General features: G+C 38.8%; 2 protein-coding genes across 2 annotated transcripts; one reads left to right on the top strand and one right to left on the bottom strand.

The window, feature by feature from the left end:
- The first annotated feature begins 28,381 nt into the window (after positions 1-28,381).
- LOC121992362 (probable pterin-4-alpha-carbinolamine dehydratase, chloroplastic) lies at positions 28,382-31,709 on the top strand. The gene is made up of 3 exons (XM_042546681.1): positions 28,382-28,767; positions 28,944-29,139; positions 31,343-31,709. Exons 1-3 carry the CDS (start codon positions 28,414-28,416, stop codon positions 31,432-31,434), a joined length of 642 nt encoding a protein of 213 aa, XP_042402615.1. The 5' UTR covers positions 28,382-28,413; the 3' UTR covers positions 31,435-31,709.
- Positions 31,710-46,410: 14,701 nt separating this feature from the next.
- On the bottom strand, positions 46,411-104,769 carry LOC121990913 (the record flags this gene model as incomplete). The annotated part of the gene is made up of 6 exons (XM_042544962.1): positions 104,511-104,769; positions 103,704-103,843; positions 49,232-49,563; positions 48,366-48,583; positions 47,254-48,161; positions 46,411-46,476 (listed from the first exon to the last, which is right to left on the bottom strand). Coding segments are annotated over exons 1-6 (1,923 nt in total), but the record flags the coding sequence as incomplete, so codon positions are not given.
- Positions 104,770-144,179: the final 39,410 nt, after the last annotated feature.

The raw sequence follows: 144,179 nt of genomic DNA, 5'->3' as shown, positions 1-144,179 counted from the left end.
CTACTAGTATGAATAGTCCTTAGACCTGAGTCACTACGGTTCCCTACATAAGGAGTTGTATACTTTGGTATCGTCAAACGTCACCTGTAACAGGGTGGACCATAAAGTCGATCACTGGGTATGCAATAAGTTATGCGGAGGGATGTGAGTGATGTAGATGAGATCTATCCCTTCCATATGACGGAAGTGATATCTATGGGCCCCTTGATTAGTAGGACACAAGAATGCATGGTCATGCTTAAATGAGTCAATATGCGATATTGAGCTTATTTAATTGAGTGTGTCTACTTAGAGATCAAGAAACATAAAGATTGATAAGAGGATGACACGGTCTATGCCTCATTTATCAATCTAGATATTGAGGATAGAAGGATTGAGTCATACAAGATAATAGCCACGGAAAGGTTAAGTCGGATCTCGACATTCTCGTCACTTGGATAGCAATGATGCCTTGCTAGATACCACTCATTGCTTATGTATTTAAATGTTGATTTGGATACATTGCCAACCCTTGATGTGGGAATCGTAACAAATTTTTGGCGGCGTTGTCGAGGACTGCGTCTATAACATTAGCAAAATCATATTAGATTAGACTAGACTTTATTTTTTTTCATTTATCTTTCCTTTTTCTAATATTTTGCATTTTAGAGATAAATAATTTTATTTTTGTTTTCCTTTATTTTTGCATTTTCATTAAAATGTAAAAAAATTATTATTATTATTTCATCTCTCTTCTTTACAATATTCTATATCTTATTTTTGCATGCGAAGAGCTAATATTTCACGACAACTTCTACCGTTCGATCCAGAGATCGATAGGACTTTCCTAAGGAGAAGAAACTTACAAAAAAGCATTTCAAACCGTACAAGAATCTTCAGAAATGGCTGACAAATTGTTGAAGGATTATGCAGCACCTTATACAGGAGGGGTTTGGTCTAGCATTACTCGAACGCTAATCGAAGCTAACAATTTTGAAATCAAGCCTGTAGTAATCCAAATGGTTCAGCTGAATCAATTTGGAGGAGGACCGCATGATGATCCAAATCATCACTTAGAGCTTTTCTACGAGATTTATGGTACTATGAAAGTGAATGGGGTCCCTCCAGAATCAGTAAGGTTACTTCATTTTGGATTCTCCCTGAAATACAGAGCTAAGCAGTGGCTAAATTCTCTTCCAGCAAATAGTATAATGTCTTGGGAGCAGTCTGAGCAGAAATTTCTAGACAAATTCTACTCGCCGAGCAAAACTACCCACATGAGGAATTTAATCACAAGATTCAAACAAATAGAGTCAGAATAATTATTTGAACCCTGGGATATATTCAAAGGTATGCTGAGACAGTGCCCCCATCATGGCCTTGAGAAATGGTTGGTTCTACACACATTCTATAATGGAATCAACTATCACACAAATGCATTCCTCGATTCTGCTGCAGGAGGAGCATTAATGAACAAGAGCCTTGATGAAGCTAAAGAGATCATAGAGAATGTGGCACAGAACCACCATCAGTGGGCAACTGAAAGATCTGGTGGTTCTTTCTCTGGGAATCCAATAAAGGCGTTAAGAAAATTCGGCGTAGATGCAGTCACACTCATGTCTGCAAAGCTGGACGCTCTGACCAAGAAGCTTGAGGTCATGGGAAACAAGACGGCCAATGCAATAGTTTGTGTTTGTGAAACTTGCGGAAGTACGGATCACGCTCAAGATACTTTCCCCCTAGGGCCAATACAAGCACAGATAAACCAACTTGGCAATATGATGCGATAGTCAGTTACAACCAAAAGCAAAACAATATGTACTCCAACACATACAACCTTGGATGGAGGAACCACCCAAATTTCTCATACCGGAATAATCAGGACCAAGGACCAGCAAAACAAAGCTATCAACCTAGGCAACAAAGCTACCCATCTAGACAACAGACTTATCAACAACAACAACCTTCACAACTGCCCAGAATCGAAAAGATGCTTGAAGAAGCTCTCTCAGAGCAAAAAGAGATGAAGAATGAGATCAAGCAATTGACTCAAAGACTGGAAAATTTTGAAAAACATCAGAAGATGCAAGATAGCTAGATAGCCCAATCTTTTTCCAGAGCACAGGGAACATTTCCAGGAAAGCCCGATATAAACCTAGTGGAACACTACAACCACATCGAGCTGAGGAGCGGACGAACTTTGGGAGACCCCCAAATCACTACTCAGAAAGGACATGACTCAGAGGAAGAACCCTCTCCCCTAATGCCCAATCAGATCCAGAACAGGGATAGAGAGGAGATCACCAAGAAAGTTGAAGGAACTTTTCAAATTCCCCCACAAAGTCAGACAATTCCTTTCCTTCAGAAATTGATAACATCCCAAAAGGATGAAGAGTTCAACCGATTCCTGAAGAAGATTAAGGAAATTTGCATAGAAGTACCACTGATAGATGCACTGCACCAAATGTTGAAGTTCGTGAAATTTTTAAAGGGTATTTTATCTAACAGGAGGCAGAAGGGCTACTTTGAGACCGTAGCATTAACAAAAAATTGCAGTGCCCTATTTATGGAAAATATTCCACCAAAACTTTAGGATCCAGGGAGTTTTTCAATACCTTGCAAAATTGGTTCTGAACTCATACAGAGAGCTTTCTGCGACTTGGGAGCCAGTGTCAACCTACTTTCATACTCGTTGTGCAAGAAGCTAGGACTCTAGAACATTAAACTGACCACTATGACATTGTAATTAGCTGACCATTCATGTAGATACCTAATGGGAATAGTGGAAGACGTGCTAGTAGAAGTAGGCGGATGCATCATTTCTACAAATTTCATTGTCCTGGATATGGAGGAGGATCCCATGATACCAATCATCCTTGGGAGACCATTCCTTGACACCGCTGGAGCTCTCATTGATGTGAAAAGTCACAAGTTATCCTTGGAGATCGACAAAGAAAGGTTAGAATTTGATTTATATGATTCTTCTAACTGCGATCCCTCTTCTCAAGGAAATTCTAGCAAGATGAACGTACACAAAGCTGAGGAGTGCAGTTTCCAAGAGAGATCCCCTCCAGTGAGCAATAAGAAGTACATTTGTCCTACATGAGCAAAATTGAAGGTGCAGACTGGAGCATTAACCCTAGGAGGAGAGTCGTGCTTCCATGGGTTTAGTCCACACTAACTGAAATGGGGTTGAGCTAAAGACCTAAAACAAGCGCTTCTTGGGAGGCGACTCAAGGGTTTTTTTCATTTTAGTTCATCATTCCACTTATCGTTTTATTTCTCTTGTAAGTTCAAGTCAAGTACTTTTATCATTTCTTTATTTTTGAATATTCATTTTCAGGATGTGCATAGCCTCCACGAGTTGGCCGTGAGCGTTTCATGGGCGTGGAGGTGTCAGAGGAACCAAAATGATGAAAGGCGAGTCACCGTGTGCTTAAGGGAGTCGGTCGTGTGACCCTACACAGCCGTGTGAAGCCGATAGAGGGACAAAGGCCATTGGTCGTGCAACCTTGCACGGTCATGTGACCTATGAGAGAGGAAGAAGACACGGGTCGTGCCAATTGGCACGGCTGTGCAAGATGGCCATAGGAGAAAGAGACACAGGCTGTTCCAATTGGCACGGCCATGCGATAAATGCAAAAAAGAAGAAGGCATGGGCCGTGCAAACCGGCACGGGCCGTGCTAACCGGCACGGGTCGTGCTAACCTGCACGGGCCGTGCTAACCGGCACGGTCGTGCGACTTTGGCCGAGGGGAGAAGAGAGGGGGTCGTGCCAATTGGCACGACCATGAAGAATCAAGAAGAGGAGGGCGTGCAACCCTGCATGACCCGACCCAAAATCCCTCCTATTAGGTCACGGGTTTGCGGAGGCTTGCACGCCCGTGCCGCCACCTTCACCCCCTTCCTCATACCTCCTTTCTTTTCCTTCCTTCCTCCAACTTCCCAAGGTGCTACCACCCCTTTCCCACGTTCATCTCACTCAAATCTACCTTTCTCGTCATCTATAATGTCGAACTTCGTCAGAGGGAGCTCTCGTCAAAGGAAAGGAAAAGAATTGTTGGTTGTCTCAAACGAGGAGAATGCATGCTTCAAAGGTATATCGAACAACTTAGGTATTACTTTCTCTAATGACGAACAATTGCATCGTTATCATTCTTTATCTAAACGTTCCATTTTGAGGACTAGGTTTATTGTAACACCCCTAGGGTACTTAGCAAGATTTTAGATATTTTTTTTTATCATGAATAAAAAATAAGTCTTATGTGTGAATTTGCAAAAATAATAATATTGGAACCAAAAAGAGATGACCAAGGTTTGAACCTTGGATCTCTTACTAGATACATGTATGTGTTAACCAATAGACCAAGAGAATATATTGTTAAAGAGAGAAGTGACAATATAGTTAAGAGTAAGAAAAGAACTCCTTTCATTTAGAAGGAGAAGTTAGAGTTGCCTTCTTCCTCTCAAAATAAAAGAGGATTCTTGCTTCCTCTTTTCATTAAGGAGAAGTAAAAGAAAGGAGAAGGAAAAGTAGATTTTTCCTTCCTCCTCTCATGATGAATAAAAGGGGAAATTAAAGAAGGAAATTCATTCTCTTCTCTTCCTCCTTCCCCCTCCTCCTCACCGTGACCAAGAGCCTCTCCTCACCTCTCCTTGCCGAAATCCAAAAACAAAGGAGGACTCCTCTCTAGGAAGGCTCCATAAGCAAGATTTTCTCCCTAAGTAAATCAAACAAGGATGTAAGTATTCCCTCACCTGTGGTACAAGTCGCTTATGATATTTTCAAAAGATTAGAACACTTGAAAAAAAAAGAGAAGAAACCATGCTCATGGATCTTATTATGTTAGGATATGAATTTAGTTAAAGATTTATGTTGGATGTTGTTTAAGCTTGATCTTCTTCTTAATATGTTTATTGACCTTCTTCTTAATAAGGTTTGGCCATGATGAAATTTTAGGGTTCATGAAGCTCCAACCTAATTTAGTATGCTCATAGACTTCTTTATGATATGTTATGGAATTAGCTAAGTATTCATGTTTATATGTTGCTTAGAAGTTCATTTCTTGCTTGAGGAAGTTTCGGCCATGATGGGGTTTTTAGGGTTCATGAAGCTCCAAACCTAATTTAGTATGCTCATAGACTTCTTTATGATATGTTATGGAATTAGCTAAGTATTCATGTTTATATGTTGCTTAGAAGTTCATTTCTTGCTTGAGGAAGTTTCGGCCATGATGGGGTTTTTAGGGTTCATGAAGCTCCAAACCTAATTTAGTATGCTCATAGACTTCTTTATGATATGTTATGGAATTAGCTAAGTATTCATGTGCATATGTTGCTTAGAAGTTTATTTCTTGGTTTATGAAGTTTCGGCCATGATAGAGTTTTAGGGTTTCATAAAGCTCAAAACCTAATTTAGTATGCTCATAGACTTCTTTATGATATATTATGGAATTAGCTAGGTATCCATGTTTATATGTTGCTTAGAAGTTTATTTCTTGCTTGATGAAGTTTCGGCCATGATGAGGTTTTAGGGTTCATGAAGCTCAAAACCTAAATTAGTATGCTCATAGACTTCTTTATGATATGTTATGAAATTAGCTAGGTATTCATGTTCATATGTTGCTTAGAAGTTTACTTCTTGTTGTATGATGTTTCGGCCATGATGGAGTTTTAGGGTTTCATGAAACTCAAAACCTAATTTAATATGCTCATAGACTCCTTTATGACATGTTATGAAATTAGCTAGGTATCCATGTTTATATGTTGCTTAGAAGTTTATTTCTTGCTTGATGAAGTTTCGGCTATGATGAGGTTTTAGGGTTCATGAAGCTCAAAACCTAAATTAGTATACTCATAGACTTCTTATGATATGTTATGAAATTGGCTAGGTATTCATGTTGTATGTTGCTTAGAAGTTATTTCCCTTCTTATTAACTCTCGGCCATAACTATAATCTAGGGTTTAAGAAAGTTTACACTTAACTTAGCAAGCTCTTGGATTCCCTTATGATATGATATAAAGGTAGCTTGGTATTTTCTATGCTTATGTAGAACTTAGTTTCATGCTTTTAAAGGTTCGGCCACCATTAAGTTAAAAGGCCTAGGAAGCTTGGAACCTACTACTTATGCTCATGATATTCTTTATAGTTTATGACATGAAGTTGATTTAAGGTTCACATGCTAATATGTTATTGTAACCTAAAACCAAACATGGTGACTCTCGGCCACCATATGAAACTAGGATTAGAGACCCAATTATGACTTTGCTAGGTGTCTCACATACTAGAATACGAACTAGGAGATGCTAGTAAATGTTTTCCATGTATGATTATGGTTGCCTACGATGATTTAGATACTTAATTAAGGATGCTCATGAATTATGCATGATGATGACTCTTATGATATGTTTTATGCTTAAGTATGCATGCTTTATGACAAGACAAGTAACATGTCTAATTATGTATGTTTAAGAATTATGCATGAAATGATTCTTATGATGACAATGTACCCAAGCATGTATGATTTCAAATATGTGGCATGTTCATTTATGTAAGCTCATGAACCAAGCATGATAATGGTTTTATATGATGGCTATGTGCCCAAGAATGTATGCCTTATGATATGATAAGAAAATGGCAAAGAGTTGCTTCCCTTAAGTTGGGATTAAGAGCACTCTTCATGTTAAGACAAGAATATGACATCTATGATGATATGATATGACAAGTTATGATGATATGATATGCATGACATGTACTTTACTTTGTATGGCTTGTACCAAGGGTGGGCTCCATAAGCGCCCCTAGACCGACGGACTATGAACGGGTATAGTAAAAAGGGATGGGCTCCTTAGTACGCCCCTAGGCCGACGGACTATGAACGGGTCTAGATCCCTAGTAGGTTCGGGGCTAGCTACCCTGTCCTAGGGATTGCGCACATTTATGTATGTATGTGGTACTAAGCCGGACCCTCATGATGATGATATTATGTTTAAGTATTAAAAGATATGTTTAACGACATCTTTCACTCGACATGGCATATGTTTTAAAAAGGACATTTTGCATAATGCACCCATTCACATATGACATGTTTTTTAATGATTCATATGACCTAATGATATGTTATGTTTCTTATGATTCCCCTCACATGATCCCTTTATTTATGATATGTTAGAATCATGGTTTATAATGATATGTTATGATAAGGAACTATGCTCACATTACATATTGTTAGATGATTATGTCTTCATTGATGATATGCTTATATGATTATGTTTTGAGATACGGTTTTTGTGAGTAGGAAAGGATCTTACTGAGCCTGTGTGCTCATAGCTTACTTCCTTGTACCACAGATAAAGGCAAGGGATGGATGACTTAAGGGAGCTGCAGGAGAGGCAAGGAGGTGTGTGTGGCAGTGGCTCGGTTAAGACAAATAAGACCTGCTATGATATTTTGTTATGTTTGACATGAACCATTTGTATTTATGTTACATTCCAGTATAACTTCATGACATTTCCGCTACTTTATGTTACTAGAAAGAAATTTTAAATATGCATGTATCCTGGAATAGTTAAGTAAGTAAGTAGCCCCGTCCCTTTTAGTAGCAGGGAGGGCGGGCGTTACATTTATGGACCGAGAAACCTTAGAAGTATTGGGATTTGGGAATGATATTGATTGGTTTCTTGATAGAATAGGTTGGACTAGCGTAATGGCCCTGAAATACCCAACTTATCCTCGTATCGTCTTGAAAATTTTAAGCTCCATCACTGTTGATAATGTTCAAGGAGGAGGAAAATTAAAATTTCATTTATTTAATGATGACTATGAATGGAGTCTTGAGGATTTTAATATATGCTATGATTTACCTAGGGATGGAGCTTACATAATCCTACCTGCTTTTGAAAATTTAAATTTATGGAAACAAATTGGTGGGCAGTCTTGCTTTAATCAACATGTTTCTAATGGTAGTAGTATCATTAACCTAATTTTTCGATATGTCCATATGATGATGTGGAACATGATAATTGGAAGGGGCGATAAAGAATGAATTATAAGACTTTTAGACCTGTATTGTTTATGGGCAATGATAGAAAATGTGTCTATTAATTCTGGATATTTCTTTTTAAGGAACTTGATAACATTAGGGAAGGCTTCTTCCTCTGCCTCCATTGTTTTAGGTGGATTGCTTACTCATATTGCAGTAGTATTAGGTTATGATCTGAGTGGTCTTGAAATGATTGAAGATGTTTATCGAATGGATTTAAATTTTTATTTAACCACTCGTTTGATTCGCCGAGAGGAATATGGGTATAGTCTTGTGATTAAAGATAGTTTTCCCCTTAGATTGCCCAACCCGGCTTTGACCACAATCCATGTTAAGAAGAATTGGCGTTTGACTTTAGCAAAGCAACAGATTAACCTACCTCCATCCTCCCTTCCTAGAAATATGCCTTAGGTTAGTCAAGATATTTTGCGATTCGATTTTCAAGAATTTCGCCCTATCATTGACTCTCTTCATCATGACTTAGAACAAAATAATGAATTGTTCACTAGAAACATTTGCATGAAGGATGAGCGATTTAAGTGTTTACAGGAGTGTTTTAAGAGTGAGAGAGAGTTATGCACATGAATGCTTGAATTTATGGAGGCTCATAGAAAGAGAATGGTTTGGAACGAAGATTTTAGATGGTATATGAGGAACTTTCAGAGTAATATTGATGAGTTGTTCGCATATCATAAACAGGTAAGGGACCGAAGATGGGTAGTTGAGACTTATCCGGAGCTTCCAGATCTCCCTGACCTTTAGCCTCATCGACCATTTTGATTTCATTGGGATGATAAAAAGTCTAAGTCTGGGGGGGTGTTGTGTCTGCACAACCTGAGTCAAGTCGAGTTTTTCTTTTCTTTATGCATATTTTTATTAGTCTGCTTTGTTGAGTTTTTCTTTTCTTTCTGCATATTTTATTAGTCTGCTTTGTTTATTTGCATTTTATTAGTTTCATATTTCTATTTGCATCTCATTTACAATTTCTTACTTAAAAAAAATAAAAATAAAATAAATAGTTTCGAGGCATATTTGAGAACATCAAACCTTTTACTTTTTCTGCTACTTGTCCAATAGCAAAATGACTAGCATTTTCTTTGTTCATGTGTTGTCAAGATAGTGTTAGTATGTTTGGTGTTTCTCCTTTCTCTATATTTAGTAGCATGAAATAAGCTAAGTATTGTATGGAGTTTGGTATAAGTCTTGGCCTAACCTTAAGGATCTTATTTTCACTACACTTAAGTACTTAAGCTTGAATAGTAGGAATAATTTTGAAATACTTATGATTCATCCAAATTGTTTAGTACTTTCATTCTCATGGTGATTTCTTATTTATATTTTGGTTACTGGATAACCTCGAATCATGGAAGCTCATTTGGAAAAATCTAAATCCCAACATATGCATCTCACATTTGTGATTAGTTCTACACCTCTTTAGTTCCAAAAAAAAAATTGAATAAGGGATAAAAACAGTTATTGTGAGTGGAAATTAGCAATTCACCCCTTTAAGACCGAGTTAGGTTACAGGGGAAATGAATGTTATGTTTCTCTTGATTCCGAGTAGTATCCTTTGAGACCTTGTGTAATTTAAGGAAAATGAACCAAGTGTGTGGCAGGTAAGTGCCTTTCACCGGAAACATTAGGAACTCAATTGTATGACGACTTAACTTAGACAGAGAATTAAAACTTGAAGAGTTTGAGTTACTTATTGCACTGAGCACAAAGAACTTATGATTAGGTCATACTGAGGTTACTCCACAATCGTGCTTATCAATGAAATTAGTTGATAGAGTTAGACGAATGCACTAGGGATTATGAAACACTGCAGGAGCTCATGAACATAGTTTGGAGCATTTTGCTTGAGGAAAAGCAAAGGTTCAAGTCTGGGGGTGTGATGTGCGTAAATATTATGATCGTTTATCCATGTTTTAATGCACATTCACTTGCTTTATATGTATATATTTTTTACATGATTATCTCTTTTATCATATACTCATCATGAATACTCTTTTGTTAGGATATCTGCTCTTTATTTGGTTTTGTGTTGACAGGGACAACTTTCAGAGCAAAAACAGCGATTGTCAACGCACCAGAACGAGGCAGAGAACACGGTCGTGCAACCTTGCATGGCCGTGTGGCCAAACAGAAGAAGAGCAGTGCACGGTCGTGCAACCCTTGCACGATTATGCAGCCAAACAAGGACGGATTCTTGCATGGTCGTGCAATCCTGCACGGCCGCACCCCCACGACCGCAGCCAAGCAACACACGGTCGTGCAATCCTGCACGACCATGCCCCAGGAGTCGAGCCCCAGATCCACACGGTCGTGCCAATTGGCATGGCAGTATAGCACGGCCAGAGGCAAAAGGAGGCATGGTCGTGCCACATCTGCACCGGCGTGCCGCCGCAGCCATGCCCTAGCCTATAAAAGGGTTATAACCCTTCTCCTCGGGTGAAGCGAGCCATCAAAGGGAGAATCGGCTTGGTGCCGTTCCACAAGAAACCCGCAACCAAAAAGAATTGTCTGATGATGATGATTAACCCCTACAAATGGTGCCAAAATCAAGCCATATTTTTTGGTGTTATATGTCGTATCAAATACAACTACATCAGCAAATACACTTTATACCCTCCTTGATACATGATCAGCCCAAAAACACCTACTAAATCTATTATCTGAATCTGTCTCATAATCAAAGAAAAAAGATGAATTTTTCTCTTGCTCAGATGTGAAAAACTCTATCAGTGTTTCGGCATCAATACCCTTGTTCATCTCTTAGATTTTTCTCCAAATTTCTAATATCTCTTTCTGTGCAACCGACTCCCTCAGGCCTTCCATACTCTATCTCCAATATTCGCATTTTTTGACAAGTTGGTACACTGTGTTGGATCGAGAAGTGCTAGAGGGGGGGGGGGTGAATAGCGCTCGTGGCTAAATTGTTCGATTCGTAAAACTATCGGAGTAAAATACGCAGCGGAAATGTAAATAAACACAAACACAGAGACACAGTCATTTACTTCGTTCGGAGCCTAGATCGACTCCTACTCGAAGGCCCGCGATCCTTGATCACTTTCCGTGGGCAACAATTAAAATATCGTGAATAAGTACAAGGAAATAAGTACAACTGGAATTGAAATAATATCGACAACAAAATAATAACTGAAGCTTCGGGTCATCGGCGACTGCAACAGCACTTTAGAGTCGTTTCTTGAGCAGCACACAGTAGAAGGAAAGCTTGTCAATTGTTGATCTTCACTGCTACTCGAAGACCCCTTATAAAGGGCATCCAAGGCGCCTTGAAAGCCTCCGAAGGCGCCTCCATGGCTCTGAGTCCACCGTGCAGAAGAGTGCTGACCATTCTGCGCTTATCACCTTGGAGGCACCTTCATAGGTCTTCAAGGCGCCTTCCAAGGCGCCTCCATAGCCAACCGAGGTGCCTTCAGCCCTACTTCGCGGCCAAGTCAGCTTTTGCACTTGAGGCGCCTCCAAGCTCCATGGAGGCGCCTCGGACACTGTTCATCCGAGGTTAATCTTTGCACTTTGGTCCCTGCAAGATACATTAATCCCAAATATACCCTGTAGCACAAAGTTAGCACATAAAGCATAATAGAAGTGATAATGATAGTCTCCGGACTATCCGAGCCTGACTTCAGGATTCCAACCGGAAACCCTAGGTCGACCCGACGCCTACTATTCCCTCTACGGGGAACGCGTCCTCACCTACTCCACTCAGGAGATTTACCTGTTGCCAGTGCCATCCTTCAGATCGACTGGACTTTTGCTTAGCACTCGACGCTTCCGGACTTTCTGCTGGACATCCGCTTCCTGGCTAGTCCAGTCTTTCACCTAGTTCGCGACACCAGGACTTTCCACCTAGGGTTACCACCCCCTGGAACTTTTGCCTCAAGCCATCGACCTGTCAAGACTTTCCGCATAGGGTTACCACCCCCTATGACCTAGGGTTACCACCCCCTAGGGTTTTTCCTTTACCTAACCGCAGCTAGGACTTTTCTCCACCTAGGGTTACCGCCCCCTAGGACCTAGGGTTACCACCCCCTAGGGTTTTCACCTGTCTAATCGCAATTAGGACTTTCCTGAAACACTCATTCAACATGTTAGATAACAACAAGACTTAACTTTGAACCCTTTGCCATTATCAAAACTTGGGTTCGATCGTCGGATGTTTCCCGCACCAACAATCTCCCCCTTTTTGATTATGGCAACCCAAATTCAAAGTTAAGTAAAACAAATGCATAAGTATATTAAAAGGTTTTAAGTGAGCAAGCTTAAGTATATAAATTCAAATGAATGCCTAACTTAAGCTAACACTTAAACTTTTGTGAAGCTCCCCCTTAATACAGGGTTTCCTTTTTAAATTTAAATAAAGTTTTACTTTTGAATTACCTACTCTCCCCCTTAATAAAACACTTTTTTACTTTTGATTTTGAATTTCCTACTCTCCCCCTTTGCCATATATCAAAAAATAAGCCAGTTAGAAAGCATGTTTTAAGTTTTTAGAAAAAATAGTTTTAGTTTTTGAAAAAGTGCTTGTGAAACACTTAGCTAGTAACTGAAAAATTTGTTAGTTATTTTTCTCCTAAGTTAAAAAGGCTAATTTATGGATGACTTGAAGGATGGCTTTAGCCTCTTTGTAAACTTAGTTGGTTTTAGAGGAAAAGAGAAAAAATATGTAACTAAGTTTAGAAAAACCTAGCTAGATTTTAATGAATTTTGGAGGCAAATTATTTTGAAGGCTCTTTTTACTTGACAAAAAAAATTTTGAAAGCCATGAGTTAAATTTTGCAAGAAATATGCTTTTAATACTTTTAGCTAAGTATAGAATGAATCTAATAGGTAACTCAGCAAAAATTCATAAAGATGGCTAAGTTTGAAAGTTGCTATATGAGTCACTTAGCTAAGCCTTTTGCAAACATTAAATTTTGAAAATATAGCTTAAGTGAAAAAAGTGACTTAGCTTAATTTTGAATAAAATAATACTTATTTTTGAAAAAAGAACTTGGTAATTTTTTAGGTTGAAGAGAGAGAGTAGCTAAAATTTAGGTTATTTATTCAGTTGGTCCTTAAGTCCAAGCATAAGTCAAGTTAAATAGCAATCAAATTATTTAATTGGTGTTGATCAGGTATCAGAGCCCTAAAGTTTAAAGATTTTTAAAATGATTTTGAAAGATTTTTCAAATAATTTTGAAATTAAGTTTTGAAAGATTTTTAAACTGATTTTTTAAAATATTTTTCAAATAATTTTGAAATGACGTTTAAAAAGATTTTTCAAATAATTTTGAAATTAAGTTTTGAAAGATTTTTAAACTGATTTTTAAAAGATTTTTCAAATAAATTTGAAATTAAGTTTTGAAAGATTTTAAACTGATTTTTAAAAGATTTTTCAAATAATTTTGAAATGACGTTTAAAAATATTTTTAAAAGATTTTTCAAATAATTTTGAAATTAAGTTTTGAAAGATTTTTAAACTGATTTTTAAAAGATTTTCTAAATAATTTTGAAATTAAGTTTTGAAAGATATTTAAACTGATTTTTAAAAGATTTTTCAAATAATTTTGAAATTAAGTTTTGAAAGATTTTAAACTGATTTTTAAACTGATTTTTAAAAGTTTTTTTCAAATAATTTTGAAAAGACGTTTAAAAAGATTTTTAAAAGATTTTTCAAATAATTTTGAAATTAAGTTTTGAAAAGATTTTTAAACTGATTTTTAAAAGATTTTTCAAATAATTTTGAAAGATTTTTCAAATAATTTTAAAATTAAGTTTGAAAAGATTATGAAATTAAGTTTTGAAAAGATTTTAAAATTAAGTTTGAAAAGATTTTTAAACTGATTTTTAAAAGATTTTTCAAATAATTTTGAAATTAAGTTTTGAAAGATTTTTAAACTAATTTTTAAAATATTTTTCAAATAATTTTGAAATTAAGTTTTGAAAGATTTTAAACTGATTTTTAAACTAATTTTTAAAAGTTTTTTTCAAATAATTTTGAAAAGACGTTTAAAAAGATTTTTAAAAGATTTTTCAAATAATTTTGAAATTAAGTTTTGAAAGATTTTAAAATTAAGTTTGAAAATATTTTAAAATTAAGTTTAAAAAGATTTTGAAATTTAGTTTTTTTTTTAAAGAATAATATTAATTAAGAATTTAATTATAGAATTATAGTAACAAATTTAATTTTGAAATTTTAAGTTTCTTAGTCATCTCACCCGATCTAAGTTTTCAATCAGGTAATCCAATAATTGTTGTGAGATGAATTGAGGTTCAATTTAAGGGTTTGGTTTAACTTTGTGTTAGATTCAGGTTTAGCTTTGGGTTCAACAAGTAAGCATTCTTTGGATAAACTTCTGGGCTATGGTGAGTCACAAGGTACTCATTAAAGTAACCATGCCTTCGAGGTTTCCCAAATAGTCCTACCCATTGAGCTTAATACTAAACCTTGGTCTAAGTAGTTAGGATCCATTTAAGGGTAGCTTCGGTCAGTTCCACTTGGCCAAATGCACCAGGTCGAAGCCATATCTTCCTAGACATGCGATGCCCAAGCTTCCCTAACGTACTATCATCCAAAAACTTCACTAGTACCGTGAGTCAAGTTAAACCTAGCCCATTTTATCTAACCTTAATTACCCTGCCGGGTAGTCTACTCTTGTTTTACCCATTTCGGGTAGATTAGATTCAGTTACCCTGTCGGGTAGTTCAGTTGGAGGTGCCAGCTAGTCTGGATCCTCCATCTATATTTGATTTTGAATTTTAAATTTTGATTTTATAATTTAATTTTGAATTTTTAATTTGAATTATGAATTTATAATTTAATTTCAAATTTTTAATTTGATTTTGAATTTTGAATTTTGAATTTATAATTTAATTTCGAATTTTTAATTTGATTTTAAATTTTGAAGTTTAAATTTATAATTTAATTTCAAATTTTTAATTTGAATTATGTTCTTAATATTATTTTTCTATTAGCTCCCCCTGGATCATAGCCTCGATATGGTCTATCAAGGTAATAGACTTGATCCTTGGGGACCCAATAGTGACCAGTTCCAACTTGATTAACCAAGTTAGATTTTGGCACCCATGCTTGGACAATTTTCCTATTATTTCTATTAACTAGCGATAAATATTATTTGTACTTTATTTTAGTTTTAAATCCAAGTCCAGTTTTGTTATAAACGGCTCGCTGTTTTCCAAGAATCAGATCCAGATTCTTGGAGCCCAAGGTGAACCGTTCCAACGTGTCCTTGAGTTTTTAATTTGAGCTTTCAAATTGGAATTTTCTTCCTCAAGTTGTTGGACTTGAGTTGAACTTCCAATTTGAACTGACTTAGTTAAAGAGCTCGAGTCAGTCGCTTCCTTAAGGGATGTTACCTCCTTTTGGAGCGACTTAACCCGGACGTTGGATTTAGCCAACTTTTTTACTAAGTAAGGTAATAATTCATGCAAGTTATCTAATTGCAATTCTGCGAGTAGTGAACTTATAGTGGGTTTTGGTCCTTCAGAAACGAATGCGGATTCGTGGCTTCGATCAGACTCAGTCCCGGATTCGCTCTCGGTTTCTGACTCATACTCAGACTCAGTTTCCGCCACGATTGCTAGTACTGGTAGAGCGAGGAAGCTCGTCGGTTCTTCTTCGTCGGACCCGGATTCATCTGAAGACTCGGACCATATTTTTTCCTCTGTCTTACTTGTACCTGCAACCATCGTAATACCTTCCTCGGCCGAAGTAGTATTATTCTGCTCATCTAATTCAAATAAATCATTTATTTAATTATGCTTACTTACTTGAGCGTCGGAAGTACCCTCGTGTAGTTCCATCAACTTTTGCCACAACTCTTTTGCACTTGCGAAGGGGCCGATGCGGTTCAGTTCTTCATTGGTTAGGCCACATTGTAGCATGCAGGTTGCTTTGCCATCGGCTTCAACTTTTTTCATTGTGCTAGAATCCCAGTTGATGCATGAGATAAGTTCTCCGGTGTCGTCATGTGGAAGTTCGAGTCCGGTCTGGATGATGATCCACATCTCGACTTGCGTCTTGAGGTGGTATTCCATCCGGTTCTTCCAGTATCTAAAGTCCTCGCCAGAAAAGAGCGGCGGTCGGACGGTGTAGAATCCTTCTTGGAATGTCATTTTAAAAGAACCTTGCACACAAAAAATAGCAAAAAAATGTACCAGGACTTGATCCTGGATTAGCAGTGCGGTATGGAAGGATAGAAATAGAAGTTCACCAGTTTCGAAAAAAATAATAAAATAATAAAAAAATATTATTAAAAAATATTTAAAAAATATTATTTCAAATTTTGCCAAATTCAATATTTTATCAATACTAATAAACTGTGAAAGGATGAAAATGAATTTTTCAAAAATAATTTTGGAGGGAAAAAATGAAAGGCGTAAGGTTTTATTTTACCCTATACAAACGACAAAGCCACGAAAAAATACTTGAATGGTGGTTGCACCAGTTCAAAGCGACCCCGCTCTGATACCAATTGTTGGATCGAGAAGTGCTAGAGGGGGGGTGAATAGTGCTCGTGGCTAAATTGTTCGATTCGTAAAACTATCGGAGTAAAATACGCAGCGGAAATGTAAATAAACACAAACACAGAGACACAGTCGTTTACTTCGTTCGGAGCCTAGATCGACTCCTACTTGAAGGCCCGCGATCCTTGATCGCTTTCCGTGGGCAACAACTAAAATATCATGAATAAGTACAAGGAAATAAGTACAACTGGAATTGAAATAATACCGACAGTAAAATAATAACTGAAGCTTTGGGTCGTCGGCGACTGCAACAGCACTTTAGAGTCGTTTCTTGAGCAGCACACAGCAGAAGGAAAGCTTGTCAATTGTTGATCTTCACTGCTACTCGAAGACCCCTTATAAAGGGCATCCAAGGTGCCTTGAAAGCCTCCGAAGGCGCCTCCATAGCTCCGAGTCCACCGTGCAGATGAGCGCTGACCATTCTGCGCTTATCACCTTGAAGGCGCCTTCATAGGTCTTCAAGGTGCCTCCATAGCTCCGAGTCCACCGTGCAGATGAGCGCTGACCATTCTGCGCTTATCACCTTGAAGGCGCCTTCATAGGTCTTCAAGGCGCCTTCCAAGGCGCCTCCATAGCCAACCGAGGCGCCTTCAGCCCTGCTTCGCGGCCAGGTCAAGCTCCATGGAGGCGCCTCAGACACTGTTCATCCGAGGTTAATCTTTACACTTTGGTCCCTGCAAGATACATTAATCCCAAATATACCCTGTAGCACAAAGTTAGCACATAAAGCATAATAGAAGTGATAATGATAGTCTCCAGACTATCCGAGCCTGACTTCGGGTTTCCAACCGGAAACCCTAGGTTGACCCGACGCCTACTATTCCCTCTATGGGGAACGCGTCCTCACCTACTCCACTCAGGAGATTTACTTGTTGCCAGTGCGATCCTCCAGATCGACTGGACTTTTGCTTAGCACTCGACGCTTCCGGACTTTCTGTTGGACATCCGCTTCCCGGCTAGTCCAATCTTTCACCTGGTTCGCGACACCAGGACTTTCCACCTAAGGTTACCACCCCCTAGGACTTTTGCCTGAAACCATCGACCTGCCAAGACTTTCCGCATAGGGTTACCACCCCCTATGACCTAGGGTTACCACCCCCTAGGGTTTTTTCTTTGCCTAACCGCAGCTAGGACTTTTATCCACCTAGGGTTACCGCCCCCTAGGACCTAGGGTTACCACCCCCTAGGGTTTTTACCTGCCTAACCGCAGTTAGGACTTTCCTGAAACACTCATTCAACATGTTAGATAACAACAAGACTTAACTTTGAACCCTTTGCCATTATCAAAACTTGGGTTCGATCGTCGGATGCTTCCCGCACCAACACATTGGCCTTTGAAAATTGTTTTGTCAATGTTTTCTTTGTTGCTAAAACATTACGATGTGAGCGTAGCAAATGCACCTTTGATGGAGTCGAGAGTGGATGATTATGGGTTTCTATGAAGTTACTGACAACCTAATTAGGCTCGGTCTGTTTCTTTACAAATGTAATATTCGACTTACAACCCGTTCTAACTGTGCCACATGCTCTTTCCCTTGATACATGATCAACTTTTGCATGTTTATTCCACCGCATTAGATTTGTATGACCCTTTTTAAAGCAAACAATTTGTTTCCACATCACTTCATTTGTTATCTTATTTTTCTTGCTTGTGTTTATCCTTGAATTAAATCCATCTTCTCGTGCATATTGGTTATAGAATGAATATGCCTCCTCTAATGATGAGAATTCTATTCAAATTTTTGGCTTTCTATCATCTACAACTTAGGGAATGAATTCTTGATCATCAACTCTATTTTCTTCTATTTCTGAGAGTCCTTGCATTATATTTGACAATAGATAAGTAGATAAATAAATAAAAACTATAACTTATTTTTTATAAAGTCAAAATTGCAAACAATTTGATAGAGAAAACCCCTAAATTGAATAAGAAGAAACAAATAACCTCTATCTCTGTTGCATTGAAAAACTAAATAAGTCCTTAAAGATGTCCTCTAAGTTAAACATAGCGAAGTATAAGTCATTAAAGATGTTACCCTTTATTTCCCAAAGTTTAGTCCTCAATCTCCAAAAAGATGAAAAATAAGAAAGTAACTGGTTACTTGTAGGCCCATAAAACCATCAATCAGAACTTCAGAAGTATAAGACAACTTTAGGAACTTCACTAGTACAACCCCTTCCCCAAAGTTAATTCATAATTTACTGCTAAAATCAATACAGTGTAAGAGATGAAATATAAAGTCTTGTAAAAAAAAAAAAGTGGCATCAAGCAGTTATATACACACACCAAGCAGTTTAGAATATCTTTAATGAAGCCCCTAGGGCGTAGCACAGACGGTGGGCGCATGGTATCTCTGGCGTAATGGTCAGGGGTCGATTCTCAGCAACTGACGACCTGGGGTTTACCCCGCTATGCGCCTATGGCCTGTGTACCTGTATGAACCTCCCTCCATATCCGTGGGGTCGGCACTAGGGGGGCCGCTAAGGTAGCGGATCTACCTTTTTTAGAATATCTTTAATGAATCCTATATCACTTAGGGTTTAATCAATATCTCCCTGACAGATATTCACAAGCGATTTTTGAAAAGAAAACCAAGACTGTAGGTCAAAAATGATTGGAGAAAAGAGTCAGTAGCAAGCAATAGAGTGTACCGTCGAGGAGAACAAATGAAGGGGAGCGAGGTGCGGAAAAACCCTAGCTTCAGCTTGGCGCGACGAAGGAGGAAGGCGCCTGTGGGTGTTCCTCTTCTGCGGCCACGTCACGATGAAGGAGGAAGGAGGAAGGAGGAAGGGGCCTGTGGAGTTTCCTCGCGCCGGGTACCTGTGCGCCTGTGGGTGTTCCTCTTTTGCGGTCATGTTGTGATTAAGGAGGAAGGAGGAAGGGGCCTGTGGAGTTTCCTCGCTGCGGGTGCCTGTGCGCCTGTGGGTGTTCCTCTTCTGCGGTCGTGTCGCGACGAAGGAGGAAGGGGGCTGTGGAGTTTCCTCACGGTGGGTGCCTGTGAGAGTCGACAAAGGAGAAATTAGGGATGCAGTTTGAAAAACAGTGGAAAAAAAAACTCATTTTCTCCAAAAAAAAAAATGACGCGAACCTACCACGAGGGTAGGTCCGTAGCGGTCCGAAAGAAATGTTCCGCAGCGGAACGTTTCTGTATATATATATATATATATATATTATTTAATATTTCTTGAGACATTGTTGAACGTAAATAAGATTTTATTAATCTTAATTTTGAAAAACTTCTTTCGGCTAAAGTTACACTAACAGGTATAGTTAATAATATTCTATAAACTATCCATGCATTAAGAAAAGAATTAATTTTTTCCATAAGGTTCAATACCTCAAGTGCAATTTTTAATTTGGATTTATTATTTCTTTTAAAACTTTTAATTCTAAAAAAAAAATCAAAACCATCAATATAAGATGATATGTCATATGTTAAAAAAAGTTTTCAAGACTTAAATATTTTATTTTTTAAAAAAATCATCATCAAGTAATTTTAACTTTTCCAAGCTGTATATAAAAGTAAAATTATCTTTATATATTTTAAATTGTTTAAATCTACTTTCAAGTGAAGAAATAGCATGGCCAATAATATAATTAAAGTAATTAATTTTAAAATATTATTTAGGTGAAAGTTTCACCTCATTAATTTTATTCTCATCGAATCATTTATTTCTTCTATTTACATGTTTTTCACGAAATTTTGGTTCTATATTCATTTCATTTGCAATCTCTTTAGTAAATTCATAGCAGATATGAATCCATTTTCTCTATAATCATTAAAAAAAAAAGATCTTTTAACTTATCTAATGCAATAGCAATGTTCATATCTTTATATTGTAAAAATTTACTAGTAGTATTAACCGCGAATAATTATCATACCACATAATCATACCTAATAAAAATTTAAAATTTTCAAACTCATATGTTGCTAAAGAATTTGCTTTGCTTTTTGTTTTAGGATCATCACTAGTTTTTTCAAGTTTTTTATAAAGTTTCTCTTATTTGTGGAACTTGATATTTTATTACTTTAATATTTTCAAAATGACTTTCCCAACGTATTTGTGATAATGGTTTAAGAGTTAAATTAGAAACATGGTCTTATAAAATTTTCCATCTTTTTCTAGAAGAAGAAAATAATGAGTAAATACATTGTATCACATGAAAAAATGTTATAGCACCAGGACAAGAATTAGTCATATCACATAGTACTAAACTAAGATGATGACAACCACATGGTGTATAAAAAACTCTATAATTTATATCTAACAATCTCTTTTGTATGCCTTGTTGTTTACCTTTCATATTAGTCTCATTATCATATCTTTTTCCTCTTATGTCATTTACGTCAAGTTCAATTTTCTTTATTACATTAATAAGCTTATAAAAAAACCTTTTTCTGATGTATCATCTACTTTTAAAAATTTTATAAAATATTCTTCTAATTTGATTGGACTTATTAAAATATCTACACATCTTAATATAAGAGACATTGTTCTTAATGACTTATATCATGAGTACAATAAAGTATAACTGAAAAGTAATTTTCTTCTTTTGTGTTTTTTTAATTATAATATTATTATTTACTTCTTTTCCTAATATATTTATTAACTCATTTTGTATATTATGATCAAGATAATGATTATGTATTTTACCATTTTGAATATTGATCCTATCTAAAAGCTGAGAAGACGACTTGCTAGGAATGTGGCTCTAGCGTTGACTGGAAGAAGACTCCCCGTTGTCCTGCAAAACCAAGAGCGCTAGTTTCGGGCCAAGGAAGGGGTCTGACGCTCACGTAAGTGATCCGTGTATGAGTAGAAGAACAATAAGTAGATTGTAGCAATGAGTGTGTTCAACTATGAAGCATCTCATACCTCTGCCTGTGGATGGGCACCTCCTTTTATAATACTACTATAGCATATGTGCACGTATCCCAAAGTATATACATGTTTTCCAAAGTGTCATAGGAAAAGACAAGTTAAAAAGTGTCATTGACACATTTTCTTAAGCGAGCACATAAATTTCTGATGTGATAAGCTAGAAGCTTCTAAAGTACTATTTACTTGCTAGACATTCTCTGTTGTCAGCGTCACAAACTTCTAAAAGAGTATGGTGAAATACGTATATGGGTCCCGCTATAGGCCGACCGGGAGTCGCTCGGCCGGGATGTCACTAGCTCGACCGTACTGAATGGAGCTATCAGCCAGTTCTTCACTTGAACTTACTATTATCAGAGAGGCATATTACATCTGATCAGACGTAAGGTCTAATCGGCCAGGGCGGTGGACCAGATAAATTAATATTTGGCTATTAACTTCAACTGCAAGTGGAAAGGAAGGCCGCTCGAACAAGCCGCTCGGACGATCTAGTTGGTCTTTCACGTCCGATCGACTCTAGAGACCCACTTGGCCATCCATAGTCCATAGTTCTGTCGTCCACCCGACCATAAGACTTTAACCGTTTAACTTTGACATTCACTTCAGTCGATCTTCACTACTTTGACCCACTTTTTTTTTGGGAGGGGGGGGCATTTTTATCACTGTATCAAATAAGTTTAAGGTGTTCTTGCATTATAGGATCAAATTCTACAATCATTTCAATTAAACCTAAAAAATTTCCATTGTTAATGATCTTGTCCGAAAGTCGAAGAGATGGAAAGCCGGGGAAGTGCCGCTCCCACTGATCGCCTATAGACTCCGCTCTAACCTGCAACATAGATGACGTAAGTGTTGAGCCAGGGAAGGGGTCCCCGGCGTTGACCCTCCGACTCTCAAGTCAGTCACCAACGATGAAGTATAAGGCGGAGCAACAAGAAGACTGTAGCGCAAACAATGAATATCGCATGTATTGAGTACTTCCGTCGATGCTTGGACCCCCCTTTATATAGAGCTCCTGTAGCGCACATGTACCCTCCCCAAAGTGGGCACGCTTTCCCAAGTTTTCCTGAAAAGACTTGTTAGTAATGTGTCCTTGACATAGTACCTTAACAGGCCGAGCATATTTCTGAAGTAATAGTGGAAGCTTCTGTCGTACGATCTTCTGGTTATCCATTCTCGGTGTCGGTGGCACTAAATCCCAAAAGGATGTCGCTGGATACCAAAGAGAGTATGCTTCTAGGCTAAGTGGGTTGGCCGCTCGGCCGGTCCCCTCACTGTTCCTTATGTCTCGTCCGCTCGGTCGAAGATCTAATGTGACCGTGTAGAGTCCTGCCACTTGGCCGAATGGGGTAGCCGCTCTCGGCCGAAGTTCCACTACCCCAATGCCAAATCCTGCTCCGCTCGGACTGACTTTTGCACATCGTTTTCTCCTCCGTCTGGCGTCCCTTACTTTATTAAGCGTCGGGTGTTCGGGGCATGCCAGAGTTAGAGGCGGGGTTGGATCGGGCATCCTTTCCTCCCCGGTTAGGACATCTCCACCTGACCGGGCAATGATAACTGAGAGTTGACTGCCTTGACTTTGACCTCCACCGTGACAACTACCCTCTGTGGGGTAGGGCCCCTCCTAACCACCGCATCACATGCCTCCTCCTCAAGTCTAGTCAAAGGAAGTTGCAAGTACAACTAACTGGACATTTTTCTGTGAAGCGTGCCATCTGATCAGCTTGGTCACTCCTTGATTTTTGATTGCGCTAACATGGCGCAATGGTCGACTGTGTGACCGCTCTCTGCCAATCATCTTGCTGAAGATTGTCATTCGGTAATAAGTATGCTCCCTTATGCCGATCGGAACAATGAGCATTCATACTTGGAAATCTTTTCTGGGGGCTTCTTTGGGTAAGCGCAATCCGGGCTTACATCACCCTAATTTCTGGGAAATCGTACAAATCTCTGCTCATTAAGGATGAGCGTACCCCCATGCCTTTTAATTGCTCTCATTAAATGTCGGCCCGTGGCGATGCGCCACATGTCATGCCCATTGTCACCTGTTAGTATTAGCCCTAGTATCAATTATGAGATAATTATAAAGGGCTCATTTTGTATCATATATCATTATTAATAAAAGGTAAAGATGGTTATTATATTTATTTCAGTTCAGTGTCGATTGAATAAGTGTAATAATGTCTTTGGGTAGTAGGTTCTTATCTACAGCATATCAATTGGTTGAATTGATAGTGAGATATTGTAGATATACATAGAACACTATTCTTAACCATTCCTAGTCGAGCATTAATATACAAGGATAATATTAATGCGTTAAGATTAGTAAATAGGTCAACGAATGACTTAATCTCACAAGTCATAAATATGAGATATCAGGTTGACACATGGGTATATATTAGAGAATATATATTGAATGACCCACCATGAAAATGTTTCATGGATCGTTATATGAGTGTCATAAATATTCTCATATGACTATTGGTATGAATAGTCCTTAGACCTGAAGTCGCTACGGTTCTCTACATAAGGAGTTGTGTACTTTGGTATCGGCAAACGTCACCTGTAACAAGGTGAACAATAAAGTCGATCACTTGGTATGCAATGAATTAAGAGGGATGTGAGTGATGTATTTGGGATCTATCCCTTCCATATGACGGAAGCGATATCTGTGAGCCCCTTGATTAGTAGGACACAAGAAAGCATGGTCATGTGCAAATGAGTCAATATGAGATATTGAGTTTATTTGATTGAGTGTGTCTACTTAGAGATCAAGAAATACAAAGGTTGATAAGAGGATGATACAATCTATGTCTCATTGATCAATCTAGATATCAAGGATAGAAGGACAAAGTCATACAAGATAATAGCCACGGGCAGGTTAGGTCGGATCTCGACTTTCTCGTCACTTGGGTAGCAATGATACCTTGCTAAATGTCACTCATTGCTTATGTATCTAAATGTTGATTTGGGTACATTGCCAATGTTACGAGAACCTGTTGAGTCACACACAAAGAACAAGTAGATTTGGAGATGGGTTCATATGATGAATCATTGGATTAAGTTTTATCTGAATTGGACTTATTGAGTTAAACTCAATTGGATCTAATTGTTGGATTAATTCCAATTCAAACTAAACTCAAGGAGTCAATTCAAATTAATGAAATGTGATTCATTGAATTTGAAATTGCATGAGATTAATTGAGTAAGACTCAATTGAATTAGACTCAAGTGAATTAGACTTGAGTTAGACTCAAGTGAGGAGACTTGAGTTAGACTCAAGTGAGGATTAATGGAGAGATTTATTGAATTTCAAAATTCAATGATTCATTTCATTCAATTTTCGAAATTGATTTGAAATGAGGAGTTTCAAGTGTGGTCCTTAATGGAGTGTAAATGCTCATTAAGGCTATTAATGCTAATTAAGTGTTTTCATTGGATGAAAATACTTAAGCAATTTTCTCTTCATTTTTTAGATAGTTTTTCATTCTCCTTTCTCTTCTCCTCTCTTTGCCAAAATCTATTCTCTAGGTTGCTAGCACAACCTATCTCCATTTTGTGAGTTTGTGAGACAAACGAATGCTTGTTCGTGTGGATACTGTAGAGGCATGAACGTGAGATTGTGGTGTGATCCGAGTTGTCGGGAGATCGTGTGCATGCACCAAAGGTATAACCTCTTATAATCTTATGAAAAACTTAGTATATTTTTCTTTCCCTTCGTATGGATCTCCTGGAAGGAACTAGATGGTTTCCGCTGTGCATATGCATGTTTAGCGCTCTAGTTCCTTACAATAAACTCTCTAGTGTCTTTCCTCTCAACAATCGAGTGTTTGGCCAAAGGAACTTGCGTGGGTACTGGCGAAGGTACTAGCGATGGTGAATGAGAAGGTGCTAGTGAAGGTGCATGGGAAGGTCTTGCGCTTGAAGGGGGTGTAGGTCCAGTGCTAGGTGATGAAGCAGACTGTCCCAGAGTACCCAATCTATCTATACCCACCACGCTGAGACTATCAACCAAAATTATTAGGATAAAGTAAATAAAAATTTAATGTATAATGAAGAATATGAAAAAAGTTACCATATTTACAAATAGATCAGAGAGTGTGTAAAAAAATAAGAAGATGTCACCTCTAATGACCTATAAGAAAAAATACAGTGTATTAATAGATAAAATATATGAATTTAAGGATAAATAACTAGAGCTATAAATAATGTAAATTTGTTGATTAAAACTAAATTTACTCATAAATCAAACATTATCATATATGAAAATAGAATATTATATTTTTGTTATATTAAGATTACAAAACTTATCCAGCATGAAAATCAAAGTCCTCATTGTTATTGTCATTGTCATTCTTATCCTCGTCCTTCCCATCCCATCATCATCATCATGTTCATGAATTTCACTTGCATCCATGTTTATCATTAACTCTACTCATATATCGTAATATTGGAATAATATATTCCTCAGTCTAAAATGTGTTTGCAACTTTCTCTTATTGATATGTAATATCCTCCCAACATTCATCAATTTATTTTTTGTGCTTTTGTTTTACAAACAACTCACCAATCAATGTTGTCACGTTTTAAACTAGGATATGAAGAAGAGAATACTTGAATCACTTGTAGTGCCAACACAAATGGTTCATATCTCTTATACAATCTCTTGGTCTAAAGCAATTAAGGTTTGGATTAATCTATGATCTCAATTTATAACATATATTCTATTAGTTATGTATATGAATTTTTGAAATATTATTATTATAATTTTATTTTAATTTTTTTCTTGACAATATAGGAGAAATATGATGAGCTATAGCTAGTACAAAGGAATTCACAAGCTAGTGATGATGTTGACAGATTTGAGCCCTTTGTTGGTAATAATATGAGTTTATAGTTGGAGGTCAGTGGAGGACCGAAAGGAAGAAGGATATTAGGAATGTGTGTTCTTTGAGAACTCATAAGGTTGCTGGTACATCTTCCACCCTACTAGTAATAAGGGCACAAATAAATAGGTTAGCAATTTGAAGGAGATAATATTATTGCAAAGGGATGAGGAAAGGAGAGAAATGCACCGACAATAGACCTCATAATGCAACATCTTCAGTTAGGCTCCGTTCCAAGTCAGATTTCTTCCGGGTCTACTAATGATAGTGATAACAATGATGGTGGTGATGATTTTTCATGACTTTGTTATGTATGAATGTTATTTATCTTAGAATTAGTGTTTTTGAACATGTGTTAATTGATTGAGTTTGTGAACCCTTCATTTTTATATTTTTGATTAATACTGATAATTTATTTTGAATAAGTTTATTGAGGCAAAGGAAGGTGGTGAAAATTGAAAATCCACACCGGAGAACGTAAGTCTTTAAATATTAAGTTTTATATTAGTTTATAGGATTTTATTTGTTGTTAAATATAATACTTTTTTTTTGTTTATTTTTTGATGCATGAAAAGAAGAAGAATGGAAGGAGAAGGAAATCCGTGTCGAGGAAAACGTTGATTTATCTCTTCGTTGATTTTTAGATTGTTTGGTATGAGATATTTGCATTTGGAGATATGATGACTTGTTGAATTTTGAGAAGATTAGATTGAAATGTTGGATATTTTTGGATATGATTACTTGTATGAATGACTTGTATGAATATTAATATGTTTGTTTTGACTTATTTTTGTATAGTTTCATTTTGAATATGTTGTTTTGACTTGTATGGATTGTAGATTTGGTTTAGAATGTTATGTTTGTTATAAACAAGTTTGGAATATCATATTTGTATACGTGATAAAATGCAGATTATCAATAATAAAAAAATGTGTCTTTTGCAATAAATTTGGTGTTGTCAAATTATCGTAATCACTGTGTATCATAAATCTGCGATGAATTTTATTTTTGTCGCAAATTTATAAGGGAAATGGATTCGTCGTAGATTTGGCGACAAATACATTTTCATTTCAAATCTGCAATGAAAATGAGAATCATCACAAATTTACAACGAAAATAAGATTCATCATAGATTTGCAACGAAATTGGGTTCGTCGTAGATTTGGCAACAAATCCATTTTCATTGTAAATCTATGAAAAAAATGGGTTTCGTTATCAATTCTAGGACGAAAACCAAATTTGTCGCAGATTTGCGTTTGTGAAGAAATAAAATGTTTATTTCCTTTATAAACCTTTCATGTAAGTAAACACTTATTTGTTTGTCTCTTCGGAGACGGCCGATAAAATTGGTACGATACATAAGTCCAAATTTTCTTTGATGATAATATTGTCCTTGGGTCATGGTACCGCAACAAGATATTCAGGTTATCATCTATACATTCGCGGTTCGAACTCCAGGTACAATGTATTTGTAGAAAATTTTTTTCAAATGGGGGACATAATTAAGGATGCTGGGTTTCAGGACTGATCGTCACGTGCGCTTCCTAATTTACCCTGATGATTGATGGGAATCAAGACAATACTCGTTAACTCGTGAACATGTTCGTTAGTAAGCTCATGAATCAATTGTAAATTAAAAAATAATAATTTTAATATTTAATTTATAAATTTTATACTATAAAAAATATAGATAAAAATATTAAATTTATTTATTATTATAAAATCATAAATTTTAATAAAAATATTATAATTTCTTTCTAAATATATAATTTAATTTTTAATAAATATTTAAATTTATAATTTATATAATTTAGATTCAATAAAAATTTAACTAACATGATGAGCCATAAATATATTCATTAAATAAAATTTATATTCGACTTTAAACTCAAACATTTTAGACCTTACCTCCATCAGCTCCAGTTTACGACCCATAAATTATTCGTCAACTACAACTTACGGGGGCGGATTCCCTTCTTTTTTTTTTTCTTTTTTTCTTTTTTCCTCTGGCATTATGGCCAATAAATTATGTCCACGATCTTTTGCCTTCAAATCTATCCGATAACTTCTTCATGGCGACTGCGTCCGTTTCCTTTTCTTTCCTTGCGCCGCTGTCCAGCTCTATTCTCCGCCGCCACACCGCCTTCTCGGCCTCCTACAACGCTTCGCCACGGTGGGGAAGACGCCGCCACCTCCTCCCGCTCGCACAGGGCCCCGATCTGCTTGGCGACTTTGGCGCCAGAGACCCTTTCCCGGAGGAGGTGGAGAGCAACTTCTGCGAGAACGTACTTGGAAACACCGATACACTTCACCGAATCCTGATCCCTAACATCTCCGCCCTCTCTCTCGCCCAGATAAGCTGCGAGCACATTTCACCCTCGCAGCCGCCCATCTCAGCAGAGGATGCCGAGAGGCTTCTTAGAAAGGTAAACTGAAATCTTCCACCGATTCTGCAAATTGGACGGTATCGATTTCATCTTTGGATAATAAAAGGCGACATTTTTATGAGAAAATTTAACACTTGGACTTCACTAAGAAAATTGAAGTTTGCTTTCACAATTTTCTCCTTGCTTGTAACCCACGATATTATTTACTTTAATAGGTGGTTGGTTGGAGGTTAGTGGATGGTGAAGGAGGAATGAGAATCCAATGCCCATGGAAGGTGAGAGATTATAGATGTGGACTTGAACTCATCACTAGGATTTATCATGTTGCAGAGGCTGCAGGGCATTGTTTTCCAAATCTTCATTTGGAACAACCCAACCAAGTTAGGGCAGAGCTGTGGACCGCATCAATAGGTGGGTTAATTTGGTTGATTTTTTTATACATCATTGTACTTCTACCACGTTGATTGCTTAGTCTTTTTACTCCGAGGTGTGAATTAAAGAAGAAAATGAATCCTATGTGAAAGAAAAAAAAAATCACTAGGGAAAAGGAAAGGAAAAACTAAGGAAAGGAGAGGGGAAGGAAGAACATGCCTCGTGGAACCTCGCTTCCACGTGACTGTGAGCGACGCTACCTGCCGTCGTGAGTGAAGCCACCTACGACTGCAAACGAGGTTGCCTGTAACCGTCAAGTCACTTGCTATCGTGAGCTGCCACTCTTGCGGCTATGACATTAGCACATGTTGGGAGAGATTCTACACAAGTTTTCGACAACAAAGGAAAGTTTGTTCCGCTAGGTTTATGGTGAATGAAAAAATATCCAAAAAATGATATGTGGATACAACAATAATAACAACAACAACCAAGCTTTATTCTATAAAGTGGACAACTATATGAAACCTTCTACGTCATTAGACTCTAGTCCCTACTATATCATCACCTATATTGAAATAAATATTTTTTTTAATTGTGGCTAATCAAGTCTTTTTTTGCCCTTCCTTGTTTGATGAACATCTTTGTGATAGTTTCACATCGCCTAACTAGAGTATGTATTAGTCATCTAAGTACATATTCATATTATCTTAAATATGTCTTTCGGAGTTTTTCCTTAATAGATGCAACTTTAACTTTCCCTTTAATATTCTCATTACTTATCCGGTCCATTCTCGTATGTCCACACATCTACCTTAACATCCTCATATCTGTAACTCTCATTTTCTACTGATATGCTCGAGTCATAACCCAACATTCAACTTCATATAACGTAATTTAGAACTTTTCATTAAGTTTTGAAGGTATTTTACAATCACATAAAACACTTGATGCTCTCCTTTATTTTCACCATTCTTTTAGTATTTTATGTAAGATATCTCTAATGTCTGTATCCTTTTGTAAAAATGATTCTAAATAGTTAAAGCTCTAAGTTCCTGATAACTTATTATCTCCTATTTTAATAATTGTTTCACTACGTCTAATATTGATAAACTTAAATTTCATATATTATGTTTTTACTTTAGTAAGTATAAAACCTTTAACATTAGTGTGTCCCACCAAGATTCGAGTTTAACATTTACTCATTCTCGTATCTCATCTAACAAAACAATATTATCTACAAACAACATGCATCACAGGACCATGTCTTAGATGTGTAAGTGAGTTCGTCCATGATTAGTGTAAAAAAATAGAGATATGGAGCTAATTCTTGATGTAACTATATTTTTTCGGGAAACTCTTTGATTGATTCGCCTGAAGTATTTGCTTTTGTCGTTACATTCTCTTATGTATCCTTAATTAGTTCAATATATTCCATGCTAATTCCTATCTTTTCTAGAATTCTCAATATCTATCCTATCATAAATTTTCTAAGTAAATGAATACCATGTGTAGATCTTATTTTTGTTCATGATAATTTTTAATTAATTGTATAAGAAGATGTATAGCTTCTATTGTTGACCTTCCAAGTATGAATCCAAATTGATTTTCCGTCATGGTCTCCTTCCTTAATCTTTTTTTATTATTATTTCTCAAAGTTTCATGGTATGACTCATTAGTTTAATATCCATATAATTTGCATAATTTTGTATATATCCTTTATTCTTATATAGTACTTTATCCTCCATTGATTAACTATTTTTTTCATTTTCAATATCAGATTAAATAATTTTGTAAGTCATTCAATATCTTGACTTCTAGGCACTTTCATACTTCTATCGGAATACCATCTGGTCCAACTACTTTTTCATTTTGTATTATATTTAAAACTTGTTATACTTATAAAGTTCTACGATAAATATTTAAATTTTTATACTCATTTGATTTACTTAAGTTAAGTTGCTCACCTAAACCTTCATTCAATTGTTGATGAAAATACTTCTTCTATCACTCTTTTATTTACTCGTTATTTACTAGTATCATATTGTATTAATCTTTAATATATCTTATTTGGGTAAAATTTTTGTCTTCTTCTCTCTTGCTTTAGCTATTCTAAAATGTCGTTTTCCTAATTTTTTTTATCTAATTTCGATATAAGCGTTCAAAAGTTTCATTTTTAGTTTCAGCACTATTTTGTTAGCCTCTTTCTATTTATTTTTTTTAAGTTTTCCTCATTATATTACAGGTGGATTGACTACAAATGACTTCATTTTGGCTGCTAAAATAGATCTGATTGAGACATCTGATCTACTTCCTAAGAAGAGAATCTGGGCATGATCACAAGTATATATTGCTGTATACTGTGGAGAGTTGAAATCAATATTTCTGACTACAGTAATCAGTTATGCAAGTGATTTCTTATTATTCTAATTCATAGGTACTTCTATGATATTGCATTTATTACCTGAAATGCTTCAGTTTTGTGATTGTTTTTTCAAAGCAGACTACAGCAGTTATCTCGTTATTGTCCAGTAAGGTTACTGGTTTTGTGTAATTCATGATGGATGAACACTGAACATAATGGCAAGACTAATGGTTTAATTGCTTCCTCATTCAGGAAAAATAGGTAGGGACGTTTGTTCAATGTTAATGGTGTTTAGCAATTTTTTATGTAGTACTTTTTGTTTGGATAGATCTTCTCTGTGTGGCTTAATTAATCTGTTGGTACGATCAAGCCCTGTTGGGTACTCTGAGATTAAAGGTTGTGTTTTGATATCAAATATTATATTAGTGTGAATTATATTGAGGGCAATATGATTGAAGTAAGATTAAGCATGGCAAGTAGGTCAAAACTAATTGAATGCTTGCCAAATCCAGATGAATTAGGTATTTGACATTAGAGAACAATAACATGGAGTTAGTAGATAAGAAGCCTAACAAGTGGAAAACTCAATAGGTGTTAGCAAAGATAAAAGTCCAATAGGAAATTGAATGTGAAAGTTGAAAGAGGTCAAGGAGGTTGTCTTTCGTGCACGTTGATCTCTTTCGTGTGCGTTGAAACTTACCTGACAAGGAAATTCACTATATTAGGACCATTATAATTTTGGTCGTTCACGGGGTCGATTGTTGGGTCTCTTGCCATCAAGTCATCAACTGCTTTATCTTCTGGCACTGGGTAGGTGTTAACCCCCATGGTCTTACGACTTTGCATAGAACTGTGTTTTTGGCAAGCAAGTCACTCGGCCCAAGTCACTACGACCCCTCTTTGTGAGGTGGCACCCTTCTCTCGAAGTTATGAGTTCCTTTAAGAGAGTTATCTTACACTCCTAGGTATTCTCTATTATTATGGCCACAGTAATGATTGTGAAGAAATCAAAAAATAAAAACAAGAGAAGAGAGAAAATAGCGTAAAGATTTAATGTGCTTGAGCAATATGCTTACTTCACAGAAGCAACAGCCAAAGTGTTCTCCATTACAATAATCAATTAGGATTACATCATATGTACTTATACAACCCTAACTATATAGGAGTATTAAGATGCAAATACCCCTATACTATTTGCATCCCCAACTATAGCTCAGAATGTAAAATGGCTTGGACGTGTCATATGACACGGTCGTGTTCTAACGACCATGGGCTTTCCAGCAGCTGACATGGCCTGGTCGTGTTTCCCACCATGGTCGTGCCAAAGGTTATTGCATGAGTCATATACTCCAACAATCTCTATCTTGACGAATATCTTTGCCCCTTAAGAGAAAAATGCACATATGAGAACTCCACCTGAGACACTAAGTTGGGATGCATCTCATCTAACAATTAAAGAAATTGATCAAGTTCAAGTAATTCTTGAACTTCTTTGCAGTAACTATTTTTGTCAACATATTTACAATATTGTCAAAAGTGTAGGTAGGATCGAAAGAGCTAGAGAGAGGAGGGTGAATAACGCTCGTAGCTTTCATGTTCGTTTAAAACTCGGAGAAACAAACGCAACGGAGTAAAGATAGAGAAGAAAAACAATCAATGCTAATACGACCAAGTTTTACTTGGTTCGGAGTCTGTGGCGACTCCTACTCCAAGGCCTATGATCGTTGATCGCTTTCATTGGGCAATCACTATCAATTCGAATAAGTACAAGTAGAGATTTATAATATTGAAAGAACATTAATAATTAAAATGTATCGATGACTACAGATTTGAAGAATCGTGTCTTTGATCGTCGGAGTAGCATTTCAACGTGTACAATCATTTCTGGAGTAGTGCGCAAGAGAGAAAGTCGTTCTCAGATTGTTGTATTTGAGCTACTAGTCGAAGCCTCGTTTTATAACCCTTTCCAGGTGCCTTGATCCACTCTCGGGCACCTGGATTGTGCTGACATGAGGAACTCTTGTTGAAACTTCATCTTGGAAGTTTATCCACGTCTGAGCGTCCGGAACCCCTCCGCGCGCTTGGATCGCTGACGTGGGTCGGTTAGTCATTATGCTCAAACTCAGCGTGCCGATAAGATTTCACTTGTTCGGGCACTTGGAGCAACTCTGGGTGCCCAAACCGCTCAGGTGCCTGGCTACACACCCACACAGGGCGCTCCCTCATCGAAGCTTACCCAAGAGCCTGGAGCAACTCTGGGCACTCGGAGCCCTTCCGTGTGCTCGGACCACCTTTTTTTAGCTTTTGTCTTTTTACATAAAAGAGTTAATCCAAGCAACAGTATATATATAAAGAATAATTTTGACAGCCTCCGGACTGTCAGATCTTGACTTTGAGTTTCACTGAAACTCTAGGTTAGACTGACATCTACTATTCCCTCTTCGGGGAACACGCCCTCACCTACTCCTCTCAGGAGAATTTATCTTTTGTCAAATAGGTCGTCCAAACATTTTGGACTTTTACTTAGCGTTCGAGACATCAGGACTTTCCACTAGACGTTCGATCCCTGACCTGTCCAATTTTTCGCCTGATGTCTGCGACCTTGAGGACTTTCACTTAGAGTCTTCGACCCTTAGATTTCGCTTAACGTCCTCGAGCCAGCAAGACTTTGCCTAGTCCCTAATGTGAGCTCGGAAGTGCACGGGTATTGTTAAATAATAAAAAATTATCGATCCTACAAGCACTGGTTATAAGCATTAGTAATTACTCATGACTAATTAGCTAAACAATCGAGGGTTGAGAGTTATACACTAAGAGAAGAGAAGTAAAGTGAGAAGAAGAAGAGAAAGAGAAAGGGTGTTGAGAAACTTGGCTTGGAAAACGTTCTAGGAGTTCAGTTTCATTGTGACATAAATCGATGTAGCATGGATCACCTACCGCCTACCCTCTATTCCTATGCTCTTCAGGAAGTTAGATTCATATTCTATGCTACTAAAGGGAAGTGATTCCTATGAAATCCGGTAACGGGATACCCCTGTCACTAGGGTCCCTCGATCATAAATCACAAGAACACACTAGCACTCATTAATATAGAAATAGAAATAATAATTATGTCTAATTCCCTACTTCCATGCAGAGAGTTACTTCTCTTTTCAAGGTAATGCTCTAAATGTTCGGTAACGGGATACCCTTATCACTAGGGCCCTTCGTGTTGGTGCAGATTGCACTAATAATATGATTTTGATGTATGACAAATAGGTTAAAGTTAGATGTGCTATTTGTCTAACCTTTTTACCAAGTGTGTAGGAGTTGACTGGTCTGAAGAACCTAGCACCAGGATGAAATCCAACTAGGTCTATGGGACCCGATAACTGGTGGGAAGTTCAGATAGGTCCGTGGGGGCCAATATCTGCGTTAGCATTTCGGGCCATAAAAATCGCTTTTTGTGTTGCGGAAACCCCAAAGCTAGCCACGGATCCATGCAAAGATATATTTAAAATTAAATCATATACATGTTTCTACACTAGATCTACCTTAGAACTATATGAAAAGAGAGTATACCTTTGTAGCGAAGCCCTTCGCTTATCCCGCTCGTCCAAAAGTTGCCGGATCTCGTAGAGTGTCAAGTGAACACTCCTCTACAAGTATCCACACAGACAAAAGGTGGAGAAGAACCACTTAGAGTGTGCTAGCACTCTTGGGTGGCTCGGCAATGGAGGAGAGGGAGAGAACAAGAGAATGAGAGGAGGAAGAAGAAGACTTCAATGAGCACACAATTGCTTCAATTCACCATAAAGTGGTCGGCCACTATTCTAGAGGTTTTATACCTCCATCTAATACCAAGAGTCATGATTCTTGGTCTCCCCCATGAGGTGACACACACTTGATGTAGCCTTGATGATGTGGACCATCATCATTGGCTGGCCCTATGCCAAGTCACAATGAGGTGGTAATTGGTCAAGTCAAACTTGACCCTTCATCTTCCCTCTTAAGTCAAGTTAAACTTGACTCATTTATCTCCCATGGTTGATCAAATCTAACCATTGATTCAAGTCAATTTGATTTAATGAATCTCTATTCATTGAATTAAATTGATTCAATGAGTCATAATCTAAATTAGACTCATTCAGCACATGAATCAAATTGAGCTCAACTCAATTAGTCTAATTTGGATTACTCTTAATCCAATTTGGTTCATCATATGAATCTAATCCTCTTGGTTCATCATATGAACATATTCTCCATCTAATTGCCCTTTGTCTGTGACCCTATAGATTCTTGTAATGTTGGCAATGCTCCTAAGCCCATTTAGAAGCATAAGTAATGAGCGGTATCTAGCAACACATAATTACTACCCAAGTTACAAGAATGTTGAGATCCAACATCACCTTTGTGACTCTCACAATATGTGACAATGTCCTTCTATCCTTGACATCTAAATTGATCAAATGAGGCATAGACCGTGTCATCCTCTAATCAATTTATATCTTGAACTCCAAGTAGACTCACTCTAAACAAATGAGCTCAATATCTCATATTGAATCATTTGGGCATGCCATGCACTTAGTGGTCTCACTCTATCAAGAATCATGATGTCTCTCCCGTTATATAGGAGGGATAGATCTCATCTACATCACTCACATCCCTCCGCATAATTTGTTACATACCCAGTAGTCGCCTTTATACTCCACTCAGTTACGGGTGACGTTTGACGAAGCCAAAGTAGGGAACCATGGTGACTTCAGGTCCAAGGATTGATAGTCATACTAATAGTCACATGAGAAAGTATATGATACTCATATAACGATCCATGATACTTTCTCATAGCGGGTCATTCAGTATACATTCTCCAATGCATACTCATGTGTCAACTTGATATCTCTATATCCATGACTTGTGAGATCAAGTCATCGAGTTGACCTACATGTTAGTCTCATCGCATTAACATTGTCCTTGAATGTTGATACTTGACTAGGAATGATTAAGAGTAGTGTTCTCTATATCATCTCACTATCAATTCAACTAATCGATTGATATAGATAAGAACCTTCTACTCAAGGACGCTATTATACTTAGTTATTTGGTACCAATACAAGTAATTATAATAACCATAAAGAAATACCTTTATAAGTATATAGGAATATAATACATCGAGTCCATACAACAATCATCATATGATTGGCTCTAGGGCTCTAACTAACAATCTGGTGGGAAGTCTGGATGGGTCCGCAGGACCTAACAATCGGCAGAAATCCAGTTGGGTCTGCGGACCTGACAACTAGCGGGAAGATCTATTTGCTCAAAGGTAAGTCAAGCGCTGCAAGTGGTAAGTGAAGGTAAGCAACTAGAGGAGAGATTTAGTGAGGACGTGTTCCCCGTTGTGGGAACTGTAAGCATTGTCCAGTTTAGGTCCATTTGGGAAAGCTAACCTGCGACCCTTACTAAATTCTTGTCTTGGGGAGGCATGATCTAATTACTACTATTTTACTGAATTGAGCTAACTCTATTTTGCTGTATATACTTATTTTTCCTATCCATGACTAACTCTTTTTTTGCAGCGAAGAAGGTTGAAAAAAGAGGAGTCCGAGCACTCGGACTAGCTTGCATGGGCGGTCCGGGTGCCCGGAGTCGATCTAGGCGCCAGGATCCGAAAACTCATCCAGAAGCTGAGGTGGAGCGTGTTGACTAGCTGAGTCACATCTACTAGCATGGACCAGGTACTTGGAGGTGTTCCAGGTGGCCTGAATGGGCCAATATAAGGGCCTTCGACCAACATCTTCAGAACATCAACTATTACGTCTTTCATGTTCAAGTGATGTTCCGAAAAGGTTCCGACAACACTGGAAGGTTGCTCCAAAGTTCGAGGAGCGAGAGACTTCATTTTTCCTCTGTTTGTCAGTAACTTTATTATTTTTAGTTCTTGTACTCAACTTTTGTAATACTTTTATGAAATGATAGTGATTGTCCAACAAAAGCATTCGACGAGTGCAGGCCTTGAAGTAGGAGTCGTCGAAGGCTCCGAACAAAATAAAATTACGTGTGTTAGCATGTGATTTTCTTTCTTCTTCTGTTGCATAATTCGCTCTCAATTTTCAAAAAATGTTATTCACCCCCCTCTAGCATATTTACGGTCTTACAAGTTGTATCAGTGTTGGGTGCTACTCGGAATTCCGTTCTGTTTCCCCTGTAAAAAAATTTGTACAAGCACATAACTTTTCCGAGCAACCCATGTGTTTTTTAGAAGTTAAACTTGGATTGCAAACGAAACTTAACATTATTAATCCAAGTTCAACCCATGTGTTCATCAGAAGTTAAACCATATTACAGAAGTTGATTAAATATCTATTTCAAGGATTGGCTTCCAGGTCGTTGGCGAGGCACTCGACCTTCTTAGGTATGGGATCATCCACCACTTCCTAGACAAAGTCTTTCAAAGAAATTGAATATTTAAACTCCTTATAGTAAACCCTAGGTTTAACTACAGAGACCTCAATCGAAGAACAGGATCATTGGCCTCTTGTGTTAGTATTTTAGGATTCATACAAAGGAAAAATAAATTAGTACTCAGCAGAAACAATTAACTAGTTATACTTTTCTTTGTAGCTTAAAGGCATCTTGATCTTCTGTTATATTCCTCTCCCCCTCTTGGACGTCGTGTGAGCGACGATCTTCAAAGACAACATCACCCGAACCATTTCTTTGCCTCCAAGATTTTCGGCCACCAAGGGATGCTAGAATAGGGAGCCTCCTCTTCTTCTTCTCCTCCAAGTCACCGGCCACAAGAAGATGGATCCTCTTGATGCCGCCGGCCCTTGGTAAAGGAAACATGGGGAGAATAGAAAGGGAAGAGGGCCGGCCAAAATAAGGATTAAACAAAGAGACTTAGGTTGTGTTCTACCATAAGGCACCTGTTGGATCGTGAAGTTTCGCTAGAGGGGGGGGGGGGTGAATAGAGATTATAAAAATTTTGACAAGAGTAAGCGCAGCAGAAAAGAAAACAAGCCAAAGAGAACGCAAGGATTTACTTGGTTCGGAGCTTTTGGTAACTCCTACTCCAAGACCCGCACACAAGGGTGCTTTCGATGGGCAATTCACTAGCAGTTCGAAAGTTATTACAAACTAAGTATAGAGAATGCTAATGAAAAAAAATTAAAGCAATACCGACAAAATAAGAGACTTAGAAAAAGGAAGCAGCGCGTTTGTCGAAGCTTTGCAGCGTCGCAGGAGCACAGAAGAGCAGATCGTCAATTCAGAGTTGTTGTTGAAGCTCCACCCCTGTCCCTTCTTTTATATGAAGCTCGGGCCACCCCTAATCCCTTCCGGGTGCCCTGGTGGGACGTGGAAGGTCCAACCAGTGAGCTCCACGTGGCGACGACGTGTTTGGATAAAAATCGCCTCCCGGGCGCCCGGACCTCCTTTCTCCAGAAGACTTCTTCTCCTGCAAGACAAGATTAGTCCGAGGCAAATATATAATTTATAACCTGCAAAACAGAGTGTTAGTTCAGTTTATAGTTTGACAAAAGTAGTATGACTTTGATTCCGTCTTTCTGAAATCGGAATCTAGTCACGATCTCGTCTTAGATATCCGAAATGGATCTAAGCCGGATCAAGGCCTAATGTTCCCTTCTCGGGAACGTGTCCTCACAGTCACTCCCTTCCAGTGACTTACCTTTACTCACCTGCCAGACGTCTGGTCAGCCCTTCGACCCATCTAGACTTCTCGCCAAGCGTCCGGTCAGCCCGTCGACCTGGTTGGACTTCTCGGCAGCTATCCGGTCAGCCCGTTGACCTAGCTGGACTTCTCGCCAAGCGTCCGGTCAGCCTGTCGACCCGCTTGGACTTCGTGCCAGACATCCGGTCAGCCCGTCAACCTGTCTGGACTTCGTCTACACACTCGGTTAGAGTGTTAGATCATGACAAACCTAACTTAACCTGATTTGTCATTCATCAAAACCTGAGTTAAGCCGTTAGTGCTAACCGCACCAACAATCTCCCCCTTTTTGATGGAATGACAACCTAGTTAAGTTAGTGAAAAATATGCTAGTAAAAAAAGACCAGCATGATTTATAAGGTTTAAGTTAGTTTTTAAAATATGACATTTTGTTTCTCTAACTTAACCACCTATCCCTCCCCCTTTGGCATTCATCAAACAAGGATATAAGTTAAACACCAAAAATACAATCAAAGTTAAACTGTAAGGAATGATGTCAAGTTAATTTGGGGGATTTTGAATTTTTGAAGATTTGTTTGAAGCATTAGCTTTAGAAAATAGCTAAGGTTTGAAAGATTAGCTAATTTTTAAAGATCAATTTTAATTTTCAAAAATGACTTTGCAAACTCAAAGAGAATTTTCTAATCAGAAATTTGAAAAGCTAATTTTCCAGTATAAGTGTATAAGTTTCAAATTTTAGGATTAGGTTTTAAATTTTTAAAGTAAGTTTCAACTTTGAAATATTTTTCAAACATAAGTTTTCAAAATTAAAATTTCAAGGCTAAGTTTTAAAAAAAAACTTCAAACATAAGTTTTAATTTTGAAACACTTTTCAAACATGAAAAAAATTTTCAAAGCTGAGTTTTAACAAATATTTACTTTTCAAAATTGATTAAAACTAAGTTTAAAAAAAATTTAGTTTATAAAATCTAATTGAAGAATTTAGTTTTATAAAAGCTAGTTTTAAAAATATTTAAAACATAAGATTTCAAAAACTAAGTTTGAAAACTTTTCTTTTCAAGACTTATTAAGTTTATAAAAACTTTAAATTTGAAACCAAAAACCAATTTGAATACTGAAAAAAAATATTAGAAAAGATATTATGTTTAAGGTGGAGAAAAATAATTTTGGTGTTAAGTGTTGATTTAATCCTCCCCCTAAACCTGACATCTAAAATGGCTGTCTAACCAATTAGGTACTTACTGATTATCAAAAGATAGCAGCTTTCACTTGGTTAGTCAAGTTAAGTTCATTGTGATCAGTTAGCGGTTGACTAAACTGAATAACTTAACTTGATTAATGTATGTTTTGTATTTAACGCTCAGACTTATATCGATGCACTGATATAAATATCTTAAGTCCAGGTAATTGACCTATACATCTCACCCCTTTCTATGTTTGTCAATCATAAGCAAGGTAGATATAGGGTGTTGGTGAGATGCTCAAATACTAGTCCTGGGAGAACATTATTTCTAATGGGATTTTTCTAGTCTAAGGCTAAAGTTGTTTTGAAATTCTAAAAGTAGGAAGGTTTTGAAAAAATAAAACAGTTTTAACCTATAATTTAAAAGAATTATTTTTGAAAAACTAGTTTTGAGTTTTGAAAAAGTCCTAGTCTATTAAGTTAGAGTCTAACCAATCAGATCTGAAAATGAAGATCAATAGAACAATATGTACTCAAAAGCTGTAATAGTGTCATTACAGTGCTATGTAATAATCACGACTACTGAGACGATGACGGAGGTGGTCCGGAACCCAACGACTGAAGTAGTGCCAATATCTCAGTGTGACGAGTCCGGTCGTCTTCTCGTAGGTCTCGTCGCAGGTCGGAGATCTCCTGCCGCACATCTCGCCGAAAATCGGAGACCTCCTGCCGCACCTCTCGTCGGAGATCGAAGACCTCTCGCCGTATGTCTCGGTGAAACTCGGAGGACTCCTGCTGGAGGCTCGACACAACTCTCTCTAGTCCGGATACTCGATCGGCTAGAGTGCGAGGAGCGGGACATGGGGCTTGAGCTGGCGCTGGGGCAGGAGCGGCCTTATCAGGAAACAGTGATAGAAAAAACTCATCTGCCTCCTCCTGCTGTGCATCTGGGTCAGGCTGGTGTTGTGCCCCCCTCTGCCAAGTCATGATACCCTCACCATCTATATGAATACTAGCTAGGGAAAAGTTCCTAGCTCCTATAATGTCAAACTCGGTCATATAGCGGATGTCACCTCTGGTGACATCAATGTCCAAAGAGGACATATATGCTGTCAGAATGTGACAGTAGGGCATATAAACTCGCCCACTCGTCACATATCTAGACGAGTAAATAATGGTGGAAAAGATATGTAGGCTAATGTCAATATCTAGCCTATGACACAGGGCATAGAGGAGAAAAGAATGGAATGAGTGCATCACCGCGATGTCGCGAGTGCTCAGTGGTAGAATGCAAAAGACTAAGACCCTATAAAGGGCATAGTCCTAGACTCGAAGAGTCACTGACCTAAACTGGGTCACTGTGGGTACTCGCTCACCCCCAAAAAAATACGAATAAATTGTATCAAGTGTGATATGCGAGTAGGGATCTCCAAAGGGTAGCTCCTTGGGAGGATAGCACTGAAAGGGACAAGTAGACTCCCGTAACTCCAAAAACTCTCGGATGACAGTAGGGGACAACGTGATATTAGTCCCAGCTGCCCTAGTAGTATAGGTAAAGTCATCTATTTTCACTAAGTTGTTATTAAATTCTACACACAAACTTATGTTTACTGGGCTAGTACATTCAACAAGGTTCTGAAGGTTATAATGGTTTATGGCCTCTATATCTAGAATGCAAGAGCGTAAAAAGAACGCTCTATTTATACATTTGGTTCTAATGACCATGTAGATGGTTGACTCAAACTTAATCCTAAGCTCATCAGTGGGAAACCTAGGGTCAACACTGGGAGTAGAGGGCCCAGCACCAGATTTAGAACGTTTCCTAAATTATATAACAAAATTATACTAATTAAAGAAAACAAACATGCAATAATATTCTTAAACTTTAAATAGAAAACAAGAATTTTACCGAGGAGCCATTGCTAAAATATTTTTAGAACTGACGACCTCGGTTGATTCGCGACCGCGTATTAACCGTAGAACGAGAGAAAATTTTAACTTTGAATGCTTTCATAGTAAAGCTTGGAAGAAGTGTCACGCCCCAGGTAGTCCCTGTCCGAAGAAATTTCGGCAGCATCTCCCCTGTACGGCGGACAATATGAAGCTCAGTATACATATATCTCTATACCTCGGCCACACACGGCCGGAATAATACAATACAATTAAGAAACAAACCACGCAGTTTATATCAACATTCCACACAGATATAATATATGATCAATCCACGCAGTTTAATAAGGAAAGACGATATAGAACCTCGAAGATATATGTAAACAGCCTACTCCACTACAACGAAGAAAACAAATCCACGAAGTAATGAAAATACAACCGCAGCGGAAAACAAAAGTAGCAAACCCGAATGTTCAATGTAAAGTCCACAATACAAACCCACAATACAAGTATATAAGATGCAAAAGCAAAATATAATCCGACAAAGAAAATCCTCGCGATAATGGGGCTAGCGACTGGAATCTCTCCTGACGGCCTCAACCTGAAAAATAGTAACAACGGGGTGAGTTCAAAGAACTCAGCAGGTAATCCAATAGATATGTACAGCAACATATAACTACCAGTAATATCCTAAGGTACAGTCTCCTAAACCATAGGATCAATAGTACAGTTCTCTAACCATAAAACCTACAGTACAGTTTCCTAACAGTACAACCTATGGTACAGTCTCCTAACAGTATAACAGATATGCATAGCTGAAATAAACTGTAATAACCAGCAATAGGCATAAAGTACAGTCTATAGCAAGAAAAATAAGAAAATGCATAACTGAAATAAACTGTACTCACCTGCGAGGCTTGAGCAACTGACTGTGAACATACACCGATAAAAATAGTCAGAGCAAAAGCATATAACCTATATGCATGTCAATCATATGCAATCACCAAAATGCATCAATCACAAATAATGCAATCTGTGCATATGATGCAAATGACATGTCCTGGTCACCCCTACTGCCAGTCAGCCATCTCACACACAATGGTGAGACCGAGTGGGTAGGGCTGTGACAACCGTGCACTCTGTCGTCACTACCCGTGATGAGTGACCGAGTGGACGGGATGCTGTCGGAGTACACCTATCCTCCTACCTCAAATCAGAGTGAGGGAGCGCAATGCTCTCATCTCCCAGTACACAATGACGGGGAGGGACCCCGGCGTGCTACCACGCTCCTGTCACGATACCCATGAGCGTCCTAGCGGAGCACCACCGGGCAACCTACCATACATACCCTGAGTGTTGTGCCACTACCCATGCAGTGGTCACGTGTGCAGAGGTCCATGTAGCCGGCCGACGAGCTCAACAATAATGGAGTCGTCAATCGCCCAGCATGCAAATATGCGATATGGTGCATGCAGCTATAGCATGTCATACCTGAACATAGCCTCCTCCATATATGTGTGTGCCCAAAAGGTAAACGCATATATATAACCATGATATAAACAGCATAAATCCAAAGACATCACATATAACAATGATGTAAGTATCATGAATCCAAGAGCATGTGTCACACATGTAAAGCAACTAATCCAATAGAGTAGAGCACTATAGATATGCATCTCTATGAACATATATACACATGGCAAGAGATAAAATATCCAATCCTGAAGTAAAGCAACTAGCAGATGAAGCATGTGATAGGTATCAACTAGCTAAGACCAGGGAAGAAATAATCTACTATCTACCACTAGTAAATATATATAAGCTACACATATCATAAGACATTATCAAAAGATAAGTCAAAGGGTACCCGCCTCAAATAGAAGGTACAATCCCAAATCCGAAGTCAACGTTGAGACGCCTGTCTAGAATCATAATCCTGTGTCAAACAACATATATATTTTATTTAGCTAAATCCAAATGAAATAGCTAAATAAAATTCTCAAAACTAAATTAGGGCAAAACCCTAATCACCACAATCACAACTTACCAATTTAAATCTAATGGTCGATTAGGGTTAGTTACCTAGTCCCTAATCACCAATTAGATTATAAATCCAACGGTTGACTAAGGTTAATTACCCTAACTCTAACCATTCCATTAGATTTATTCTACCCAATTAAATCTACACAATTTAACAACTAATTACAACCAACATAACCCTAATTCATCCACAATAGGCATAACCATCTAAAATAACCAAACTACATGATGATCTACAACTAAGATCAATTATCTAAAACAAAGAGCAAAACCTAAACACCTCACCTCGATCAAGCTGCTGTTGATGTTGGATCTCTGATGGATGGGTGGCTGCCAAACCAAAAACAAACAACCTCATAGCCTACAGAACCTCTCTGCTGGATACACCTCACGATCACAGAACCTCACAGCCCTCATTCATCGATCCGCAACAATCCGATACTTCCTTAATCAAGAACAATAAAGCCATCACAAAGGAAAATCAATCTAACAAGATCCTTGAATCCAAATAATTCCAAACATTACCTTAATTGATCGTCTCCAGAAAATGTCACCCGATCTGATTCGTGAAGTAAAGTATCAAAGATACTACTGACCCCCAATCAGCCAGCATCTGCCAAGATCTAGCACCGACCACGAACCTAGGGCACGATTTGGAGAGAATCAAGAGAAGAAGAAGAATTATTGACTGTGCTAGGGCACGAGTCAGAGGAAACCCAAAGAAGAGGAAGATCCGGTTAAAGCTAGCTTACCTACGCCGGGGATCGAGCGGATCTGGATCGATCTAGTGGCGTCGGCAGTCAAGTAGAAGAGACGTTGGAGATTGAAGGAGGCAACAGACTTCCCTCCTCGCTCCAAGACCCGATCTCCGCCTGCGACGCCGAGAAGATGAGAGAGATAGCCGAGAGCAGAGACGCGAAGGAACCGGGGAGAACAGAAAATCAGCTGCTAGCGATGTGCTCCTCCGGCGACTCGGTGAGAACGATCGCTGAAGATGAAGGGTTTCCGTCAGCGTCGATTTCTCCGCGAGAGAGACAAAGAGGAGTAGGGAAGAGAGGGGAGATCGGGGAAGGAGGGCTCGGGTTCGGCGTTTGGGAAATAAAGTGAAAAAGAAATGGAATTAATAATAAAACATTTCCTCACTTAAACGGGTATCCCAAATTGGCTTTAATCCGAACCCGAAATTGATCCCCTCAAAAACCCGCCTTACGAGCTCGGAAAAATTCCCAGAAAATTTCTAAAAATTCCGGAAAAATTCTATAAGGCTATTTCTCAAATAACCCTATTTATTTAAATTTTCCGAGATCTCACATCCTCCCCTACTAATAAAAATTTGGTCCCCAAATTTCGCTATCACCAACAGCAAACACTGAAATATAACCATGCAGTATAAATGCTGAAAGGAACTCTAACCCACATACCTCAAGTAAAAAGATGGGGGTATCGAGCTCGGATCTTATCCTCCAGCTCCCACGTAGCCTCCTCGTCAGAATGATGCTGCCATCCGACTTTAACTAGCCGGACAGTATTGTTCCGCAACTGACGCTCTCTATGGTCCAGAATCCGCACCGGAACCTCCTCTTAAGTAACATCAGGCTGAATAGGAACAGATATATCTGACAGAACATGTGCCGGATCAGATACGTATCTCCTCAGCATAGATACATGGAATACATCGTGAATGCCAGCTAGAGATGGTGGTAGCGCTAGACGGTAAGCTACTGCTCCAATCCTCTCCAAGATCTGGAATGGTCCAATATATCGGGGAGCTAGCTTACCTCGGAGACCAAATCTCTTCACCCCTTTCGTGGGTGAAACTCTAAGAAATACATGATCACCAATGGAGAACTCCAGGGGTCTCCGTCTTTGATCAGCATAACTCTTCTGACGGTCCTGAGCCTCTGACATCCTCCGTCTGATAGTGCGAACTAACTCTGCATCCTGCTGAGCTCTCTGAGGTCCTATCAGCTGGGCCTCCCCAACCTCTTCCCAGAGGATGGGTGTCCGACAAGGCCTACCATACAACGCCTCAAACGGTGCCATCTGGATAGCCGAATGATAGCTGTTGTTGTAGGCGAACTCCACTAATGGCAGGTGGTCCTCCCAACTGCCTCCGAAGTCCATGACACAAGACCTCAGCAAGTCCTCCAATGTCTGAATGGTCCGCTCTGACTGCCCATCTGTCTGCGGATGGAATGCCGTACTGAAACGAAGCTGTGTGCCCAAGGCCTGTTGCAGACTCTGCCAGAATCGGGACGTGAACCATGGGTCTCTATCAGATATAATGCTCAACGGAACTCCATGCAATCTGATAATCTCTCGACAGTATAACTCAGCTAATCGATCCAGAGAATCAGTCTTCCGGATCGCTAAAAAGTGTGCGGATTTGGTTAATCGATCAACGATTACCCAAATCGCATCATGGCCTCGACGAGTCCTAGGCAACCCAACCACGAAATCCATAGTAATGTGCTCCCACTTCCACTCGGGAATAGGGATCCTCTGAAGTAATCCAGCAGGTCTCTGGTGCTCAGCCTTCACCTGCTGACAGACAAGACATCTGGCTACAAACTCCGCGATGTCTTTCTTCATACCGTTCCACCAATAGGAACGCCTCAAATCATGATACATACGGGTCCCACCTGGGTGGATAGCAAATCTAGAACGATGCGCCTCCTGAAGTAACTCCTCCATGACCGGGTGAGACTGAGGTACACATAATCTGCCTCGGAAATAAACAATACCCTCGTCATCTCGTGTAAACTCGGTCTGCTGTCCGGAAGCTATCTGGCTGCCAATGAACTGTAAATGCTGATCTCCGGCCTGGGCCTCTCGAATCCTCATCCTGATCGACGACTGAGCAACCATGGTAACAAGAATACCCTGCTCTGTCCGTCCCTGCTCCTCAAGGCCCAACTTGGCGAATCCCTGAATCAAGTCCGTGACTGTAACTCGATGACAAGCTAAAGTCCCTCTGGACTTCCTGCTCAGTGCATCAGCAACCACATTAGCTTTACCCGGATGGTAGCTAATAGTACAATCATAATCCTTCAGGAACTCCATCCATCTCCTCTGTCGGAGATTGAGTTCCTTCTGGGTGAAAATATATTTGAGACTCTTATGATCAGTAAGAATCTCAAAAGTAATGCCATAAAGATGATGTCGCCAAATCTTCAAAGCAAAGATAATAGCGGCTAGCTCTAAATCATGTACTGGGTAGTTCTTCTCATGCTCCTTCAACTGACGAGAAGCATAGGAGACTACCCTACCGTGCTGCATCAAAACAGCGCCCAAGCCCTGAAGAGATGCGTCTGTGTAAAGTACGAATCCGTCATCACCAGAAGGTAAAACCAAAACTGGTGCTGATACTAATCTCCGCTTCAGCTCCTGGAAGCTGGTCTCACAAGCCTCTGACCACGTGAACTTCACGCCTTTCCTAGTCAGACGTGTCAATGGCATAGCAATACTGGAGAAACCCTCAACGAATCGTCTATAATATCCAGCCAGTCCCAAGAAACTACGGATCTCCTGGACTGACTTCGGCTGCTCCCAGCTAGTGATAGCCTCGATCTTCTGAGGATCTACTGAAATACCTCGGCTAGACACCACATGTCCCAGAAAACCAACTGAGGGAAGCCAAAATGCACACTTGCTGAACTTCGCATACAGATGATGTCGTCGAAGAGTCTCCAAGACTATGCGAAGGTGCTGCGCATGTTCCTCCTCGGAACATGAATAGATCAATATGTCATCGATAAATACAATCACAAACTGATCCAGATACTCCAAAAAGATACGGTTCATCAAATCCATAAATACTGCTGGAGCATTGGTAAGCCCAAATGGCATTACCAAAAACTCGTAATGTCCGTATCTGGTGCGAAATGCTGTCTTCTGAATATCAGAATCTCTAACTCTCAGCTGATGATATCCAGACCGCAGATCAATCTTAGAATACACTGATGTATCTCTGAGCTGATCAAATAAATCCTCAATCCGTGGCAAGGGGTACTTATTTCTGATAGTCACTGCATTCAGCTGCCTATAATCGATGCACAACCTCAGAGTACCATCCTTCTTCTTGACGAATAGTACTGGAGACCCCCACGGAGATACACTAGGGCGAATAAATCCCCTATCTAATAACTCCTGGAGTTGGACCTTTAGTTCGTCCAACTCTTTCGGTGCCATACGATACGGAGCTTTCGATGCTGGTGCAGTCCCTGGAATCAGCTCAATAGCAAACTCCACTTGCCTTCGAGGAGGCAAACCTGGAAGCTCGTCCGGAAATACGTCTGGATACTCCCGGACCACTGGAACGTCTGAGAGCTGAGGGCTACTGCTGTCGTCAGTATTAATCAACGATAATAGAAATCCCTGACATCCATGTGATAGCAGTTTCTGCGCCTGTATCGCAGAAATGGTCGATATCCCATCGTCTCTGATGCCAGTGAAATCCCAAGAGGGTTGGTTCGGGGGTCGAAACGTAACCACCCTCTTCTGGCAATCAACTGTGGCATGATAAGCAGACAGCCAATCCATTCCCAGGATAATATCGAACTCGACCATCTCCAGTACTAACAAATCTACGGTGAGTATGATGCTACCAAAATCTAACGGACAACCTCTGACCTCCTGAGTGACATCCAAGGTATCCCCAGATGGTAAGGAGACGGTCAGTCGTCGTGGTCTATGAGAAGGTAGTCTACCAATCTCTCTCATAAATGCACAAGATATAAAAGAATGTGAACTACCTGTATCAATTAGCATATCAGCAGAAAATGCATAAAGTAAAATCATACCACGGAAAATGGATCCGTCGGCCCACTGTGCGTCCTCTCTGGTGACCGCGTGTACTCGTCCAGCATCGGACGGTGGTAGAGGCGGTAGCACTGCCAAAGGCTGCTGCGTCGAAGTCTGAGCCTGCCACTGAGTCGGTACTGGATACTAAGTCAGAGATGGGACTATAGGCTGCAATACGTACTGAATCGGTGGCTGGGGCTGTAACTGATACTGCGCCAATGGCTGAGGCTGCAACTGATACTGCTCCTGAGTCAGATACTGAGGTCCCGAAATAGAACTCTGGGACTCTATAAGGACGCCAGAACGCTCCTGACCCTGAATGCCATAAGCAGCTGCTGTAGGGGGAGCTGTCTTCTGCTGGCGATGCGAAGATTGGGCTTTCGGCCCCCCTCGCCGAGTCCCGGACTGACCAAAATGTCCTCCCGCAACCGAAACCCCGGAGGCTATATGCTGAGTCTTCAGCGAACAATCTCGGCTCACGTGCCCGGGCAGTTTGCAGTAATAGCAAACTGACTGTCCCAAAGTACACGCAGAGGTGATGTGATCTCGGGATCCGCATCTGGTGCAGAAAGGGTCACCAGTGGACTGTTTCCTGTTCTGCTGGGCAGAGCGGGAAGGTCCAGATGAAGATCGTCCTGACTTCTGGGGTCGGCCAGATGACCCAGAAGTACTCTGACCCGTCTGAGTGCGACTGCTCTGCTGCTGTCCCGCAGTCTGTGGCTGCTGGCTCTGTCCGGAAGTCCGATCAGTCTGCTTCCTCTTCTTATCTACATTCACTCTCTGATGAGTAGACTCAATCATGAGAGCTCTATCCAGTGTCTCGGTGTATGATGAAGTACTAAAACCAGAAATCTTCAGCTGAAGATGCCCGTCTAGTCCCTGGACAAACTGAAGCATACGAGATCTGTCATCGGCAACTAACTCAGGATATAATCTGGTCAACCGATTAAATTCAGCATTATACTCCATCACTGAGCGGTTATTCTGCCGCAGACTAAGAAAATCCTGCCGAAGAGTCATCTGATATGCTCGGGGAAAATACTGACTCTCGAATGCCTCCCTAAATCTCGTCCAGGTAATATGCTGATCGCCTATGATGGAGCGCTGTGTGTCCCACCAGATCTCTGCCCCATCTCGCAGGTGGTAAGCAGCCAGCTCGGCCTTCTCCCACTCGGAGCAGGCCATGTAAAAGAACGTCCACTCCATAGTCTCAATCCAGGACTGAGCTATGCTCGGATCAGTCTCCCCGCGGAATAATGTGAATCGGCTCTTCGCCGACTCTGCTAAGGCTGGGATCCGTGCACGTGCTGTAACTATGTCAGTGGGCATCGCTGCAGCACTGGGCAGAACCACTGGGACTACTCCTATAGGTAGTACTGATGGCGGAACTACTGAGTAGACATATGTAGGGGCCACTGAAGGTACGGTGGGTGGTACCGGGTAAGAAACAGCCGGTGCCGCCGGTACAAGTGCCGAATATGTAGTAATCGGCACATGGGTCTGCGGTGCTGAGTACGCGGTAGCAAGCACGGCTAGAGGGGGTGTCGGGTACTCTGCGGGTACAGCTGATGGGGGAGGTGCTGAATATACCAACGGTGGTACCACTGGTGGTACAGTCGAGGTAAGTACCTTTGAAGTCGGAACTATCGGGATCTGAGACGCAGACGTACCCACAATGACCTGAGGAGTCTGCCCCTGACGGACCGGCTCAGCCCTCGCAGACCTCTCTGAAGACTCTGTCTCAGGAGAATCTAACGGCCTCTTACGTGGCCGCCCACGTCTCGGTGCCGGTACACATGTAGGTGGCATATCTGTAAGGAAATGTTACCCAGATATCACTACAGGTATAAGAACTGAAAAATTACCTAAATTACCTATTCGTCGTCTGGATATATCCTGTCGCTGCTTAGCCCCAAATAGAACCAATAAAACCTGGTCAAAATACCTCGGAATTCCGAAACGAGAAAATCGACGGAAATCCGGACAAATCCGAAAATATCCAGATACGCTCGTAAACTCCAGAAAACAAAAATCCGAAATCGGAGCCTAGCTCTGATACCAAATAAATTGGTATCAGATAAACCTCGAAAATCCAAAACGAAGAGCAAGTATCGTGAGCCTAGCTCTGATACCAAATAAATTGGTATCAGATAAACCTCGAAAATCCAAAACGAAGAGCAAGTATCGTGAGCCTAGCTCTGATACCAAATAAATTGTCACGCCCCAGGTAGTCCCTGTCCGAAGAAATTTCGGCAGCATCTCCCCTGTACGGCGGACAATATGAAGCTCAGTATACATATATCTCTATACCTCGGCCACACACGGCCGGAATAATACAATACAATTAAGAAACAAACCACGCAGTTTATATCAACATTCCACACAGATATAATATATGATCAATCCACGCAGTTTAATAAGGAAAGACGATATAGAACCTCGAAGATATATGTAAACAGCCTACTCCACTACAACGAAGAAAACAAATCCACGAAGTAATGAAAATACAACCGCAGCGGAAAACAAAAGTAGCAAACCCGAATGTTCAATGTAAAGTCCACAATACAAACCCACAATACAAGTATATAAGATGCAAAAGCAAAATATAATCCGACAAAGAAAATCCTCGCGATAATGGGGCTAGCGACTGGAATCTCTCCTGACGGCCTCAACCTGAAAAATAGTAACAACGGGGTGAGTTCAAAGAACTCAGCAGGTAATCCAATAGATATGTACAGCAACATATAACTACCAGTAATATCCTAAGGTACAGTCTCCTAAACTATAGGATCAATAGTACAGTTCTCTAACCATACAACCTACAGTACAGTTTCCTAACAGTACAACCTATGGTACAGTCTCCTAACAGTATAACAGATATGCATAGCTGAAATAAACTGTAATAACCAGCAATAGGCATAAAGTACAGTGTATAGCAAGAAAAATAAGAAAATGCATAACTGAAATAAACTGTACTCACCTGCGAGGCTTGTGCAACTGACTGTGAACATACATAGATAAAAATAGTCAGTGAAAAAGCATATAACCTGTATGCATGTCAATCATATGCAATCACCAAAATGCATCAATCATAAATAAGGCAATCTGTGTATATGATGCAAATGACATGTCCTGGTCACCCCTACTGCCATGCTCAGCCGTCTCACACACAATGGTGAGACCGAGTGGGTAGGGCTGTGACAACCGTGCACTCTGCCGTCACTACCCCTGATGAGTGACCGAGTGGACGGGATGCTGTCGGAGTACACCTATCCTCCTGCCTCAAACATAGTGAGGGAGCGTAACACTCTCACCTCCCGGTACGCAATGACGGGGAGGGACCCCGGTGTGCTACCACGCTCCTGTCACGCTACCCATGAGCGTCCTAGCGGAGCACTACCGGGCAATCTACCCTACACACCCTGAGTGCTGTGCCACTACCCATGCAGTGAACACGTTGTGTGCGAGTCCATGTAGCCGGCCGACGAGCTCAACAATAATGGAGTCGTCAATCGCCCAGCATGCAATCATGCAATATGGTGCATGCGGCTACAGTATGTCATACCTGAACATAGCCTCCTCCATATATGTGTGTGCCCAAAAGGTAAACACATATATATAACCATGATATAAACAGCATAAATCCAAAGACATCACATATAACAATGATGTAAGTATCATGAATCCAAGAGCATGTGTCACACATGTAAAGCAACTAATCCAGTAGAGTAGAGCACTATAGATATGCATCTCTATGAACATATATACACATGGCAAGAGATAAAATATCAAATCCTGAAGTAAAGCAACTAGCAGATGAAGCATGTGATAGGTATCAACTAGCTAAGACCAGGGAAGAAATAATCTACTATCTACCACTAGTAAATATATATAAGCTACACATATCATAAGACATTATCAAAAGATAAGTCAAAGGGTACCCGTCTCAAATAGAAGGTACAATCCCAAATCCGAAGTCAACATCGAGACGCCTGTCTAGAATCAGAATCCTGTGTCAAACAACATATATATTTTATTTAGCTAAATCCAAATGAAATAGCTAAATAAAATTCCCAAAACTAAATTAGGGCAAAACCCTAATCACCACAATCACAACTTACCAATTTAAATCAAATGGTCGATTAGGGTTAGTTACCTAGTCCCTAATCACCAATTAGAGTATAAATCCAACGGTTGACTAGGGTTAATTACCCTAACCCTAACCATTCCATTAGATTTATTCTACCCAATTAAATCTACACAATTTAACAACTAATTACAACCAACATAACCCTAATTCATCCACAACAGGCATAACCATCTAAAATAACCAAACTACATGATGATCTACAACTAAGATCAATTATCTAAAACAAAGAGCAAAACCTAAACACCTCACCTCGATCAAGCTGCTGTTGATGTTGGATCTCTGATGGATGGGTGGCTGCCAAACCAAAAACAAACAACCTCACAGCCTACAGAACCTCTCTGCTGGATACACCTCACGATCACAGAACCTCACAACCCTCATCCATCGATCCGCAACAATCCGATACTTCCTTAATCAAGAACAATAAAGCCATCACAAAGGAAAATCAATCTAACAAGATCCTTGAATCCAAATAATTCCAAACATTACCTTAATTGATCGTCTCCAGAAAATGTCACCCGATCTGATTCGTGAAGTAAAGTATCAAAGATACTACTGACCCCCAATCAGCCAGCATCTGCCAAGATCTAGCACCGACCACGAACCTAGGGCACGATTTGGAGAGAATCAAGAGAAGAAGAAGAATTATTGACTGTGCTAGGGCACGAGTCGGAGGAAACCCAAAGAAGAGGAAGATTCGATTAAAGCTAGCTTACCTACGCCGGGGATCGAGCGGATCTGGATCGATCCAGTGGCGTCGACAGTCAAGTAGAAGAGACATCGGAGATTGAAGGAGGCGACAGACTTCCCTCCTCGCTCCAAGACCCGATCTCCGCCTGCGACGCCGAGAAGATGAGAGAGATAGCCGAGAGCAGAGACGCGAAGGAACCGGGGAGAACAGAAAATCAGCTGCTAGCGATGTGCTCCTCCGGCGACTCGGTGAGAACGATCGCTGAAGATGAAGGGTTTCCGTCAGCGTCGATTTCTCCGCGAGAGAGACAGAGAGGAGTAGGGAAGAGAGGGGAGATCGGGGAAGGAGGGCTCGGGTTCGGCGTTTGGGAAATAAAGTGAAAAAGAAATGGAATTAATAATAAAACATTTCCTCACTTAAACGGGTATCCCAAATAGGCTTTAATCCGAACCCGAAATGATCCCCTCAAAAACCCGTCTTACGAGCTCGGAAAAATTCCTAGAAAATTTCTAAAAATTCCGGAAAAATTCTATAAGGCTATTTCTCAAATAACCCTATTTATTTAAATTTTCCGAGATCTCACAAGAAGTTTGAACGAAAGTTTGGAAGAGGAGGTGCAAGGGTAGGGGGCGCCCCTGCCCCCCTATATATAGGGGAGTCCGGGCGCCCGAACCTATTCCGGGCGCCGGGGGTCAAGTGGGGCGGGGCGCCCGGATCCCCTCCGGGCGCCCCGGGTCCGTATACCAGGGGCGTCCACCCCTGGTTTTTGACTCCGGTATTGAATTTTTTTTTAAATAGAAGTTTGAGAGTTAGAAAAAAATGTAAGTTTAAATTTTAGGATAATTTTTAGGTAGAAAATTTAGTTTAAAACAAATAAGTTTTAATTTTCAAAATAATTTTTAACGGAAAAGTTTTAAAATAAATTTTTAATTTTTTAAAATAAATTTTTAAGTTTAAGTTTTAATATATTTTTAAAATGAATTGTTAAAAAAAATAAGTTTTAAAATAACTTAAAAGAAAAAGTTTTTAAAAATAAATTTTTAAGTTTAAGTTTTAATATATTTTAAAATGATTTTTTTAAAAAAAAATTATGTTTAATTTTTAAAATAGTTAAAAAATTTTAAAATATATTTTTAAGTTTAAGTTTTAATATATTTTAAAATGATTTTTTTTTTAAAAAAATAAGTTTAATTTTTTAAAATATTTTTTTTAAGAGAAAAAGTTTTTTTAAAAAATTTAAGTTTTAATAAATGAATTTTTTAAGTTAAAAAAAATAAGTTTAATTTTTAAAATAATTTTTAAGAGAAAAGATTTTAAATTTTTTTTTTAAGTTTAAGTTTTTATATATTTTTTTTAAAATTAATTTTTTTAAAAAATAAGTTTAATTTTTAAAATATTTTTTAAGAGAAAAAGTTTTAAAATAAATTTTTAAGTTTAAGTTTTAATAAATTTTTTTTTAAAATTAATTTTTTAAGTTAAGAAATTAAGTTTAATTTTTAAAATAATTTTTAGGAGAAAAAGTGTAAGATATCGCAAAATTCTATAATAAATATTATTGGATGAAAAATTTTATTGGATTTTTTTGGAATTTTTAGAATTTTTTCGGGATTTAAACGGGGCCCATATGACTCGTTTTGAAGGGATGAATCGGTGGGACTAAGCGGAGCTTGTTTGGAATACCCATTTAAGTTGGGAGTTAATTAAGAGGTTAACTTAGGATTTAATTAAGTTAACCTAAGTATTTAATTAAAAACCTTAATCCCTAAATTTCCCATTTCTTCTCCCGACGCCCATTATCGTGCGACATCCTCTTCCCCGACGCCGACGCCGACACCATAGGGAGCTGATCGCTGCGGCTGAGCATCCTTCTCCTCCGTCGGTGGAGTTCGTCCGACGGTCGTTCTTCCTCCCTAGTCGTCGTATCTGTGCAGGCAATATCTCGATCGAAAGAGGGGAGATTCGAGCCCTAGATCAAGGTCGCCGGCGCAAATCCTCCCTTCCAGGGCTGCCACCATCGTCTCCGAGCCACCCCGGTCATCTTCCCTTCTTCACCATTGGCGTAGCCCCTCCTTTCTCTCGATCTCGTGGGAGCCGATCGCTCCTCCTCATCGGATCTTGGACCAAGGAGGTCCAACACCGTCTCCTTCCACCAGAGCATTTTCTACCTTTCTCAAAGCCCTGCTCTTGCCTGGGTCACCATCGTGTCGCTCTCTATAATGCCGGTGTCACCCTACCTTCTGCCGTTGCTCATGATCACAGCAACAGCGTTCATCCAAGAGGAGTTTATGGAATTGGATTGATTCTTGAAGATAATTGGTTAATCCTAATATTAAATTTGGGCATTTGATCTTGATGTAGTGTTGATTTAGGGTTGTTGTTCGGTAGGCAGTGGCTTCGCTTGGCTCCAGACTCCACATTTCTGATTGTTTGTAGCCATGGCCACCGGATCGTTTTACTCTAGGTTTCAGTGGCTACAACCGAAGGTTGGTGAACCTTGTGGTGGTGAGGGTAGCTGGACAAAACGAAGCTTTGTGCCGTGGTGTGGAGGTAACAAACAGTAATCATTTTTCCATTGTTGTATTAGTATTTGATTAAGGGAAGTTGTTGCAGAATCCAGATTGAGGTAAGGGGTTGTTGAGGTGAGTTTTGTATTGTGGATTATGGCTTCAGCAATCCTTTGCTGTATAATGGATTTTCTAGATTGATTCTTGGAGAGATAAGTGTGTGTATGTGCTCTTGTAGTTTCCGGATAGGGGATCATAGTGTTGTGAGCTGCTGAATTTGCTGTCAAAATCTCACGGTAAGTGTTTTCCAGAGAGATACACCTGTTATCCTCATTTGTATGTGCTAAATTAGGTTTCTAATGGGTTGTGGGGCTTTATTCTGCTTAGATTTATGAGTAGTGTGATGTAGATTGGATGAATTATTGTGGTTGGATTAATTGAGGTGGATGAACTATGTGGATTTGATTCATTTATGTATTTTGGAGATTAGGTTGCATTTCGATGATGAATTGGTTAATTTGTTGTGGTTGTGGTGATTGGTTGATGTAGATTGTTATATGATCATTCTTAGGATCATTTGATGGATTAATAGAGTGTGGATTATGTTGAGATCTAGAAGGAGTGTGATTAAGGATTGTTTGGAGGATTAATCAGAGATCAGATTTGAGTGGAGTTATCCTGATTGGGTGGGGATTTTATTTAGCTATTTTAATTCATATGAGTTTGGCTAAATAAAATATATATATTGATTGATGCAGGACCTTGATATGGGACGATTATCACGACATGAGATTTATTTTGGACACGATCTACAGATAAAGGCGGGTATTTCTTCCTTTGCCTTTATGTATTTTCTTTGAGCTTAGTGCATGGTTGTTATTTGTCGGATTAGATTATTTTACCTTATATCGGGTTCATTTGCTGTTTTTCCTGCTTGATACTTTTGCTTGAGCTTAGAGATGATCTAGTTATATCGTATACAGTCTCTACTCTTGATTTCTACTCTGCTGTGATTACGCGTGTAGAGTATGTATTGTAGGGATTGTTGAGTGGTTGGATTTATCACGCTGATTTATGCATATAATGTGGATTGTATGTAGCTTGGTATGTGTTTTAGGAGTCATCATGTTGACCCTACATTTGCATGTTGTATGTACACACGTGTTTGGTTATGTACTTTTGGAGGAGTTGTGTTGATTGTATGTTTATGGTTTATGCACGTGTCTGATGTGTTTATTATTGGAGGATACATGTTGATTGTACACGTGGGGTTGTGTATGTGTGTCTGTTGGGGTTATTGGAGATTTTTGTTGACTATACATGTGTAGTTATATACATATGTTTGGTGGGATATATGGAGGTATCATGATGATTATACTCATGTTGTGGGGTACTTAGGTGGATTTAGAGTTGCATGGATGATGACAGTGTTCGTATCATGATTATATATATATCATGTTCATCATTCATTGCATTGCTGACGACTATTGTCTTCCTTGTGGTGGAGAGAGTCGTCAGTCGTTTGTAGATGTCCTTTCGACCACTGTTGGAGAGTAGTAGCTTGGAGCTAGTCCTGTCGCGCTCATTCAGCCGCTCAGTGTTCTGTCAGCCTCGACCACTCTAGAGTAGTGGGTCTTGAGGGTACAGTAGGCAGAGAGTTTGAGTTATGAGTGGTCAGGGACCCTTAGCTATGTAGTTATATAACTACTTAACTGACCGTCCGCTTTGGCCGCCTATAGCGGTGCATGTACTGGAGGCTAGTACGGTTTGTCACGGACCCAAGCCTCTCGGCCATACAGGGGCGTGGTGTCTAGAGAGGTGGCGGGGGTGACCATGGAGAATGCATGCACATTTGCATTTGATGCGCGGTGCATCGTTGGAGGTATATTTGCATACATGCCTAGTAGATACTAGTTGCATGTGTTTGTGGTATGTTGCATTTGTTTGCGATATGATTGTTGCATATGGTTGTCATGCTGCATACATGTCATTTATTTTACATGTATTTGCAGTCGTATTTATATTGCACAGGTGTCACGAGTAGGTCTGTTGGAGATATGGTGAGTTTACTGATCATTGTACCAGGTGTTGATTCCAGATTGGGTATGTATCTATCATTATGTCGGTTGTGGTTTGTATAGTATGTATGTCAGGTTAGTAGGTCTGATATGTTTAGATGCATTGATTATGATAGTAGGATCATATTCTTTGATTCCCTACTGAGACTGTATACCTTTGATCTCTATGTTTATGTATAAACCATGCACTATCTTTTCTATTACCCGCTGAGTTACCTATACTCACCACCGCATGTATATCTTTATGTTTTCAGGTAGATGGTTGGAGTGTCGCTCGGAGTATCCTGTCTGCCGGGTCCTACGTCACATCCGAAGGTCGTTTATGGTTTTGTATATGTTTTATTTGTATTTGTTGTATTTGGTGGGTTGTTGTATTTATTGTATAAAGCCTAGCCGGCTAGCAGCGTCTTGATTGTGTTGTATTGGGCTTTCCGTTTTCGTTTTTCCGCTGTGTTGATTTTTTTTTAGTACAGCCGTGTGGGCTGTTATTAGAACTGCGTGGTTGTGTATATAAATATTCCAGCCGCATGTGGCTGATGTATTTTTCTTGTATTGATGTTTCAGATTGTCACCGGTACAGGGGAGATGTTGCCGGATTTTTGTCTGGCAGAGACTCCTTTGAGGCGTGACAAAAAGAATTAAAAAAATTATGATTAATTTTAATTTTAATTTAATTTAATTTAATTTTAGTTAAATTTAATTTCAGTTTAATTTTAATTTAATTTCCTTAGTCATCTCACCCGATCTATGTTTTCAATCAGGGAATCCTATAATTTTGTGAGATGAATTAGATTCAATTTTAGAATTTGTTTTTAACTTGTGTTAGATTCAGGTTTAGCTTTGGGTTCAACAGATAGGCATTCTCTGGATAAACTTCTGGGCTATGGTGAGTCACTCGGACATAATTAAAGTAACCATGCCTTCGAGGTTTTCCAAATAGTCCTATCCACTGGACTTAGTACAAAACCCTGGTCTAACTGGTTAGGATCCATAAAGGGTAGCTTCGGTCAGTTCCACTTAGCCAAATGCACCAGGTCGAAGCCATATCTTCCTAGACATGCGTAGACTAGGCTTCCCTAATGTACTATGATCCAAACTTTCACCAGTACCAATTTTCAAGTTAAATTTGAACCCTTTTTAACTAATCCTAATTACCAAGTCGGGTAGGTTGGTTAGGGTTACCCTGCCGGGTAGGTTAGTTTTGGAGGTGCCAGCTATTCTGGAGCCTCCCCTTGAATTGATGGTCATTTAATTTAATTTTGTTCTCGGTTTATGTCTATTTCTTTTGTAATTATATTTTACTTGGTGATAGTTTACATTTTGTTGAGTTTTAATATGTTTAATTTTAAATTTTTTGGTTCAGGTTTGTATTCTGGTTTTTGATTTGGTTTATTTGATTTTATGTAATATATTTTATCTTTAGGGATATAATATTGGTTGGGTCCTATTTGCGTGGTCAAACACACTTTCGAAACCCAGGCCTTATTCGTTTGTTTGTATTGGGTTATTAATGATTTAAACGTTTTATTTGAGTTCGACTTATATCCGAGTCCGGTTTTATTATAACATGCTTTTTGATTATTTAGTATTAAGTCTAAATTTTTTGATCTAGTAGTAAATTTTTCTAACATAATTTTTAAATTATTAATTTCTAATTTTAAAGATGAATTCTCCTCCTCAAGTGTTAGATCTTGAGTTGGTTTATTATTTACAATTTGTTCCTTGAGGATTTGATTTTCCTCGAGGAGCAATTTGTTTTCATTTTCAAACATAACTAATTTATTATTTAAGCACGAAATAATTTTAAAAAATTTCCGGTTTAAGTTTAGGAATACCTCTTCGAAACCTTCAGAAACGAGTACGGACTCGTGGCTCGATTCGGGTTCGGACCCGTCTTCCGATTCATCTTCCGACTCAGCTTCGCGGGCCATCAGCGCGAGGTGGCTCTGGTGTTTTTGATCTTCAGCTTCCGACTCTTCCGAGGAGGAGTCGTCCCACGTCGCTTTGAGGACCTTCTTTTTAGTCGGCTTCGGTTTGTCGATCTTTAATCTCGGGCACTCGTTCTTGTAGTGGCTCTTCTTGTTGCATCCGAAGCATGTCACGCTCCTCGATTCGGTTGGAGAATTGATCTTTTGAAGGTCCTTCTTGCTGAAGCTTCTTTTTCTCTTGGTGAACATCTTCCTTACCAGGTTCACCAGGTGTTCTTCATCTTTAGAGTTCTGGTCAGAGTCTTCTTTCGGTTCAGACGTGTTCTTCTTTTCTTTTGAGGAACCTGCAAATAAGGCTACACCTTTCTCGACCCCGGCGTTAGTTTTTTCATGCAGTTCTAATTCACAAAAAAGCTCATCTAATTTTAATTTAGATAAATTTTTAGAGATCTTGTAGGCATCTACAATAGATGCCCACAAGCTGTTGCGTGGAAAGGCGTTTAGGGTATACCTTATTAAGTCCCGGTTCTCCATTTGGTGCCCTATTGCGTGGAGTCTATTGAGAATGTCTTTAATTCTTGCGTGGAGTTGGCTGGCCGTTTCTCCTTCCTGCATTTTTATGTTAAAAATTCTATTTAAGAGCAAGTCTCGTTTTGTTACCTTAGCGTCACGCGTTCCTTCGTGCAGCTCGATCAATTTGTCCCACAGCTCTTTGGCATTCTTATGTGGTCCGACCCGGTTTAGTTCTTCTCTAGTCAATCCCACTGTAGGGTGTTGATTTCCTTGTTCTCTGTTGATGTCTTATTTTTTAGGTCTGTTGTCCAATCTTCTAGATCCAGTAGATTCCCGGAACTGTCTATTGGTATTTTGTAGGGTCTTGTGACGCTCATCCACTGATCGAAGTCTGTCTTGAGATACACTTCCATTCACTTCTTCCAGTACGGGAAATCATCCCCGTTGAAGAGGGGAGGTCGCACTGTGCTGAAGCCCTCGATTTGCGATATTTTTAATCTGCACACAAAAAAAATATAGAGAGGTTCCAAGACTTGTTCTTGGATTAGTAGTGCGGGAAGAATTTAAATAAAAATAACTAAGTTGGTGTTGCATCAATTTAGTTTTACTTACGACGGAAACAATTTCCAAAAGGGTAATAATACACGTTTGGATCTTTACGAAAAACTGAAATCCGAAAAAAAATAAAAAGAAAATCACCCCCTTGTTGGTGGTTGCACCAAATCAGAGCGGCACCTGCTCTGATACCACTTGTTGGATCGTGAAGTTTCGCTAGAGGGGGGGGGGGTGAATAGCGATTATAAAAATTTCGACAAGAGTAAGCGCAACGGAAAAGAAAACAAGCTAAAGAGAACGCAAGGATTTACTTAGTTCGGAGCATTTGGCGACTCCTACTCCAAGGCCCGCACACAAGGGTGCTTTCGATGGGAAATTCACTAGCAGTTCAAAAGTTATTACAAACTAAGTACTAAGAATGCTAATGAAAAAACAATTAAAGCAATACCGACAAAATAAGAGACTTAGAAAAAGGAAGCAGCGCGTTTGTCGGAGCTTTGCAGCGTCGCAGGAGCACGGAAGAGCAGATCGCCAATTTATAGTTGTTGTTGAAGCTCCACCCCTGCCCCTTCTTTTATATGAAGCTCGGGGCACCTCGGATCCCTTCCGGGCGCCCTGGTGGGACGTGGCAGGTCCAACCAGTGAGCTCCACATGGCGACGACGTGTTTGGATAAAAATCGCCTCCCCTGCGCCCGGCTCCCTTCCGAGCGCTCGGACCTCCGGGCGCCCGGACCTCCTTTCTCCAGAAGACTTCTTCTCCTGCAAGACAAGATTAGTCCGAGGCAAATATATAATTTATAACCTGTAAAACAGAGTGTTAGTTCAGTTTATAGTTTGACAAAAGTAGTATGACTTAGATTCCGTATTTCCAAGGCCGGAATCTAGTCACGATCTCGTCTTAGATATCCGAAATGGATCTAAGCCGGATCAACGCCTAATGTTCCCTTCCCGAGAACACGTCCTCACAGTCACTCCCTTTCAGTGACTTACCTTTACTCACCTGCCAGACTTCCAGTCAGCCCTTCGACCCGTCTGGACTTCTCGCCAAGCGTCCGGTCAGCCCGTCGACCTGGTTGGACTTCTCGACAGCTATCCGGTCAGCCCATCGATCTAGCTGGACTTCTCGCTAAGCGTCCAGTCAGCCCGTCGACCCGCTTGGACTTCGTGCCAGACATCCGGTCAGCCCGTCGACTTGTCTGGACTTCGTCTACACACTCGTTCAGAGTGTTAGATCACGACAAACCTAACTTAACCTGATTTGTCATTCATCAAAACCTGAGTTAGACCTTAGTGCTAACCGCACCAACATCACCATCTACTTCTCTTTTATAATACTTGGTGAATGCAAAAAAGGAAACATTTAAAATTAAAACCTTCCTATTATGTGTGGCTGGCCCTTATTTAGGCAACAATTAAGGAAAAATTTTAAATTAAAATATCTCTTTTAAACCATTGTGGATGACTACAAAAAAAGAAAGATTTTAAAATTAAAATATCTCTTTTAAACCCCTTTGTGGATGACTATAAAAGGAAAGTTTTAAAAATTAAAATCTATTTTTTAAATCCCTTGGAGGATGGCTATAAAAGGAAAGATTTTAAAAATTAAAATCTCTCTTTTAAATCCCGTGGAGGATGTAATGCCCGAAAATTCTCAAAATTATTTTAGAAATATCCTAGTATTTTTCTGGAATTTTAGGATATTTTTCTGGAATTTTTGGAGTAGCGGAAGTAACAAAAATAAACAGAAAACGAAAACTGCTTAAGCGGGAATCGAACCCGAGACCTATGGTTTAAGGGATAATGCTAGTAACCAGTTGAACCCAGCAGGGCCGTGCTGAAAGGAAAGGGATTCAATAATATTTATGTTAGGTTTGGGCGGAAATTACCACTTAATATAAATAGGAAATAAATGAGTGAAGGGTTATTTGGATCGTGATTTTCCTCTCCTCAAACCCTCACCGCCGAACCTTTCCTTCTCCTCTCTTTCTCTCGGCGCCAACCACAAGGGAACTTAGGGTTCCGCCCCAAGGGTCCCAAGGGTTCCTTCCGGCGACATCTCGGACACGAGGACGCTCCCCTCCGTGAGAGGAACGCGTGGACGCGAGAAGATCGTCGAAAGGATCGTCTCCACCGGAAAACCGGCGATTAGAATCGTAAGAAACTTCGAGCACGAGGTAAGAAACCCCTCACCTGCAGTATAAGTAGCTTCCGTTTGGTTTTCTATGCATTAGTTCAGTTATATGCAGTTTTTTCGACACAAAGGGGTGCATTTAACCCTCCTCGCAGGTTTAGGGATTTAGTGAGTGCCTTTGGATGGGCCGGACACGTCTTTACCCCCTTCAGTAGGAGGTTTTGATGTTGTCGGGTGCCTAAAGGTAGTCTCCCTAATAGAGAGGAGAGTTAAAGCACACTAGGTGTTCGATTAAATGATTAGCTTAGAAAAATGCAACTTAAGCATTTTTGATAGCTCAGAAAATGCAATGGGAGCATTTAAGATAGCTTAGTCAGCCTTATTACAGCTTTCATGGGACTACGGTCCAATGAGTGGGCTCCCACAGTCGCCTCTAGGTTTAGATAACCTACCTCTGGGTTCAGATAACCTAGAACACAGCAAAATAAGCAATTAGTAGCTATATCCAGTATTTTATTTTCAGTAGGCACTGTACTGGACCAGATGTCCATTGGGTTGGGCTCCCACAGTCGTCCCTAGGTTCAGATAACCTAGTAACCCTACTAAATTCGGGACTTGCAAACCCGGGTCTAGTTAGGGATGCACGCAAAGCAAAGTACAGTTGCCGTGCCTAACAACAACATGATTACTATTTTCACTTATTACGATAATAGCTTCCAAAACTCATAATCTAGTTACGTGATCATAGTTATGATCAGTTTTAACTAGTTTCAGTTTCAGTTTCAGTTTCAGTTTCAGTTAGTTCTCCTAGTTGATACTATGAGTTAGCTCCATGCTTAGATTTATTATGCATGCTATGTTTCAGTGTTTATGCCATGTGATTTCAGTATGCCATGCTTTAACAAACTTAGTTCATGTTTTTAAATAGCATTCTTTAAAACATGTTTGCATCGTTGCATGTTTTAGTGAGGTAGATGGTTTCTTACTAAGTCTTAAGCTTACAGATACTTTTTCCTTATACTGCAGATAAAGGTAAAGGGAAAATGGATTAGCAGAGGAAGCTGGAGTTCAATGCAGAGATGGTGTGTGTGGCAGGAACTTGGAATAAAAGATCCTTAGGGGATCTAGCAAGCTTAAACAATTGAACCTTTAGTATTTCTATTTTCACGCACTTTTAATTGTTAAATGCTACGAACTAGTAAACCATGCTTTATATCCAGTTTAGAATGCTAGCTTTATGTCATTAGAATTTATTCTATGGATTGTATAAGTGAAATGTGAGATTTTGGCACGAACAAGTGCTGAAATCAGGGGCTCTGATTCGAAATCAGAGACCCAGATCGGTCTACAGATCGATCAGAAGTGGGTTGTGCTACTGGATCGGTCAGCTGACCGATCCAGTCGCGAACAGAGAGTTCGCGTCTGTTATGGATCGGTCAGCCGACCGATCCAGACGCGAACAGAGAGTTCAGAAGCTCACTGATCGGTCAGCCGACCGATCAGAGAGCCACTGGATCGGTCAGCCGACCGATCCAGATGCAAACAGAGAGTTAGCGTCTGTATGGATCGGTCAGCCGACCGATCCAGACGCGAACAGAGAGCACAGAAGCTCACTGATCGGTCAGCCGACCGATCAGTGAGCCACTGGATCGGTCAGCCGACCGATCAGTGTGCTCCTGGATCGGTCGGTAGACCGATCCAGCCGCGCACAGAAGCCATACAGCTTATGGATCGGTCAGCCGACCGATCCAGAGCTTCCTTCCGTGCCAGTATCAAGCTGGATCGATCACTGGATCAATCCGACAGCCCAATTGACCCATGGATCGATTGAAATGCCTGATTACAGCTAGCAGGACATCCGAGAGGCATTGAATATCTCCCCTAGCATGTGTACGACTCCTAGGTACACCTAGAATATTAAGTTCAGTTTACAGTAATCAGTTTAGTAAAATTTTAATCAATCCAGATTTTCCGTAATAGTAATTTAGCACAGCATTACGTAACGATCGGCCTCGCAGCCTAGTCAGTAGGAGGCGAGTCGTTACAGAGTGGTATCAGAGCCGTGTTCCATACTTCCTACACACACATCAGCATTGAACCTGCAGCTTCCAAGTAAGAATACCTCTACTTTATTTATGTATCTTGCTTTCTTGTTATAGCTCATGTTTATAGATATCTGATGCATGTTAGTATGTGATAGTATATAACATGATAGCAATAGTTATACAATTATGATTGTATTAGTTATGCAAGTCCTGTCCGCTATGTCATAAGAAATGGCACGAGGACGCCCAGTTAGAAGGACACCAGCTACTGAGCCCCAGCATGAGGCAGGCAGTTCAGTGCCTCCCCCAGACCTTACAGTGTTAGTGGCTCAGTTACAGCAGCAGCTAGCTGAACAGCAACAGGAGATAGCCACCCTCAGGGCTAATCAGCAGAATACCCCCACAGTCACCCCGGAACCAAATCTGACGACTCCAGTGGTCTTAGAGGTTCCACCAGTCTAGCCTGCAGCACCAGCACTAGTAGCCCCAGCAGCAGAGGCAAGGAGAGAAGCTTATCTGATCCAGTGGCAGAGAGTCAAGCCAGAGAACTTCTCAGACACTAGTGAACCATGGGATGCACATGCTTGGTTCAAAACACTGGAGAGTACGATGGAGCTTCTGGACTGGCCAGAACATGAGAAGGTGAAGTGTGCCTCCTTCTACCTGACAGGGGATGCACGCGTGTGGTGGGAGAGAATCAGAGCGAAGCGCCCAGTGAACCAGATGTTATGGGCTGACTTCGAGAAGGAGTTCTTTGAGGAATTCTTTCACATGCGGGTCACGAACCGCCACTACGACGAGTTCACAGAGTTTCATCAGGGCAACCTTTCAGTGGAGGAAGCCGTGAAGAAATTCAACAGGTTGGCTCATCTATGCCCAGAACTAGTCAGCACAGAAAAAGAACGAGTCCGGTTGATGCTCAAGATGTGGCTGGCGGCATCCACAGGCCGCAAACCACCGAAGAACTAGTCAGCAGCGCCTTGACCACTGAGCACTACCAGAATATTATCAAGCAGCAGAAGCAAATCCCCTCAGAACCTAAGGGTCAAGGTGGCTCAGGTACCCAGAAGCAGCAGGGTCACAGCTCTCATTGCTCTAACTGGAAAGGGAACTCCAGTAACAAGCGTAAACCAGGGAGTTACTCAAAAGGAGGACCAGCCAGCAAGCAGCCCAGTTATCCAAAGTGTGCTACTTGTGGGAAATTCCATCCAGAAGTTTGTCGTAAGGGCACACGAGGATGCTTTGAATGTGGACAAGAAGGGCACATGGCTAAGCAGTGCCCAAACAAGACTAGTCTTCCTCAGCCACAGCCGATTCAGTACGGAGGCCAGCCAGCACAGTTGCATCAGATGCAGGCCGCTCTAGATGGTCCACACATCAGCCAGGGCAGATTAGAAGCCCCTCCAGCTATGACCAATGCGAGGATCTACTCACTCACCAGAGAGGACGTAGCAAATGCCTCAACAGTTGTTACAGGTCAGATTAGTATTTTTCAACAAATAACAACTGTCTTATTCGATACTGGGGCAACTCATTCTTATATAGCCAGGGCATTCGCAAACAAGTTAGCAATACCTCCAGAGGTACTCAGTAGCCAGTTCCTTACGACATTACCTTCAGGAGAAATCATGACATCCACGCACTGGCTCAGAGCAGTGCCAGTCATTATAGCAGACAGAGAACTCTTTTGTGATCTGATAGTGCTAAATATGACTGACTACGATGTCATCTTCGGGATGGATTTCTTGATCAAATACGGTGCCTCCATCGAGTACCGTAAGCAGAAAGTCATATTCTAACTTGAAGCAGAAGCACAGTTCGAGTTCATCGGAGAACCCATGAGAAAGGCCAAGAGGTTTCTCTCAGCTATAAAGGCACAGAGACTAATGGATTCAGGGTGTACGGGATTTTTAGCACATGTAGTCAGTACCAGTCAGGACAAGGACCAACAGCTAGCAGAAGTCCGAGTCGTATGTGACTACCCAGCAGTCTTCCCTGAAGATCTACCAGGCTTAGCGCCAGACAGGGAGATCGAATTTGAGATAGAGCTCATTCCCGGTACAAATCCTATCTCCAAAGCGCCTTACCGCATGGCTCCAGCAGAACTGAAGGAACTTCATGAACAACTACAGGAGTTGCTTGACAAAGGCTTCATACGCCCTAGTCACTCACCATGGGGAGCACCTGTATTGTTCGTGAAGAAGAAAGACGGGAGCATGCGCCTGTGTATAGACTACCAGGCACTGAACCAAGTCACAATCAAGAACAGGTATCCTCTTCCCAGAATAGATGACCTGTTCGATCAGCTAAAGGGAGCAGCAGTGTTCTCTAAAATAGATCTCAGATCAGGTTATCATCAGGTGAAGGTCAAAGAAGGGGACATACCGAAGACAGCATTCAGGACCAGATACGGACACTACGAGTTCGTAGTCATGCCCTTCGGTGTGACAAATGCTCCAGCTACTTTCATGGACCTCATGAACAGGGTATTCAGGGAATATTTAGATGAGTTTGTCATCGTGTTCATCGACGACATCCTTATCTATTCCAGAACTCAGGAAGAACACGCAGAGCACCTGAAGACAGTATTGCAGACCCTTCAGCAGAACCAGTTATACGCCAAATTCACGAAATGTGAATTTTGGTTAGATCAGGTGTCCTTCCTGGGGCATATCATTTCAAAGGATGGTATCATGGTAGACCCCAGTAAGATAGAAGCTGTGAGCAATTGGAAAAGACCCAAGAACGCCAGTGAGATCAGAAGCTTTCTGGGATTAGCAGGTTACTACAGGAAATTCGTAGAGGACTTCTCCAGGATTGCCTCCCCACTGACAGCTCTTACCAGAAAGAACAGGAAATTTCAGTGGACAGAGGACTGTGAGAACAGCTTCAGCGAGCTCAAAAGGAGATTGACCAGTGCTCCTATTCTAGCTTTACCAGAAAATATAGATAGCTTCGACATTTACAGTGATGCCTCCAAATTGGGACTAGGAGCAGTACTGATGCAAAATGGCAGGGTGATAGCCTATGCCTCCAGACAACTCAAGGATTATGAGAAGAATTACCCTACTCATGACCTTGAGCTTGCAGCAGTGGTGTTCGCTCTCAAAATTTGGAGACACTACTTGTATGGAGCTCAGTGCAGAGTGTATACAGATCATTAGAGTCTGAAGTACTTCTTCACTCAGAAGGATCTGAATATGAGACAGCGCAGATGGCTAGAGCTGGTCAAGGACTACGATATAGACATCCTCTACCACCCAGGAAAAGCCAATAGGGTAGCAGATGCACTTAGCAGGAAGTCCAGTGCTACCTTATTATCTCTAGCAGCCATATCACCACCCCTACAGAAAGAGATCATAGATTTCGGTCTCGAACTCATAGTCGGACATCTCTCTACTATGACCTTAGAGTTGACCTTGCTTGGTGACATCCAGACAGCTCAGGAACAGGATCCTGAAATTCAAAAAATCAAGCAAGGATTAGCAGGAACAGAAAGCGGAGAGTTCAGAGTGTCAGCTAGCGGGGTGCTGTATTTTGGCGACAGATTATGTGTTCCAGATCAGGAGGAACTACAGAGGAAAATTCTAGATGAGGCTCACAAGACTCCCTATGCGATGCATCCCGGCTCCACCAAAATGTACCAGGACTTGAAGAAACGTTTTTGGTGGCCTGGGATGAAGAGGAGCATCGCTCGATATGTCAGCACCTGCCTAACCTGTCAGAGGGTTAAGGCAGAACATCAAAGACCAGGAGGAGTTTTGCAGCCCATTCAGATTCCAGAATGGAAGTGGGAAGATATTTCTATGGATTTTATAGTGGGACTACCCAGAACCACGAATGGTTTCGACACCATCTGGGTAATAGTCGACAGGTTGACTAAATCAGCTCACTTCCTAGCTATCAGAATATCCTATTCCATGGAGCAGTTAGCTCAGTTGTATCTCAAGGAGATCGTCAGGCTGCATGGAGTCCCACAAACCATTATTTCAGACAGAGACAGTAGGTTCACATCACACTTCTGGGAGTGTGTACAGTCAGCTTTGGGCACGAAGCTAAAATTCAGCACAGCCTTCCATCCTCAGATAGATGGTTAGACGGAGCGAGTAAATCAGGTACTTGAAGATATGCTCCGAGCATGTGCCCTAGATTTCAAGGGAAGTTGGTGCAAATATCTGAGCCTAGCAGAATTTGCATACAACAACAGCTATCAGGTCACTATCGGCATGGCACCTTACGAGGCTCTCTATGGGCGGAGGTGTAGATCTCCAATCTACTAGTATGAGAGTGGTGAACAGAAAGAACTAGAACTTCAGACATATCTAGTAGCAGATACCACAGCAGCTATACAGCAGATCCGCCAGAGGATAGAGACAGCTCAGAGCTGCCAGAAAAGCTATGCTGATACACGGCGCAGACCTTTAGAGTTCTCAGTTGGGGATTCAGTGTTCCTCAGAGTAGCTCCCATGAAGGGAGTAATGCGGTTTGGGAAAAAGGGCAAGCTAAGTCCCAGATATGTGGGACCATACCTTATCAGCAGAAGAGTGGGCAAGGTAGCATATGAGCTAGAGCTACCCCAGGAAATGTCAGCTGTCCACAATGTATTTCATGTCTCTATGCTGAAGAAGCATATCCCAAATGCCACCCAGGTGATTGAGCCCCAGCTGGTACAAGTCTGCGAAGACCTCAGCTATGATAGTCAGCCTACTCAGATAGTAGATCGAGCAGTTAAGAAATTGCGGAACAAGGGAGTACCATTAGTAAAAGTTATCTGGCAGAATCACACAGCAGAAGAGGCAACTTGGGAGACAGAAGCCAGCATGAGACAGAAGTACCCAGAATTATTCAAAGTTCGAGGATGAACTTTTTATAAGGTATGGGGGATTGTAATGCCCGAAAATTCTCAAAATTATTTTAGAAATATCCTAGTATTTTTCTGGAATTTTAGGATATTTTTCTGGAATTTTTGGAGTAGCGGAAGTAGCAAAAATAAACAGAAAACGAAAACGGCCTAAGCGGGAATCGAACCCGAGACCTATGGTTTAAGGGATAATGCTAGTAACCAGTTGAACCCAACAGGGCCGTGCTGAAAGGAAAGGGATTCAATAATATTTATGTTAGGCTTGGGCGGAAATTACCACTTAATATAAATAGGAAATAAATGAGTGAAGGGTTATTTGGATCGTGATTTTCCTCTCCTCAAACCCTCACCGCCGAACCTTTCCTTATCCTCTCTTTCTCTCGGCGCCAACCAAAGGGGAACCTAGGGTTCCGCCCCAAGGGTTCCTTCCGGCGACATCTCGGACACGAGGACGCTCCCCTCCGCGAGAGGAACGCGTGGATGCGAGAAGATCGTCGAAAGGATCGTCTCCACCGGAAAACCGGCGATTAGAATCGTAAGAAACTTCGAGCACGAGGTAAGAAACCCCTCACCTGCAGTATAAGTAGCTTCCGTTTGGTTTTCTATGCATTAGTTCAGTTATATGCAGTTTTTTCGACACAAAGGGGTGCATTTAACCCTCCTCGCAGGTTTAGGAATTTAGTGAGTGCCTTTGGATGGGCCAGACACGTCTTTACCCCCTTCAGTTGGAGGTTTTGATGTTGTCGGGTGCCTAAAGGTAGTCTCCCTAATAGAGAGGAGAGTTAAAGCACACTAGGTGTTCGATTAAATGGTTAGCTTAGAAAAATGCAACTTAGGCATTTTTGATAGCTCAGAAAATGCAATGGGAGCATTTAAGATAGCTTAGTCAGCCTTATTACAGCTTTCATGGGACTACGGTCCAATGGGTGAGCTCCCACAGTCACCTCTAGGTTTAGATAACCTAGCTCTGGGCTCAGATAACCTAGAACACAGCAAAATAAGCAATTAGTAGCTATATCCAGTATTTTATTTTCAGTAGGCACTGTACTGGACCAGATGTCCATTGGGTTGGGCTCCCACAGTCGTCCCTAGGTTCAGATAACCTAGTAACCCTACTAAATTCGGGACTTGCAAACCCGGGTCTAGTTAGGGATGCACGCACAGCAAAGTACAGTTGCCGGGCACAACAGCAGCATGATTACTATTTTCACTTATTACGATAATAGCTTCCAAAACTCATAATCTAGTTATGTGATCATAGTTAAGATCAGTTTTAACTAGTTTCAGTTTCAGTTTCAGTTAGTTCTCCTAGTTGATACTATGAGTTAGCTCCATGCTTAGATTTATTATGCATGCTATGTTTCAGTGTTTATGCCATGTGATTTCAGTATGCCATGCTTTAACAAACTCAGTTCATGTTTTTAAATAGCATTGTTTAAAACATGTTTGCATCGTTGCATGTTTTAGTGAGGTAGATGGTTTCTTACTAAGTCTTAAGCTTACAGATACTTTTTCCTTATACTGTAGATAAAGGTAAAGGGAAAATGGATTAGCAGAGGAAGCTGGAGTTCAATGCAGAGATGGTTTGTGTGGCAGGAACTTGGAATAAAAGATCCTTAGGGGATCTAGCAAGCTTAAACAATTGAACCTTTAGTATTTCTATTTTCACGCACTTTTAATTGTTAAATGCTATGAACTAGTAAACCATGCATATCCAGTTTAGAATGCTAGCTTTATGTCATTAGAATTTATTCTATGGATTGTATAAGTGAAATGTGAGATTTTGGCACGAACAAGTGCTGAAATCAGGGGCTCTGATTCGAAATCAGAGACCCAGATCGATCGGAAGTGGGTTGTGCTACTGGATCGGTCAGCTGACCGATCCAGTCGCGAACTGAGAGTTCGCGTCTGTTATGGATCGGTCAGCCGACCGATCCATACGCGAACAGAGAGTTCAGAAGCTCACTTATCGGTCAGTCGACCGATCAGAGAGCCACTGGATCGGTCAGCCGACCGATCCAGATGCAAACAGAGAGTTAGTGTCTGTATGGATCGGTCAGCCGACCGATCCAGACGCGAACAGAGAGCACAGAAGCTCACTGATCAGTCAGCCGACCGATCAGTGTGCTCCTGGATCGGTCGGTAGACCGATCCAGCCGTGCACAGAAGCCATACAGCATATGGATCGGTCAGCCGACCGATCCAGAGCTTCTTTCCGTGCCAGTATCAAGCTGGATCGATCACTGGATCGATCCGACAGCCCAATCGACCCATGGATCGATTGAAATGTCTGATTACAGCTAGCAGGACATCCGAGAGGCATAGAATATCTCCCCTAGCATGTGTACGACTCCTAGGTACACCTAGAATATTAAGTTCAGTTTACAGTAATCAGTTTAGTAAAATTTTAATCAATCCAGATTTTCCACAATAGTAATTTAGCACAGCATTACGTAACGATCGGCCTCGCAGCCTAGTCAGTAGGAGGCGGGTCGTTACAGAGGATGACTATAAAAGCAAAGATTTTAAAATTAAAATAGCTCTTTTAAATCCCTTGGAGGATAGCTATAAAAGGAAAGATTTTAAAAAATTAAAACTCCTTTTTAATTCCCTTGTGACCGACCCCTTGCTTGGGCACCAAGCAAGGCTTGGCCAGCCACCTCTTGGGCTCCAAGCAAAGCTTGGTCGGCTCTTGCTGGGCACCAAGTGAGGATGTGATCGACCCATTACTTAGGTAAGAAGTGGACTTGGTTGGATACGAGGCTTTATACATAGAGGCTACAACAGGGACCTAGAGGAGGAATTGACTTTGGCCTCCTGATGAGCTTGAGCTTCTTGTGTTCGACCCGAACACCCAACTCAAGTTCATCAATAATAACTCATACCACTAAAGAGTTATTATTGAACTACCACACCAATTTCATATTACATTATGAGCTCCTTCTTATCATGAGTGTGTTAATCTCCCTATGTTTAAGATATCGAATGTCCATTAATTAAATGAGTTACTGACAACTCACTTAATTAACATCTAGCTCCAAGAGTAGTACGACCCAACTTCATTATCATGTCGGAACTAAGTCCACCAGCAGGGTTTATATGACAATCCTTATGAGCTTCTCAAGGGGACATCATCATCCTAATAAATAGGACATAGTTTCCTTCTATAATCAACAACACACCATATAAATAATATTATTCCCAACTTATCGAGCCTATTAATTTAAGGAATAAATCTCACCCTTTGATAAATTAAAAAAATAAATACTAAGTACATGTGCTTGTTATTATATCGGGATTAAGAGTACGCACATCCATAATAACAGAGGTTTTGTTCTTTTATACAGTCAGTATAAAAGGAACAACCTCAAATGGTTCTGCTCAATACACACATAGTGTACTAGTGTAATTTTATAGTCAAGATAAACTAATACCAAATTACACTACAACCATTCCAATGGTTTGTCCCAATCCATCTTGGTTGTGAGCTACTATTTATAATTTATAAGGAACTGATAACATGATCTTCTATCTGACACCACACACCATGTTATCTACAATATAAATTAAATGGACAACTGCATTTAACTAAATGTAGACATTTGACCAATATGATTCTCATTTCAAAATAAATATTCATACAAAAAGCTAGACTTTTAGTATATATTCTAACAATTAGAGCAAGTACCACTCTGAATTGGTGAAACCACCAATCAGGCAAGGGGGTGACTTTTAACTTTTTTTAACATTTGTCTTTCGATTTTTGAGTTTTCTCGATAAAATCCAAGCTGGTACAATTACCTCTTTGGATGAATTTTTTCATTACAAACTACTCTAAATTAGTGCAACACCAATTGCCTCTTAATATCTTTATTCCCATACTGCTAATCCAAGACCTAGTCTTTGGACTTCTTTTCTCTGTCTCTTTATGCGCAAGACTCCTTAAATGGCTCAAAATGAGGGATACAACACTGTTCATCTCCCCCTCTTCAACAGGGATGACTTCCCGTACTGGAAGAAGCGGATGGAGGTGTACTTGAAGACTGACATTGATCAATGGCTCACCATCCCATGAGGATACCGGGCACCGGTGGACGAAGCAACAAAAGTACTAATTGACGTAGAAAGATGGACTTCGGAAGACAAGAAAAAGGCCCAGATGACTCGAAGGCAATGAACACTATTTAGTGTGGACTTACCAAGGAAGAACTGAACCGCGTCAGGCCATTCGAGAATGTTAAGGAGCTCTAGGATAAATTAATTGAACTGCACGAAGGCACAAGTGATGCAAAGGTAATGAAGCGTGATTTATTATTAAATAACTTATTCAATATTAAAATATAGGAGAGAGAAATGACTACTCAGTTACACGCGAGAATCAAAGACATTCTGAATGGGCTGCACCTAATCGGACACCAACTAGAGAACAGAGATGTAATCATGTATACTTTAAATTCTTTTCCTTCAAATGCATTGTGGGCATCTATAGTAGATGCTTATAAAGTTTCGAGGAACTTAAATAAATTGAAACTAGATGAGTTATTCTGTGAACTTAAACTCCATGAATAGACTAACTCAAAGCAAGTTGAAAAAAGGTATTGCACTTTGTACAAGTCCCTCAAAAGAAGCCAAACATAAGAACAAGCCAGAGCCAGAATCTGAATTTGACTTGGAAGACGAAGAAGAACAACTCATGAACATGGCCATAAAAATGTTCATGAGAAGGAATAACAACTTCACGAAGAAGGACCTACAAAAGGTGATCAAATCAAATGACGCAAAGGCAAATGTCACATGCTATGGATGCAACAAAAAGGGATACTACAAGCATGAGTGTCCAAAAATCAAAGACGACAAATCCTAAATAACCAGAAGAAAGAAGGCACTCAAGGTGACGTGAGATGAATCGTCCTTATAAGAATCAGACGTCAAAGACTAGAAGCATCACAACTACCTCGAGCTGATAGCATCCGGACCAAAATTAGAAAGTGAAATGGAACAAGACAATGAGTCCCAATACGAATCAAGCCACAAGTCCGCACTCATTTCCGAAGGTTCGAACGAGGTATCTTCTATCTTAGCCTCTAAATTTTTTAAAATAATTGCATGCTTGAATAAAAAATTAATAAATTGTGAAAAACAAACTGAAACACTTTTTGAGGAAAATCAACAACTCAAGACATAAATTGAAAATAAAAATCTAAATCAAGAAATAAAACTTGAGGAGGAAAATACAAGCTTAAAATGTGAAATTAACAAACTCAAAGAATTTTTAGAAACCTTTACCACAAGATCAAAAAATTTGAACCTAATTCTTAAAACACAAAAATTCGTATATAATAAGTCCGGGCTTAGATATAAATACAATTTTACAAATAAAACATTTATCTTTCTAATAAGTTAGAACAAGAAACTAACCAAAGTCGGGGTTCCAAAAGCGTGCCTAACCATATAAGTAGGACTCAATCAATTCTATATACCCAAAAATGAAATTGATTACCTAAAATCAAATCCACCTAACCCAAACCTAAAACGTAAAAACAAACCAAATTAAAATCAAAAGAATAAACTTAAATCAAATAATTATAAGGTTAATTTAAATTACCATCAAATTTATTATAACTACAATAATAATTGACATAAATCTAAAACCTAACTTAAAAGTTCAATAATTTAGGGTGAGGTTGCAAATTAGCTGGCACCTCCAAAATAATAGTTTACCCGATAGGATAATTATGATTAGATTAAAAAGGGATAAAAAAGTTTAACTTGAAAAATAGCACTGGAGAAGTTTTGGATGATAGTAGGTTAGAGAAACTATATCTATACATATCTAGGAAGATATCAGTTCAACATAGTGCATTTGGCTTAGTGGAACTAGTTGAAGCTACCCTTACCAATCATAGCTGGTTAGACCAAGTTTTGTTACTAAGTTCAATAGATAGGACTATTTGAAAAATTTCAAAGGTGTGGTTACTTTAACGATGTTCAGGTGACTCACCATAACTTAGAAGTTTATCCAAAAAATATTTATTTGTTGAACCCAAAACTAAACTTGAATCTAACACAAGTTAAACCAAACCCTGAAATACAACGTAATTCATCTCACAAAATCATAGGATTCCTTTTGTCTAAAAATTTAGATCAGTGAGATGAATAAGGTTAAATTAAAGTAAAATTATGATTAATTCTAATTAATCAATCTTAAATTCGATAATCATACTAATTTTTGAAAACTAAGATCTTAGATTAAGGGGGAGGATGCCTATTTGGTTAATTTTTCATATTCTAGGAAAAAATTATTTACTTTTCTAAAAATTTCCCATTTTCTCTTAGTATTGCAAAAATTATTTTGGCCTTAGTCTAAATCAAATCTATAGAAAGTATGTTCCTATAGATCTAGGAATCAAGCATCTCATAAATACATTAGGTTTGCCATGATTGTCTATTTAAAAATATAGAATGACATGAGATGTGTAGGTCTCTTGCATGGACTTTAGATGCTTATATCAATGCATCAACATAAGTCTGGACGAAAAATACAACACTACATTAATCAAATTAAGCAGTCCTTTTTTTAGATGAAGTCTAATTGGGCATTAATAGTTAACTTAACTAACTAGGTGACACTGCTATCATCTAGTATTCAGTTAGTAATTAAAGATTATATATTTAAGAACCAATTTTAGATGAGTACTTTCAAACTAGGTTTTTTTTCCATTAAATTGTTCCTTAATTATTTTTTTAACAATTAATTTTAACATAATTTTTTTTTTTTAATTTTTAACTTAGATTAATTCTACTTATTACTTAAATTAATTTTTCAACTATTAAATTTTAAAACAACTCAATTTATTTTAACTTAATTATTAAACAATCTAATTAATCAAATCATTTATTAAATAATTTAATCTTCACCAAAAATTAACTCTTAACTTAAATTAATTAATTATTACACAATCTGACTAATTAAATTAACTATTAAATAATTTAGTTAATCTTTACCATAAATTAATTCTTAACTTAAATCAATTTCATAATTTAATGAATTAAAATTAATTTAATTTTTTCAGTTAACCTCTTAACTAAAATTAATTTATTAACTTACATTTAATTTCAAAATTTTAAGTTAAACTAATTTGTCTAACTTAATTTTTTAAAAATAACTTATTTAATTAACTTAATTTTTTTAATATCTTTCTTATCTTAAATAAACTTATAACTTAAATCAATCTTTTAACAATCATTTTTTTAAATTAATTTTTGAACAACTAAAATTAATTTTTCTCTTAAACTTAAACTTAAATTAATTTCTCTCTTAAACTTAAACTTAAATTAAATTTTCAACAACTTAATTAATTTTTAAATAATATAATTTTTATCTTAATTAATATTTTGCTTAAATTAATCTCTCACCAATTCAATTAAATGTTCAACTTAAAAAAAAACCCGCACAAACCAGGGCGGGCGCCTTTGGTATAAGGCTCTGGGCCCCAGAAGAGGGATCTGGGCGCCCCACCCCGTTGCCCAATCCAAGCGCCCATACACAGCTCCAAGTGCCCGGACTGACCTATATAAGGGGGCCAACGGGTGCCCCCTTTCCTTGAACCTCTCCCTTTTCTCTTTTGCAAAGGCTCCCCACCGGGCTTTACAGCAAAAGCAAAAAAGGGGGAAAAAGAAATTTCTTTCCAGTTCTTAAGCCGCCAGTGCGGATCAATCGTGATCGTCAGTTCCATTATAAATATTCATGATGCGTTGGTAATATTTTAATCCTAAATTTATTTTGTTTCTTTTGTTTCCTTTGGCATTTCATTTTTAGGATGTTTTTGTTACTTAGGAAGTGATCACATCCTGGTGTTAGACCCTCAACTGCTAGTACAAACCCTAGGTATCGAGGAACTTAGGATTAGATTTTCATCCAATATATATGTTCCTCTACTTTCTAGATATCTAGATAGATATTTTTTTTATGCGATCATGCATTCCCACTGTAAAGGTTATTGATTATTATAGCTTGTAGCGTTTAGTTTATTGCTCTACTTCAGTCAACATAAGTCTGTGTGCTAAACTATATAACAATTTAGTTAGAGTTGATGGTCTTAACTACACCACTAGGGTCACCGGTACGGATGTTACGTTATCCCCTACTATCATCTGGGACTTTTTAGGATTATGACCATCGGTATGCCGCTTCTAGTGCTTCCTCCCTCGGGATCCACCATTCGGTGATCCCTACTCGCATATCACGCTCAATACGATCTATTCATTTTTGTTTGGAGGTCAGCGTGTATCGACTGTGACCCTGTTTCGATCAATCACCCTTAGAGTCTAGGACTATGCCCTTTATAGGGTCTTAGTCACATGCATTTTGCCTCTAACCACTCACGACGTAGCGATGATGCATCCTTTTCATTCATTTCTTCTTTATACATTATGTCATAGATTAAACATAGATATTAGTTTACACATATTTCATACCATCATCTGCTCATCCTGTATTACCACTAGTCGGCGGATTCATATGTCCTATTGCTACATTTTGACCGCCTACATAGCCTCATTAGGCATTAATGTCACTATGGGTGATGTCAGAGCCCTAAATGAGTTTGATATAGTAGGTGCTAGGAACTTATCCTTAGTTGGTGTACATATAGATGATGAGCGTGTCCTATCCTGGAGGAGAGAGGTCCAACACTAGCCTGACCCAGTCGCCCATCCTCCACCTGATCTGGTAGCCCTGCCCTAGCTTCATCTTATGGCCCAAGATCAGCTTGATCCATCTCTAGGAGAGGAGGCAGAGATAGATGAGTGCATCGTTGATCTTTTTGGGCTGCCCACACCTCCAGTCCCTTGTACGTTAGACGACAGAGTTACCCGACATGAGGGATCCATGACGAATCTTCAACAGGAGGTCTCTGGCCTTCAACAAGATGTCTCTAGTCTTTGAGAGGAGGAGCAAACTCGTTATACTGAGTTGATGGACCTGATATGATCCTTGGGCTCTGACCCCTCTTCCTCGTCTTCTCAGTAGATCAACTTCTAGTTTATCTGACTAATATTATTTAGTGTTCACTTTAGATATTTCTTTTATCATATTAGGTTACTATTTCAGTAGTTTATGCTCACTGTGGTTACTAGATGTTTCAGTTCTCTTATCTAATCATACTTATGATTTCGCCTACTTTTCTTTTAATTGTTCAAAAAAAATATCAGGTTCAAGGTAAGGGTATCTAAAAATTATTTTTAAAAGTATCATATTCTTATTTTTTTTTTAATGTTTGTTGTTTAATGTTTTCAAAATATATAGTTCAAAAATTGCCTTGAAAAATGTTTAAAATATTTGCATCATCTGAAAAGTTTGTTTTCAAAACTATATTTCAAAATTAGTTTTTTCTTAAAAACTTCTTTGAAAGTTTCCTTAAAAATATTTTAAAAGTCTCTTTGATAAATCTCTTTAGAATATTTTAAAAAATTAGTCTATTTAAAATTATCTTCAAACTATGTGTACAAAAATTCTTGTAAAAATTATCTTTGGAAAATATTTTTTTAAAAATATTTCTAAATTTTGAAACTCCTTTCAAAATTTTCTAGTAATTTCTTTCACATTATTTTTACCAAGCCATTATATAAAATAACTCAGTTTGCTCAACTTTTAATACTTCCTTAATTGTATTTTTTTCTAACTTTAACCCAGGTTGTCATTATATCAAAGAGGGAGAGATTGTTGGTGCAGGTTGCACTAATAATCTGATTTTGATGTATGACAAATAGGTTAAAGTTAAATGTGTTGTTTGTCTAACCTTTTTACCAAGTGTACAAGAGTTGACTGGTTTGAAGGACCTAACACCATGCTGAAATCCAGCTAAGTCCACGGGACCCAATAGTTGGTGGGAAGTCCAGATAGGTCCGCGAGACCTGATATCTAGTGGGAAGTCCAATTGGATCCGCGGGACCTGACAACCAGCCGAAATCTAGTTGCGTCTACGGACTTGACAACTAGCAAGAAGACCCTAGTGGGTCAAAGGAAAGTCAAACCATTGCAAATGGTAAGTGAATGTAAGCAACTGGAGGAGAGATCCAATGAGGGTGCGCTCCCCATTGAGGGAACTGTAGGCATTAGTCTAGCTTAGGTCCATTTAGAAAACCTAAGTTGAAATCCTGACTAGATACTAGTCTGGGGAGATAGGATCTAATTACTACTATTTTACTGAATTAGGTTAACTCCATTTTACAGGATATACTTATTTTTGTTGCCTAGGACTAACTCTTTTTTAGAGGGAAGAAGGTTGAAAAAAGAGGAGTCTGGGCACCCGAAAGGGATCCGAGCGCCCGAAGCTGGTCTAGGCACCCGAACTAGCTTGCCCGGGCTGGTGCCGCTAACAACCGGGTGGTTTTGGCGCCTGGAGTTAGTCTAGGTGCCCGGACCAGAAAACTCGTCCAGAAGTTGAGGTGGAGCGCATCGGCTGGCCGAGCCACGTTGATTGGCCTGGTCCAGGCATCCAGAGGGTTCAAGTTGTAACGCCCCACCCCTTCCTGCTAAAGCTGACGGGGGTTACTTATCTTTTCTTCTTAAAACAGCGGAAGTCTTATCTATAGTATATTTTTTTTCTTTAAAACTTTTTCTTTACTTTTCAAATCATCATCACTAAATACCTATCATATGAGTCACATAACATGCTTAACATAAATTTTTAAGCCATAATACTAAAGAGCATGATGAAGTGTCATGGAGTCATAAAAGAACGACATAAACATAATTCTTATTAACTAAAAGCAGGTCTTTCTCTTTAGCCGAGTCACTACTACACACGTCCTTCTTGCCCCCTCCTGCTGCTCCCTTAGTACATCCATTCTTTTCCCTTATCTGTGGTACAAGAAAAGTAAGCTGTGAGCACTCAAGGCTCAGTAAGATCATTTCCTACTCACAAAAACCGTATAGCATAACTAAAACTCCAAGGCATAAAGTATAAATACAACTCATCATATAATGTATAGAAGCATCATATCATAACATAATCATAAAGTTCATCCTAGCATAACATAATCATGATCATAGAATATCATAACATAATCATAAAGTTCATCCTAACATAACATAACATAATCATAAACATTATGGCATATCATGATAAAATCATAAAGTGCATCCTAGCATAACATAACGTAATCATAATCATAGCATATCATAACATAATCATAAAGTTCATCCTAGCCTAACATAACATAATCATAATCATAGCATATCATAACATGATCATAAAGTTCATCCTAGCATAACATAACATAATCATAATCATAGCATATCATAACATGATCATAAAGTTCATCCTAACATAACATGTCATAATCATAAGCATCATGGTATATCGTAACAAAATCATAAAGTGTTATGCGAGATGACTTTCAAAAACATGATTCATGCAATAATATATGCAACATGTCCTTTGAAAACTTATTATATACATACTTAAACATAATCATAACATGATTAGGGCCCCGGCTTGTACCACATACATAAATGCACGCGTCCTATGTACGTCCAAGGTAGCAAGTCTTGAACCCTACAAGGCATACATACTAGGCCCGTTTCTTAGTCCATCGACCTAGGGGCACTTAGGAGCCCATCCCTAACGAGGCCCGTTTCTTAGTCCATCGACCCCGGGGTGCTTATGGAGCCCACCCTTGGTACAAGCCATATAAAGTAAAGTAGCATGTCATACATATCATGGTTCTTATTATTTCATGCACATCATATTTCTTATCATATCATACCATCTAGAATTTGGGCACACAGCTCATCATAATGGCATGTAAAATTTGGGCACACAGCACATCATAAATACATGCATAGTTTGGGCACACAGCTCATCATAAATAGCATGCATAATTTGGGCACACAGCTCATCATAAATATCATGCATAAATTGGGCACACAGCTCATCATAAATAGCATGCATAACTTGGGCACATAGCATAGCATAAGGGTTACCATCATACTTAGATCATAAGTGTACATAATTAAACATAGAAACATAGCAAGTTCTTACCACATCATAAAACATTGCATGTGAGATACATGGAAATCATATTTAGATTTCTAACCCTAATGTCATATAGTAGCCGAAACATATAGTTGTGATTTAGGTAAAAAAAATCACATACAAGCATGTGAACCCTAAACCAATATCATATCATATACCATAAGGAACAACATGAGCATAATTAGGTTAGATTCTAAGTTTCCTAGGCCCTTAAACATGATTGTGGCGGAAACTTGTAAGGCTTGAATCTAGGGTTCAAGTGTCATAAAAGCATGAGAACCCTAAACAAATTTCATAACAATTATTTCAAGGAACAACATGAGCATAATTAAGTTAGATTCTAAGTTTCCTAGGCCCTTAAACATGATTGTGGCCGAAAATTGTAAGGCTTGAATCTAGGGTTCAAGTGTCATAAAAGCATGAGAAACCCTAAACAATTTTCATAGCAATTATTTCAAGGAACAACATGAGCATAATTAGGTTAGGTTTTAAGTTTCCTAGGCCCTTAAACATGATTGTGGCCGAAACTTGTAAGACTTGAATCTAGGGTTCAAGTGTCATAAAAGCATGAGAACCCTAAACAATTTTCATAGCAATTATTTCAAGGAACAACATGAGCATAATTAGGTTAGGTTCTAAGTTTCCTAGGCCCTTAAACATGATTGTGGCCGAAACTTGTAAGGCTTGAATCTAGGGTTCAAAAGCATGAGAACCCTAAACAATTTTCATAGCAATTATTCCAAGGAACAAAATGAGCATAATTAGGTTAGGTTCTAAGTTTCCTAGGCCTTTCAACTTGTTGGGGCCGAAAGTTTATGGGCATGAAAACAAGTTCTAACCTCACTACAACATGAGCATGTCATATTAATTTCATAACTTGTCTTAAGGATGATTATGGCATGATTAGTTTAGGTTTAACCATTTTCTAGGCCCCTATTCCTATCATGGCCGAATACTTAGGAGCATGGAATAAAATTCATTCATCATATAGGCATGAGTATATCATGTTAACAACTTTCTCATCATGAAGTACTTATCATAAAACAAAAAGGAGCATGCTTGGTTTGAGTCTCAACTTACCTATCTCCTTTATTCATGTTTGGCCGAGAGTCTAAGGGTATGACTCCAAGTTCTAATCAAACATTCTAGCATATAAACCTTAGATAAATCCCTACTTTAAGATACATGTTACAAGAAGCATATTGAGCATGTCAAGATTTAGGTTTTTACATTTCCTAGGTCCTTCTTTTTGGTCTTGTCTTGGCCGAAAATCTCATGAAGGTATCCTAGGTTTTTAGACAACCAAATCTCATAGAAAATACACAAGCTATTGAACCACAGGTGAGGGAAACTTACATCCTTTCGCTTGTGGTTTTTCTTGAAGAAAAAGGTATCCTAAGTGCCAAGGAAGAAGAGAGCTTCTTCTTCTTGTACCTCCTTTTGCTTCTCTTGCTTGGAAGGGATGGATCTTGAAGGCTTCTTCTCTAAACTTAGTTTTTCTTGGAGAGGAACTTAGCTTAGCTTTCGGAATAAGGAGAGGGAAGGGCTCTTGGTTTCAGTGGAGAATGAAGAAGGAGAAGGAAGGAGGAAGAAAAAAGAATTAAATCCCTTGTTTTTCTTCTCCCAATCCTATTTATTCCTAGGTAAATGAAACATGTCTTCATTCATTCCCTCAACTCCTCTTTTCCTTCATTCCTTTAATTCCCACGAAAATAGAGAGAGGGAGGGAAGTGGGCAATTTATCTTTTGCTTGCTTCTTCTCTTTACCAAGAGGAAGAGGAGGTAAGCAACTTGGTTTTCTCTTGCTCTCTTGTTTAGTTTTATTTTATTTTCTTCTCATCTTTAACTAAATTTTCATTCATTTCTATCCATAAATTATTCATTATTCTAGTGGTTATCATACATCAATTTATCTCCATTATTTGTGGGAGGTTCAAGGTTCAATCCTTGACCTCACCTCTTCTTATTCTATTTTTGGTTTCTATTTTCCCTTTTCTCTTATTCTTTTTATTTCTATGCTCTAAAGAAAAATAATACTCATATACTTATCTTATAATTTCGTGGGTGTTACACAAGTCACACGGAATGGGCCTATATATGGGCCTCAAGTAGCAGCTTCAGAACATCAACTATTACATCTTTCATATGCAAGTGCTACTCCGAAAAGGCTTCGACGACACCTAAAGGCTGCTCTGAAGTTTGAGGACCGAAAGACTTCATTTTTCCTTTCTATTTATCAATAACTTTGTTATTTTTAGTTCTTGTACTCAACTTTTATAATATTTTTACAAACTGATAGTGATTGTCCAACAAAAGTACTCGACTTGTGTAGGTCTTAGAGTAGGAGTCATTGAAGGCTTTGAACCAAATAATATAACTTGTGTTAGCGTGTGATTTTCTTTCTTCTTCTGCTCCGTAATTCGCTCTTGATTTTAAAAAAAATACTATTCAACCCCCTCTAGCGTATTTACGGTCCTACACCTCGATCATATGATCTAGGGCACTCCCTCTATGGGATGAACAATTCTACACAAATATTCAATCAAACATGTGAATTAAGCTCAAACATAATTTATACACATAAGATCAAATAGATACAAGATATAACAATGTTATATAGATAGAAAATTAGCATATCCATGAGTTCTTATGTTAATTCTCATCATGATCACTCCTTTAATCCTAGAACATTAGATCTACTCCATAACACAGAGGAAAGAATCCAAAGACATAAGAATTAAAAGCATCTAAATCCAAACTAAAAAAAGAAGGGGGAAGAAGCTTATCCGATGTATTGAGTGGTCTTTAGATCCAATACTTGCTCTTAGAGTTGATGAAAAAATGAAAATAGCTTCAAATCATTGAATGGAGGGCGGAGAAGGCGTAGATCATAACCAAGATAGATCTCCCAAAGGAAGAACCTTCCTCTCCTTGAAAAGGGGAAGGAACCCCTTGAAATAGGTCTAGGTCATGTGGTATCCACACGGCTTGCCTATACTTGGCCTCTGGTCATGTAGCATGGCCGTGTGAATCCACATGGCCACAATCTTCTTGTCCTCTAGAAATCTCACACTGCTGTGTGGATTCACATGGCCATGCTCTTCTTGCTCTCTAGAGACCTCATATGACCATGTGAATCCACACGGTTGGGTTTGTCTCCTTCTCTATTTCATGGCACAGCCATGTGAGATCACATAACCTGAGTCCTCTCCACCACTAGTAAGTGGCACAACCATGTGGATTCCACAAGACCAAGCTCCTTTGTCTTCGTTTGTTCTTTAAATCGACTACGAGTGCCTTTTTTGCTCTAAAATTGCACCCTATCGACAGAAAAACACACAAAGAGTAAATCTCTGACAAAAAAGAATAATTATGCTAAAAATATGATAGGAGGTATAAAAATACATAGATCAAGTACAAATTAAGTATGTGAATGTGCGCCAAAAAATACATAAAAGTGTATATAATCTACGCACATCACACTCTCAGACTTAAACCTTTACTTGTCTTCAAGCAAAATGCTGCAATCTCAATTCATGTGCTCCTATAATGCATCGTGATCACTAGTCAAATAGTTTCATTTATGAGCTTGATGTGAAGCAATCTAAGTATGGCCTATGCATAAGTCCTTTGCACAGTGTAATGAGGGACTCAAACTTTTCAAGTTTCAATCTCTATCCTAGTCAAGTCATAATCCAATTCAGTTCCTTATGTTCCCGGTGATATACACTTCCTTATCATACACTTGGTTCATATTTCTTGGACTACATAAGGTCTCAAAGGACTATTCAGCATCAAGAGAAATATAACATTTATTTCCCCAAGAACCTAACTCAGTCTCAAAGGTGTAAATTATTAGTTTCCACTCACGATAACTATTTTTTTATCCCTTATTCATTTGATGTTTTTTTTATCCGTTAAAGGTGTAGCACTAACACAAATGTAAATTTGTAAATGCATACATAATGACTATTCCAAAAATATCTACTATTCAAGCTTAAGTGAAGTGAAGGTAAGATCCTTAAGGTTAGGCCACATCTCAAAATTATCTCCTTACAATACTTAGTTCACTTCATACTACTAAAGATAGAGAAAAGAGGTACACAATATACTAGTACTATCTCCATAACAATATGAATCAAGAAATGAACGTGCTAACCATTTTGCTATTAGACAAGTCAGAGTAATGTGAGGATTGATGTTCTGGTCATGCCACAAAGTAATTAAGAAGATAGTCGCAGCGACAATTAAAACAAACTGAATAAAAATAGGAAAAATACTAACATGAAAATAAGCAAAAATGCAGCATAGAACTGAAAATGAAAACAAATAAAACAAGCGAAAATGCTGAAAATGCAAAGATAAGAAATGCAAAGGACTCAGAATGTGTAAACACCCCCCAGACTTAAAATTTTCATCATCCCAATGAAATTAATATGGTGGTGGAGGTGGAAGATTAGGAAATTCTGGAAGATCAGGAAATAAATCAATGAACCATCTTACCTTATCCCTCACAAATTTATGATATGAAAATAATTCATTGAAATTATTTTGAAGAAATTTCATGAACCCCTTGAAATCTTCATTTAACTTCATTTGATACCTATGAGCTTCCATAAACTCAGATATTTTTTTTTCACAAATCTTTTTGGCTCCTAAATCAATCTTGTAAACACTATTGTTCATCCATCATGCACATGTCACTTGTTAGCAACTTTTGTGTAGTTCCAAATCATGATGAAGGTTATCTAAGATAGAACAAAACTCATGGAAATTAAATCTAATAAGATCTTGACTAACTGAGGGGGTGTCTTTATGAAACACCCCTAGTTTTTTTTTACACATAATAAAATATAAATTGTGGACGTCACCTATTCTTACTTCTATAAAGGTTTCTTAGTTCAAATTACATAGACAGTTCAAAGATAAACATAACAAAATACAGAATTTAATCTGGATGGTCTTCGGGTTATACTGCCCTTGTTCCGAGCTGGCTCACTGGTCAATGCCGCCTGTCTCATTTGTCTCATTATCTGAAAAAAGTATAATCTGTGAGTCGAGAGACTCAACATATTCGAAACAGTGTTATGCATTAATTAGCGAATATAATCTAGTGTACTAAGGGGGAATCACATACAAGGTAACTTGGGGTCTCTCTACTAGCATACTATGAACGTAAGCATAGGCACCGATATAAGCAAGAGAGAATAAACATGAGCGTGCATATTAACAACCATAATCATGAGCATGAACATAAGCATGAATAGACTTAATCGTGGGCATGAACATAGCATATCATGAACTTAACATTGTTATAACATATTATGGACTTAACGTATTCATAGCATAACATGGATCTGAATTTAGCTTATCTTGAACCTAACTTATTCATAACATATTATAGAAACTGATATTGGGCTCCCTCTAGGGCCTTGTCCTATAAACGGGCTCCCTCTGGGGCCTTTTCCCGTAAACGGGCTCCCCTTGGGGCCTTTTCCCATAAATGGGCTCCCTCCGGGGCCTTTTCCCTCATAGTATTCCCATCAAACCTCATCATGTTGTCACAATAGACTTGACGATATTGGGCTCCCTCTGGGGCCTTCTCCTATAGACGGGCTCCCTCTGGGACCTTCTCCCGTAAACGGGCTCCCTTTGGGGCCTTCTCCCATAAACAAGCTCCCTTTGGGGCCTTCTCCCTCACGGTATCCTCATTAAATTTTTATTAATTAATTTACACGATATTGGGCTCCCTCTGGGGCCTTCTCCTGTCAACAGGCTCCCTCTGGGGCCTTCTCCCATAAACGGGCTCCCTCTGGGGCCTTCTCCCGTAAACAGTCTCCCTCTAGGGCCTTTTCCCTCACGGTATCTTCATTGAATCTCATTAACCACTTGTTAATTAATGCATTAATACTATTTTACTAAAACTAGAATTAAAGTTTAGATTATCAATTAAACCGTTATAAAATTGCTTAACCAATTCCATTAACTAAATCATAGATTAATTAACTTACCTTAATTAATTCCTTAAGTAATCTCTCAATCATCCTTATCAATTAATCAATCTATCAAACTAAATTAATCAATTAAGTTGATTAAATTACTTAACCGACTTTTTAATAATAATCTTAATTATGCAACCCCTCTAATTAATTTTCTGATTACATTAATTAAACGTATTAATCAAATGACTTAATTAATCGACTATTTCTTCAATAATCAAACTACACTAATAACTTGGTTAATATTACTTGATCGGCCCATTAAATATGTATTCAATCAGATTAATAGTTAATGCAGTTAATCACATACTAATCAACCTCAACCAATTAATGAATATCCATTATATCACCAACCATTTAATCAATCTATGAATAATAAATTATAAATAATTCAATTCATTAAATCTCTAATCAAGATTAGATTATCATACCATATATAAATTACATAGTAGACCTATTCATCTATTCGTTAAGATATTAAATTTAACTAACAATTAGAATCAAATAAATAGAATAAATCTTATGGTTAATTAAAGAAATAAATCATAATTTTGGTTAATTAAACGACATGGACCCTACCGAAGAGTCATTAAAACTTCATCGAATCATCGCATGAACAAGAAGAGAAAAGCATAATCATTACCAATAAAACATGCATTGAATTTTGTAGCATCCAAAAGCATAGAACCAAAATTAACATAACATACTAAATTATCTCTTAAACATGGTTGGGTTTACTATTCCTAAACATCATTATATGAACTTAATATTGCATAAATTGGTTTAGAACATGCACAATTTATATAGAACCAAAACATGATATCATGATAAGAAAACAAGCCAACCTTACAAGCTGTAAAATTAATAACTTCACAAAATTATACACACTAATTAAGAGCATTAACATAATTAAAAGCATGCACAATTCATTTAACTTAAACATGATATCATAACCTGGAAGCAAGCTAACCTTACAAGCTATAAAATTTCCAACCATCACAAGATTATATAAACTAATTAACAGCATTAACATAATTGGAAACATGCACAATTCATATGAAACCAAAACATGGTATCATAATAAGGAAACAAACCTAACCTTTCAAGCTACCTAATCCGAAACTTCAAATAATTATAGAAACTAATTAAGAGCATTAACTTAGTAGAAACATGCACCATTCATTGAAATCGAAATATGATATCATAAAAAGGGAACACCCCAAACTACACAAGACTATAGAGGCTAACTACCACAATAACAAGGTTAGGAACATGGCTTCTACCAACTCCCACTGCTCGTCTTCCTTTGGGGCTCTAGAACTGGTGGAGAACAATGGGAAGGAGAGGAGCTCCTTAGGGCTAGCGGCACATTAAGAGGATGGGGCTTTTGGAGGTAGGTTTTTAAAGAGATGGAGACTAAGACTTTGTCTAAATTTTATCCTTCAAGTCATATAATTTATTTATCTCTTTTTTTATATACTTTATTTTCATATATGTTACACGTTACATACATAATATATTAAATCTTTTTTTTCTTATTCTTATTTAATTATATATTTTATATTATATATAATATATTATTTATAGAAATAGTATGTTACTCGTTGTGTTTCTTATATATTTTTTTCCTTATTTACTTTTATTTATGCTTTATAATTTATATTATACATTTCATATAATATATTATATATATTTTATTTCTATGTTAATTAGATGAATAATCTCTATAAATTTATAGATACTAAATTTTATCCCTAAATGCTAAGTTAATCCGTAATTCCATATATATCCACATATATAAAAATCCGTAAGTTAAAGGTTTTATAAATGTTAAATCATTTATATTATTTTTATAAAACTTATTACTAAGTATAAATAGAAGCCTATATCCATATACTAATTTTATATTTATATATATCCATGTTTATATTAACTATACATGGTAACATATAATTCATGTTTATAATACTAAGTAATTGCATTAATTTTGTATATATATATTTATTTCCATATACTAATTTCATATTTATATATATCCATGTATATATCACATATATATGGTAATATATATAGTTCGTATATTTTGATATTACAATTTCTTAATTATAATATATACTATATATTCTAGGTAATACACGTTGTACATATATATTATATTTTCTTATTTTTGTTTAGTTATATATTATGTATAATAAATTTCTAATGTTTTACTTCTATATTAATTAGATTAATAATCTGTATAAAAATTTATACAAATATGTTATATAAATACTAAAACTTAATAAATTTTATATATTTAGCTCCAGGGAGGCAGACCAATATCAATCAAGATATACCTCTAAGGAGGTAGGCTAGTATCAGCTGGGATATACCTCAAAGGAAGAAGGACAATATCGATCGAAACATATCTCTTGGAAGGCAGACCAATATCGGCCGGTATAAACCTCCAGGGAGGTAGACCCATATCGATCAAGATGTACCTCCAAGGAGGTAGGCTAATATCGGCCGGGATATACCTCCAGGAAGGCAGGCCAATCTCGAGCGGGATATGCCTCTAAGGAGGCAAACCTATTGTAACGACCCAATTTTCCTCATTAGGAGTTCTAAAAGTTCTTAAAAATATTTAGAAATACTTTAGAAAAATTCTAGAGATTTTTAGGAATTTATAGAGTATTTTTATGTAATTTTTGGAGTTCGTTTGGTATTTTTACCAAACGGAAGAAGTTTAAAAAAAAGAAAAGAAAAAGAAAATATTGCAGCCGGGTATACCTCCAGGAAGGCAGGCCAATCTCGAGCGGGATATGCCTCTAAGGAGGCAAACCTATTGTAACGACCCAATTTTCCTCATTAGGAGTTCTAAAAGTTCTTAAAAATATTTAGAAATACTTTAGAAAAATTCTAGAGATTTTTAGGAATTTATAGAGTATTTTTATGTAATTTTTGGAGTTCGTTTGGTATTTTTACCAAACGGAAGAAGTTTAAAAAAAAGAAAAGAAAAAGAAAATATTGCAGCCGGGTTTTGAACGCAAGACCCCGGACTTATCCCGTGTCTTAACCGAACCCAACCAACCAGCTGGTCTGCAAAGGTTTTGTTAATTATATATGGAATAAAATGTATATAAGGTATAGTTAGGAACATTGGAAATAAATCAAAACAGAAAGTGCGCGGCTAAGGAATCGAAGCCGTGACCTTAGAATTGGTTAAAATCCAGCTGACCAAGTGATCCAACCGTATGTTTTGTTTAAAAAAGGTAAGAAAATTTATTAACAAGTTAACAGAATATGAGGTTATAAGAGAGGGGAACTTAAGGCCTTAATTTTCGGTAACCAAAACCTAATTCTTTTCCCTCCTCCCTATTCCGTCTGCGTGCGGCGTTTATGCTCGGGCGACAGCGAAGGAGCTGGGTTTTTGGTCTCCGGCAGCCAGCATAGGATCAAAGCCGAGAGTCTTCTACACCATTGTGATCTTCTCGTCGAGGAGAGCTTGTGGGCGCGAGGAGGAACCGGGAACTCAAGTATCTCGGGAACCCTAGAGCCGCCTTTTTCTTTCGGTAGTAAGCTCAAGAACAGCAAGGTAAGTCGCTACTCACCTGCGGTAGGATAGTTCCGGATTTCGATTCGTTTTGGTGTTTCCTTGTTTGTTCGATTTTGCCGTGAAGCTTCTCGGTTTTGCTTGCTGCCGTGAATCCCTAAAGAAAGAAGAGAAGGGATTTGAATGGTTTAGATCTGTTCTAGTTTAACGAATGAAATAGATAAACATGGAAGAGAAGGGTTTTGCTTGCTGATGATCTCTTCCATGTTTTGCTTCCACGTTTTGGTTTCTACAGATTTCGGATTTATGCTGTAAAAATCTGTTTAGCACAGCATTCACCTCCTTTGGTTCCCTGCCGTGATGTTCTTGTGGGAAGATGAGAAGGGGTTCCATTGGGTTTGGCAAATAGTTAGGCTTCTGATAGCAAGCAAGTTGATTTTCTTAGGTTGCAATTAAGCAAGCTTGATTCCTTTTGTTTCAATTCTGCAAGTTTTATTCCTTTTGTTACACATGCAGCAGGTTAGTTAATTTAGTTTTCCTTCAACAAGTTAGCTAAGTTTCAGTCATAGTTTTTGGTGCTAGTTAGTGGGCATGAACAACCCTATATATATATATATTTAGCATCTGTTTAGACCCTTTTGTACTATGTAGTGGCACGAACAGCCCATTAATCCTATACTGGCTTCAGAGCTTGCTTTGCAGATTTTTGATTTATTCTAGCATGTTGTTTAGACCTTCCTATTTGTTGTTAGTTAAGCATGTGTAGTTCTCTTTACTACTAGATATACATGAGCAGTTTCTTTAGTTTTTATTTGTTATTAATTATAGCATGAGCAGTATTGATTTAATTCCTAGTTTTGTTTGCTATGTGTTGAGCATGATCAGTTTCCTTTGCCACGAGATATGCATGAGTATACTTTCTAGTTTTCCTGTGCTATTAGATCAACCTGAGCAGTTATATATATGTTGTTTATTTCAGGATTTTCAGAATTGTTTTCCTTTGTATTAAACCTGTTGTAGCATGTTTGAAGAAGTTAGATATGCTTTCTTTTGATTTGCCTCTGATATAGCATGCTTATAGAAGTCAGATTTTCTTTCCTTTGATTTAATTCTGCTGTAGCATACCTATGTTCTTTTTAAGAGTTTAAGAAAAGTATAAGAAAGATTAAGAAAAGAAAGAAAAGGCCGAGGCCTTAAGTAGATCCCAAAAGTCAAGACTTTAGGGATTTTGGCACACAAGGTGCCTATTAAAATGCCAAGGCATTAAAAGAAGAAGTAATTAAGATTATAAATATTTTACTTTTAAGAAGAGGCTAGTACCCGACATCCAAGAGCTTGTCGTTAAACAAATCCAGGTGTCCAATTCCGAGGTCTTGGCCCTTGTAGACCGAGGTCTGCTCTTTTAGGATTGGTGGCTCGCTACCCCAACCTATTAGGGAACGCGCATAAGATGGTACTATGCCTGGGCCTAAGAAGAAGTTGATTATTATTTTGAAGTATTATAAGTATAAGTTTCTGAACAAGTAAAAGAAGTTTCACATAAGTATTAAATAATAAGTCTAAAAGCAAGTGAAATAAGATTCAGAAGATGCTTAGAATTCAGTAAGTTTAGCTTTCTTTATGCTAGCATGATGGTATAGCTTTGCTTTACATGTTTAGTCTTTTAGTATGTTTCTTTTGCTAGTAGATGAGCATGAGTAGATTTCCTTTTGAGCATTCAGTTTTAGATTTCAGTATATCCTCATGCATATCGAGATTTTGTGAGTTAGATAGCGCTTACTAAGCAAATTTTGCTTATAGACTACACTTCCTCTTACTGCAGATATAGGAAAGGAAAAGATATAGAAAGGAAGGCGACAAGGTGGCGCGGATGGTGTGTGATGCCAGGACTATGGAAGCCTTGGGACTTAGTTTAAGAATTTATTAAGATTGTCATTTATTAAAAATATATTAGATGAGTCATTTAGTCTTCCGCTGTTAGTTAATTGTATGTTTTTATTTTATTCATTACTTGCATGATTTGATTTCATTAAACTGCGTGGTGATGTTATTTCTTTGGGTGATTGATATGTATTCCAGCCGCATGTGGCTGAGTATATATATTGCATGTATTGTTGAATAAGGTCACCGGTACAGGGGAGATTCTGTCGAAATTTTTCGGTAGGGTTTCCATGTGGTTTTTAATCACACCGGTTAAGTAGAGTTAGTAGTTAAGTAACGGTCATCCTTAGAGAATAGTAGTAGTAAGAAGGGTGGTCGTTACACCTATATCGACCAAGATATACCTCCAAGGAGGTAGGCTAATATCGACCTGGATATGCCTTCACGGAGGTAGACTAATATCGGCCGGGATATACCTCGAGGGAGGCAGGTCAATATCGAGCGAGACATACCTTCAGGGAGGAAGGCCAATATCGACCGAGATACACTTCCCAGTGAGTAAGCCAATATCGACCGAGATACACTTCCCAGTGAGTAGGTCAATATCGACCGAGATATACCTTGAAAGAGGTAGACCAATCTAAGCTGAATAATACCTTGAAAAGATATACCAATATTGATCAAGATTACATACTTGATGAAGTATAGCCTAGTGCTAGCTGGGATAATAAACCTAGAGGGGTATGGACAGGTATTGCCCAAGGAACCTCATGAGAGGTAATAATAATTGACTAGACCTAGTTTAAGTTCAGTTTCGACTGAGGCAAGGAACAAGGTTATATCAAGCTATCTATGCTATAGCAAAAACAGGAGGGGCAAGTAGGAACGATAGATACACTTTGGAATAACTTGTGAAATAGAACAGAAGTAAATATTTCAAATAAAATAGGTTAACAAAGATATTTACAGTATTTGATTATATAACAGGTTTTACATATTTGGCAGGAAATGTGTTTTTAGACCTTTCTGCAGGTACTAGACAACAAAGTAGGTACATCTGCGGTACAAAAAGAATTCCTTAAAAGTCATTTACCACAAGTACGCAGCTTACGTCATCTCATAACAAACTCTAACAAACCGTGATCCACTTCATGACTACGGAGGTTATATGAAGTGGTATAAAAAGGGGAATCCTCTCCGTTGGCCAGATAAGTTCACATCATTGGGCACACTCATAATCCTAAATTTCCAACTACTGTTCATCATCTTCTTCTTCTTCCTTTTTCCACACCGAGAGAGATCACTGACTTGAGCGTTGGAGGGCCTAGCCAGGGATTCCCACCCGGTCTTAGGTCACTGACGATAGTGTTGGTTGGTCTCTTGTGCGCAGGAAGCCTTGGAAGCTCTAGATATGGGTTTTCTTCGGTCAGGGTCTCTTTATCGCCATTGGTACTTTGCATCGGAAGGACATTCCGGGGTTTCATCTTCTTGTATCCGCTTTGGGTTTCTCGGATTAGCGTTCCATAGGTATTATTCTTCACTAGCAGTAGGTTTTTTCTACCAGCTCCCCGTTTTGTCAAACTTCTCAGACAGGATCAAATTTGGCGCCGTCTATGAGAACTTCACCTGAATCTGAGACTACAAGATGGAAGAGGCTGGAAAATCAAATCTACTCACCATTAGCCGTGAGGATCTGGATTTCCTCATCAACACTCATGTGCAGAAGACTTTGCAACAACAACAACAACAACAACAAGCTCATACTAGAGCCACTCTTCAAATGGTTCATAATCCAACAATTTCAACTACTGAGCACTGGAAAGGAAAAGAGCCAGAAGAGGAAGAACATGCATATTTTCCTCCAATTACGGTTTCTCCGACAAGGCATCCGCGAGTCTTTCTTCGCACTCCCATGGAGCAGGGGGGTCGAAGGCCCGTGTTTCAAGAATCTTCTGGTGAAGCACCAGATAAAGAAAAGCGTAAGATTAAGATGATAACTAGTGATAGCTCACCAGAAAAAGTCATCTCTCCATTCTCTCAAAGTGTGCTGGATGATCCGTTTCCTAAGCGGTATCAAAATCTTTAGATCGGCGAGTACACTGGAACTACAGATCTAGAGGATCATCTATTGAAATTTGAGAATGTAGCATTATTACAACAATTCTCTGATGGGGTGAAATGTCGGATGTTTCTTACTATACTCGGAGGAGCCGCACAACGCTGGTTCAAGAGATTGCCAGAAAAATCTATCCGAAAATTTAAGCACTTCAAGAAAGTTTTTCTACATCACTTTTCTAGTAACAAAAGGTATCATAAGACTCCTTGGAGTTTATTCTCAATTAAGCAAGCATCCAAAGAGTCCATCCGAGCCTACATCAAAAGATTCAATCAGGTAGCTATCAATGTACCCAATGCTACTACTGAAATCTTAGTAAGCGTTTTCTCTCAAGGTTTAAATGATAATGATTTCTTCAAAGATCTGGTGAGAAATCCTCCTGCCAATTTTGATTCTTTAATTGAACATTCCATTGAATTTATTAATGTGGAAGAAGCTCAAGATGCCCACAGAAAAGAGGGCATTACTTCTTCTCCTACTCTGGTTAAGGAGAAAGCTCCTACTCCTGTTCCTCCACCTAGAGGACCACGGGCAGTTCATCCACCTCATCGTCATCCAGAATATCGCCCGCAAGCAGTACAGCATGTGGAGATACAGCCAGAGGCACCCAGAAGAAGGTGCACCTATCATAAAACTAGCAGTCATCATACTGAAGACTGTTTTGTTTTGAGAAATAAAAGAGCCAACATGGAGCGATACCAAAGGCAAAACTATTATCGATAGCAGTATCCTAGGCAGCAAAGTCCGCTCAAATTGGAATATCGCCCGGTCGAGCCTCGACAGGATGCATTGCCTACCCCGGCAGGTACAAGCCGGGTGTCGGAGAAGGCTCCTTCTGAAACCATGACAGCCCGACAAGAAGAAAATAGGAGTAATGTCGCCCGGGGCAATATCAATATGATCGCAGGCGGGCCCACTGATGGGGATTCTAATAGGGCCAGAAAAGCACATGCACGAAGACTTGAGATTCATGCTGTTGGGTGCAGTGTGGAACGAGCAGCCGGTCCCAAAATAAGTTTTGGACCTAGAGATCTTGAGGGGGTAGAAATAACCCATGACGATGCATTAATAATCAAGGCCGTGATAGCCAATTATACTATTTCTTATACCTTTATTGACACTGGTAGTTCTGTCAATATTATCTTTAAGAAGACTTTTGATCAATTACAGATCGACCTGAGCGAACTTCAACGGATGGTAACTCCTCTATATGGATTCACGGGTAATGAAGTACAACCGCTCGGTCAAATAAAGTTGGCCATATCTCTAGGGGAGGAGCCCCTAATGAGAACAAGAAGATCTTATTTCATGGTGGTAGACGCCCCGTCCTCTTATAATGTGATACTGGGTTGACCGGCCCTAAACGAGTTTAGGGCGGTCGTTTCTACTTTTTGTCAAAAAATTAAATTTCCTGTTGATGACCAGGTCGGGGAGGTGCGAGGTGATCAGAAGACAACCCGAAAATGTTATGTAGAGATTGTTCGGACTGAAGCTAATGCTGCCCGAAAAATTCAAAAAATGAAAGTCAATGCCATTCAGGAAAAGACGCCTGTGCTGGTTTATGAAGAAAAGGAAGAAGTCCAGATTCAGACCGGGCGACCTGAAGCTACTACTTATGTTGCGGCTGATCTTGATCCCACTCTGAAAGCCGAACTGGTGCAATGCCTGAAGAAGAATAATGATGTGTTTGCCTGGATGCCCAAAGAGGTCTCGGGCGTTTCTCCTACAGTCATGGAGCATTCTTTGCATGTCTTCCCAGATGCCCAGTCGGTCATGCAAAGGAAAAGAAATTTTAGCGCAGAGCAGAACCAAATCATCAAGGAAGAAATAACTAAACTCATGGAGGTTGGTTACATCAGGGAGGTACAATTTCCCAGCTAGCTAGCTAATGTGGTGTTAGTCTCTAAGCCAGGAAACAAATGGCGGGTATGAATTGATTTCCGGGATCTCAACAAAGCTTGTCCAAAAGATTATTATTCTTTACCCCAGATCGATCAACTGGTAGACTCCACCGCTGGATGTGAATACATCTCTATGCTAGACGCTTATCAGGGCTATCATCAGGTCCCCCTAGCTAAGGAGGATCAAGAAAAGGTCAGTTTTATAACATCTGAAGGTACTTATTGTTATAATGTTATGCCCTTCGGACTAAAAAATGCAGGAGCAACTTATCAGAGGCTTATGAATAAGGTCTTCCAGAAGCAAATTGGAAGAAATATGAAAGTATATGTCGATGATATCTTAATTAAGTCTCTTCAAGCTGTTGATTTGTGCAGGGATGTAGAGGAGACCTACAAGACATTGAGGCAATATGAGCTCAAGCTGAACCCAAGCAAATGTTTATTCGGAGCAAGAGGGGGAAAGTTCCTGGGATATATGGTGTCCGAGCGAGGAATAGAGGCCAACCCGAGCAAAGTCAAGGTACTTCAGAACATCGAGCCGCCGCGCAACATGAGGGAAGCTCAAAGACTTACTGGCCAGATTACAGCCTTGTCTAGGTTCATTTCCAGGTCGGTCGATCGTAGCTTCCACTTCTTTAAAATACTTCGGAAGGCAAACAAATTTTAGTGGAACGAGGAATGTGATAAGGCCTTCCAAGCATTAAAAGATTACTTGTCTACCCTTCCTGTATTAGCTAAGCCTATAGTAGGAGAGACCCTCTAGGTGTATTTGTCAGCTAACGAGAACGCTGTAGGCTCCGTATTAGTTAGGCAAGAAGGGAAAGAACAACAACCTGTATATTTTTCCAGCCATTTATTAAAAGGAGCTGAGTGTAGATATACTACACTAGAGAAGTTGGCTTACGCATTAGTATTGACTGCTCGGAGGTTGCACCCATATTTCTTAGCACATGAAATTATTGTATTGACCAACAGTACTCTCGGACGGGTGCTACTTAACTCAGAGGCATCAGGCCGGCTAATCAAATGGGCGACTGAACTTGGTGAATATGACATACAGTATTAACCTCGCTCGGCCATCAAGGCACAAGCTCTAGCAGATTTCATTATAGAAGTTCAAGGCCCCGAGGAAGAAAATATTTGGAAAGTTTATATGGATGGCTCCTCAACCAGACAAGGTAGCGGAATTGGTGTTCTTCTTATATCTCCAAGGGAAGACAGACTCCAACTCTCTATCAGGTTGAATTATAGAGCCACTAACAATGAAGCAGAATATGAAGCATTGATAGCTGGGTTGCAAGCCGCTCGGCATATAGGAGCAGCTCGGGTCCTCATTTATTCTGATTCTTAATTAGTAGCCCAATAATTATCAAGTAACTTTGAAATTAATAAAGACAGGCTCAAGCTATATGCCGAGACATTTGATAAGTTGAAGTCTCAGTTTCAAGAAGTGAATATAAAAAAATTCCTCGTTTTGAAAATCAAGTAGCAGATCATGAACTGGCTAAGCTGGCTTCTGCTATAACACCATGGAATTTTGATCAACCAGTGGAGCATACTCTGTTGGTATCTTGTATTGAAAGACAAGCTGACGTAGAAATACAGGGCGACTGGAGGGCACAAATCATATTTTACTTACAACAGGGCATTCTTCCTAGTGATGCAGAACAAGCAAGGATATTTAAGAAGAGAGCTGCTCAGTATACTATGATAGGGGAGTAGTTATATAAGAGAGCGTTCTCCAGACCTTTGCTAAAGTGTGTTAGCACAGAAGATATACAATTCATTTTATAGGAGGTTCACCAAGGCTCGTGTGGTAGTCACGCAGGAGGAAGATCCTTAGCTCACAAAATTTTATTAGCAGGATATTTCTGGCCTACTCTACACGAAGATGCTAACAAATTGGTAAGAACCTGTATTTCTTGTCAGAAACATCAAAATATTCCGCATCATCCTACGCAGTTATTGAGGACCTCTATAGTCTCCTGTCCCTTTGATTAGTGGGGCATGGATATAGTGGGCCCATTTCCTATGGCAGTTGCACAAAGAAGGTTTCTATTAGTAGCAGTAGACTATTTTCTAAATGGATAGAAGCGGAACCACTTTCTCGGATTATTGAAGATGCAGTTATTAAATTCCTATGGAAAAATATCATATGCAGATTTGGTATCCCTCATAAGTTAGTTTCTGATAATGGAAGGCAATTCCAAGGAGATAGAATCCTAGACTGGTGCAACAGTTATGGCATTATTCAAGCATTCACCTCTGTGGCGTATCCACAAAGTAATGGTCAAGCAGAAGTAACCAAATAAGAAATCATAAGGGGCTTTAAAACCAAACTGGATCATGTTGGAGGTAGCTGGGTAGATGAATTACCCAGTGTTCTTTGGGCCTATCGTACTACACCTCGAGAAGCAACAGGAATTACTCCTTTCCAATTAGTTTATGGAGGAGAAGCAATAATTTCCATCGAAGTGGGAGTAGAATCTGATAGAAAATGACTATATGATGAAGACAATGCTGGTCGACGACTCATGGAGCTAGACTTGATAGAAGAAATTAGAGACAAGGTTGCAACTCGACTCACCTCATATCGACAACGAATGAGGCAAAATTATAATAGAAGAGTTATCCCGAGATTTTTCCAAGTAGGAGATCTGGTATGGAAGCGTGTAAAACCCGTTGGAGATGTCTGCAAGTTAGCACCACAATGGGGAGGACCTTACAAATTAATAGAGAGACTCACATCGGGTTCATATTATCTTCAGGATACGAAAGGAAGAATTCTTGGGCATCCCTGGAGTACAAATCATTTACAGCCTTACCGAACCTAACGAGGTTACATTATTCAAGAGTATATCTGGAAGAACAAATCTGAATTAGTTGAAGCAAGATTCCCGGCGAACTGAAGACAAGCATGCTTATAGTATGTACTCTATTTCTTTCAATAGATACAATGCAAGATAAACATCGCCCGAGAAATAAATGCGGTTCAAACAGTTTGACAATCATTAGCCGAACTTTTATAATCTATTCGAACGATCAACAGTTGGGGACCCTAAGGACCTACCCAACTTCCTTAAGAAAAACTCAGAAGCCTTAAAACCATTACAAGGTTAGTGCAAGAATTATAATTTTGCATTAGAACATAGTCGATCGGGAAATCTCAAGAAATAACTCGAGCGGGTCTTCATGGGAGGAACCAGAGACTTTAAACTATCACAGAAGATAGTCGATCGGGAAATCTCATGAAATAACTTAGACGGGTCTTCATGGGAGGAACCGGAGACTTTAAACTATCACAGAAAATAGTCGATCGGGAAATCTCATGAAATAACTCGTACGGATCTTCATGGGAGGAACCAGAGACTTTAAACTATCACAGAACATAGTCGATCGGGAAATCTCATTAAGTAACTCGGACGGGTCTTCATGGGAGGAACCGGAGACTTTAAACTATCACAGAACATAGTCGATCGGGAAATCTCATGAAATAACTCGGACGGGTCTTCATGGGAGGAACCGGAGACTGTAAACTATCACAGAACATAGTCGATCGGGAAATCTCATGAAATAACTCGGACGGGTCTACATGGGAGGAACCAGAGACTTTAAACTATCGCAGAACATAGTTAATCAGGAAATCTCATGAAGTAACTTGGACGGATCTTCATGGGAGGAACCGGAGACTTTAAACTATTACAGAACATAGTCGATCGAGAAATCTCATGAAATAACTTGGGCGGGTCTTTATGGGAGGAACTAGAGACTTTAAACTATCACAGAAAATAGTCGATCGGGAAATCTCATGAAATAACTCGGACAGGTCTTCATGGGAGGAACCGGAGACTTTAAACTATCACAGAACATACTTGATCGGGAAATCTCATGAAGTAACTCAGACGGGTTTTCATGGGAGGAACCAGAGACTTTAAACTATCACAGAATATAGTCGATCGGGAAATCTCATGAAGTAACCCGGACAGGTCTTCATGGGAGGAACCGGAGACTTTAAACTATTAAAGAACATAGTTGATCGGGAAATCTCATGAAGTAACTCGGACGAGTCTTCATGGGAGAAACCGGAGACTTTAAACTATCACAGAACATAGTCGATCGGAAAATCTCATGAAGTAACTTGGATGGGTCTTCATGGGATCAACCGGAGACTTTAAACTATCACAGAACATAGTCGATCGGGAAATCTTATGAAGTAACTCGGACGGGTCTTCATGGGAGGAACCGGAGACTTTAAACTATCACGGAACATAGTCGATCGGGAAATCTCATGAAGTAACTCGGACGAGTCTTCATGGGAGGAATTGGAGACTTTAAATTATCACAGAACATAGTCGATCGGGAAATCTCATTAAGTAACTCGGACGGGTCTTCATGGGAGGAACCGGAGACTTTAAACTATCACAGAACATAGTCGATCGGGAAATCTCATGAAATAATCCGGACGGGTCTTCATGGAGAGGACTCGGAAACTTTAAACTGTCATAAAAGCATAATCGATCAAGATTATATTGTCGAGGTAAATTCAAAGTTTGGTATTCCACACTGAATCAAAAACCAGGGTTTGAGGGGAATTCCAGACATACATATATACACATTACATTTCCTATCTGGAGGCCCGATCATATGCAGCTCTTTATTTAAAACCACTAGGAGTATTATACTCAGCTAAGAGCTCAAAAATCCCATGAAGTTCCTCACATAAAATCGCTCGGAATTACCCGTTCTTCTGAAGTATGAATGATACTCGACACATACCTACCTGGGTAAAATTCAGGGAGATTGTGGGAAATTTTACTGTTTAAAATTATATGATCAAGGAAGATATTATTGGCAAAGGAGTTTATTAGAACAAAAATTAATTCCAAGGATTAAGCCAGGAATTCTTGAATAAAGTAGCCCTTATGCTCAGTTTCCGGAAGCATTTCAGAGGAAGCAATCTCAAGCTAACACAAACTGGAAAAGGAAACAGGTAAGTATAAAACTTTCCCCTATATTGCAATCACTTAATTACAAAGTTTTCAGTTACAATTCCTTTCGTTACAAGTCTTTTCATTGCAAGTTCTTTCATTGCCAATCTTTTTGAATACATAGCCATGCTTACTTAAAATGACTCGTTAAATCTTCGGGTAGTTCTTTGTTGAGTCTGCGACGGCTTATGAATGAAGAAGGAGGTTCCCTAGGTAGATAACCACCCTCTCTTAGTTGTTGAAGAATTCCTGACACAGAATGATTTAAAGCTCCTACCATTCGATGAACATATTCTTTAACAAATGTCGGAGACTTTAGATAAGCTAGGCGCAACTCTTCCCATCGGCTCTTCTCCTGCTCTTTATAACTCTGAAAATCAGCTGTAGTTTAGTGTTTTGATCTTTTAAAGTATCTTTCTCCAATTTGGGTTGTTCCAGTTCCTTTTGGAGCAGTGATAGCTCGGCATCTTGAGCCTTTCTTTGCTTTTGTTCCTGTAGGATAGCAAAATCATGAGAGGCTAGGTCTTGAGTTTGTTCAGAAAGACAGACATTATGAAGCCTCTCTATTTTCTCTAAAACAAAGCTTTTATGAGAAGCATCTGAGAGAGTTTTTTCCTTTAAAGCAATTTCCAGTCGAAGACCAGAATGTAGTCGGTCCACCTGTAGCTCCAAAGTTCTCCTTTCGAGCTCTTTGTCTTCCAATAATTGTTGTGATTCCTGTAATTCCTACCTCAATACCCTTAGTTGTTGATCTTGCGAGACCACTTTCTCTTGCAATTGAGTCAGGTCATCGTGAGAAGGAGGTAGAGTAGCTTTCAATGTTTCTATTTGAGCTTTTAGCTTACTGTTCTCCCGTTCCCAAGCTATAAGTAGCTGGTCTACATGAATACTTGAAGCAAGAAACTAAACAGAACAATAATGAGGATTAGAAAAAATGACAAGTAGGCAGTAACCTATAATTAAGAATACATACAGCAATAGCTTGGTGACTGTGATTGTCAACCCGATCTGAAATATTGATGCCCCTTGATTGCTCTTGGCTGTGTAGCCAAGATTCGGCCAATAAGCCTTGTAACTGGAGAAAACCATAACTAGAGGGATTAGGAGTCTGCCCCATTTGGGAAGGTAGACCTAGAGCTTGTCTGAATAAAGGTGAAGGAACTGAAGAAGAAGAAGGTAGGGAGGAAGAAGATGTAATAGAAGGAAAAAAAGTGGTAGAAATAATAGTAGCAGAAGAAGAACTAGTTGGGATGGAAGGTGGTAATGCCAGGGGCTCTGACTCAATCGTCGAAACATGAATCGCTGAGGGCCTTGCACTGGGAGAAGATCTCCGGCAAGGTGTTCGTTTTGCTCGCGGCCCAGAAGCCAAAGGAGGCAAGAACAATGCAAGAGGTTGAGAAGATATAGAAGGGATAATGGTCATCTCAGAAGCAGAAGCAGAAGGAGCTGAAATAATAGCAGAAGAAGAGGGGATGAGTAGAGCAGGTCTCATCATCCTAAGAGTAGGATTGGAGATAATATAGGTAGGGGGCATTAGTGCCTTACCTCTCTCAAAAGAAATAGGCGCAGGAACGAGAGGAGTTTGCACAAAAGTACCAAAAAGGTCGCTGAGAGGAACATCCTCAGTAAGCCTTGGTTTTTTGACTAGGGTAATGAAAGGTTGTTCTTCTTCCTCTTCCATAGTTGCAACAGCTTCTGCCTTTTGCTCTTCTTCAGATAGTAGACCCAGGGTAGAGGGATTAGGATTAGCTCGGCGAGTTCGCAGCCATTCTTCTCCGAGATTATTCACAAAAGACTTAGTCATAGTAGTGTTCTTATACATGAAAGCCGGAAGAAGAGCATCAGCTGAAATGCAAGAATTAAGCACCATTATAAAGGAGATATACCAATCAGTAAATATGGTATGAAATGTTTATACATACCGAAAGAGCCATCCAAGGGAGTGTTAATGTTACTTATCCCAAAAGGGAATATCAAACCCTCCACAATCAAATGCGGCAAGCTAAATTTTGCCCCCTCTAGTTTAGATAAAGCAAAAGCAACAGAGGGGTCATTGAAGAGATTATTGGTACTAGGAACTAGAGGTAAATCGTATATCCATTCGATAGGAAAAGGAGGAGGAGAAGGGAGATGCATACGGAAAAATTTGTGACGTCATTCCCCTTGAGGGGGAATTCGGTTGAGCAAAATGGCCTTAGGATGAGATTGAAATTTGAAAACACCAATATCTACTTGACGAGGAATGAAGAAGTGGTGAAAAAGACGAGGGGATAAAAGAAAATCTAGCAGTTTAGACACCCCAACAAAACCCATAAGGATAAAAAAAGACTGAGGGACAAACTGATTAAGGGGAATGTTAAAGTAGATGCTAACATCAGGAAAAAAAGGGATGAAGAGGGAATCGAAAACCTTGTAAGGCTTGGTCCCGGAAGATAGATATACACCCTAAAGGAGGAAGATGTGGACTATCCAGTGGAGTAGGGTGAACTATATAAAAAGGAAAACCATAACTCGCCTTTAAATCCACTTCCTTTGTCTCTGTGAGGTCAGAAGCACACGAAAGAAACCATGCAGGAGGGGAAGTAGCCATGGCGGAACAGTAGAAGGGAGATGAATCGGGGAAGGCAAGAAGAAAGTCAGGAAGCGGAAAAGAACTTCTTAAACCCTTGTTTTTCCTTTCAACCCTATGCCAAAACCCCCAAATAAAGACAGCAAAAGGAGTAGAAAAAGGAAAAGTACTCGGAATCCTAATCGTCATAAATAGGATAAAATCGAATTCAAAAAGAAGGATGAATCCCAAGAAAAAGACGTTAAGTTGGGCAATCTTCCTCGGAAAACGCGACCAAGTTTCTCTCGATATGGGCTTGATTCTTAAGAGAATCAAACAAATATGGGGAAAATCGATCGGGTGCTATAATTTCAGATTATCTATTTGAATAAAATAATAAACCCGGTTGGGCATAATAGACCGGGCGAAATTTAGTTGAGTATAAGACATTAGTCGATATGTTCCCGCATAAGGATATATCGACCGGGTATAGTAAATCAATTGATGTCGAAATTAGCATACCAAACGGGACTTGGTTAGAAACTATCGGACGAGACACATAAATATAAGTATGAATCGGTAGATCACAATAGACCGGTCGAGATGAATACTATTCTAATATGTCGATCAGAGGTTTATAATGGCAAGTCAGGTGACATCCACCATAATGAACCATATGAAATTTAGTTAAGTATAATACATTAGATGATATTCATAAATACAAGTATAAATTAATCGAGTATAATAAATTGACCGATATTGAGAATATTGCAATAGGACTGTACTAAATTGAACGGGACTTAATCAACTACAAAGTACCGGACGATATTGGTCCATACTAGCATGCATCGACCGGTCACAGCAGAATGGTCGAAATGGAGGATATTATAATATGTTGAGCAAAGTTTTATGGCGGCCGGCCAGGCGACATTCAACATATTTAAACAAAACGAACAATCACCATGAGGAGGAACAGGTTTAACAATAAAGAGGGAAGTTCAACTTTACATAAATTTACTAGGCTGTCATCACAAAATCCTAGTCCACCTTACAAGGATTTGAATTCAAGTAAGAAAATCATTCTATGGTCAGCTGGGGAAATAGATCAGGAGGCCTGTTATCGAGAAGTTTGTGATGGTTCAGGAAGTTGGGAGGGGGATCGCGAGATAAGAAGTTTTCCTCTCGCAATTGCTACACCGCCCCTTCAGCTCCAGCAGTGAAGGCTGCTAGGATTGACTTCACGATCGGCCTGTTGAACTCAGTAGATTTAATCATGATAATGGCCCTATCCTTGAAGCGAGTGTCTTCATTAGCCTTGTAGACGACCAAAGCCGTCTGGGAAGTTTTCAGTTTGGCTTCTTTGGTGGAGACCTCGGTTTTAACTAAATTTAGGGAAGTATTCAAGGAAGTTATTTCGTCATCCTTCAGCTGCAAGGCCTTAAGTTTATCAGCCAATGCCGACTCATAATCAGCCTTTAACTTTCCAAGCTCAGCTGTCCGTTTCTCCAAATTGGAAGTTAATTCTTTGTTAAGATCCGTAGCTGATTTGAACTGCGACTGGAGACTTTCAATTTGGACTTCAAGTTGTTTCTTGGAGGCAGCGGAAAGTGTGGCAGAAGATAACTCAATAACTTGTTGTTTCAGCTTGTCGTTCTCGAATCTCAGCTTCTTGTTCTCGTTGTATAAATTGTGCATTAGCCGAGACAAACCCATATTTTCTATCCATCGCTAGAAATATAATAAAGGGTTATGACATAGTCACTGATGAATAATAAGTAGACACTAATAAACATACCTGATTTTCACTATAGGAAAAGCGATCAATTGTTTCGAGAGTGGTAAGTTCTTCAAAAATAGGACGAACTTTCTCCCAAGCATTAGCAAAGGAACCTTCTAGCAATATGGGGAGGATGGGAATGGCAGAAGAACCCGCGGAGAAAGAGGAAGTAGGAATAGAAGGAGGAGCAAAAACTAAATAAGAAGAGGGTGAGGAAGGTAAGGATCCTGATTCTAGAATAGACAATGGAAAGGTGAAAGAAACATCACCAGGGGCACTAGTGCTGGAAGAAGGTGAGGCAGGGAAGGTGAGAGAAGGATAGAGCTCAGCCAATGTAGGTTCGTCGGAAGGAAGGTCGACAGGAACAAAACCTTCTGAGATAAGTTCATCGGAGGGAAGGATAAGTCTCCTTTTGGGAGGAGGAGCCCTAGTGAGTTTGCGCCCAGGGCTTTTACCAAGAGCAACTTCGGCTATCGATTTACCAGAGCTCACAGGTGATGTAAGCTCGATAACAGGAAGGGGGGTAGCTGATGAGGGAGCAGCAGCAACTGGTGAAGGAATAGTCGGTAAAGAAACAACAAGAAGTTCTGCGGGAAGGCCTTCGGGAGACTCAGGAACCACCTGAGAGTTAGAAACTTCAACCAGAGGAGTCGGATCTTCAACTGGAGGCGGTGGAGTAACGACAGCAAGAAGCTCTTGTTCTTTTGCATGAATTGCATCCTCTTCCAGACGCAGTTCTTCATCAATTAAAGCGGAATAAAAATTGTCCACTACAAAGATTGAAAAAATGGTTTAGTTAATAAAAATCAATAAGGAAGAAGCAGAATTTTACCTAAAGAGCCTTGTGTAGCAGACTTGACAAGACTTAGACCAAATAAGTATAGAAGATCGACCCTCAGCCACTTAGGGATAGAAAGCCGACGACATAACAATTTTTCACAGTAAATAGGAAAAGAAGGATGAAGATGAAATTCCCTGACGTCAGGCAAGGGAGGTAAGGAGGATTTCCAGGCATGAGACCAAGGAATGAGTCCTGGAAACTTTATGAAGAAGAAACGAGATTTCCAAACTTTAAGAGACGAGGGCATATCCTTAAAAAGGACCATCTTAGTCCGGGATTGGAACAGGAAAACACCAGGTTCCGAACACTTCGGGTAAGAAAATATGAAGAAATTTTGAGGAGTAGGAGGGATATCTAATAAACAAAATAGCATGTAGGTTCCACACAGATAATGAAAGGCGTTAGGTGCAAATTGCTGCAAAGGAATATCAAAATATTGACTCCCTTCGATTAGGAAAGGAGGAATGGGAAACCTTAAACCCCCTATCAATTGATCATTGAAAAAAGTCACGCAATTAACGGGGGGACGATGAGGATGATCATCTGGTTTCGGAATTAAGATGCTATATTCTCTAGGGATTTCATATTGATGGCGGATGGCAAGCCTAGCATTTTTATCAAAGGAAGAAGAAATTTGGAAATACTAAGGAGCAATCGTTTCCTCGGCCATAGACAGAAGTAAAGGTTAGTGGAGCAGCAAGTTACTTACTGGGAGTAAGAAAAGAGATTGCCGGAAAGTGGTGAGCACGAGGTTTGACCAAATACTGCAGCAAGAAAAGAACGCTAAGGCAAGAAAGGAAGGGACAAAGTTGATAAGAAGACGAAGGGTTTAGGGTTTGGAAAATACACAACCGTCGTTAGATCAAAACAATTTTTTCTCAATAGATGTTGAGGATTATAGAAAAGGGGCAAATGCCCATGTGATGTAGAAGAGAGAAAAGATATGTGTTACATAATCATAAAGGAGCATTTATATTGGACGCGACAAATCGAATCATGCTGGAGTTGGTAACACCTCGTCATACGCCTCCAACATTCTCTTACCATTTAAAAGCCAATCACAAGCAAGAAAATTCTGAAGAAGACATAGTTTACTAGGCGTAATAAAGGAAGAAGGATTGAGATTGACTAAATTCAGGTTGAGGACAAGAAAAAATAAGGAAAGTTATTTGGGCATAAAGCATGGTCCTAATTAATGTCATTATAAAGCATAAACTAGCATTGATCCAAATAATTTTACTTGTAATATCGATTGGCATAACTTTAGTTATAATAGATAAGTATAACATCGGTCGAGATAACCTTCTTTGTGATAAACAAGCAAATATCGGTCAGTATAATGTTAGCCACAATAGATAAGTATAACATCGACCGAGATAACCTTGTTTGTAATAAACAAGCAAATATCGATCGAGATAACGTCAATTATAATAAGTAAGTACAACAGTGGTCAGGATAACCTTGTCTATGATAAAGGAGAGAATATTTGTCGAAATGATAATGTTTATGATATACAAGTGGATATTGGGCAAAGCATCATGTCTATTCTTATGAATTAGAGGGATTCAATAGAGTTACCCAATTCAATACAAAAGATTGTTTGAATTTACATTTAGAATCTGATCAAATACATAACATTACATTTCCCTCTCAAAACATTAAACCTCGAAAGGTCAACAAAAATCACAAACATAAGCTCTCGGGACGCTTAGCAAATTTTAATCCCACCGGAGTCAAACTTGCCAGGGAGCAGAAGTGGAAATATTTTACTTGGCATGAAGGAAGCTTGCTCGGGCGACAGAAGTGGCAATATTTTACCTGGGACGAAGGAAACTATGAAGCAGGGTGGTCTCAATGGCAAGGGGAAGGGGACAGATCGATTTAGGCCCTAGTGCAAAAGTGACTGAAAGAGCCTCTCCCCTGTTTGAGGCCTAGAGCTCTGCTTCCAGAGCAACCAATCCTAGCCCGCGGGTAACATGGGCTACACATTCGTAGCGACATCCATGGGCTATGGAGTTGGTCCTCCGTGAGTAATGAGAATTCCTCTGAAGCTCGTTGAGTCTCCAGAGCAGTTGCGCCTTCGGTTGGAGATTTTAAATCTCGAGAAACGTCATTTTTTGGGATGGTTTCTCGAACCATGAAGTTAGCTGAAGCAAAAACTTGAATAAACTTACGAATAGATCTCACCTTGTCCAAAAAGTGTCACCCCCAAAAAGGGGGATCTAAGGCCATACCCTTAGCAGGAAAAGCTAGCAAGGAGGGAAAAGAACCAAGGTAGGTGATGAACGAAGAGAGGGTTGTAGCCATATTTAAAGGATCAAAAGACCTAAGGAATCACTGTACTAAGGTTCACGGGATCACTGTACTCAACTTCACAAGATAGCTGTACAAAAAATTCGTAAGGTCATTTCAGTACTCGTAGCAGAGTCACGGGTAAAGAAGAAACAAAATCAGACCTATGTCTAGTCAGTCGGCTACACCTCCTTCGACTAGACTTGAAGGGAAGGCTAGTGATATGAGTTAGGTTTCATGGATCCCCGGTGAGGAAGGGAAAGGAGATAGCCAGGTTGAGAAAATAGATCAATGTTAGCCGGGATATACCTCAAAGGAGGTAGGCCAATATCGACCGAGATATACCTCCAGGAAGGCAGGCCAATATCGAGCGGGATGCCTCTAGGGAAGCAGACCAATATCAATCAAGATATACCTCCAAGGAGGTAGGCTAGTATCGACTGGGGTATATCTCAAAGGAGGTAGGCCAATATCGGCCGAGATATACCTCAAAGGGGGCAAGCCAAATATCGAGCGAGATATACCTTCAGGAAGGCAGGCCAATATCGAGCGGGATATGCCTCCAGGGAGGCAGACCAATATTAATCATGATATACCTCCAAAGAGGTAGGCTAGTATCGGCCGGTGTATACCTCAAAGGAAGAAGGACAATATCGATCGAAACATACCTCCTGGAAGGCATGCCAATATCGGCCGATATATACCTCCAAGGAGGCAGACCCATATCGATCAAGATATACTTCCAAGGAGGTAGGTTAATATCGGCTGGGATATACCTCCAGGAAGGCAGGCCAATCTCGACCAGGATATGCCTTCAGGGAGGCAGACCCATATCGACCAAGATATACCTCCAAGGAGGTAGGCTAATATCGGCCTGGATATGCCTCTAAGGAGGTAGACTAATATCGGCTGGGTTATACCTCGAGGGAGGCAGGTCAATATCGAGCGAGACATACCTTCAGGGAGGAAGGCCAATATCGACTGAGATACACTTCCCAGTGAGTAGGCCAATATCGGCCGAGATACACTGGGAGATACACTTCCCAGTGAGTAGGGCAATATCGACCGAGATATACCTTGAAAGAGGTAGACCAATCTAAGCTAAATAATACCTTGAAAAGATATACCAATATTGATCAAGATTACATACTTGATGAAGTATAGCCCAGTGCTAGCTGGTATAATAAACCTAGAGGGGTACAGACAGGTATTGCCCAAGGAGCCTCATGAGAGGTAATAATAATTGACTAGACCTAGTTTAAGTTCAGCTTCGACCGAGGTAAGGAACAAGGTTATATCAAGCTATCTACGCTATAGCAAAAATAGGAGGGGCAAGTAGGAACGATAGATACACTTTGGAATAACTTGTGAAACAGAACAGAAGTAAATATTTCAAATAAAATAGGTTAACAAAGATATTTACAGTATGTGATTATATAACAGGTTTTACATATTTGGCGGGAAATATGTTTTTAGACCTTTCTGCAGGTACTAGACGACAAAGAAGGTACATCTAGGGTACAAAAAAGATTCCTTAAAAGTCATTTACCACAAGTACGCAGCTTACGTCATCTCATAACAAACTCTAACAAACCGTGGTTCAATTCATGACTACGGAGGTTATATGAAGTGGTATAAAAAGGGGAATCCTATCCGTTGGCCAGGTAAGTTCACATCATTGCGCACACTCATAACCCTAAATTTCCAACTATTGTTCATCTTCTTCTTCTTCCTTCTTTCACACCGAGAGAGATCACTGACTTGAGCGTCGGAGGGCCTAGCCAAGGATTCCCACCCCGGTCTTAGGCCACTAACGATAGTGTTTGTTGGTCTCTTGTGCGCAGGAAGCCTTGGAAGCTCCGGATCTGGGTTTTCTTCGGTCACGGTCTCTTTATCGCCATTGGTACTTTGCATCGGAAGGACATTCCGAGGTTTCATCTTCTTGGATCCGCTTTGGGTTTCTCGTATCGGCGTTCCATAGGTATTATTCTTCACTAGCAGTAGGTTTTTTCTACCAACTCTCCGTTTTGTCAAACTTCTCAAACAGGATCATACTTGATTAATCAAATTTGCATAATTGTGGATTAGCTAAATTAATTAAATTTATTTATGTAATTAAATCAAATGAGCAATTACAATTAACCCAATAAATATTCTTAATTAAATAAATTTAAAATTTAATTAAAATTAATCCAATAAATTTCTTAATTAAAAAATCTAGATTCTAATTAAATTATAATTTAATTTAATAAATTCCCTTAATTAAATAAATCTGGATTCTAATTAAATTATAATTTAACTCAATAAATTTCCTTAATTAAAAAAGTGATTTTGGACATTACACTTTAGGAGCTAGAGTGAAGAAAGAGAGGGGGGGGGGGGGGGGGGGTTAGAGTGTTGATTTGCGAAAGTCAAGTGCCAATTATCTTTAATGTTAATCGTGGTCAAGTCTAGATTGGGTAATCGTAGAGGAAAGTTATTTTTGAGTAAAAGACTATACCTGTATCTCTCACATCGGTCCATATGAATTGCCAAACATGAATTTAAATCTATTCTAGTATCATTTTTGACCATCTCTAAGTCATCAAGATCACAACCTAACACTAATGCCATATGAGTGAGCATTCCTCCCAAAACAATGGGGATAGTAGAGGACACCCTCCCTAATTTCACTAAGTGCTTTAGAAAGTGATAACCAGAATTTATTGAAACATTTTCTACTATCGCCCAAAAACAATACAAATAAAAAAGTGTCACTATTCCTTCCTGATCTCCTCGTCCGAATATAGTATTCTTCATAACCAATTGAAGATATCAGAAAATGGGATTAATGATACTAGTAGCCTTGGATACATGAGGGTTATAGTGAGATTGCTCAGAGATCAATAGCCATATGTCGGGTATTTCATGCTCATCAAGTTTCAAATGCAGGGAGTATTGTATGTGTTCTATCCCTAGGCATATCATAACACGCATTAAAGTCATCAAGTGTCTATCATAATTATCATTAAACAAACAAAATTTGAGCCTCCCACTTAAATATTGTCAACAATGATGGAGCTTAATGTTGGTGCAAGTTACACCAGAATCAAACCTAAGTTTTTATGTTGTCAAAAGTTCAAGTTAAGTCTTGTTATGATCTAACAAGTTGACTGAGTGTGTAGGCTATTTACTCAACCGGAAAAAACCTAGTTGGAGGCTAGGCAGGAGAAATCTTAGCAGATCGTGGAACCCAGGTGCAAGTCTAAGTGGGTTGAGGGGACCCGACGCTTGACGGTGTGATCGAGAGGTTTAGAGGACCGAAGATTAAGAGAAAAGTCCTGGCGAGCCAATCAAAGCTAAGTGAAAAGTCCAAACTAGATCTGGAGGATCTAAGTTTGGCAGGTAGGTTGAGGTAAACAACTGGAGGAGGGACAATGAGCTCGGGTTCCCGAAGGGAACAACCTTAGGTCGCTTATCCAACTGAAGAAACCGGGAAGGTTTCTAAGTTGTGATCAAGATAGTATACTATCTTTTATATTACTCATGCCTTATAATATTATTGTGCTAACATCTATTTTGTAGGATGTTTTGTCTAACACTGTTTTGTATGTCCGACTGGATTGGTCAACCGAACAGGTGAATAGGTCGACCGAACAAGGAGAGATCAAAGCAGTGATCAGATCAGACCATAACAGACCGAGTCCAATCAAAGATTGATTGATCGACCGAACAGTAAGATCGGTCGACTGAAACATGATGACTCAGCACAGGCCAGTTCATCAGCATTGATTAGAAGCAATAGGAAAAAGAATTGATCGATCAACCGAATAGTAAGATCGATCGACCAAACCAATCAACATTAATGCATCATTAAATGTGGATCTCGGCAAATTTTGATGAACAGGGAAGGAGCCTGTTCAGTCGACCGAAAAAGAGGATCGGTCGACCGAATCCTTAATGGACAATTAATGTCGAAGATCTAATCAGCATCGGATCTCAGCTAGGAAGGAAGGGAGCTAGTTCAGTCGACCGAACATAGGGATCGGTCGACCGAACATCGACGATCTTATAAATTGAAGCTCGAGGTCTGAGGTTGCACAACGCTTATTGATCATCTCAAAGCTCTTCTCTGTAAGCGGACCATGCTGCTAGTTCTCTATGACTCTTCAAGCTACTCCGTCCAGAAGTACCAACCGAGCTTCAACCTTCACTTACGATTGTTGGTATACTTTATTTGTATTGAACTTAAATTCATATAAGATAGTAGGATTGTTACTATCTTATATCATTACATACTGTACGCATTACTTCTTTCTGAGGTTTTTGGGAAGAAGAATCTTAGTGGATTGCCTATATAACGACCCCACCCTCCTCTCTACTAGTCTGCGAGGGTGGGACGTTACTAGACTATTAACTTTACTTAACCAGTGTTTCTCACATGGAGATAGTAATACTTAAAACTCTCAGAAACTTGAAAAATGCAATAAGTAACATTTGAAAACATAAATAACTCATCTATACATTCTACTCAAGCAATTGCTCTCAACTAAACTATATATCAATCTGGCATAGCAATTTAACTACTCAAGCATTTGTACTCATCTATGCATGCATCAGTAATACAACTCAAATAATGGAACTAATGTGCATAGCAATTTAAGTGGAAAAATTCTAAATACATAAAAGCATTATATGAATAAACCATTAACATGAAAGAATTGTTCTAACAATGCAAAAAGGACATAATCCACCTAAATTTCACTAACAATCTAAATGCAAAAATCTCAATAAATTCTTTAGCAAGATCCCAAGGCTTCCATAGTCCAGACATCACACATTCATCCACACCTCCTTGTCACCTTCCTTCAATAGTTTCCCTTTTCCTTTATCTGCAGTAAGAGGAAATGCAACTATAAGCGGGTGCTTAGTAAGCGTTGTCTACTCACAAAACTCAATGTGCATGTATATATATATCTATGCCAAAAACTAAAACTGAATGCTTTAAAAGAAAAACTGCTCATGCTCTTCTAATAGCAAAGGAATCAAAACATACTGAAATGTTAAACATATAAAGCTGCTCATCTAATAGCAAATAACAGTAAGGAAGCCAAACAATATGCTAGAATAGAAGAAAACTAAACTTGCTGATTTTTAAACTTATGGTAAGCTTATTTCATTTGTTCAAAACTTATACTTTTATAATTCAAAATAATAATCTCTTGGACCCATGCTTAGTACCATTTGCGCGCTCCCTAATAGAAACTGAGGTAGTGAACCACCAGTCCTACAAGGGTAAAGACCTTGGTCTTACCAAGGCCGAGACCTCGGAACCGGCCACTTAGATTTGTTTAACGACAACCTTGGAAGTCGGGTACTAGCCTCTTCAAGTAAAATACTTGTTACTTGTTAATATTTCTAATAAAAGACTGCCTCGGCAATTAAACAACAAGCTTTAAAAAAAACTGTTCGTGTTCATAGCATATACATAGAAAACTAAAATTAAATACTTGATCACATGCTGTTCATGTTCATTTGAAGGCAAAAAGGGTCTATACGACACAAAACCACCCTGTTACATACCCATTTAAAGGGTTATACCTACACACGGCAGCAAGGAAAACCCAATACTGGAATGTTACACACATATAGGCCTTTACTGTTAATAGCAGTAACCACGAAATCAACACCACATGCTTAGAATCTAACTCATCTTATACTCATTGTCTGCCAACAACAACAAAAAAAAATGAATTACACAGCAAACCCCAAAGGGAGCTGCTCGTGCCCCTTTCACAACACAAAACTGAGCTGCACAGGAAATTCCAAAGGAAATCAAAACTCTGCAATGCCAAACAATAAGGCCCTTCACACTCAAACAACACCAGACAAGAGAACAACAATAAGATTTAAAGCTGATATGAAATTCATGGCTGTTCTTGTTTGGATTTAACAAAAAATCTACGGCAGGAATGCTATATTAAATAGAGTGGATCCAAAACTACATGTATAAGAAAACTAATAACAAAAGATCTATAACGAAAACTAAACAAACTGGAATGCCAAACCGCATGTCCAATCTAAACAATTCCCTTTTTGTTTCCTTTATAAGACTCACGGCAGCAACTTCAAAACAATAATCTTTACAGCATGATTCAAAATCAAGAAGAAACAAGGCCCGAAAAGTACTCCTACTGCAGGTGAAAAGCACTTACCTTTGTTCTTGGACTTACAACCGAACAAAAAGGCTTCGAGGGTTTCGGAGATCTGCAAGTTTCGGCCTCTTCTTCGTGCCTACGGTTTCTCCTTGATGAGAGGATCGTGAGGATGTGAAGAACCCTCGGATTGACCCTTGGCCGGCCGCTGGAGACGAAGCCCTAGCTTCATTCTACGTTTCCACCCAACAGCGCCGTCGCACGTGAGAGAGGAGGGAAAGGTTAGGTCACGAGCAAATACCCCCAAGTTCTCTCTTAACTTATCTCCCTTTATAACCAGGGCATTCTGTTATCTACCACTGCTTCAATTATTTCTGCTCTTTCTTTGATCAGCACGGTCCTGCTGGGTTCTTAGTCATCCGAAACAACTTAAGGCTTTGCTTAACCAGGGGTCTCCGGTTCGAACCTCGGCCCAACCTCTTTTTGCCTCAAATTTGTTTCTTTTGGTAAAAATACCAAACGAACTCCAAAAATTACATAAAAATACTCTAAAATTTTTTAAAATTCTCTAGAATATTTCTAAAGCATTTCTAAATATTTTCAAGTACTATTATGACTCGTAATGAGGAAATTTAGGTTGTTACAATTCCCCATACATTATAAAAAGTTCATCCTCGAACTTAAAATAATTCTGGATATTTCTATCTCTGCTGTCCTCACGCTCCCAAGTAACTTCCTCGTGTCTCTGGTTCTGCCAGATGACCTTCACTAGTGGTACTTCTTTGTTCCTTAGTCTCTTAACTTCTTTGTCCACTATTTGTGTAGGTCTGCTCTCATAGCTAAGATCCTCCTGAATCTGCACTGACTGAGGTTGAATCACTTGGCTAGGGTCGTGAAGGCACTTTTTTAGCATGGAGACTTGAAATACGTTGTGTATTGCTGACATGTCTTGTGGTAAGTCCAACTTGTAAGCTGCTTTTCCAATCCTCTCTGTGATCAAGTAAGGCGCTACGTAGCGGGGACTTAACTTGCCATTTTTGCCAAATCTCATCACTCCATTCATAGGAGCAACTTTGAGAAAGACTGAATCCCCTACTTGGAATTCAAGTGGCCTACGGCGTGCGTCAGCATAACTTTTCTGTCTGCTCTGGGCAATCTCAATTCTCTGTCTGATCTTCTGGATAGCCTGAGTGGTCTCATCTATCATCTTTGTCTGAATGCCCAACTCTACTTCCATTTCTTTCCTTTCACCTGCTTCTTGTCAGCAGATGGGTGATCTACACTTTCGACCATACAGTGCCTCGTAAGGTGCAACTTGATAGTGGCATGGTAGCTATTGTTGTAGGCGAATTCAGCTAAGTACAGATACTTGCACCAACTGCCCTTAAAATCTAATGCACAAGCCCTGAGCATGTCTTCTAAAATCTGATTTACTCTTTCTGTCTGTCCATCAGTCTGGCGATGGAAGACTGTGATGAACTTGAGTTTGGTGCCTAATGCATTCTGGACACACTCCCAAAAATGAGAGGTGAAACACCCATCCCTATCGGAAACAATCGACTTCGAGACTCCATGAAGTCTGATCACTTCCCTAACATATAGCTATGCCAACTGCTCTATAGAGTGGGACACCTTGATGGCTAAAAAATGGGCAGACTTGGTCAATCTGTCCACTATCACCCATATCGCATCGTACCCATTAGAGGTTCTTGGAAGACCTGTTATAAAGTCCATGGATATTTCTTCCCACTTCCACTCTGGTATTGGGAGAGGCTGTAAAACTCCTCCTAGTCTCTAGTGCTCTGCTTTGACCCTCTGACATGTCAGACAGGTACTGACATATTTTGCTACATCTCTCTTGAGTCTAGACCACCAGAATCTCTGCTTCAAATCTTGATACATCTTGGTGGAACCAGGATGCATGGAGTATGGTGTACTATGAGCTTCTTCTAGAATCTTCTTTCTCAATTCCTCATCATTGGGGACACAAAGGCGGCTTCCCTGATAGAGGATTCCAATGTCTGATACTCGAAACTCTGAATTTTCTTCCTTTTGTATCCCTTGCTTGATCTTCTGGATATCTGGATCTTCACTTTGCTTTCTCTGTATATCCTCAAGAAGGGTTGACTCTAAGGACAATGTAGAGAGTTGCCCATCAATAATTTCAACTCCAAAGTCTGACAATTCCTTCTGCAGTGGCAGTGCTAATGATGCCAAGTGCATCAGGGTTGCACTGGATTTTCGGCTTAGTGCATCCGCCACTTTGTTAGCTTTACCTGAGTGGTAGAGGATTTCACAGTCATAATCTTTAACCAACTCTAGCCACTTGCGCTGTCTCATGTTTAAGTCTTTCTGGGTAAAGAAATACTTCAAACTCTGATGGTCTATGAAGATTCTGCACTAGACTTCATACAAATAATGTCGCCAGAGTTTTAGTGCAAAGACTACGGCTGCCAGCTCTAGATCATGAGTGGGGTAGTTCTTCTCATAATCCTTGAGTTGTTTGGAAGCATAAGCTATAACCTTCCCCTCTTGCATGAGAACAGCTCCAAGGCCCATCTTGGAAGCATCGTTGTATATGCCAAAACTCTTGTCACTCTCTGGAATAGTCAGAATGGGAGCACTGGTCGGTGTTTTCTTCAATTCTTGGAAACTTTGCTCACATTTGTCTGACCATTCAAACTTCTTGTTCTTCCTAGTTAGGGCTGTTAGTGGAGAGGCTATCCTGGAAAAGTCCTCCATTAATTTCCTGTAGTACCCAACTAAACCAAGGAAGCTTCTGATCTCCCTGGCGTTCTTGGGTCTGCACCAGTTGTTGACCGCTTCTATTTTGGCAGGATCCACCTGGATACCTTCTTTAGAAATGACGTGACATAGAAACTCCACCTACTCTAACCAGAACTCGCACTTCGAGAATTTGGCATAAAGCTGCTTTTGTTGAAGGGTCTACAGTACTATTCTCAAGTGCGTGTCATGCTCCTTTGGGGTTATTGAATAGATCAGAATGTCATCGATGAACACGATGCCAAACTTGTCAAGGTATTCTCTGAACACTCTGTTCATTAAGTCCATGAAGACCGCAGGTGCATTAGTCACTCCAAAAGGCATGACTACAAACTCGTAGTGTCCATATCTAGTCCTGAAAGCTGTTCTGGGTATATCACTTTCTTTCACTTTCAACTGATGGTACCCAAAGCGCAGGTCTATCTTAGAGAACACTGTTGGCCCCTTTAACTGATCAAATAGATCATCTATTCTGGGAAGAGGGTACTTGTTCTTAACTGTTACTTTGTTCAGCGCTCTATAATCTATGCACATCCGCATAGATTCGTCTTTCTTCTTAACGAACAACACTGGAGCTCCCCAGGGTGAATGACTAGGGCGAATGAAACCTTTGTCAAGCAACTCCTGGAGTTGTTCTTGTAGCTCTTTCAACTCTGCTGGAGACATCCGGTACGGAGCTTTTGAAATTGGACCGGTACCAGGAACCAACTCAATTTTAAACTCCACTTCTCTGTTGGGAGGTAGTCCAGGTAGCTCTTCTAGAAATACCTCTGGATACTCACAGACTACTTGAACATCTTCCTGCTTGGGTCCTTCTTGTTCTTCTATATTCACAATGTGTGCAAGAAAACCAACACACCCTTTAGCTAACATTTGCTGAGCTGTTAGGGAAGAGAGGAATTTCTGGGTCTTCCTCTTTGGCACTCCCGTAAACTCAAAGGATGGTTCACCTTCTGGGCGAAAAATCACTTTCCTTCTGCGGCAGTCCACCGAAGCGTTGTACTTACTGAGGAAATCCATACCCAGAATAACGTCGAAATCCTGCATCGTAAGGACTACTAAATTAACATATAGCTCTCGGTCTGAAATTTTGACTTGTACAGCCCGAAGCCACTGGTTGGACTCCATGACTTCCCCGGAAGGTAGGGTTGTCAAGAACTTGGAGTTCATGCTCTTTGTAGGCACCTGCAATTTCTTGGAAAAGGGTACTGATACAAAAGAATGGGTCGCCCCAGTATCAAATAGTATAGTAGCTAAATGCTGAAAAATAACTACTTGACCTATCATGACCGTGGAGGCACTATCAGCTTCCTCTTTAGTGAGGGAGAATACTCTGGCACTGGCTGGAACTGGTGGGGCTTCCAACCTTCCTTGACTGAGCTGAGGTCCGTCCAGAGTTGCAGGCATGTAGTGTAACTGAGGCTTGTTCCCGTATTGCGCTGTCTGTTGCTGAGGTGCTTTGAGCTTGTTAGGACATGCCTTAGCCAGATGCCCTTCTTGACCACATGAATAACATCCAGTCATACCCAAAAGAGAGGCTCCTGGATGTACTCTTCCACATTTAGGACAGGGAGGGAACTTGGCCTGCTTGTTTGTTGAACCTCCCTTTTGGTTGCCTCCTGTATTCCATCGTTTCCTTTTGTTATCTTTGCCCTTTCAGTTCTGCTTGTTTGCCTGGGGTTTTTGACTCCCTGCTGTCATGTCCTCTATCTTGACTGGCTTGAGCTGCATTTGTTGTGCCTTGATGCTATTCAGATAGTGCTCAGCGACTAATGCCCTGCTGACCATCTCTTCACCAGTCTGTGGTCGGTGAGTTCCACTACTCACGTTAAGTGCTATTTATGGTCTCAACATTCGGAGCATCAGTCTGACTCGTTCTTTCTCTGTACTTACTAGCTCTAGGCAGAGACGAGCTAGCCTGTTGAATCTCTTGACTGCTTCTTCTACTGGCAGGTCACCCTGTCTGAATTCTATAAACTCCTCATAATGTTTATTAGTGATCCGTTGACAAAAGAATTCTTCGTAAAACTCTGTCTCGAAGTCAGCCCAGCTCATTTGGTTGGTTGCCCTCTTGCTCGTCACTCTCTCCCATCACATACGGGCATCTCCAGATAGGCAGAAAGAGGCACACTTGACTTTCTCGACTTCTGGCCAGTCAAGAAGCTCCATTGTGCTCTCCAGTGTCTTGAACCAAGCCTGGGCATCCCAGGGCTCAGTCGTGTCTGAGAAACTTTTTGGCTTCAGCTTCAACCACTGTATCAGATATGCTTCTTGTCTTTTAGGTGCTGTGGCGACTTCCAGGGCAGCTGGTGGAACTTCAGTCACCACTGGGGTCTCCACATTGATAGTTGGGGGACTGGGAGGAACTGGCTGCCGATTAGCCATCAAATTGATGATCACTTGTTGCTGCTCTGCCACTTGTCTCTGGAGTTGAGCAACAACTTCAGAGAGATTTGGTTCAGTTGCTCTGGGCTCTTCGTTCTCCTGTTCTTGGTCCTCAGTACGAGCGGTACGGGGACGTCCTCTTCTTGACATCTAGTCATGTAGAGAGAGAAAAATTGAAATAGTCTCTATACTCTCCAGACATATATATAAAAACATTGAAAGACAAATAAGAACTTTTATCTAGCTTAAGCACATATAAGCAAATATTTCTAAGGATTTCTCTATACTACAAATAATAAGGATAGACATACTAAATAAAAGAATTTAAGTACTTTCTTACTTGAAGACGGCAAGGCTGATGCTGATGTGTGTGTGATGTTGGAGAATGGGGACTGCTCTGATGCCAACTTGTAATGACCCCACCCTCCTCTCTACTAGTCTGCGAGGGTGGGACATTATTAGACTATTAACTTTACTTAACCAGTGTTGCTCACATGGAGATAGTAATACTTAAAACTCTCAGAAACTCGAAACATGCAATAAGTAACGGCTGAAAACATAAATAACTCATCTATACATTCTACTCAAGCATTTGTTCTCAACTAAAACTATATATCAATCTGAACATGCATGCATCAATAATACAACTCAAATAATGGAACTAATGTGCATAGCAATTTAAGTGGAAAAATTCTAAATACATAAAAGCATTCTAAGAATAAACCATCAACATGAAAGAATATTTCTAACAATGCAAAAAGGACATAATCCACCTAAATTTCACTAACAATCTAAATGCAAAAATCTCAATAAATTCTTTAGCAAGATCCCAAGGCTTCCATAGTCCAGACATCACACATCCATCCACACCTCCTTGTCGCCTTCCTTCACTATAGCTTCCCTTTTCCTTTATCTGCAGTAAGAGGAAATGCAATTATAAGCGGGTGCTTAGTAAGCGCTGTCACAAAACTAAATGTGCATGTATATATATATCTATGCCAAAAACTAAAACTGAATGCTTTAAAAGAAAAACTGCTCATGCTCTTCTAATAGCAAAGGAATCAAAACATACTGAAATGCTAAACATGTAAAGCTGCTCATCTAATAGCAAATACCAGTAAGGAAACCAAACAACATGCTAGAATAGAAGAAAACTAAACTTGCTGATTTTTAAACTTATGGGAAGCTAATTCCATTTGTTCAAAACTTATACTTTTATACTTCAAAATAATAACCTCTAGGGCCCAGACTTAGTACCATTTGTGCGCTCCCTAATAGAAACTAAGGTAGCGAACCACCAGTCCTACAAGGGTAAAGATCTTGGTCTTACCAGGGCCGAGACCTCGAAATCGGTAACCTGGATTTGTGCAACGACAACCTCGGAAGTCGGGTACTAGCCTCTTCAAGTAAAATACTTGTTACTTGTTAATACTTCTAATAAAAGAATGCCTCGGCAATTAAACAACAAGCTTTAAAAAAAAATTGTTCGTGTTCATAGAATATACATAGAAAACTAAAACTAAATACTTGATCACATGCTGTTCGTGTTCATTGGAAGGCAAAAAGGGTCTATACGACACAAAACCACCCAGCTACATACCCATTTAAAGGGTTATACCTACACACGGCAGCAAGGAAAACCCAATACTGGAATGTTACACACATATAGGCCTTTACTGTTAATAGCAGTAACCACGAAATCAACACCACATGCTTAGAATCTAACTCATCTTATACTCATTGTCTGCCAACAAAAAAAAAAATCGAATTACACAACAAACCCCAAAGGGAGTTGCTCGTGCCCCTTTCACAACACAAAATCGAGCTACACAGGAAATTCCAAAGGAAATCAAAATTCTGCAATGCCGAACAATAAGGCCCTTCACACTCAAACAACACCAGCCAAGAGAACAACAATAAGATTTAAAGCTGATATGAAATTCATGGCTGTTCTTGTTCGGATTTAACAGAAAATCTACGGCAGGAATGCTATATTACATACAGTGGATCCAAAACTTCAAAACAATAATCTTTACAGCATGATTCAAAATTAAGATGAAACAAGGCCCGAAAACTACTCCTACTGCAGGTGAAAAGCACTTACCTTTGTTCTTGGACTTACAACCGAACAAAAAGGCTTCTAGGGTTTCGGAGATCTAAAAGTTTCGGCCTCTTCTTCGTACCTACAGTTTCTCCTCGACGAGAGGATCGTGAGGATGTGAAGAAACCTCGGATTGACCCTTGGCCGGCCGCCGGAGACGAAGCCCTAGCTTCGTTCTTCGTTTCCGCCCAACAGCGTCGTCGCACGCGAGAGAGGAGGGAAAGGTTAGGTCACGAGCAAATAACTCCAAGTTCTCTCTTAACTTATCGCCCTTTATAACCAGGGCATTCTGTTATCTACCACTACTTAAATTATTTCCGCTCCTTCTTTGATCAGCACAGCCCTGCTGGGTTCTTGGTCATCCGAAACAATTTAAGGCTTTGCTTAACCAGGGGTCTCCGGTTCAAACCTCGGCCCAACCTCTTTTTGCCTTAAATTTGTTTCTTTTGGTAAAAATACCAAACGAACTCCGAAAATTACATAAAAATATTCTAAAATTTTTTAAAATTCTCTAGAATATTTCTAAAGCATTTCTAAATATTTTCAAGTAATATTAGGACTCGTAATGAGGAAATTTGGGTTGTTACAGGCTATCGGTGCGGTCAAGGATCGCGGGCCTTGGAGTAGGAGTCGACCTAGGCTCCGAACCAAGTAATCGAATTTGTTCTCTACTTTTTCGCTGCACGACTCTATTTTCTAAAGTAAAAGAAAAGTTTTAAAAGCACGATATTCACCCATCCCCCTCTATCGCACTCATCCGATCCAACAATTGGTATCAGAGTCTCGTAAGCTCTGAAATTACTTAACCATTTTTTTAAAGCACCTTTTTAAAACTTCTTCTTTTTATCAATTATTTTAGAATATTTTTTCTTATTGTTTGTATTTTTCAAGCACTACTAATTCCAAGACGAGAGTCTTGGAAATCTTTTTGTTATTGTTTTAAGGATGTCACACTCTTATCAAGAAGGATAGTCCGACCTCCACTATTCAAAGGAGAAAATTTCAATTATTGGAAGAATAGAATAGACTGTTACTTCAAGTCTGATATCGAACTTTGGTTCACGATCTTGAAAGGCTACACTCCCCCAATGAAAGACGGAGCACCATTAGAACCAGAAGATTGGACTCCTCCAATGATCAAGAAGGCACAACTAAACTACAAGGCGATTAACACTATTCAGTGCGGGCTCACAATGGAGGAGTTGAACCGAGTCGGTCCCTACGACAACGCTAAAGAACTATGGGACTCCCTAGTCAAACTATATGAAGGGGATGATGAATCTAAGGTAAATAAAAGGGATTTTCTTTAAATAACTTATTCAATATTAAAATGTTCCCCGGAGAGACGGCTTCGCAACTCTATGCTCGACTGAAGGACATCCTCAACGGTCTCCATCTGATCTGACATAATCTTGAAAACCGTGACATAATAAGCTACGCGTTAAATGCTTTTTCGAGGAATACTTTGTGGGCATCAATTGTAGACACGTATAAAGTTTCTAAGGATCTTTCAATTCTTAAGTTAGATGAATTATTCTGTGAATTGGAATTACACAAATAATCTAACGTAAGCCATATTGAGAAAGGAGTAGCTTTGTATGCAGGTCTAAGCAAGGAAACTAAAACAAGAACTAAGATCGAGTCTGAAAGAGAGTCAGACGCTGACTCAATAAATGAAGAAGAGTTAGTCAACATGGTCCGGAGATTGATGACGAAGAAGAAATTCAGAAAAAGTTCCAAGAAGACACCACTCAACCAGACCCAAACCAAATTAGAAGTGATTTGTTACGGATGCAACAAAAAGAGGCATTTCAAAAATGAATGCCCAAATCGGAAGGAAGAAAGGCCTAAATTGACAAGATGAAAGAAAGCACTCCAAGCAACATGGGACGAGACCTCTTCTGACGAATCTGACATGGAGCAAACAAAGCATTTGAGCCATCATGCATTTATGACAAGAAATGAAGATTCTGACTCTGAGTCCAATGAAGAGTATGAGTCCAAGATCGACATCGAATTCGAAAGAAGCCATGGATCGGAAGATCCAAATATGGTAGCAATTTATTATAAGTCTAACTTGCTTAAAGTAGTGAAATGCTTATTTAAAAAATTGTCAAAATCTGAAAAACAAAATAACTTATTACTTAAGGAAATAGACCACCTTAAGCAGTAAGTTAACTTGAGTGACTCGACTAACCAAGTTCAAGTCGGAACTTCAACTCAAGTTGAAAAACTTGAGGAAGAAAATTTCGACTTGAAAGGTCAAGTCGAGCGACTCAAGAAAATGTTGGAAAAGTTTGAACTGGGGTCTAAGTATCTAAACATGGTACTTGGATCACAATTAGCTGTGCACAACAAATCAGGACTTGGTTACAATCCTAAACAAACAAACAAATCATACTTGTCATTAATTAGTCAAAATGTTAGAAGTCAAGTCCAAGCATGGGTCCAAACAAAACATTTAACCAAACCAATTAAACCAAACCTATACTTAATCCCTAAGAGTCAAATTCATTACTTAGATAGACCTTATCAAAGCTATGACTCAGGGGGAGCAACAAGAAAGACAATCCCACCAACATGATTAACCAAACTCATACACTTAGGATTAGGTTTACTTTCTGCTTAGAACTGTTAGATAAAAAAAAAGGTTTTACCAAACCCTACAACATAGCATCGGAATGGATTGGGATGATAGTACATCAAGGAAGCTTTGTCGAAGGCATGTCTAGGTTGAATCTTGTGTATCCTACTTGGTGCACTAGACTTAGTGGATCTGACCGAAGCTATCCTAGTCAAACATAGGCTAGTTAGACCAAAATTTAGTATTAAGTTTTTTTGGGCACGAACAGTTTGAAAAGTATTCAGCAAGTGGTCCACCGTTGATGCATAACAAGGTCATATGCCTCGCCACTAAACTGAAAACTTATCCTTAGGACACTTGCTTGATTAACCCAAAGCTAAGTTTGAATCTAACATGGGTTCAATAACCTTTTCCAATAATTTAATAATTAAATAATTCAAAATTAATTAAATAGTTAATTATTTTAAACTTAATTAAAAATTCTTAATTGAAATTATTTTAAAAACTTAATTAAAAAGTCTTTTAAAAACTTAATTGGAATTATTTTAAAAACTTAATTAAATTATTTGAAAAAATTTATTAAATTATTAAAATTATTTTTCAAACATAATTAAATTATTTTTAAAAACTTAATTAAATTATTTTAAAAACATAATTAAAATACTTTTAAAAACTTAATTAAAAAATTTATTAAAATTATTTTAAAAACTTAATTAAATTTTTTTTTAAAAACATAATCGAAATTATTTTAAACTTAATTAAATTATTTTAAAAAATTTATTAAATTATTAAATTATTAAATTATTTAAAAAAACATAATTAAATTATTTTAAAAAATTAATTAAAATTATTTTAAAAGAACTTAATTTAATTATTTTAAAAAAAACTTAATTAAATTATTTTAAAAAATTAATTAAATTATTTTAAAAACTTAATTAAAATAATTTTTTTAAAAATAACTTAATTAAATTATTTTAAAAAATTAATTAAAATAATTTTTTAAAAAAAACATAATTAAATTATTTTAAAAACTTAATTAAAATTATTTTTAATAAACTTAATTTAAATTATTTAAAACAACTAATTAAAGTTATTTTAAAAACTTAATTAAATTATTAAAAAAGCTAATTAAAAGTATTTTAAAAACTTAATTAAATTATTTTTAAAAAATTAATTAGATTATTTTTTAAAAAAAACTTAATTATTTTTAAAAACTTAATTAAATTATTTTAAAAACTTAATTATAATTATTTTTATTTTAAAAACTTAATTTAAATTATTTTAAAAAAATAATAATAATAAAAAACTTAATCAAACCTGTTAAATTGATTTTAAACCTTAATTATTTTTAAAACCTGATCAGACTTATTCAACTTAAATCAACTACATCAATAATACCAAGAAAATCTAAAAATTTACCCACATACTTAAAATCATCCATTAGCCAAACTTTGGTTTAAATCCTACGTTTTATGTAGGAATCCAAAGCTTTGGATAAATGGATCTTGGACAGTGACTGCTCCAGACACATGACTGGGGATCAACACAAATTTGCCAATATCAAATTCAAAAACCTAGGGTCAGTTACCTTTGAAAACAATGGAAAACTAAAGGTAATCGGTACAGGTGAAATTCAATTACAGGCTAACATTTCAATTAAAAAGGTTTTACTTGTTGAACATTTTCAATATAATTTGCTTAGTATAAGTCAACTCTGTGATTCAGGATTTAAGGTTAAATTTTTATCTTTCGAATGCTTGATAAGTTATAATGACTCATCTAATATATCATTAAAAGGCTTTAGAGACAAAAATATATACTCAATTCATCTACCTAAAACGCTACCCAAAAGTTTTTTAACAAATCATGATGAAACTTGGTTGTGGAATTGGAGATTAGATCACACCCACTTTTGAAATTTACTAAAATTAAACAAAAGTGGAATAGTCAAGGGCTTGCCAAAATTAGGAAATCCTATAAATAAATTTTGTAATTCTAGTAAAAAAGGAAAACAAATTAAATCAACTCACAAACCTACTAATCAAATTAGAACCAATAGAATTCTTGACGTTTTATATTTAGACTTATTTGACTCTCATGGAATAAAATCACTAAATGGAAGTCGTTATTGCTTAGTCATTATTTATGACTACTCTAAATATACTTGGGTTAAGTTCTTATCTAATAAAAATGAAACTTCTGAAACTTTTAGAAATTTTTGTAAACAAATTTAAAATGATAAAGAAATTAAAATCAAGAAAATCAGAAGTGATAATGGAGGAGAATTCAAAAATCAAAATTTTACTAATTTCTGCCTAGAAAATGGTTATCACCATGAGTTTTCGTGCCCTAAAACTCCACAACAAAATAGCCTAGTTGAATGCAAGAATAGAACTTTACAAGAAGTTGCACGTACGTTAAATGAATATAATCTACCTAAATATTTTTGGGTTGAAGCTGTTAATACAGCTTGTTATGTCCAAAATCGAATTATAATTAATAAAGATCAAAATAAAACATCTTATGAAATTTATTTTAACAAAATTTATAACATAAAATATTTTAAAGTCTTTGGTTGTCATGTGCATATTTTAAACCTTAAGGATTACTTAGAAAAATTTACTTCGAAAACTAACCAAGGAATCTTTCTTGTTTATTCATCTACAAGTAGAGCCTATAGGGTTTATAATACATCTACTTTGAAAATTGAGGAAACCACCAATGTAACCTTTAATGAAAATGAAAACATTTCAATTAATCAACATGGTTCTGTTGATCAAGAAGAAGAAAAATTAACACAAATCAAACAATCTGGAAATTCTAATCCACTAATATTAAAATCTAACCCTAATCATCCAAGTGACCAAATCATAGGAAATCCTGAATTAAGGGTTCAAACTAGATTTGCTTTTAGAAACCTAAGTCAAATAGCATTAATATCTAAACTTGAACCTAAAACCATAAATGATGCATTAATAGAACCTGACTGGGTAATTGCAATGCAAGAAGAGTTAAATCAATTTGAAAGGAGTCAGGTTTGGGATTTAGTACCTCGACCAAAAGGTAAGATAGTCATAGACACCAAATGGTTATTTAGGAATAAATTAGATGATTAAGGTGAAATCTTAAGGAATAAAGCTCGTTTAGTAGCCAAGGGGTTCAGTCAGGTCGAAGGACTAGATTATGATGAGACTTATGCCCCGGTAGCCAGACTTGAATCAATTAGAATGTTGCTCGCCTTCACAGTTATTTAAAGGTTTCAAGTTATACCAAATGGATGTTAAATCCACTTTTTTAAATGGGCATATTAAGGAAGAAGTCTACATAAGTCAACCACCCAGTTTTGAGGATATAGAAAACCCAACCTATGTCTTTAAGCTAAAAAAGGCATTATATGGACTAAAACAAGCTCCTAGGGCTTGGTAAGAAAGGCTGTCTAGTTTTTTTAAATCTAAAGGGTTTAAAGAAGGGAAAATTGATCCTACACTTTTTATTAAGACCTTTAACTCAGACATTTTCATAGCTCAAGTTTATGTTGACGATATTGTATTTGGTTCAACCAATTCAAAATTCTTAAAGGAATTTGTAATTTAATGGAAAATGAATTTGAAATGAGTTTAGTTGGTGAATTAACTTATTTTTTAGGTCTTCAAATTATACAAACTAAAGATGGTAACTATGTACATCAAACTAAGTACACAAAAGATCTTCTTAAAAAATTTGGTATGGAAAACTCTAAAGAACTTAAAACACCTATGACAAGTAACATTAATCTTGATAGTGACGAAAATGGTACACCCGTTGACTTAAAATATTATAGAAGCATGATAGGAAGTTTACTCTACTTAACTGCAAGCAGACCTAATATTTTATTTGCAGTAAGTATGTGCGCCCGATACCAAACTTATGCAAAAGAGTCATATTTATTCTTGGTTAAACGAATTATTAAATATTTAAAAGGAACTATTAGTGTAGGAATGTGGTACCCTAGAACTTCACAATTTGACTTAGTTGGGTATTCTGATTCGGATTATGTTGGATGTAAGTTAGACAGAAAGAGTACTAGTGGAGGATGTCAATTGCTAGGATCATCTTTAGTTAGTTGGTTTAGCCGTAAGCAACAATGTGTGTCCTTATCTACCACTGAGGCCGAATACATAGCAATGGGTGAATGCATAGCCCAATTGCTATGGATGTCCCATACATTAAACGACTTTAATCTAGATTATATGAATGTAAAAAACCTACATTGATAATATAAGTTCTATAAACCTAACTAAAAATTCAGTTCATCACTCTAGAACTAAACTGGGCTTTAAGTTCTACATTGATCCTTATGTCAGGGCATCACTATAAATTTGGGCTTTCAACAACATACATGGATCAATTTGAGTTAGCTAACTAGTAAGAACCTAGTTAGTCCAAAATACTCAAATTAACCAACCTGAGTCAATTGCTACTATCTTGTGGTAGTTAGCTTTGTACCAAGGTTGGACATTTTATCATAAGGACATTTTTTCCTTAGTTTTTTCTAACCATGCCTGGACTTTTAGGTTGTTATCAATTTTAGGGGGAGTTTTGAGCTACAATTTTTAAATTTTACCTTATATATTTTTTACAAATATTACTGTATTTTTCAACTTGGTGAATATTTTTCACAATTTTTATACCTTTTTAAGTTCCTTAACTTTTCAAAGTTTCTTCACATTTTCAAAAATTTCCTCTATATTTTGCTCTTATTTAAAAAATAATAATAAATAAAATATATTCAAAATTTTAATGTTTTCTAAATTATATTTCTTCAAACATTTTAAAGATTTTTTTAATGATAATAATACTTTTTAGATGTTTTTTGGATTTTTCCTAACTACTTTACCTATGCTAGAATTTTATCTTTGCTATGTTTCTAAAATCTTACCTTCATCAACTCTTCAAATAATTTTCAAATTTTTATCTAAAACTTGTTACAATTTTCAAAACCTGCTATATTTTTAAACTAGGTTGTTCACTTTAACATTTTGCACCCAAAGGTTTTCTTTGAACTTTATTATTTTTCCTTGGTTTTGAGGTATTCCCCTATTTTTGATGTGTGCCAAAGGAGGAGAGATAGTGAATTCAGGGAGAGTTGTTTAACTCAGGGGGAGAGTTAAAAGCTAAATTGCTTGTTTATTTAATTTTTCCATATTTTAACTTAACTTTGAACCCTGGTTGCCAAATATCAAAACGGGGGAGATTGTTGGTGCAAGTTGCACCAGAATCAAACCTAAGTTTTGATGTTGTCAAAGGTTCAAGGTTTGTCTTGTTGTGATCTAACAAGTTGACTGAGTGTGTAAGTTATTTACTCAACCGAGAAAGACCTAGTTGGAGGCTACGCAAGAGAAATCTTAGCAGATCATGGAACCCAGGTGCAAGTCCAAGTGGGTCGAGGGGACCTGACGCTTGGTGATGTGATCGAGAGGTCTGGAAGACCGGAGATCAAGAGAAAAGTCCCGGCGAGCCAATCAAAGCTAAGTGAAAAGTCTAAACTAGATCTGAAGAATCTAAGTTTGGCAGGTAGGTTGAGGTAAACAACTGGAGGAGTGACAGTGAGGTCGGGTTCCCAAAGGGAACAACCTTAGATCGCTAATCCAACTGAAGAAATCGAGAAAGTTTCCAAGTTGAGATGAAGACAGTTCTACTATCTTTTATATTACTTATGCATTATAATATTATTGTGCTAACATCTATTTTGCAGGATGTTTTGTATAATACTATTTTGTAGGTCCGGCTGGATCGATCGACCGAACAGGTGAATAGGTCGACCGAACAAGGAGAGATCAAAGTAGTGATCAGATCAGACCAGAATAGACCGAGTCCGATCAAAGATTAATCGGTCGACTGAACAGTACGATCGGTCGACCGAAACATGATGACTCAGCATAAGCCAGTTCATCAGCATCGATCAGAAGCAAAAGGAAAAAGAGCTGATCGGTCGACCGAATAGTAAGATCGGTCGATCGAACCAATCAACATTAATGTAGCATTAAATGTAGATCTCGGCAAATTTCGACGAACAAGTAAGGAGCTTGTTCGGTCGACCAAAAAATAGGATCGATCGACAGAATCCTTAATGGACAGTTAATGCTGAAGATTGAATCAGCATCGAATCTCAGCCAGGAAGGAAGGGAGCTGGTTCGGTCGACCGAACATAGGGATTGGTCGACCGAACATCGACGATCTTATAAATTGAAGCTCGAGGTTTGAGGCTGCACAACGCTTACTGATTATCGCAAAGATCTTCTCTGCAAGCGGGCCGTGCTACAAGTTCTCTACGACTCTTCAAGCTACTCCATCCGGAAGTACCGACTGAGCTTCAACCTTCACTTACGATTATCGGTATACTTTATTTGTATTGCACTTAAATTTATATAAGATAGTAGGATTGTTACTATCTTATATCATTACATACTGTACACATTATTTCTTTTCGAGGTTTTTGGGAAGATGAATCTTAGTTAATTACCCATTGGTACGGTCAAGGATTGCAGACTTTGGAGTAGGAGTCGACCTAGGCTCCGAACCAAGTAACCGAATTTGTTCTCTACTTTTTCGCTGCACGACTCTATTTTCTAAAGTAAAAGAAAAGTTTTAAAAGTGCGATATTCCCCCCCCCCCCCCCCCCCCCTCTATCGCACTCATTCGATCCAACACTTAAGATTTTCAAAACAATTCTAGGATATGTTGGGTATTTCATGCTCATCAAGTTGTTCCATCCTATCCTTTCGAGGAGCCAATCTACATCATTTCTAAAGCCCAAAACATCTAAGGTTGATACCGAAGTTGTTAGACATACCTTTGAAGCATGTATTCCTTTCTCTTAAAGCTTCCATCTTTTCCTTCATTTTTTTTTTGTTGAAATACTTTCTTTGATGGAGTTTGACATAGTAGATGATGGAGAGGTTGAAAAGTCAAGGTATGGAGAAGGAAGTGGATGGTGGGGGTTGAAGGAAGCAATTTGAGGGCTTTTGGAAGAAGAGCAAATTGGAGAGGGGTGAAGAAGGAGGCGCCGAGCACAGCTATGTGGATTTCACACACCTGTGCCCTTACTAGGGTTTGGTTGGGTAGGGATATGTGGAATTCACCTGGCCTCCTTACCAATTTCTCATAGAGTCATGTCAAACGACATGGCCGTGGTCTTCTTGGTCTCGGCCGAGGTCACACGGCCATGTCGATGGACACGACCTGGTCAGCTTCCAATCAGCTGGGGTCACATGGCCGTGTCGATTGACATGACCTCCCTCTTCTTCCTCTTTATTAAGATCACACGACCGTGCCAAATGACATGGCCTAGTCCTTTACCCTCTCAGCTTGCTTCACACGACCGACTCTTTGAGGTGTGTAAGGGTTGATTTTTTCTCATCTTCAACTTTACTGGCACCTCCACATCCATGAGATGATCATGGCCATCTTATAGAGTCTACACAAATCCTGAAAATAGAATTAAAAGTTGCTAAGACAAACTAGAAACAAAATTAAAAATTAAATTAAATAGAAAAGAATGGGTTGCCTCTAAAGAATAGCTTGTTTTAGGTCTTAAGCTCAACCCTGTCTTTAGTTCCCTCAGGTTACCGAGGTTCAGAAAAGTACAGATTTTCACATTCGTTAATTGGTGATCCGAGGAGATACCTCTTGAGACGTTGACCGTTTACTTTATAAAGTCTGGATTCTTTGTTCCAAATGTCAACTGCTCTATATGGATACACCTTTGAATTTTAAATGGTCCTATCCACCATGATTTTAATTTTTTGAGGAATAGTTTTAACTTGGAATTGAACAATAACACCAAGTCTCCTTAAATTCTTGCCACAAAATGTGTTCATTGTGCCATTTTTTAGTTCTTTTTTTATAGGATCTTGCTTGTTTTATATGCATCCATCCACAATTCATCGAATTCATTAAGTTAGAGTTTTCTTTTCTCACTAGCTATCTTCAAATCAAAATTAATGTGGTGTATTGCCCAATATGCTTTGTATTCAAGTTCTAACAGTAGATGACATGACTTTCCATAAACTAACTGGAATGGGGTCATTCCGATTGGAGTTTTATAAGTAATTCGATATGCCAACAAGGCATCATCCAATTTTAAAGACCAATCTTTTCGTGATGTAGATATTGTCTTCTCCAGAATTGCTTTGATTTTTCCATTGGAGATTTCAACATGCCCACTAGTTTGCGGATGGTAATGTGTTGTAATTTTGTGACTCACCCCATATTTTTTTAACACATTTTCAAACTGCTTCTAAATAAAATGAGACCCCATCACTTATAACGGCTCTTAGGACTCCAAATTGGGGAAAAACCTTTCTGAACAATTTGATAACTATTTTAACATCACAGGTAGTGGAGGCGATAGCTTCCACTCATTTAGACGTAATTCACATCAACAAGGATATAGTTGTTTCCGCATGACGAGGGAAATGTGCCCATGAAATCTATTGTAATATCCAAAATCCACTAACCACATGCATGCAAATTAATAAATTACTAAATTGTTTTAATTAAATGTTTTAATTACATGAATAATATAGCTTTCCACGATTACATGATTAATAAAAATGTTGTATTAAATAATTTTTTTTACATATTTAGAAATACATGTTTTATTTGTGGGATTGAATTATCCTATGAGTTGAGGCTATCTAATAGGATTAATGGGCTTGGACATGAGCGGTTATATGAAATAAACCCTATGTCTTAGACAGGGAGGCTTTAGAAAAAAAAGGAGAGAGCAGAACCTAGGGTTATTTAAGCGGCTACAAACGTGGGTTGCGGTAGAAAGTGGAGAAGATTGTTCATGGGTGCTTGAAGGGAAAAGTCAAGCTAAGGGTTGTTCTTTGGGCATTTTAAATGCAAATGCACTTCTTAAACCCTTCTTTTATTTTTGCCATTCAAATCGTAGTAAGATTGTTTATGGTTTAGTGCATGAAAAACTAGAGTCATATGATTTAATCATGTCTTTACTAGTTTTACATGAAATTATTGAGAATTCATGCATGTATAGGAGGTGTTATGCATCAAAGGGGCACGCCTGCAATTCAGGTTGTAAGCTAGTGTCCTGAGGACCTTCAGGAAGTTTAGAAGTTAATCATACCATATAAAAAAATATGAAAGAATGATTATTCGAATTCAATATGGAATTTTATGGATTTTTAATGATATAGGCTAAGGTTAGCATGCATTCCTGGTTATTGGAAAAAAGGGGGGCAACTATTTCTGCTTTTCTTTGTTTAAGTGATGAAATAGATGCAGGATATTTTTGAATGATGTGAATTGACTGTGATAAATATGATTATGTTGGAGATTTCAACTTGGCCACTGGTTTGCGGATGGTAATGTGTTGTAATTTTGTGACTCACCCCATATTTTTTTTTAACACATTTTCAAACTGCTTCTAAATAAAATGAGACCCCATCACTTATAACGGCTCTTGGGACTCCAAATTGGGGAAAAACCTTTCTGAACAATTTGATAACTATTTTAACATCAAAGGTAGTGGAGGCGATAGCTTCCACTCATTTAGACGTAATTCACAGCAACAAGGATATAGTTGTTTCCGCATGACGAGGGAAATGAGCCCATGAAATCTATTGTAATATCCAAAATCCACTAACCACTTGCATGCAAATTAATAAATTACTAAATTGTTTTAATTGCATGAATAATATAGTTTTCCACGATTACATGATTAATAAAAATGTTCTGCTAAATAATTTTTTTTCAATTTTAGAAATACATGGTTTATTTGTGGGATTGAATTATCCTATGAGTTGAGTCTATCTAATAGGATTAATGGGCTTGGACATGAGCGGCTATATGAAATAAACCCTACGTCTTAGGCAGGGAGGCTTCAGAAAAAAAAAGGGAGAGAGTAGAACCCAGGGTTATTTGAGTGGCTGCAAACGTGGGTTGCGATAGAAAGTGGAGAAGATTGTTCATGGGTGCTTGAAGGGAAAAGTCAAGCTAAGGGTTGTTCTTCGGGCATTCTAAATGCAAAGGTACTTCTTAAACCCTTCTTTTATTTTCTCCATTCAAATCATAGTAAGATTGTTTATGGTTTAGTGCATGAAAAACTAGAACCATATGATTTAATCATGTCATTACTAGTTTTATATGAAATTTTTGAGAATTCATGCATGTATAGGAGGTGTTATGCATCAAAGGGGCACGCCTACAATTCAGGTTGTAAGCTAGTGTCCTGAGGACCTGCAAGAAGTTTAGAAGTTAATCATTCCATATAAAAAAAATGAAAGAATGATTATTCGAATTGAATATGGAATTTTATGGATTTTTAATGATATAGGCTAAGGTTAGCATGCATTCCTAGTTATTGGAATAGATGCAGGATATTTTTGATTGATGTGAATTGACTGTGATAAACATGAATTGTAGCTATTTCTATTTTTCTTTATTTAAGTGATGAAATAGATGTAGGATATTTTTGAATGATGTGAATTGACTGTGATAAATATGATTATGTTGGAGATTTCAACTTGCCCATTGGTTTACGGATGGTAATGTGCTGTAATTTTGTGACTCACCCCATATTTTTTTGGCACATTTTAAAACTGCTTCTAAATAAAATGAGACCCCAACAATTATAACGAATCTTGGGACTCCAAATTGGAGAAAAACCTTTTTGAACAATTTGATAACTGTTTTAACATGTCAGGTAGTGGAGGTGATAGCTTCCACTCATTTAGACGTAATTCACAACAACAAGGATATAGTTGTTTCCGCATGACGAGGGAAATGTGCCCATGAAATCTATTGTAATATCCAAAATCCACTAACCACTTGCATGCAAATTAATAAATTATTAAATTATTTTAATTGCATGAATAATATAGTTTCCCACGATTACATGATTAATAAAATTGTTCTATTAAATATTTTTTTTTGCATTTTTAGAAATACATGGTTTATTTGTGGGATTGAATTATCCTATGGGTTGAGGCTATCTAATAGGATTAATGGGCTTGGACATGAGCGGCTATATGAGATAAACCCTACATCTTAAGCAGGGAGGCTTCAGAAAAAAAAGGGAGAGAGCAGAACCCAGGGTTATTTGAGTGGCTGCAAACGTGGGTTGCGGTAGAAAGTGGAGAAGATTGTTCGTGGGTGCTTGAAGGGAAAAGTCAAGCTAAGGGTTGTTCTTCGGGCATTTTAAATGCAAAGGCACTTCTTAAACCCTTCTTTTATTTTCTCCATTCAAATCGTACTAAGATTGTTTATGGTTTAGTGCATGAAAAACTAGAATCATATGATTTAATCATGTCTTTACTAGTTTTACATGAAATTTTTGAGAATTCATGCATGTATAGGAGGTGTTATGCATCAAAGGGGCATGCCTACAATTCAGGTTGTAAGCTAGTGTCCTGAGGACCGGCAAGAAGTTTAGAAGTTAATCATTCCATATAAAAAAAAATGAAAGAATGATTATTCGAATTGAATATGGAATTTTATGGATTTTTAATGATATAGGCTAAGGTTAGCATGCATTCCTAGTTATTGGAAAAAAGGGGGGGTTGCTATTTCTATTTTTCTTTGTTTAAGTGATGAAATAAATGCAGAATATTTTTGAATGACGTGAATTGATTGTGATAAATATGATTATGTTGGGTTCTTCGAGCCGCGAAAACCGCTTTTTCGCGTCGCGGAAACCCCGAAGGACCCAAAGCCGTAGATCCGTGCAAAGATTCGTATACAAAATTCAAAAAACTATTTCTTGTACGAGTTCAAAAACTGATCTACTACTTAGATCTACGAGGGAAAAGTGTTTACCCTTGATGCGCGCCCTACGCGAATCCCGCTCTTCCAAGGTGTTGCTGGATCTCAAGACCGTCAAGCGCCGATCCTCTAGAAGTATCCACACGGACAACTTAGGTGGAGAAAATCTCACACAAAGGTGTGCTAGCACCTTGGTAAGGTTCGGCCAAGTAAGGAGGAGAGGGAGAGGGAGAGCTTGAGAGGAAGGAGGAAGAAGATGGAGTTACACCACTTGAATGAAAAAATCAAATTCTCACCCAAAAACCAAGTGGCCGGCCACTTTCAAAATCTCACCAATTAATTGCATTAATTGCAATTAATATGAAACCATTACCAATTAATTGCATTAATTGCAATTAATATGAAACCATTAAGAGAGTGGCTTTGTAACTTCCATGAGGTGGCACCCATGATGATGTGGAATATCATTGTTGGTCCACCTAATGCCAACTCACCAATGAGGTGGCAAAAGGTCAAGTCAAAATTGACCTTTGGTCTTCCTTCTCAAGTCAAGTCAAACTTGACTCAATCTCTACCATGGTGGATCTAATCCAACCATTTGATTCGAGCCAACTTAATATAATGAATCTAATTCATTAAATTGAATTGATTCAATGAGTCAAAATCTAAATTAGACTCATTTAACACATGAAACAACTTGAGTCGAACTCAAGTTAGCCCAATTAGGATTACTCTTAATCCAGTTTGATTCATCAAATGAATCTAATCCTCTTGGTTCATCAAATGAACCTAATCTCCACTTAATTGTCCTAAGTGTGTGACCCTATAGGTTCTTGTAACGTTGGCAATGCCCTAAACCCATTTAGGAGCATAAGTAATGAGCGGTATCTAGCAACACATCATTACTACCCAAGTTACAAGAATGTCGAGATCCGACATCACCTTGTGACTACCAATTGTGACTACTCACAAAATAATGACAAGTGTCCTTCTATCCTAGACATCTAGATTGATCAATGTGAGGCATAGACCGTGTCATCCTCTAATCAATCTAAATCTTGAACTCCAAGTAGACTCACTCGATCAAATGAGCTCAACATCTAATGTTGACTCATTTGGGCATGGCCATGCACTTAGTGGTCTCACTCTATCAAGAATACCGATGTCGCTCTCGTCATATGGGAGGGATAGATCCCATCTACATCACTCACATCCCTCTACATAATTCGTTATATACCCAGTAATCACCTTTATAGTCCACCCAGTTACGGGTGACGTTTGACGAAACTAAAGTAGATAACTCCTTATGTAGGGATCCATGGTGACTTCAGGTCTAAGGACTAATAGTCATACTAATAGCCACATGAGAAAGTATATGACACTCATATAACGATCCATGATACTTTCTCATGACGGGTCATTCAGTATATATTCTCTAATGCATACCCATGTGTCAGCTTGATATCTCTATATCCATGACTTGTGAGATCAAGTCATCGAGCTGACCTACATGCTAGTCTTATTGTATTAACATTGTCCCTGAATGCTAATACTCGACTAGGAATGATTTAGAGTAGTGTTCCCTATATCATCTCACTATCGATTCAACTAATCGATTGATATAGGTATGAACCTTCTACTCAAGGACGCTATTATACTTAGTCTATTTGACACTAATATAAATAAGTATAATAACCAAACAAAAGCCTTTATTAATATACAAGAATATGATATACATGAGTCCATACAATCATCAAATGATTGGCTCTAGGGCTCTAACTAACAATCTCCCACTAGCACTAGTGCCAATCAGTATAAGCTCTAAAGCCTAAAGACCTAGTGTGACCATCATGCTTTCTCTGTGCCAAAGCCTTGGTCAAGGGATCTGCAATGTTAGCCTTTGTAGGTACTCCGCAAATCTTCACATCTCCTCTATCGATAATCTCTCGAATGAGATGGAAACGTTGTAGAACTGCTGTGAACTCTGCCAGCTCATAGCACTACCATTCAAGCAAAACACGAACCTCGACTGCGATTTTTTAATCATCCTGGTCGGTCTGGAAGCTAGCATCACTGTAACTCTTTACAGCTAGCTCATCATCACCTCCATATATCAAGAAATATTCTTTAGTCCTTCTCAAGTACTTAAGAATATTCTTGACCGCTATCCAGTGACTTTCACCTGGATCTGACTGGTATCTGCTCGTCATGCTCATAGCATACGAGACATCAGGTCTAGTACATAACATGACATACATGATAGATCCTATGGCTGTGGAACTACAAAAACCCTCAGGTTGTGTTATGTACACATCCTCGAGTATGTTTCCATTCAGAAACACAGTTTTGGATATCCATCCGCCATATCTCAGAATCTGGTCTCATCACAGCTTCCTGATAGGTGTTAGGATCATCCTCTATGAGCACAACGTCATCATGGTCAGACACGAGAAATGAATATCTCTCAGGCTGACGACGTACCCTATCAGACCTGCGAAGAGGTATGTCTACATGAACCGGTTGTTGTTCCTCAACTCCTTGTGGAACAACATTATCCACAACACTTTGTGGTTCCAGTTCAATTTCCATCGTGGCATTAGTGCTATTGTTCGCATCTTGAACTTCTTCAAGATCGAATGCGCTCCCACTAGTCTTTCTAGAAACAAAGTCCCTTTCTAGAAAGACCCCAATCTTTGCCACAACTACCTTGTGCTGACTGGGAATGTAGAAGTAATATCCCTTAGTTTCCTTGGGATATCCGATGAAATAGCACTTGTCAGATTTGGGTCCTAATTTGTCTTAGACTTGACGTCGTATGTAAGCCTCACAACCCCAAATCCTCATAAAAGACACCTGGGCATCTCTCCCAGTCCATATCCTATATGGTGTCTTTATCACGGCCTTTGATGGAACTCGGTTGAGTATGAAAGTTGCCGTGTCTAGAGCATATCCCCAGAGATATGTCGGAAGATCTGTGTGACTCATCATAGATCGTACCATATCTAATAAGGTACGATTCCTCCTTTCGGATACACCATTCCACTGTGGTGTTCCAGGAGGAGTGAGTTGAGATAAAATCCCACACTCAGCTAAGTAGTCACGAAACTCATGGCTTAAGTATTCTCCACATCGATCGGATCGAAGTATCTTAATACTCTTGCCAAGCTGGTTCTGTACTTCATTCTTGAATTCTTTGAACTTTTCAAAGGATTCCGACTTATGTGTCATCAAGTACACATAACCGTATCTACTGAAATCATCAGTAAATGTGATGAAGTACCTATAACCGCCTCTAGCAGCAACATTGAAAGGGCCACATACATCACTATGTATGAGTCCTAACAAATCAGTTGCTCTCTCGCTATGCCCACTAAAGGGGGTCTTGGTCATCTTGCCTCGTAGGCATGACTCGCATATCTCATATGATTCTAAATCAAATGAGTCCAGCAAACCATCCTTATGGGTTGGGATAAGTGCTTGTCATTTATATGACCTAAGCGACAGTGCCAGAGGTAGGTTTGGTTCATGTCATTTGACTTGAACCTCTTGGTACTAATGTTATAGATAGGGCTCTCAAGGTCTAGAATATAGAGTCCGTTTATTAGTGGTGCACTACAATAGAACATATCTTTTAAATAAACAGAACAACATTTGTCTTTTATTATAAAAGAGTATCCTTTCTTGTCTAAACAAGAAACTGAAACTATGTTCTTAGTAAGAGCAGGCACATAACAACAATCATCTAAATTTAGTACAAGCCCAGAGGGCAGAGATAGCTGATAAGTTCCTACAGCAACAGCAGCAACCCGTGCTCCATTGCCTACTCGTAGGTCCACCTCGCCCTTTGCCAATGCTCTGCTATTTCTCAGCGCCTGCACATCAGTACAAATGTGAGAAGCACATCCAGTATCTAATACCCATGATGTAGAAATAGATAGATTGACTTCTATAACATATATACCTGAAGTGGAAGTCTCACTTCGCTTCTTCTTAAGATCTTCCAAGTATACCTTGCAGTTCCTCTTCCAGTGCCCGGTCTGACCGCAGTGGAAGCAGGTAGCATCCTTGGCGACCCCTCCTTTAGGCTTCAGTGCCTTGCCTTTGCCCTTGGCTTGGGACTTTCCTTTGCCTTTGGGCTTGCCCTTGCCCTTGTGCTTCTGAACCATCAGAATGGGCTTAACCTTCTTAAGGTTAATCTCAGCAGTTCGTAACATACTAAGTAGCTCGGGCAGTGGCTTGTCAATCTCGTTCATGTTATAGTTCAGAACGAATTGACTATAGCTATCCGGCAAGGATTGCAAGATTAAATCAGTGGCCAGCTCTTGGCCAAGTGGGAACCCCAGTCTTTGTAGGTTCTCTATGTACCCAATCATCTTGAGTACATAAGGACCTACAGGAGCCCCGTCTGACATCTTGCACTGAAACAGTGCCTTCGAGATCTCAAATCTCTCATGCCTCGCTTGTCCCTGATATAGTTGGCGAAGATGCTCAACCATATCGTAAGCGCCCATCAACTCATGTTGCTTCTGAAGCTCTGAGTTCATGGTCGCGAGCATTAGACAGGACACATCTAATGCGTCGTCTTGATGCTTCTTATAAGCATCTTTGTCGGCTCGCGGGGCATTGGCAGGAGGAGCCTTAGGAATGGGCTGCTCCAGAACGTACAGCTTACGCTCCTGGGTGAGAACTATTCTCAAGTTCTTGTACCAGTCCAGGAAATTCGCTCCGTTGAGCTTGTCCTTCTCAAGGACAGATCGCAGGGAGAAAGTGTTCGTATTTGACGTCATGGTTATCTACAACAGAAAAATTTGCAGAAATAAATATCATATTCTTTTAAAATCATTTAATTAGGCCTTTAACTAAATCATGCTCCCACTTAATTCTATAATTCTTGTGGGACAAGATCCACATCATACTAACCCTTGAGTTAGCTTTGGCTAATACGCCCAAGGCTTAGTATGATCGGTAGGTAACGATTACCAATTACATCTCTAAGCAACTCTTGTTTATAGAATCAATATCCGCATTTATATTAAAACTCGAGTTAGCTTTGGCTAATACGCCCGAGAGTTAATATAGATGTGATTTTGACCTATCTTTTCCAACCGTTGGAATAATGCCTATAGTTGACTCGATCCAACCGAGTAACTAGAAATACTCAATCTAATTGAGTTTGTATTCACTCATGCGTTGATAGGCGGGACCAAGATTGTCCCTCCGTACCCTACCAAGATAATATGTATTACTCTGCTTTGGCAGATTCAACAATACATGTGATCGAGGTAGTGATAGGTATCACGGCACGGTTAGGCATTTAGAGTTGTTCGATCTAGATCTAATCTAATCAAGAAGGATGCATCTTGTGCATGACTTAGATCTAATCTAATCGCAAGGGTGCATCATGTGCACGACTTAGATCTAATCTAATCGTTAAGGCACTAATTAATTAATTAACTATTAAACATGCATCAGATACATAATAATTAATTAATTAATCTATTTGTGATTTAGTCATGGCCCTACTACGATCTTCTCAAGCCAATGAGAAGATCGAATGGTCAACCTAGGGTCAACAACTTTTCCAAGCTCCTCCCTTTGACCACCTTGTGTTGCTCGTGCCCGCCTCGGAACTCCGTCTCGTGTGGACCCTCCACCGCTCCAATTTGTACATTATAATTTGAAACTCGAGTTACATTCGAGTCTAAATCTAATTTACAACAAGAATAAAAGACGCGCAGGTCGCGAATAATAAAATAAATACAACACGCGAAAACACATCACGGCACGCAGGCCGTATTATGAATTACAACACAACCAATCATATTGGGTTTTGAGCCATGACTATCACAAAATTAATATATAATTCAAAATTATATATTTTCTTATTTTCTGTAATTTTAAAAATAATTTTTTTACAATTTTACAAGTAAAATTTCCCGACGGTCCCTTTTAGCGGTTTCGGGCGCAATCGCGGAACGGATCCCCTTGCGGGGCCCAGGGGC

This window comes from Zingiber officinale, chromosome 6B, assembly GCF_018446385.1.
Source record: "Zingiber officinale cultivar Zhangliang chromosome 6B, Zo_v1.1, whole genome shotgun sequence".
NCBI lineage: Eukaryota > Viridiplantae > Streptophyta > Magnoliopsida > Zingiberales > Zingiberaceae > Zingiber > Zingiber officinale.
This window is presented reverse-complemented; position numbering and strand designations above follow the sequence as displayed.

Excerpts from the sequence above, each read along its gene's own strand:
- LOC121992362 (XM_042546681.1), top strand. The coding sequence starts at position 28,414 with ATGGCGACTGCGTCCGTTTCCTTTTCTTTCCTTGCGCCGCTGTCCAGC. Across the intron at positions 28,768-28,943 it reads CCGAGAGGCTTCTTAGAAAG|GTGGTTGGTTGGAGGTTAGT; the intron begins GTAAACTGAAAT and ends TTACTTTAATAG. Across the intron at positions 29,140-31,342 it reads GCTGTGGACCGCATCAATAG|GTGGATTGACTACAAATGAC; the intron begins GTGGGTTAATTT and ends ATTATATTACAG.